At 45.1% G+C, this 144,179-nt stretch overlaps 1 protein-coding gene across 1 annotated transcript; it reads left to right on the forward strand.

Moving 5' to 3' along the window:
- The first annotated feature begins 126,504 nt into the window (after window positions 1–126,504).
- ARL4C (ARF like GTPase 4C) lies at window positions 126,505–130,554 on the forward strand. Its single transcript, XM_004454241.5, has one exon. The coding sequence runs from the start codon at window positions 127,035–127,037 to the stop codon at window positions 127,611–127,613; it is 579 nt and encodes a 192-aa protein (XP_004454298.1). The 5' UTR covers window positions 126,505–127,034; the 3' UTR covers window positions 127,614–130,554.
- Window positions 130,555–144,179: the final 13,625 nt, after the last annotated feature.

The raw sequence follows: 144,179 nt of genomic DNA on the forward strand, positions 1-144,179 counted from the left end.
CGTGGGCCCTCAGCTCTGCGTGCAGACCTCCTGGGCATGGAGAGCGGCTCAGGCGTTCCAGCCCAGCACTTCCACTCGGCCCACACCCCTCCCCTTCTGAAACACACGGGGGCACCCAGAGTCCCAAGCAGGAGCCAGGGCCAGGCCCGCTCTGCCCCGGGTGCACCCCTAAACATAGCCAACACACCTTCCCCTCACAAAGTGCGGGTAAGAGGGGGAAGCCACATCTACAAAGAACCCTCTCCACATGTCCTCCAGGGACGTGCTTCCTCACGGCCCCACGGGCAGAGCCTGGCTCTGGCATGCTGATTCTTTTTCTCAGTCGCGCCTGACTTTGGAGCCTGAGCCAACTCTAGGCCTGCAAAATCCCATTTTGAATTTCATAAGCTGAAATTACTTTATTTTTCTTTGGATTCTCTCTGTTTTCATGTTAATTCCAACCCGGCCTGCCCATCTCCTTAGCATCGGAGGCAGAAGGCTGTCCTGCACTGGGAAAGACAAAAGAAAAAAGCCTCGATAATTTTCAAAGGCTTACTCCCGTTCTGTTCGTCTTTTTGTTCCCGTAGTGGGGGGGTCTGGCGTGGAGCTAGAGGAAGGGTATCTTCTATGCAAATCACCCAGAAGTGCTGATGGGTCATCAAGTTAAAATGCAAAGGAAAGCGTGAATAGAACAGCCCTGCTTTTCTTCTCTTTCAATGGGGAAATTTTAATTTTCCTGACCCTTCGCTACTGCCCGTGACTGTGGACAGGCTCAGCATGGAGTTCTGCAGACCCGGGAGCGAGGACCTGCGCAATCTCAGGAAGGTCACTTCCAGCAGCAGCTCTGGGCCTCACTCGGCGCCCCCCCCCTCGACCCCGACCCCAGTGATTCAGGAGTTTCGGTGGCCAGGTCCCTGCCAAGTGACAGCTTCCAACCCACGTGCCACCACTTCCCTGCCTGTGAGGTTGCTTGGTGCTGTGGGAATTTGCTCAGCCCAGCTTGGGGGGGCGGGGTTATGCTGAGAACCCAACATCCTTAGGACAAGCCCTCAAGAAATGAGAGAGGAGAGGCGGTGGAGAGGTACCCAGCTTTCCTTCCCCGGGAGGGTGGAGAGGTACCCCAACTTTCCTTCCCCTGGAAGGGAGACGAGCCGGCTGGCCCCACCCACAGTTGCCCCAAGCCAACACGCTCGCTCACCTTTTCCAGATCCTGGCTTCTGTCTCATCCTCCCTTTCATCCCCCTGTGGCCCAGGGTTGCCCCTATGTAAGCTTCCTATGCTCAAGTCTTCACGGCCGGGGCCTGCCTTTGGGGGACCCAAACGGGGACCTTTGTCCCTGTCCGCACGGCCAATGGAGGAGGAGCTGAAAAAAATCTCAAGGGATTTAGGGCAGTGCTTTCTTTGGAAGGTGTGGGCAAGAACTGTCTTTGTGAAAAAGCTAATGCAGAAGCCAATAAATGTAAAACAGGAAACTGTGCCCAGCAGGGCTTGAAATGCTGGAGCAGTGGAGCTCAGGGAAACTCCGCCCACCTTTCCAGTGTCTTCCAGGCTCTTCTGGAGATGCTTGCGGTTGCTCTGCCTTGACCGGCTGATTTTCCTTCTCTATCAACCCGCCGGGTCAGCGAGGGAGGAAAGGAGACTCGGCATCCAGGACGAACGCCTGGCTGAGGACAGAGCCTACCCGCCACCGGAGCATCTTATGGGCTGGGATTCTCAGGACATAAGTGAGACTTTCCGTGGCAGGGTGGGGGGTGGATCCAACAGAAAAGAGGGACTTGTCAGTACTGTGTCTTATAGGAAAACATAGCACAGGAAAAGACATTTTTAGGAGAAGAAAATAGTAGGCCTACCTAAAATATTTTCTTTTCTGAATTCTGGAGCTTCGTGTTTTTATAAAGAGGCATTTCCGTACTTCTTTATCATTATATGAAAGATCCTCCTGGGAGATCGTCTTGGAATGAAGCCCGTTGATCTCACATCATTTGTTTATCTCCTTTCTGTTCCTTCATTTTACTTTTGAATCGGGTCCACCCTGACCTTCAGAACCTCCTTGGTCGTTCAGCACTGCTCACATATCCTTGCACACTGCATCGATTAGCTCTGGCTGCAATGTGAAAGGAAGACTGCTCTCTGGGCTATTTCAAATTGAAAGAGTTTTCGGAACTTAAAAGAGCTGCCTCCTTCCCAGCTGTGCTCAGACAGCAGGCCCTTCGTCCTAAGTCTGTGAAACTTTAAGAGGGCAGCGTCCTGCAAGAGCCAGGGAAAGGCATCCTCAGCCATGAACACGTGCGTAGAGGTGGCGTTTCCGGCTGACATCTAATAGAGACGGGGTCTCTGGCCCGGGAAGCAGGAAGAGCCTCAGGATCCGTTGGTGGAATAATCCTGTGTGCATGGCCACATGCCCGCCCCTGCCGCAGGGGTCTGTGCTGATGGCTTCTTGCTTGCTTAGAGGAAGTCGTTGAAGCCCATGTTGCCACTGGAGCATGGCCACTACTTCACGTGTAGGGAGGGACACGAGGGCTGTTCATCCAGCTGGCAGGAGAAATGTCATCCCCGTGACCAAGCCCCAGGGCTCTGACCAGGGCTGGCAGTCCAGGGGTGAAGGCAGAGGCGGGTCCTCCAAGCTGCAGTCAGGAGCTGTTGAGTGCCCGATGACAGGCATCCCAGCTCAGCAGAAAGGGGGTGACCCCAGTGTGTAAGAAGCAGGGCATGCTGTAGGCTGTCGGGGCTCAAGGGAAAAGCACCATGCACTTTTCTTTCTCAAAAATCAGTCCCCAAAGGCAGCCAGGGCTGGTGACATTCATTTTTACTTCCTACTCCGAGCATCAATTATTTTCTTTTCAGTAGGACACTGCCCCCTGATCTGTTACAATAAAAGACAAAAGAGATGAAGAGGACGAAATGATTTATAAAACACAAAATGGAGGCCTACATGGTGGCTGCTGGGGGTAAGGAGTGGGAGGAAGAGATGAGATGTGGGGGCGTTTTTAGGACTTGGAGCTGTCCTGGGTGGTGCTGCAGGGACAGTTTCCAGACATTGTATGTCCTCCCATGGCCCACTGGGTGGACTGGGGGAGAGTGAGGGCTATGATGTGGACCATTGACCATGAGGTGCAGCGGTGCTCAGAGATGTATTCACCAAGTGCAATGAATGTCTCATGATGATGGAGGAGGTTGTTGTTATGGGGGGAGGAGTGGGATGAGGGGGGTGGGGAGTATATGGGGACCTCATATTTTTTTGAATGTATATTAAAAAATAAAGACAAAAAAGATGAAAAAAATATCATATGATTCTATTTATATAAAATGTAAATATAAATAAATTTATAAAGATGGAAAAAATTGAAAAAGATAAAAATAAAGGAAGAAAGGAAAAAAAAAATAATGGAGGCCTATTCTTATTCTCAGTTTCCAAGCACTAAAGGGGTCTGAAGAAACTGAGGTTGGGTTGAGGTATAGAAGTGTCAGAGGGACCCTGAAAATAATTGGGGCCGCATGTCTGTGTGTGGGGGGTGCATGTATAGGTTGGGTGAGTGGCGTGTGGGTGTAGTGTGTGACGTGTGTGGTGAGTGTGTATGTTGTGTGCGTGTTGAGTGTGTGTCTGTGTCTGTGTGCCTATGTAGTGAGTGTGTGTGTGTGTGTGTGTGTGTGTGTACAGGAAGCCTAATCAGTCCCAGAGGTTTTTACCAGCCACCTCCATTTCCAGCAGGAACTCAGCCTGCTATAGTCAAACATGAACATACTCAGGCACCAGCACATGGTGGGAAGCTTACCCTTGTTGTTCCCATCTAGTTCCCTGTGGTCCACCAGTGTCCCCCTTATGCAAGATCCCAGGAGCCCTCTCTTCCCACTTGCCTTCCTTCTTTTCCTTCCCTGTCCCACCCAAGTCCTGGTTTCATCTCACTCCCACTCCTTGTGGTCCAGGATGGCAAGTTGTGTTTGCATTTTGTGGCCAAGCCTGACCAGTCCCCATTGCCCGGGATCCTCATCTATTGCAGTGGCAAGCCTTGCAAGACAAGCCAGCCTCTCTCTCCTTGATGCTGATGGCATCAGGCATTGCCCTTCCCTTGCTGAGAATAAAGTTTCTCTCTCTTATTTTCAAAAGAATTTCCCACTTTGGATTAAGGGTCCTAAAGGTACCTCTCTATGCTCCTAATCTTTTCTCGAAAGTGTCCTGGAAATCAAAGCATGAAAATCAACAGCAAATACGATCAAAGCTTCAGGGGCCCTCTTTTCCTTTCTCCTACCCACCAGTCTTTGTAACCTCTGGGGACTGTGAAACAGTCAAACTAATTTCATTTCAGGTGGCTGGTATTTCTGAAATCAGTTGTGAGCATTAAAGTCCATAGCCGTTGCTTCAAAATGACATAGCTCTGATTTTAGGGTTTGTAACCAGCCCAAGGTATAGGCATGCGATATCCAATGGTTGGATGTCCCTGGTCACAATTCAGTTGGGCAGAAAATATCATTTAATTTATTCTCTACCTTCAAATTAATTTCCATTTTGACCCTCAGTTCCACCGGAGTGGAGAAAACAATCTCAGTCTACACAGCATGCCCCTTTCTCTTGGATTGAGTTAAGGTCCTTGGGGAATTATATATTCCAAACATTTTGGTGGTGGCAGCAGAGCTCTCTAGGTTTTGAGACCCTTTGATGTGTCCCATCACTGGTGTCCTTAGCAATGGAGCAGCTGGCCTGGCACTCTCGGCTGGGTCTCAGAGGTCTACCTGTTAAGGGCAGTTTCACTGAGCTTCAACCTCAGAGAAGGCCGCTCTGTAACCACGTCTAACACAGGCAAACCACAGGCTTTGTCTAAGTCACGAAGATGACCGAACACCACTAGGGTGGCTGATAGGAACCACCACTGCTTCTTCACTAATTACAGCTCTAGCCCTCCCTCGTTCACTTGTAGAACTACGTCGACTTCCTGGAAGCATCCAATCCTGAATAAAGTCCCACTTCCTTGGACCCACTCCCCAAAACACCCCCAGCACAAGCTGAGACTTGATAATAAATCTTTTCTGATCGCCTCTAACCAAGATGTGCCATGGTTCCCTCATTTACAGGAACGTGTTGATAAACCCAACTCTGTTCAGTCCAGGGGGTGGGCTGTGGCTGGAGGCCATTGCCTCTGTCCCTGTGTTCTCCACGGCAGTCTACCAGGCTCGTTTAGGGCTCTCGGTGTGACTACAGGGAAAAAGGGACCCTTGATCCTTTCTCCTGCAGTTTCAGAGTCTCCCTGGGGTACAAAATACCTCCCTGGCTGCCAAAGCCCTTCTGCCCTGATCCGGTGGTGGGCACTTGCCTCTCAGCCCCCTTTCCCCTAGAGCCCCGCCCAATAACCAGGGAGCACACCCACTTCTTGAAACGTTCACTCCCTCTTCACACCTTTTCCATCTCCTTTCCCTCCTGTCCAGAAGAATCTCTCTCGCCTCTGAGGAAACCCCACTCATTTCTCAAACATTTTGTCCATGCTCTAAGTGCTTTCTGATGTTCTAAGGGCTTAGACTTATTTTTTTACTTATTCCAGGTACCAGGGGCCAGGGATTGAAGCCGGGACCTCAAATGTGGGAAGCTGGTGCTCAACCACTGACCCACATTGGCTCCCCTGAGTTGGTTTCTTTATTTGCTCGTTGTTTGCTTTTGTTTTGTTTTGCTTTTAGGAGGTACTGGGGACCAAACCCGGGACCTCCTGTGTGGGAAGAGGCACTCAGCTGCTTGAGCCACATCTGCTCCCCAAGGCTTAGACTTTTAAGGATATGTTTTATTCATTTCTACTTTATTTCTATGCTTTTTGCCCAATAATATCCCTCCTCTTTAGCTAAGCCTGTAGATGTGTTTGAATGGAGGCAGAGATGGGAGATGGGAAATGGAAGCAGAAAATATGAAAATAAAAGAAAAAATATGGATCTGTAATTGTATTTTCTTTAGGATCCTTTCAGTGCTCAGGGCTTTTAAAGTTTCAAATGAAAAGCAACAGTAGCAGATACTTAGAACGACAATCATCTTAAGAAAGATGACTTTTGACTGACCAAAAGATACTAATATATCTGTTGATAAAAAATGATATCCAGCCACTTCTGGGAAGATGACGCAGTAGAGAGACAGGGAACTCTCTTCTCTTTCAGAAAAATAGCTAAAGGTCAGGCTGAAACAGCCTGGAAAAAGATCTTCTAGAGTTTAGGACACCAGATGAAGGCTGGACGCCACCCAGAAGAGAGAGGGACAAAGGAGGCGAGTCACAAGGGCAAAACTGTGCGTTGAAACCAACAGCTGCTATTGCCATCGCCCTCCCCCACACCAGAGACACTTCAGAATTCTCAGGCCTCTGAGCCCTCTACAGACAAAAGGGCTCCAGGAATCCACCTCCCCAGGAAAGGGGAAAGAGGGGCACAGCCTAAGGATGACTCAGCTTTTGACCCATAAATTTGGTCTGCTGTGTCCCAGGAGCCCTTCTAGACTGGGTGGGGCTGCACTATTGTTTGCTTTGGGCGTCAGCAAGGTAGTAAAGATATACGACCCTCCCAATCTCCTTATCTACTAATCTGGACTGACTGCTGAGGATGCAGAGGGGAGTGGAATTATTTCCTTCTTGGGAAAAGGAGGGGGCTTTGAGAGAAGGCTGGAGAACTGTCTCTGAGAAAGTTTGAATTTCAAGGCTCTCCAGGCAGAAACCTCTATCTTATTGATCCAATCTGTGTTGCAGCAAAAACACTCCAAGCAGGCATTGAATTGAAAGGACTACCAAAGAGTGCCATCTGCTGACAGACCAAGGAAGTGCACTTGAGAAAATTAAAAATAAATGAGTTTTTTTTCTTTAAACCCTCCCTCCCCAAGGCCCTAAAAGGCAGGACCAATTACTGGGTCCAGAACCCAGTTTTGAGCAACTAACAGGGACAATCCTAATGCTCCAGGCTGAACCAAGAATCAAAGACCAGTGGTAACACACAGCCTCCTGCTACTAAATCACCATGAAAGAGAAAGAAATTGAGCATTGAGTAAACTACCATCCTAATCTGATGCCTAGGCATCAGCAAAAACGTATGAGCCATACTAAGAAAATGGAAGCCATGGCCCAAGAAAAGGAATATATCAAAGCCCAGAAGAGAAGTAGGATTTGAGAGAACTAATTAACAAGATACAAACAGATTTCCAAAATCAAATTAACAAGTTGAAAGATAATATGGCTAAAGAGATAAACGACATCAAGAAGACATTGAGTGAGCACAAAGAAGAATTTGAAATCCTGAATAGAAAAGCAACAGAGCTCATGGGAATGAAAGACACAATAGGTGAGATAGAAAACATCTTAGTGGCATACAACAGCAGATGCAAAATGACAGAAGAAAGAATAAGTGATACTGAAGACAGAACAGCTGAAACTGAAGAAAGAATGGAAAAAAATTGAACAGGGGCTCAGAGAGTTGAATGATAACATGAAATGCAACAACGTACGTGTCCTGGGAATTCCAGAAGGAGAAAAGAAGGGAAAGGGGAGAAAGAGTATTTGAGGAACTAATAGCTAAAAATTTCCTAAGTCTCACAAAAGAAATGAAACTACATATCCAAGAAGTGCACCGGACTCCAATTAGAATAAATCCAAATAGACCTACTCCAAAACATGTACTACTCAGAATGTCAAATTCCAAAAATTAAGAGAAAATTCTGAAAGCAGCAAGAGAGAAGCAAACCATCACATACAGGGGATGCCCAGGAAGACTTAGTACAAGTTTCTCATCAGAAACCAAGGAAGTGAGAAGACAGTGGTACGATACAGTTAGGATACTGAAAGAGAAAAACTGCCAGCCAAGAATTCTTCATCCAACAAAATTGTCCCTCAAATATGAAGCTGAGTATAAACTATTCACAAACAGAAACTAAGGGTTCATAAAAAAGAATCCACCTTTGCAGGAAATATTAAAGGAAGCCTTAGAACCTGAAAGAAAAAAATAGGAGAGACAGGCTTGGAAGAGAGTATAGAAGAAAGAATAGCAGAAAGGATAACTAAGAGTAAAAATACAGATGAAAATATGATAGGACATATGACAACTAAAGAATAATGCAGTACAGTAATATCATTGAATGTGAATGGATTAAATTCCACAATCATTGTAAACTATGTTTCTATTAATGTGTTGTAACTGCTTTGTGTTTATTTGTTCAATGTCAGTTTATATTTTGATACCTCTGGATGGTGATATAAATTAATAAATAAAAATTTCTAAGGTTCTATTCAAATGGCCAAAAATTAAATAAGTGCTTATATTAATACTTAAGTTTAAATGTTAATGGGATCTCTACAATGATAAAAAAATTGTAAGTCTTAAATAATGAAATTACTATGTCTCTTCATAAAAAATGGTTCTTGCCTAAGTTGAAATGAATAGTTTATTTTTATTCACAAAATAAAGGATGTAAAACTTGAATAAATATTTTGAAAAGTAAAAAAAAAAAAGATACAGGCTGGGGAAACAGATGTGGCTCAAGTGATTGAGCTCCCACCTACCACATTGGAGGTTCCAGTTTCGGCTCCTGGTGCCTCCTGGATAAGAAGAGCAAGACAGCAAGTTTGTACTATGGGCAGGCTCAGCAAGCTGATGCAAGAAAATGATGAAGCAAGGAGACACAAAGAGGAAAGACAATGAGAGACAACAAAACAGGGAGCTGAGGTGGATCAAGCAATTGAGTGCCTCTCTTCTGGGAGGTCCCAGATTCAGTTCCCAGTGCCTCCTAAGAGAAGATGAGCAGACACAAAGAGTACATAGCAAATGGACACAGAGATCAGAGAGCAGACAAAGAGGGCAAATAATGAGGGGGTCAGGGAATAAATAAATAATAAAGCTTTTTAAAAAAGAATGAAAGCTAACTTAAAAAAAAAGATATAGGCTGACAGAGTGGATAAAAAAAATAGGAGCCATTCATATGCTGCTTACAAAAGATGCACCTTAGACACAGGGACACAAACCAACTGAAAGTGAAAGGTTGGAAAAAATATTCCATGCAAACAGTAACCAAAAGAAAGCAGGGGTAGCTATACTAATATCAGACAAAATAGACTTGAAATGCAAAAAAGTTATAAAGAGATACAGAAAGCCATTATATATTAATAAAAGGGACAATCCACCAGGAATATATAATAGTCATAAATATCTATGCACCTAACCAGGGTGCCCCAAAATACAGGACACAAAATTTGGCAAAACTGAATGGAGAAATAGACATCTTTACAATAATCATTGGAGACTTCAGCATATCACTCACATCACTGGATAGAACAACTGGACAGAAGATCAACAAGGAAACAGGGAAGAAGATGTGGCTCAACTAACAGAGCGTCCACCCATCATATGGAGGGTCCAAGGTTTGATACACAGGACCTCCTGAGCTGTGTGGCAACCTGGACCATGAGTAGTGCTGCCATGCACAAGGAGCGCCATGCCACACAGGGGCGTCCCCATGTAGGTGTGCCCTGCATGCAAGGAGTGCACCCTGCAAGGAAAGCTGCCCTGCATGAAAAAAGCGCAGCCCACCCAGGAGTGGCACTGCACACATGGAGAGCTGGCTCAGCAAGATGACACAACAAAAAAGAGATGCAGTTTCCTAGCACTGCCTGACAATGCAAGCAGATGCAGAAAAACATGCAGTGAATGGACACAGAGAGCAGACAACAGGGGGGACAGGGAAAGAAGTAAATAAAATAAAAGTTAAAAAAAACACACACAAGGAAACAGAGAATTTGAACAATATGATAAATGAGCTAGACCTGACAGACATATACAGAAAGTCCCAAATCAGTGGGTTAAACATTCTTCTCAAGCGCTCAGGGATCTTTCTCTAGGATAGACTACATGTTAGGGCACAATGCAGTTCTCAGTAAATATAAAATGATTGAAATTATACGAAGTACCTTTTCAGATCATAATGAGTGAAACTGGAAATCATTAATAGACAGGACAGGAAGCAGATGTGGCTCAAGCAACTGGGCTCCTGCCTACTACATGGCAGGTCACTGGATTATATCCTAGTGCCTCCAAAAAGAAGACAGCAAGCTGGCATGATGGGCAGGCATGGCAAGGTTGCGGCGGCTTGCTCAGTCGGTAGAGGTGGGGTCTGGCTGCGGACGAGGGGTCGGTCCAGCTCTGGACGAGGGGTCGGTCCCGCTTGGGACGAGGGGTCAGTCCCACTTGGGACGAGGGGTCGGTCCGGCAGCAGACGAGGGATCAGTCTCACAAGGGGTTGCGCGGTTCGGCTGACGGGGTCGCCCGGCGAAGCCGGCGACGAAGGGGTCGCCCGGAGAAGCCGGCGACGAAGGGGTCGCCCGGAGAAGCAGGCGACGAACTGGGGACAAGGGAGGCCAGGCCCTTGTCGGGGGCTCTCAGGACTGGAGGGCGCACGGCAGAAGAACTACCGCGGAGACAAGGTAAACACGCAAGTCCACTTTCCTGAGGGAGAGGCAACAGTTTTATAGGGGCTGGGGAAGGCTGATTGGTCGAAGCCATGCCCTGTTCTGATTGGTTGCCAGCGAAAGGTCAGTGGGCGGTACTGGACGGGGGAGGGGTGGTGGTTAGGGATTGGCTGTCGCTGTTGCTGGGGGAAGGGGCAGGGTTTAGGGATTGGTGGCTGCTGTTGCTGGGGTGGAGGGCAGACTTGAGTTTCCTGCCCACGCCTGGCTGTTGCTGCTGTCGGGGGAAGGGAAAAGGGCGGGCTGGATTTTTCCGCCCACACCTGGCTGTTGCTGCTGTCGGGGGAGGGGAAAAGGGCAGACTGGAATTTTCTGCCCTGCGCCTGCGCAGGGAGAAAGAAGGCATCGTGTGGCGCCATCCGGGAGGAGGGGCGGCCGCGGAAGCATGGCTGCCGAGAAGGGGAGACCCGAGGGCACTCTGCGCCCATGCCGAGCTTCCTTCAGGGGTGGCGGTGAGTTCGACCAGCCACCCTATTATGGGGGCAGCGGCTTGGCCTACCGCGGCCGCTCCCCCGCCAGGCCAGCAAACCACGCTTCAGCCCGAGGGGTGACCACATTTCCCCCTTCTTTTCAAATAAGGACCAGGATGGCAGCAGCAACAAGTAGCTGAGGCCCAAGAGGCAGTAAGCAATGAGGGAAGCGGGGCTGAAGAGGGAGGCGAGTATGCCGGGGATAAATGTACAATTTGGGGGGCGGTATCTTGCCGTTGCAAGCAAGGGTGGCCAATGTCCAATTCTTGTTGATCTCGGTGGCTATAAGGTCCATCTGCTTGTTAAAAGTCCAGGATGACAGCGCGTTACAGGTAGTTGATCTCTTCTTGGCGGCGAAGAGCGGTAGAGGCAGACTGTGTGATGGTCTGGAGGATCGCAGCGGTGAGGACAAGTCGCGTCAGGGCACCAGCGATGGTGGTGGCGGCAGCGTCGGGAGTGGTGGAGACGTAGGCGAGGACAATAAGAAGGCCAAAGTCTTCACGGGTGCGAGAGAGGCCGATGTTAATGGGGCGGGCCGACATGGGGCGGCCCAATCTGCAACGCAGTAGGGGTTCAAGCGAAAAAAGGAGGGGGGCGGGGGACGAGAAAGGACGCTTTGGATGGCTGAGAAGAGGAGTGAGGTCGAGACAGGAGGAAGCTCCGCAGAAGTATGGGGAGGCAAGAGCAGAAGCGTTATTGGATGCTAGAAAGCAGGCCGCGGGCCGGGGAAAGCGGGTTGCGGGCCGTTTAGCAGGGCTGGAGCTGCTTGAGAGCGATGGCGGCATGGGGGGCTGTGGTTACAATCTTCTGGGGTGGTAGCGGCTAGATAGATGGTGGAAAATATTATCAAGAAAGCAAAGGTTATGAGGAAGAAATAGAGTATTAAAGGCTGTGGGGGAAGTGAGAAGATCATTTAGAGGATAGGGTTGAGAATGGTATGTTTAAGACAGAAGCTTTGTGGTTTGTAGGAGACTGCTTTATAAACGAAGGAGAATGAGGGCAGTAAATATAGTAACGATAGATAGGAAGATGACAGTGAGGAGGAGTCTTTGTTTAAGGTTCCAATCGTCCGGCGCAACAGTGGCTAGGCCGATAGCGAGGGGTGTTGCTAAATAGACAATGGCTGCAAAGACAAAATCATCTTCTGTTTCCTCAAAAATAACTTTTCTTTAGATACTTAGTAGCATGCAATATTAGAAACCGTTTCCTAAAAGCAAGTTGGTAGGGGAGCTTGGTTGCTGTTAATCTTTCCTGTTATAAAATTACCTTTTATTATTATCATCATCAATTCAGTTTTATATATATATATTTAAGAATGACCTTTTGGAATTAGCTATTTAATACCTTAATGTAAACAATGCTTTATTAAACCTTTTATTATTATTTATAACCATATAGACTATTGAAGATAAATTTTATCTTTACAGAACACATTCCCTTACGTAAAGTTATCACAATACCTTTTACACTTGCCGCATGCAAATTAAATTTCAAGAGTTTATGAAAAATTAGCCATCTTACTTTAGGACAAAATACATCTTTTTGCAAAACTTATTACATTTCCGTTAGCATTTTTACAAACTTTTAACCTTTTTAATATTCATATAAGTTTTACATTCTTCATATTATCCTGTGAAGAAAAATAAGTTATTCATTTTAATCTAGGCAAGAACAACTTTTTATGAAGACGTACAGTTAATTTTGTTAATTAAGACTTACAATTTTTTTTAATTGTAGATATCTTATTAACATTTAAACTTATGTATTAATATAATAAACTTAAGTATTAATATAAGCGCTTATTTAATTTTTGGCCATTTGAATAGAGCTCTTTTAAAGATTTCTAGTAATTTATATTTACCATCCGGAGGTATCACAATATACGTTGACATTGAATGAACAGACAGACAAACACAGAACAATTACAACACATTAACAGAAATATATAATTTATTTACAGTTGACTCATAATTCTTACTTTCTTGGTATAGCTGCTTTTAAATCCTTTTTTATATAGCATATCATAGATTATACCCTTCAAGATTTCTTCTGGACTTCATGTTGCCTGTAATAAGCCAGGAGGGAATCTTTTACCTTCCTGCTCCACAGCAAAAGTGACCCTATCTATAAGGCGAGTATAGGTGTTCAGGTCCCAAAGCTGATACGTGGTAAGCCACGGATTAAAGGGGAGAAGAAGGTCCCAATATACTTGAAGCTGTTTGAAAGAGATCTTACACCGGTGAGTGTCTAGGAGACCGGCAAGAGCCCGAACTTGCGGGGCTTGCTTAGCAGATAGGATGTTACCCATTGCTAATGGCCTTTTGGAGCCGATAAGAAAAGGGGCCCTTACCTTGAGAGCGCGGCGATGGGAGCCGAGGTGCGCGGTGAGACGAGGGGTCGGAGCCGATGGGACTCCGACGGTGGTCGCGGGCCAAGAGAAGGCCCCGACGAGGGGAGGGCGGGACGACGAGCAGTGGAGCAAGGCAAAGGGGAGCAAGCACGGAGGGGAGGAGGCAGAGGTGAAGGCAGGGGTGGAGGTGCTCAGGCACGCGCTCCTGAGAGTTTTATTGGTGCCTCTTAATCATAGCGGGTCGGTATAAGCCCCCGACATGGAAGGAGAAAGCCATCCAGTGATTCTCCCAGACCGCCGTGGATCATATGAGGTCACCAAGGTTCAGGAGCAGCAATGCAGAGCGAAAAGATAGGGGTGAGAAGAGAGGAGGGCGTAGGGCTGTGGTAGGGTTACTTCAGACGTGCAAGTGCGTGCTCCCGAGAAATCCAAGGCTCCTCTTAATCATAGCGGGTCGGTATAAGCCCCCGACATGGAAGGAGAAAGCCATCCAGCGATTCTCCCAGACCGCCGTGGATCATATGAGGTAGCCAAGGCTCAGGTAGCAGCAATGTTGCACGAGAGAAGTCCCAAGGTGAGAAGAGAGGAGGGCGTAGGGCTGTGGTAGGATTACTTCAGACGTGCAAGCGCGCGCTCCCAAGAAATCCAAGGCTCCTCTTAATCATAGCGGGTCGGTATAAACCCCCGACATGGAAGGAGAAAGCCATCCAGCGATTCTCCCAGACCGCCGTGGATCATATGAGGTAGCCAAGGCTCAGGTAGCAGCAATGTTGCACAAGAGAAGTCCCAAGGTGAGAAGAGAGGAGGGGGGGGAGCCGCCAGGTTATGGAGTGAGGCTGTGGTGGGGTTGCCTTGCCCCACGTTGGGCGCCAGCTGCGGCGGCTTGCTCAGTCGGTAGAGGTGGGGTCTGGCTGCGGACGAGGGGTCGGTCCAGCTCTGGACGAGGGGTCGGTCCCGCTTGGGACGAGGGGTCAGTCCCACTTGGGACGAGGGGTCGGTCCGGCAGCAGACGAGGGATCGGTCTCACAAGGGGTTGCGCGGTTCGGCTGACGGGGTCGCCCGGCGAAGCCGGCGACGAAGGGGTCGCCCGGCGAAGCCAGCGACGAAGGGGTCGCCCGGAGAAGCAGGCGACGAACTGGGGACAAGGGAGGCCAGGCCCTTGTCGGGGGCTCTCAGGACTGGAGGGCGCACGGCAGAAGAACTACCGCGGAGACAAGGTAAACACGCAAGTCCACTTTCCTGAGGGAGAGGCAACAGTTTTATAGGGGCTGGGGAAGGCTGATTGGTCGAAGCCATGCCCTGTTCTGATTGGTTGCCAGCGAAAGGTCAGTGGGCGGTACTGGACGGGGGAGGGGTGGTGGTTAGGGATTGGCTGTCGCTGTTGCTGGGGGAAGGGGCAGGGTTTAGGGATTGGTGGCTGCTGTTGCTGGGGTGGAGGGCAGACTTGAGTTTCCCGCCCACGCCTGGCTGTTGCTGCTGTCGGGGGAAGGGAAAAGGGCGGGCTGGATTTTTCCGCCCACACCTGGCTGTTGCTGCTGTCGGGGGAGGGGAAAAGGGCAGACTGGAATTTTCTGCCCTGCGCCTGCGCAGGGAGAAAGGAGGTATCGTGTGGCGCCATCCGGGAGGAGGGGCGGCCGCGGAAGCATGGCTGCCGAGAAGGGGAGACCCGAGGGCACTCTGCACCCATGCCGAGCTTCCTTCAGGGGTGGCGGTGAGTTCGACCAGCCACCCTATTATGGGGGCAGCGGCTTGGCCTACCGCGGCCGCTCCCCCGCCAGGCCAGCAAACCACGCTTCAGCCCGAGGGGTGACCACACAAGGTGACACAATAAGAGATACAAGAAGAAAATACATAATGAGAGACACAACAAAGCAGGGAGCAGAGGTTCCCAGTGCCTCCTAAAGAAACAAAGAAGACAAACACACATAGCAAATGCAAAGAAGGGAGTGGGGAGAAACGAAGAAATAATAAAATCTTAAAAAAAAATAATGGGCAGGAAAAGAGTAAATTCACAAATGTGTGGTGGCTAAACAACACACTCCTAAATAAACAGTGGGTCAAAGAAGAAATTGCAGGGAAATAGATGTGGCTTAACCAATTGGACTCCCTTCTATCATATGGGAGGTCCAGGGTTTGATGCCCAGGGCCTCCTGGTAAGGGCAAGCTGGCCCAGGCAGCGACCTGGCTCACACAGAGTGCTGACCCATGTGGGAATATGCCCTGTGCAGGAGAGCTGGCCTGTGTGGGAATGCCACCCAGCGTGGGAAAGCCACCCTGTGCAGGAGTCCTGGTCGACATGGAGAGCTGGCGCAGCAAGATGATGCAACAAGAGACACAGAGGAGAGAAAATAAGACATAGTAGAACAGGGGAGCTGAGGTGGCACAAGAGAGTAATCACCTCTATCACACTCCAGAAGGTCCCACGATCAGTTCCTAGAGCTGCCTATTAAGAATACAAGCAGATACAGAAGAATACACAATGAATGGACACAGAGAGCAGATAATGGGGGGGAAAGGGGAGTAGAAATAAATAAAATAAATCTTTAAAAAAAAGAAGAAATTACAAGTGAAATCAATAAATATATAAAATATATATGAAATGAAAGTGAGAACACAATTTACCAAAGCTTGTTAGATACAGTGAAGGCAGTCTTAAGAGGGAGATTTATAGCCCAAATACCTATTAAAAAAAAAAAAAGAGGAAAGAGCTAAATTCAACGATTTAACTGAACAACTAGAGAAACTAAAAAAGAACAGCAAAGGAAAGAAATAATAAAGATTAGAGCAGAAATAAATGAAATTGAGAACAAAAAAAAAATAGAGAAAATCAACAAAACTAGAAGCTAGTTCTTTGAGAAGATCAATAAAATTAACAAACCCCTAGACTGACTAACAGAAAAAAACAGAAAAGATTGCCAATAAACACAATCAGAAATGAAAGGGGGGAAGTTACAACTGACCCCACAGAAATAAAAAGAATTATAAGAGGATATTAGACCAAACTCTATGCCAACAAACTAGACAACCTAGATGAAATGGATGCTAGGATGCTACAAGAAATACAAGAACTTAACAAGCCAATCACATTTAAAGAGATTGAATTCACCATCAAAAATCTCCCAATAAAGAAATGTCCAGGACTAGATGGCTTCACAGGTGAATTCTATCAAGTATTTCAAAAAGATTTAATCCCAATCCTGTTTAAACTCTTCCAAAATTGAAGAGGAGGGAAAATTACCCAAAACATTTTACGAAGCCAATATCACCCTAATACCAAAATCAGATAAAGACATTACAAGAAGAGAAAATTACAGACCACTATCTCTAAAAAACATAGATGCAAAAATTCTCAACACTATACTGGTAAATCAAATCTAACAGCATATCAAAAGACTTATATTTCATGACTAAGTAGGATTTATTCCTGGTATGCAAGCCTGATTCAACATATGAAAATCAATTGATGTAATACACCACATTAACAAATTGTAGGTAAAAAACCACACGATCATCTCAATCAACATAGAAAAGGCACTGAACAAAATCCAGCACTCTTTTGAACAAAACACTTCAAAAGATAGGAATAGAAGGAAAAGTCCTCAATATGATAAAAGGCATATATGAAAACCCACAGCCAACATCGCTAGCAATGGGGAAAAGTTGAAAGCTTTCCCTCTAAGACTGGGAACAAAACAAGGATCCTGCTGTCACCACTGTTATTCAACATTGTACTAGAAGTTCTAGCTGAAGCAATTAGACAAGGAAAAAAAAATAAAATAAAGGCATCCAAATAGGGAAAGAGGAAATAAAACTTGCACTGTTTGTGCGACATGATCCTATATTTATAAAATTCTGAAAGGGCTATGACAAAGCTACTTGAGCTAATAAATGAGTTCAGCCAGGTGGCAGGATACCAGATCAACATGCAAAGGATCAGTCATGTTTTTGTACACTACTATTGAACCATCTGAGGAGGAAACCAGGCAAAAAATCCCATCTACAATAACAACAAAAAGACTCAATTACCTAGGAATCAATTAAACCAAAGAAGTACAAGATGTATATGTAGAAAATTATAAACAATGCTAAAAGAAATCATTGAAGACCTAAACAAATGGAAAGACATTCTGTATTCATGGATTGGAAGACTATATATTGTGAAGATGTCAATCCTAATCAAACTGATTTATACATTCAATGCAAGGCCCATCAAAATTCCAACAGCCTACTTTACAGAAATAGAAAAGGCAGTTATCAAAGTCATTTGTAAGGGAAAATGTACCTGAATAGCTAAAAGCATTCTAAAAAGAAGAGCAACATGGGAGGAATTTCACTGCCTGACCTTGAAATATATTATAAAGCTACAGTAGTCAAAACAGCATGACACTGGCATAAACATAGACACATCAATCAGTGGAAGACAATTGAGAGTTCAGAAATAAACCCTCACCTCTATGGCCAACTAGACTTGACAAACCTACCAAGTCAATGTTAACAGGACAAAACAGTCTCTTCAACATATAGTGCTGGGAGAACTGGATATCTATAACGAAAAGAATGAAAAAGGACTGCTATCTCACTTCCTGTACAAGAATAAACTTAAAATGGATCAAAGACCTAAATATAAAAGCCAAGACCATAAAACTACTAGAAGAAAATGTAGGAAAACATCTTAAAGACCTCATGTAGGTGGTGGTTTCTTGGACCTTAAACCCAAAGCATGTGCAACAAAAGAAAAATAGATAAATGGGACCTTCTCAAACTTAAACACTTTTGCACCTCACAGGACTTTGTCAAAAGGGTGAAAAGGCAGCCCAATCAATGAGAGAAAATATTTGGAAATCACAGATCCGATAATAGTTTAATATTCAGGATATAAAAAGAGATGTTACAACTCAACATTAAAAATACAAACGACCTTAAAAAATGACCAAAAGACTTGACTAGACATTTGTCCAAAGAAGAAATAAAAATGGCAAAAAAAAGCCAAAACCACACACACACAAAATGCTCAGTATCTCTAAGGATTAGCGAAATGCAAATCAAAAATAGTATGAGATATCATTTCATACCTATCAGAATTAGCCACTATTAAAAAGACAGAGATCTACAAGTGTTGGAGAGGATGTAAAGAGATAGGAACACTTATTCACTGTTGGTGGGAATGCAGAATGGTACAGCCACTGTGGAGGACTGTTTGGCAATTCATAAAGAAGTTGAATATAGATTTGCCATGTGATCCTGCAATACCTTCACTTGCTTTCTACCCAGAACAACTGCAAGAAGTGACACGAACAGACATCTGCACACCGATGTCCATAGAGGCATTAGTCACAATTGCCAAAAGTTGGAAACTACTCAGGTGTCCATCAGCCAATGAATGTATAAACAAACTATGGTGTATTCACATGATAGAGTATTATGCAGCTGTAAGAAGAAATGAAGTCTTGAAGCATATGACAACAGCAATGAGCCTGGAGGACATTATGTTGAATGAAGCAAGCCAACACAAAAGGACAAATACTGTATGATTGTGTTACTATGAACTAAATATATTGTGTAATGTATTATATGATTCCACTTACATAAAATGTAAATTAAAAAGTTATAAAGATGAAATTTGATTAAGAGTTAGGTAGGGCTAGGTTAGGCATGCTAAGAGGTGTGGAGTTTTTCTTTTTGGAGTAAAGAAATAATTCTAAAATTTCTTGTGATAATGAGTGCACAACATTGTGATTATACTAAAAACCATTATTGCGGGTGCTCCCTCCTTCACAGTGCACATATGTAATCTCACCAACCTTCCTTTCGCCAGTGGTGGTTCCCTTCAAGACATTACACACAATACTCACCGGTGTTGGTACAGCTCACTTACAGGCCTCCAAGGCCCCTATAATCATGAAATCTCAGGCTTCTATATTTGCCCTTCCACGGCCAGAGGCTGCCATGACCCAGCGCACTATTACTGCCCCTCCTGGGGGTGCGAAACCATGGCCCACGGATGGTCGGGAGCTCCCAATAGGGACCCCTACCTCTCCCTTTCTTTTAAGGATAAAAGTCACAGGAGCAGCATTAAGCCTTACTGGAGCAGCATTACGCTCACAGTCAAAAACCCTAAAAATGCAGGCTGGCTACAGGGCCGCACCTGGGGAGCCCGACTTTACATGAGCAGCTATGATTACGGTGCCTTTTTCATTATAAAGAAAAATTCAATCCGCACACAATCCGCCGCCGTGGGCCCAAATCAAGTTCTCAATCCTCCCCACACACGGCCTCCCCCTCCTCCCTCTGTTTCTCCTTCTCCTCCCGCTACCACCTCAAATCCTTCCATCACGAGGTATCCTCTCCACCGCCAAACCCTGCCACCCCCCAACCCTCTTGTAGCCCTCCTCAATGCATCATTTATCTCCTTAAACTTATCCCAGCCCAACCTTACCCAACGTTGCTGGCTCTGCTTCTCCGCCGCGGCTCCCTTCTATGAAGCCATAGCTACCAACGGCGCCTATCGCGCCTCCCCAGACTCCACTGGTACCTCTTGCAATTGGAACCAAACAAAAAGAGGACTCACCCTCCGATCAGTTTCCCAGACTGGACTCTGTATAATAAAAATCAGCGGCAAGGTTCTCCCCTCCATGCAGTCCCTCTGCAACCTAACTCACACCCCCAATGCAGCCACCCAGTTTCTAATTCCCCCTAATAACACCAAATGGCTGTGCTCTTCCTCCGGCCTCACTCCATGTCTCAATGTTCAAACCCTTAACTCCACCGGCGACACCTGTGTGCTCATACTCATTGCCCCCGTGTTCTCTTTCATACTGATAACCAATTCTTTGATTCCTGGCAGCACTTCAGCTCCCTGCAGCATGAGCAGAAACGGGAAGTCTTCACCGCCATCACAATTGCTTCACTTCTAGGTCTTGCGGGAGCCAGTACCAGAATAGCAGCCCTCGCCTCACAATCCTCATCCCTTTCCTCCCTCAGGCAAATCGTTGACGAAGACATAGCTCACCTAGAAACCTCCATAGCCCACCTAGAAAACTCTCTTAACTCCCTGTCTGAAGTCGTCCTCCAAAATCGCAGGGAATTAGACCTTCTCCTTCTTGAAAAAGGGGGACTCTGTGCAGCCCTGGGCGAAGAGTGCTGTGTCTATGTCAACCACTCTGGCATCATAAGAGACAACCTAGCCCAAGTCAGAGAAGGCCTTAGAAAACGAAAGCTAGAGCAAGAAGCCTCAGGAGCCTTTTCCTAGAGATTCAATGGGCTTCTCTCTTACCTCCTTCCCCTCTTAGGCCCGCTCTTTACCTTTCTCCTGCTGCTCTCTCTAGGGCCATAGGCCATCAAGATTATTCAGCTCGTCAAAGATCATATTAACACTGTTCTCAGTAAACCCATTCAGGTCCAGTACCAGCGAATCCGCACCACCGAAGAAGAGGTGCCGAGAGTCTCCACCTACCACCTCCCCCTCTGAACGGCCAGCCGCCCTGCAGCGCGCTCAAGCTCCAAGCCCCTTACCTAGGCCCCTTCTCACCGCCCATCCTAACCCCTTACCCTTACCCTTTCCCCTCCCCCGCCCTGTTTATCTAAAGCCGCCAACATTCCATCGAGGTGCCGGACTGGTTAGCCAATGACGGGCAACGGGATCGGCCCGCCAGTCAACCTAAGGCAGGGACACGGCCTTTTGCTGCCGCGCTTCCCCATGACGGGTAAGACTGGCCACCTGTGTGGCACGGGCATTGCCCGGCTGGGCGCAATCCCGACCTAAGACAGGCACAGTCCCCCTCCCGCCTCAAATCAAGCTTTTCGGAGGAGCTTAATAAAAACAAAGGGGGAGATGTGGGAGGAAGGGCACCCGGCTTGCCACAGTAGCAAACGGTGCGGCAAGAAGTGATACCGCCTCTGCCCACTGGGCCTAGATAAGGTGACCACGCCTGACTAGGCCTTTGCTGCTAGCAGCTGGCCGGCACCGCCCTCCCCCTTTCTATCTCCCGCCTAGCCCAACATCTGGCCAGCTCTCTCTCCCCCTTTCCCCTCCCCTATTCCAAACCTCTCAGCCAGCCCTCTGCCTAGCAACCGCTTACAATCACCTATCAGGAAGCAGTACCCGCCCGCACCTATCAAATCCCTCCACGCAGTCCCTAACCCTATAAAGCTGTGTCCCCTTCCGCAATAAACCAGACTTGCGCACAGACCTGGTCTCCGCGGCTTTCTTCCTCCCCTTGCCGTGCGTCCTCCACACCTGAGAGCCCCTCTGAGGCTGTCTGCCGCAGCCTCAGACGCCACTGCAGTCTAGCCTGACCCCTCCAGACTCCTCCGTCAGCGTCGGGGTTAAACAAACCCCAGCCGCACATTATTATACACTCTAGAGAGATTGTAGGGTATGCGACTATATCTCAATAAAACTGCTTAATAAATAAATAAGTAATTGTGCAAGAATAGCTAGAAATCGCAGTTATATAGCAGTTATATACAGCAGGGGAACAGAGAGATTGAGAGGTAAAGAATTTTCTTGTTTGTTTTTTGTTTACTATTATTATTGAAATAATGAAAATGCTCTGATAATGAATGCCCAACTATGTGATTATACCAAATACCATTGATTTTACACTTTGGATGAATTGTATGCTTTATTAATATGTATCAATAGCACTGATTTGTTTTAAAAAAAGGTATCCAGCAATCACAGTCAATGGGTTCTGTAAATATTCTAGCCATGTCTTTGGAGAGAGAAGTGAAATCCTTTTTTTTCCCCAATAACCTCTAATTTTTTAAAAAGTCCGATTTAAGGATATTGGACTTGGGCATCTAACTATTTGTAATGTAAATTTAAGGCAGAATGGGGCAGTTGCCTGGAATCACATGCTGGGAAATGAAATCAGGAGATCACAAGCCAGGAAGATTCTGTGAGGTGGCCAAACAAAAGGATGCTGTTCCAGAGTTCTGCGCTTTATAAATGATGTGTGTGGGGTACTCATTCAAATTCTAGAAGTTTAGCAAAATGGAGCAGCCTGTGGCTTTGTTCAGTGGGAGAGGGCAAGGCTGGGCAGCAGGGAGAGGGTGGTTATTAGAGGGTGGTGTGGGCATTGGTTGGAAGAGGTTTTAAATATTCATTTCACCGAGAAGGGAGAGTGAAAAGTTTATTCATACAATGTTTTGTGAATCCTCTATCCAAGTGATTAATGACTGTTCAAAAACTTCCTTCAGATCCCCTGTTGGTTAAGTGTCTCATTAGGAAAGACTCAGATATTTAAGTAAGGGGTCTTTTAATGGTCCTTCTTTAATTCTGGTTCTTTCTACATCAGGATATTCAGTTAAAATGAACAAAATAAACAAAAGTGTGTCTCCACCCTTATGAATCCCAGTCTCACTCATATATGAGGAAGCTTCTAGAAAACTGTTCATTTTTCCCTCTGTTTTCTCACAGCAAACAGCATTTATTCTAGCTTTCCTTCTGAGAATTCTCAGTGTTTAAGAAAGACTCAGTGAAAATTTATCCTACTTTTGTAAAGTCCAACTCTTTCTCTGCAAAATATTTTTAAATTCATTATGAATCACTTGGTAGTCATTGCAATTGAAATCTGGCTATGGGATCAACCTCTCCAGTGAGGAAGATAAACATTTCAGCTGCCATCAGCATGGGGCAGGAAACCATTAGTCTGTCACAGTGTTCCATTGGCATCAGCTTGAAATTAATGGTAAATTACAATGAAATATCAATAGAGCCATTTCTGTTATTTTCAATAGCTACTTAGCCACCCTGGAGCCAGTGCAGCTGTCTGCTGTTGACACGACTTTCAATTCAACTCTTTGGCATCATGTGTTGCAAAAGGCAAGCCTACGTCCCCTTCCCCCAGCTGATGGCATCAGAGAAAAGCCCAGGACGCCTTGGACACTTCACAGGGAAACATCCCTTGATTCTCTCCCCTCAGTGGCTTTCTACACGGCCATGCCTGGGTTTGTGTTTTGAAAATATACCAGAACTTTCAACTTTCCCAAAGCTCATTTTGTGAAATCACCTTACAGAGTGTGCATCTCTTGCCTGGCCATGTAGTTCATTTAGAAGCCCCACCTGCCATATATGATGAAAGGAAAAGTAAATTGTACAACAACCCTGACATACATACTAGGATTTAAATAGCTTCTTTCCATCCTTTCTGACTACTGGATAAGTTACTCAAGCTGAAATTGTCTCTTATTTCTGGTGCTGTGGCTCTGTGGGGACCCGAAATACATGGGCAAGCCAACTACATGGCCATCCAGCCCTCTTTTTTTTAAAATGTATTTTTTATTTATTTTTTAAAAATACATAGATCACACAAAATATTACATTAAAATATATAGGAGGTTCCCATATGCCCCATTCACCAAACCCCCCACTTTTCCCACACCAACAACTTCTTTTATTACTGTGATACATTCATTGCATTTGATGAATACATTTTGGAGCACTGCTACACAGCATGGGATTATAGTTTATATTGTAGTTTATACTCTCTCTCCGTCCATTCAGTGGGTTATGGCAGGGTATAAAATATTCTGCATCTGTCCCTGCAATGCCTTTCAGGACAACTCCAAGTCCTGAAAATGCCCCCATATTACACCTTTTTTCCTTCTCCCTGCCCTCAGCAACTTCCATGGCCACAGACTCCACATCAGTGATATAATTTCTTCCATTGCTAGAATCATAATTCTATAGCAGAATACCAGTAAGTCCACTCTAGTCCATATTTTATTCCCCAGTCCTAAGGACTTTGAGATGGTGATGTCCACTTCACCTCTTAATTGACAGGGGACTTTGATCCCACATGGCTGATAGGTGGAACTTTCCTGTTTGCAGTTTTAGACTCAATCGGTTCCTTGGTGTGGTGGTAGTCCATCCTCACCTCTCTGTCAGTTGACCTGGGTAAGTCCAATGAACAGAGAGTAGGTGTTGCAACTCTGCTGAGGCTCAGAGCCCAGCTGGCACATGGACACCTCATAGATTCAAGTCTTCTGGGCATACACCAACCCCAGCATCGACTACACTTTCAACAAAAGGGAGAGAAGAGGCATGTGTAGAGAAGTCACATCTGAGTCCAACTCCATCACACTCAGGAGCACAAATTCCAAAGTAGGGCTCAATGGCAAGGAACCAAACTCCGGGGTCATCTGCCATGACTGTAGGACCTGGGTATCTCTGTAGCCCTCAGGTGCACCACTATATGGGGTAGTATCTACTTTGACTGTCTATGAGATCCTGCTGAGATGTGTATAAGCATGACCCCTCTGGTGACCTCCCAACTCATTTTGAAGTCTCTTAACCATATAAACTCATTTATTTTTACCATATCCCCCTTTCACTCAAGGTCTTTTTCCAGTTGCATCACCAGCTGGTACTTGATAGTAATCCCTTGGAGCCAGGGAGGCTCGTCCCCAGGAGTCATGTCCTACACTTGGTGGGGGTAGGGGGGAGGTAATGCTTTTATATGCTGAGTTTGGCTCAGAGGGAGGCCACATTTGAGCAACAGGGAGGCTCTCAGGAGGTAGCTTATGCATTCTGCAACACCAGGCCAAGTTGAAATTTCAAGCACAAAAGGTTTATAAACATAGTCATCAGTATCAAGGGCCCATCACTGGACTGTCCTTCACTGATCATTGCCTCTGCACTTGAGGGGTTGTTGCTGTTCCATTAGGGAATGCAGCAGGGCTCCCCAGGATAGAAATCCAGCACTCCCTCAGTTGTCGTGTGAATCTCTACCCACTGTGTCAATACCCAATGAATATGTGAACATATCTATATACTGTATATGCATGCCAGGTGAACTCCCTCCCATGCATCCCCCATCAATGACATCCCACTCCAATACTCCTCCCCTGCCATAGTTGAACCCCTCTGTGATCCAAAACATCTTAAAAAATGAAGTCTAATATGTTGTCAAATTCAATTAATAGGAAAATGAGATAGTAATGATAGGTTTAAACATAAGAAATAAAATACGTAATAATTTAGAAAAACTAAAATAAAGTAAAAAAATTGAGGTATTAAAAAATGAAAAATATTATTAAAATTTTTTTGATGTTTTGCCTTTCATCACTGTAATAGGTATTGTCCTGTATGTACAGTGGCAATCTCTTTTCTTTCTTCCTCAGTGTCTTGCCTTGTTTTGTTTTTTTTCCCCATTATGTCTTCAAAGAAGTTTTAGGTCACAATAAAGTCACATACAGAATATAGGGGACTCCCATATACCCAAAATGCTACCCCTTTTCCCCCTTCCTTACTAGTGATCTTCTTACATGTTGGCGTTACATTTGCTACAACTGATGTACAAATGTTGAAACATAGCTACTAACCATGGTCAGTAGTTTACATTATGGTTTACATTTTAGACTGTTCACTTTTATAGATTTTTGGTGAAATTTAACATGGCCTATATCCATCTTTGCACAATCATGCATGGCACAATCCTGGGCTGGCCCAACATTCTCAAACAGAGGGGAGGGTGTCTGTCAAGAGCATGGGTGGCTCCTAATGGGGGAGGACTCACTAGTGTGTCAAGCCCTCAGCATTGTTGCAAGTATCTGTAAATCTTGATCTTCGAGCAGTGAAGCTTGGTTGTCACTGTGAGCCCCGAGGGGAGGGGGAGGGAGGAAGAGAAGAGATGAAAGAGGGGTAACTGGGGGGCAATGGAAGTGCTCCACATCCAGCCCTCTTAGCACCTCAGCAAACAGGACCCTCTGGGTAGGGTCCAAGCCAGACGGTTATTTCACAATGAATACCTGTCCATTTAATTCCCACAGCTCTTCCTTTTTTTGCCAAATATTTATTATTTTTCCCACTGTGAATGCAATTTTGCCTCAATATAGAACAGGTGTAGAAAAGAAAAACTAACCTCTTACAGTCCTACCAAGCAAAGATGACCCTTGTTAATCTTTCGGTGAGATTGTGTACACTGTTCTTTCAGGGCAGGTTGCTAGCGTCTTTGCTCTGCCTGCCTATTCACGCCAGGGGCACAGTCGCACCGTATTTATGGGGCCAGGTTCAGAGATCAGACAGCCTGTACGTGCCCCACTAAGCCTCCAGCTGGCAGGGGCAGCTTGACCGGGTTTCTTAACTCCCAAAGCTGTGGCTTCTTAATCCATAAAGTAAGGATCAGAATGCCACCTACCTCAAAGGATTGCTATAAGGTGAAAAGAAATAATAGCTAGGGCACAGAAAGCACTGGACAAATATTAGCCCTTTCTTCATTATGAATGCAAGGATAGAGCCTGCTTTTCTCCATGTGTCCTGATCACATATGCATGTTTCAATAATACAACATACTCTAAATAGTATTTTTAATGGGCACAGGATAGTCTCTATACTTCACTTTTATTCATGTAATAAACATTTATTGAATATCCACTACATGCCTGACCTGGTATAGGGAATTAAATGCTAAATAAAAGCACCCCTGGCACAAAGAACTCACAGACGGGGAAGACAGACACAGAGACAGGGTGATGTGGTCAGAGCAGGGCATATGGACATATGGACAAAGAATGCTCATAGGGAAGGAGTCTCCCCTGTTGGTGGGAAGCTAGAAATCTTCCCGCAGGATACGCCCAAATTTAGTTAACCAGTCTCCAAATGTTGGACATTTAGATGGTCTCCATTTATTATTAAAAAGGCTTTTGCATATTATTAAGATTATCATTTCGGGATATAAATATTTTTCGAATGTTAATTTTTCTTCTTTACGATAGATTCTCTGAAGTGGAAATTATTGCTAGTCCATTTTCAGAAGCGGTGTGCAAAATGTTCCTTTCATTGTACTTTGGAGAGCACTGAACAAAATTTGAAAAACAGCAACACTGAAAACTGTTATTTCAATATTGCCTTAATTTACATTTCTGTGATTACTAGGCATGTTGTTGTAACCTTGTTTCCATATTTGTTTGCCATTTCTAAGTCCTTATTTGTAAGTTATCTGTTACTATCATCGTGTGTTTACCTCCAGGGTTTCTACAGTTCTTATTGATATTTATGAACTCGGGGTGTATTAAAATATTAGCTCTTTGTCTCTTGTAATTATAGCAGACATTGTTCCCTCATTTGTTGTCTGCCTTTTAATTTTAATAACCCGTGCTTTTCCGGAGCACACCAGCTTGGGAATGATAATAGGGTCATAATAACAGTAATAAAATTATATTTCTTGGATCCACTCACCTTCCATTGCATGGCCTTCTGTTAGGGGGTTCAATTTTCTATTCAGGTCACTGTGTGCATGTCCTCTACTCCAGGGCCCTCCAAATTTACTTTCAAGTGGAGAAAATGATCTGTTCTCCCTGTGGTACTATGCAATGTTTGTGTAGCCTTATTCAGTAAATCTGAGGAGAACCAGATATCAAATTTCAGCAAAGCTCTGCAGGTGATTCTGATGCCACCTCCAATTGAGAACTACTGGGCTAGAGTTTGAAACTGAACTAAATGTGCAAAAATTTGACACAGATAGTGCCAGACTCCATGTTGGGTAAAACATCTGTATTAGTCAGCCAAAGGGGTGCTGAAGCAAAGTACCAGCAATCAGTTGGTTTTTACAAAGGGTATTTATTTGGGGTAGAACCTGACAGTCACAAGACCTAAAGATCCCAACTCAAGGCACCATAAGAGGTACTTTCTCACCTGGAGTCTGTTGCCATGTGTTGACACAAGATGGCGGGCGATGTTTGCAAGGGTTCAGGCTTCCTCCTTCCTCTCAAGACTCCATAGTTCCAGCTTCTTCCAATCTTAGCTGCAGGCTGGAACAAGTCTTGGCTCTCTCCTGGGGCTTGTTTCTCTCTGGGCTCAGCTGCTCTGCTCTCTCTAAGAGTAAGGCCAGCTGTAAACTGTCAGGCAAATGGCTCTTCCCTCTTCCCAGGCCTCTGCCATGTCTCTTTCCTCATGTATCTGCTTCCTTTTTTTAACCCAGGGCTGCAGGATCCTCTGTGTATCTTCTCTGTGTGTCTAATTCCATGTGAGATTCTGTTTTATTAGCCGACCCCGGGGACTGGGACTCAACACTGAGACATACTCTAAAGACATGGTTGAATCAAAGCCCTAATCTTAACATAAGTTAATCAAACATCTCAGCTGAATTGAATATAATCAAAGGGTCACCATTCCGACCAGTTTACCAACATAATCTCTCTTTCGGAATTCTTAAATCATATTGAACTGCCACAACATCTAACAATACCCATAAGGTATGGTGGCTCTCAGGCCAAATGCAGGGAAGCAGTGTCAGAGTGCAGGTGTGATGGCTTCCATGTGATGGGCTTTTAAATACTGGAATTAATTAATAGCAATGAACATAAGGTGTCAGATTTAAGCCCAATAGAAGGCAAAAAAGAAACTTCCCTGCAGTCTCAACAGTTAACAAAGAGTATGATCCCCCTTGGGAGATAATGAGCTCCTCATATTTGAAAGTGTTCAATTGGAGACTGGGGGCACTTGGAATGGAGACAACATGGGACACACCAGGATGAAAGTTAGGTGAGTCTATGGCCTCTTCTCTCCCTCCTTTAAAAGTCCAGCAACCCCACCAAGGAAGGAAATGAACAGGGTTTAGTAAACCTTTCCTGGGCTCTTTTTTCAGCTATTCATTAATTACTCACTTAATAATACATCCTAGATTATTTCTGGTTCACTAAGCTACATTTTGCAAACCCTACTTTATTTCCCTTTTGGGAGGAAATAAAAATGACAGTGACTGATTCATAGCCCTCTTTACTTTGGTCTCTGCAGTGCCTTCAAGATGCCTCCTACTCCACAATCCATCTAAAACCTTCCATCCAGGGTCCATGCAAACCTAGCTTGTCACATGTCCACGGGGGCTTTCAGGGCTTTTAGAGTTCCAAGCAAGCCACCTGATAATTTTAAACAGATTTCCATTGACAGTAACCTACATATTTGGGAGAGATGAGGTAAAACAATTGGAAGCTCAGGAGGACTCGATGCCCAAGAGTGTGTTAGGGAACGGTTCACAGAAAAATGGGCAAGAATGCAACATGCTAACAGTGCCCTGAAGATCAGCTGGAGGCAGGGTTCCTCCAAGAAGGAGCAGTTCTCCAGGCACATTCACCAGAAGCTGGGCAGGAAAAGCATCTCGGACCTTCGCAGTGGCCCACGCAGGAGTGTCGTGGCCGAGAGGTGCAGTGAGCTTCTGAATGCCTCGAGACAGTCAAGGAGGGGATCTCCGTATGGAGGGAGGAGGTGGCTCATGTAAGAAAGGCAGGTGTCCTGGCGGCTCCTGAAGGAAGGGTGCGTCCTGAAAACAGTGGATGCTGCAGGTAGAGTTTTAATTGAACAGGTTATAAGCCAATTCTCAGCAGAAACTGGGGTTAAATGAGAGACAAGGATGAAGGACTTGCCTTGGAAAGACGGGGAGGCCCCTGTGAATGTATAATGTGGAGTGGAGGGGGTGGCGGTGGGGCTGAGGTGGGGGGAGGTTGAGGAGGCATTACATGTTTAATGGTCTTTCTTCTAGAGAAGAAAATGGTCTATTGTGGCCATAGGGGCTAGATAATGATTTCTAAAAATGAAAGCTAAGATCTATTAAGTATTTTCTAAATACCAGACACCTGCTTAGCACTGTACATGGCAACTATTTGGAATGTCTATGGTGAAGAATGAAGAGTGAAGGAATTTGACAAAAAAAAAATAATTGCCAGGAAACACAGGCAAAATTTCCCGCTGAGACAATAAACCAGAAATTGGCGATAGCCACTGGTGAGGGGTCACTTCATCTCAAATCATCGCTCAGGGGGCCGCCAGCGTGGAGAAGGCAGGCGTTCGGAGGCCGCTGAGGTAGCCTGGGAAGGAGGCAGGGGGGATGGGAGTTGGCTGGTGCGGTCTTGAGTTTGGGCTGTAAAAGGCAGGAGGCGAGGACTGGGGCTCTCTGTGGGAGTAAAGTGGGGGACAGCGCAGGAACCAGAGTGAGCTTCCCAATTCAGCAGGGTGGAGACCTGTGTGGCCCCCAGGGGCGTGAGATGGGTGTGTGGGGGGGTGTTCCTCCATTTTGCTGCTCAGGGACAGTCCCCCTGGTGACATCTTGCCTGAAACCAGCAAATATCCTCCCCCTCCCAAATTCCCAGGGAAGGGAGGCTGCCAGCGAGAAAAACCTCATTGCAACAAAGCAATTTGAATTTCCAATTAACAGCCGAAAAGTATTTTTATTGTGGGAGTTTTGTCTCCGTCTAAAGACATTCTCCCTGGCACAAATCTGGAGGGGATAAAAAAAGCCCCCAAAAGACCCATAGTCCCGTGGTCCAAAAGAGGCTTGCTCTTCTGTTTGGACCTGGAAACGAGACGGAGAATTACAGTGGCGGTGAAAACAAGGGGAGCTGATTATTCCAGAGCTAAATCATTGTTTGCAGCTAAACGTTTGTATCCTTGTATTTTATATCGCTAGGTATATAATTGGTAAGCATGCAAATTAGGCAAGATAATGAGCTGTAATTTCCTCAACTCTAAGGAGGGTATCTGTAATGAAAAGGGATAGTTAAACAAGATTTTTAAAGCTACCGACTAACACGGAGGAACACATTACATTTTTGTTAGAGGAACTCATTATTTGTTCCATTGGCAACCGCAGTGCTGGGCATGGGCATTTCGGGGGCTCCTCGCCCTCGTGCTGTGTGAGAAATGGAGAAGTAGCAAACTTCTCCTGCGGCAAAGAGAAATGCACTGGGGCAAACGATGAACAGCAAATCTTGTCCTAGATTTCCTGCTATTTTCTTCAAAGCAGGGAAAGAAAACTTCTCTTTATATTAGCATCCCAGGAGTCTGCACAGAGCATGATTTTAGTAAATCAGGGAAAGGGCATGATTCACACTCAGGACTTAACTCTGGTAGACTGCAGAGCGAAGTAAAAGAGGTGACCTGGGCCCTTCATTGGCAAGGGCCAGAGTCACTGGCTTTTTTGGGAGGTTAATGTCTAGCATCTCTACCAAGGAAAGGGAAGAGGAAACAAGAAACTGGGTGGCCTAAGTGGGGGGAAGGTCAGGGCAAGGGGGAGAAAGGAAAGGACGCACATGCAGGAGAGAGAGAACAATGCTGACCGAAGCGGCTCGCCCCCGGGGCCCACTGTTCTCAGCTGGGGAGGAGGACTTTAGCCAGGAAAGTCATCAGAGGCGCCCAGGAAGGACCTTGGGTTATTGACTGTGTAGCTTGACTTCAGAGCAGTGTGTCATGGGAGTCTCTAGAACCTGTCTCTCCGGGGCTCTACTAGGCTGCATTAGGAAGGGCTCTTTGGGAAGTTCACAGGGGAATACTGCGTGGATTTATGGAATCTAGAAAAGCCTGGACAGGGGCTTGGAGGCAGAGCTGGCTGGAGGGAAGTGGGGAAACGAGGAGTCTCTCTGTGCCCGTCACCTCGCAGGGTGTCTGCAGCCAGAAGGTATGCCCCGGTGGGGCTCGCCGCGGCCTGGCGTCTGCTACGCAGTCAGCCCCTCTGGCTTCGGGTCCCCTACTCTCATTGCCATTGTCTGGTCCAAGACCAGGCGCGTAGGTGAGCCCATTACTGAGCAGCCCAGGTGGGCAACAGAGCTCCCAAAGGAGCCCAAGCTTGACCATGCTGCTCGTGTGATTGTCCAAGGAGGAGCCTTGGTTTTCTCTCGGGCTGAGTTGAGTTACATTTAATTCAAGTTATTTTAAGCTTAACGCGGCTATTTATCCCTCTCCTGTGCTCTGAACACTGCTAGGCACAGCCGCCATGGCTGCGTGGTGGTCACAGCGTTGGGGGCACACAGCCACGTAACCGGAGCTGACGGCACAGCACGCATTGCCCCACACCCCTGTGAGGGACCCACACACTCAAGCCCCTTTTCTTCTTCTTTTTCTGTTTTTTTTTTTTTTTTTAAAAACAACAGAAAAGCTGCCAGGACTTTGTCTTCACAGAGAGCTAGAATATCACATTGGAGCAAAGGTCTCTTTTGTCCTGTGAGGTATCGAGTCAGAGCCCTTCTTGATTACAAAATGTTGCCTGGCTAAAAGAGACATTTGTTTGCCCGAGCCAGGATGCCTCTTAGTATGCCAAGCTTGACGGTGGGGAGAGGAAAGAAGTACATGTGTGTGTTCAAGTGTGTGTGTTTGTCTGTGTCTATGTATGCATGTGTGTATCTGTGTGCATGTGTATGTGTGTCTACATTTATGTGTGTGTCTACATGTGTGTCTACTAATGTGTGTCTAAATGTGTGTTTGTGTGTGTGTCTATGTGTATGTGCCTGTGTGTGTGTGTGTTGGTGGGAAGCTCCTAAGTGAGAAAGGAAAAAGACTCAAATCCTTATTCCCTAGCATCTTAGTGGAGAAAATATGTTGGGGTGCAGTGGGGTGTCCCAGTCAAGATTGACTGCCGGAAAAGGAGACCAAGTTTGGCGCAGCGACCTCAGCAGAGAGGAAGGAGGTCTGGGGTGATGACCTGGTCTTACCGTAAGGGCCTAAGACAACGTTCCTCAAAGGCGGTCTGCAGAGAATCCGCCTTCGTAGCATGGAGTGATTGTTAAAAATGTGTGCTCGGCCTTTAACCCAGACATACTGCATCACCACCTGCTGGGGGAAACCCTGGACTCTGCATTTTAAACAGGCTGCCCTCAGTGCTTCTCAGAACCCAAAGGTTTGCACACCTCCTGCTCCAGTATTTGCAGAGTAGGGCTTGTTCTGGCACAGTGCACGTGGTGTGGCCCGGAAGCAAGGCTGAAGAACGTGAAGGTGAACCAGGAGATATTACCTTGTCACCCAAGCATGGGGTGCCCCCACAACGCTGCCTGGGATCCGGACCATCCCAGGTGTCTCTGTAGCCGTGAGCAAGCATCCACCAGGTGATGCAGGACCTGTGCTCAACAGCGATCCCCTGTGGCAGTGACCGAAATGACAGCCTTAATGGCCTGATGGGAAATCTCAGTTCTTTCTTGGGGGTCTAGCAATGGAAATAGGACTTTCAGGATGAGATGGCTTCTGAAAAGGGAGAAAATTTGGATAATGTACGTGGTGCTGGATTTGGTCCTATGGCTTCAGCAGTAAAAAAGTGGATTTCCAGCTAATTAGGGCACGTTCATTCCTGCCTTTATTGGAAGTAACATTTATATCTAAAACAGGTAAAGGGGTTCATACCAGTGGCATCTAAATAATCTTTGTATTTGGGAGGAGCACTTCCACCGCACAGCAATTACAAATATCTGCTGAGCTGGCTTCCAAGAAACCCTTATGGAAGCACACCCATGCCCACATCCAGAGGACTAAAATCCTACCTGTGCCTGAAATCTGGAAAAAGACCAGCCTTGATAGATTCCCTGTTCCTGGTGGTGAGATGGATCAAGGTGTTTGGGATGGATTCTCCAGGAAAAATTGCTTCTGCAGACCTGATTCCCACTCCCCACTCCCATTCACTCAGTAAAAAAATATTGATTGGTCTTAATTCCTCACTATGATTCCTGGAATCAAATAACTTAGGAATCAGGGGCTTCCTACTGCTTCTCCCTTGGATGGTCTTTATCTTGTTTTCAGTATCCAAGAAAAGGGCAGACTGAATATAATATCCTGCTCTGGCAGTATTTTTAGCATCTCTGGGCCAGTATTTCCTCCTCATTGGTTGGCAGCTCACTTTTTTCAGCTCTTCTCTTAACTACAAGGAAGATGATAATTAGGAGTTATGTAAGTCTTTTGCTAAGTGGATTTCTTACACTAGACCAATGCATTTTATACGAGGGATTTAAACTTATTATTGGGAAAAGCATGGACTATTTTTCTTCAGTATCAGATCTCTTGAACATTAGCTGAAATCACAGGAAATATCATGAGAAGCTGATTTTAAGATGGTATGATAGAGGTCAGATTAAAACATAGGGAAGCTTCTAACAATATTTCCCACAATATCTTTTTAAAAAACCAACCCCCTCTCTCTCTACTGGGGTGTAAATAAAAAGGATCAAGATGAATCATACCAACAGAGAGTACGTAACTTGGGGAGAATGAAAAAACAAAGCCATGTTCTAAATATATCAGATATGAGAAATCACAGAATACTAGGAATAACTTTGAGGCAGAATTAGTGTGTGAATTTAGGCTTATTTATCAGACTTGGTAATATCTTCCCTCAGGGAAGGTTAGTTCTTTCCATCTGAGCTCAAGACTCTGCAGGAAGAAAGGGGACACCTGCCCAATCAATCAAATTGTGGAGACAGATCAGGCTGCCAGGTCACTCCTGAATTCAGGATATGTTGTAAAGAGCCACTAGGGAAGAATTAAAATAGCTATTTTATAAAGATTTTTTGGCAATCCATTATCCTTGATGAACCTTAAGGACTACTCCTAGGTTATCTTAAATGTAATCAGCTCAAGCACCTTCAACCTGAAACAGATGTGAAATATTTTGAGCTAGAGACAATCAGTAAACTACTACTAAGACAGTGCTTCTCAGACTGTCAGGTACAAAGGACTCACTGGGGAAAGTGTTAAACTGCAGATTCAGATTCAGTATGTCTAGGTGAAACCTGAAATTATGCATTTCTTACAGGCTCCTAGATGTTACTGATGCTGCTGAATGGGCTGGAGAAATTTACTAGAGTATTGCTACTACAAGTTAGCTCTTTCTATTGTACGTGACTGATAGAACAGTGGTTCATTCAGTCCTAGTGTTTATTTGTTTCTTCTATGGGACTTTTTAGTTAGTACTTTGGAACGCCTATTGGCATAGGCTAAGGGAAGTGGAGTGTGACTTACAGTTGTTTTTACTTGTAATAAAAGCTACAGTTTACTGCTTGTTCCTCATTTATCCTTCAAAGCCTGTTCCACTCTCCACACCAAATTTCCCAAGGTCATTTCCTCCTGTAGCTTGTTTGGTACTGACTGTGTCTGGTAAAGGTGATGGAGGAAGTACCAACAGAACCAGTTGGGGGAGGTAGGCGAGGATAAAATGTATGACAAAATTGGTTGAAGATAGCCCATCAAAAATTTTTATTTTCTGTTAACTTTCTGCTCATGCTCCAACAACTAGTGGGCCTTCCATTCAGAATGGGGTGCATAAGTTCCTGAATGGAGAGATGTTTTAGGAAAGTGACTTTGAATGCCTTATATTTGTAAGGAAAATATTTATCAAAAATTTTGCTATGAAAACTTTAATGGAAAACATATTAAAGAACACATTTATGTGATTATAGCAAAGGTTTTTGAGTTTTGGTGGAAATTTTGCTTTCTCAAAACTCTTAAAGTTTGAATATCCTAACCCTAAACCTAATAACCCAATGTATGAATTACCATTACATATCTCCCAAGAGGCCATCCGGCCTGTCTTTAAACATTTCCATTGATAGTAAACTCACTACCGCACAAGACAGTCCATTCCTTTCCAGGATAGTTTTTGGTTAGGAAGTGCTTTCTTCTCTATAAGCAACGTATGATTCCCTGTGGGTTTTACCAGGTACTGGCTCATTGTAATAGCCCTTGAGACTCTATACCCAAGTCAGTTTCCTTTCCCCAAGGTGGACTTTCAAATAACTTTTCAAGTCAATCATTCCTACTTTCTGCAGCCCTTCCTCACATGGCACAAACTCACTTCCTTCACCCTTCTGAATATATTCCTGTGAAACCCTTGACATGACTAGATGTCAACAGAGAGTGATGCCCCTAAATAACTGCTCAGAGCAAACCAGAAGACATCCTCACCACAGACACTAGACTTACCGCATTGTAGAAGCCGCCTCTGGCCTCACAGTTTTACGTGGTTATTCTTCACCCTTGCATTCTCCTATCACTATCCTTATCAAAGCATTCAGTACTTGTCTACTCTTTCATTGTCCATGAGCTTGAGAGCCCTTTGAAGAAAAGAACTATATCAACTCAGACTGTTAGGATGGTGTCTTGTGGTTCCAAAATGGAATGGGGCAAAAATTTGCATTCAGTTCATCAAAGTGCATGAGAGAGGGGTGACTTAAAAATGTTAATTTTAACCATTTGGCAGTTTCCCAAGGTTTTACACCTGGGAAATTATGGGCCTCATAATGAGCAGAATGATTCTTTGCTGGGAGAATGAGCTTTCATCTAAGCAGTGCTGAGGGGCTCCCATCATTCTCCAGCTAGGTCCTGTTTCTTAAGCTTCAGATTTGCTCAGTAGAGGACGCTATCCTGGTTTCAAATAAGTATTTGACCCATCATTAGTAATTGGTAGATCTCCTTTGATTTTCCCTTTCCCTTCTTCCCTCCTGTGGGAAACCCATTTCTGGTGATTTGAGAGGGCTGAGCACCACCTGCTCCTGGTACAGAGGTGGGCACCACATCCAGGCCTGGCCAATCACAGTGCTCCAAGGCCCACGTTGCAGTGATGGATTTAGGGTCAGACATCCCACCCAAGCTTGACCAATGAGATTCTTCCCTGAGACCTTTCTGCCAGATCTTTTGTGATAAATACTTTCTTTTCACCATAGTCATTGCCACTAAACAGAGTAGATGTGAGTCTTGGGCTTTTATCAGCCATCAAGTCCTCCATATGAAGACAGCTTTTCAGAGAGATGGAAAGAGAAACAGAAACATGATGATTTATTTTTAGAATCTGACTAACCTCAATTACACAAGCCGACAAATTACCATTTTCTGACCTAAGCTAGTTCGAGTTGGTTTCTATGGCAGTAACTGAGATAGTACTGATTAATGGAACACCAAAGAGAGCCCCGGGACCACTTAAGTGGAGCAGTGTAACTGTCACAGTTCTTGGGCTGCAATAGAGACTATGATTAACTGAAGCACAAAAGGGGATTTATTGGGAGGTTACTTGGCAGCTTACAGAATCAATGTAAGGACCGAAAGACAGGCATTGGAAGAGCAAGAGACTGGGGGGCTCAAAAACCTCAGCAGCAAAAACTCATGGAGTTTCTTTCTAGAAATGGGAATTTTGGACTTTCTTGACTATGTCCCACAGTAAGAAACACATTTTAGGTGGTGACCGAGTATGTTACAATAGGCCTACAGGCCACTCTGGGATGAAGGATTCCATGTTGGGTTAGTTTAGGAAACATTGCATCCTGTGTTTAGAGTCACTTTATTAACAAGGGAGGTGATGTGATAGGACTTTCCCCTTAAAGGGGGCCATGTGGCTGTGGGGTGGTGCCTGGATTGCTGCCAGAAGTCACTAACGGAGACAGAGAAGCCACTCAGAAGGATGCTGTGTTGATCCAGGGAATAGAGGCTTGCATCCTGAATGACAGTCCCACCAATGGGAAGAGAGGAGACATTACTGCCGGCCAAGTTCAGGTTCTGTGCCTTTGCGGTGGGGGAAGGTGGCCCCATCACCGAGTCCCCACTGACCCCGAATTCCCAACCACCATTTACGAGATGGCATTGTTTCAGGTGAAAGGATGTGTGAGATTTACTTCTCTTACATATTTTTCACCTGTAAGAACAAAAATCTTGAGGCTGATTTTACTTCCTTTTTACAATTTGTGTCTGGGATCCAGATCACCTGCCTCCAGGTGAGAAAAGGTATATTGGTCCCTGGGAGAAGGATTTTTATCTAAGATCTATATAAGAGCAATACATTCCGGGCTCAGTATATTATTTGAATTAAAAACAAACAAATATTGTTATTAACCTAGCAGAACATCAAAACATTAAGAAACTTGGTAGCACAAGGAGACTCTGTGATGATGGACCAGTTCTGTATCTTGTGGTGGTGGTTCTGTGAATCTACATGTGATAAAATGCACAGAACTAAACACACACATATACACACACACATAAAATCTGAATAAGGTTTTACCAATGTCAATTCCCTGGTTTTGAAATTGTGCTATACTTATGTACAGATAGGTATGCTACCATTGGGGGAAACTAGTGATGGCAACTCTCCATACTACTTTCACAATTTCCTCTGAAAATTGTTTCAAAATAGAAAATTAAAAAGTTTAAGAAACTTAGTGTAGGAAAAGAAATTAGAGCAAGATTTAAAAACCTCTGCACAAAGGCTTCCTTTGATATATTTTTCAGTCACCTTGTAATGGAGGGAGGAATATTGCTGAATTAAATATAAGTCTGGTTTTATCCATGCTTGAACATCAAACTGTGCCACTTACCCCAGCCTCAGATATTTGGAATCCCCTGCACTTTCACCAGCCATCAAAATTAGGTGGTCACTGTTGCCTCGGATGAGGCCCCCTCCAACAACTCCTGTTCTGCTCCCAGTAACGAGGATTAAAGGGATGGGCTGAGCGTGTTTCCTGACTCCTCTGCTCCTGCCCCCATCTCGACTCCTTTCACTGTTGTTAATGTCATAGAAATGGAGAGAAAAAAAGAGAGAAAGAAATCACACTAGTGTGCTATGCCACATCCTTGTGGAGGCAAAGAGTATACATATTACTGTTTTGGGTAAAGTCATAGGGTAGTGGTGGAGTACTTTAGGACAAGGAAAACTAATTTGATCAGCAGTAAAATGATCTCACCACAGCTAAGGCATGGAGATAATGTCTAAAGCTATCTGCCCAACCCATAGGCTGTATAGAAAAAACACTTACTTCTTCCTTGACCCATAAAATTAGAAGTTCTAACATTACTTCTCCTCAAGCACGGAAGTATTGGATAGCAGCTTCCTCCCACCTTCTCTGGAGGAATCATCTCAGGATGGTGAAATTGGCTAGGAGCTTGCTCAGTGCCGCCTGTACACAAGTGCAGCTCATGGTCCTTCACTGTGCACATGGAGAAGGAAGCCTGAAGATGCCAATGGCAGGTTCAGCGAGAGGAGTAAGGAACCATGATCTTGCACTGAATCCAAACTGCATTCTCCAGCTCAGCTTCCCTCTAAAAACAGGACACTGTATTTAACCCTTAGCTTTTCTGATGTTTATTTTTCCATGGCTTCAGGACCCCCATATAGAGGAGGCTGTGCTCAATTGACCCCTTGAAATTCAAAAGTAGTTTTTGTTATTCATAGCTCTGTTGGCAAATGAGTAGGTGGGCAAGTGAGAGAGGGAATGTAGCTGCTCTTTACCAATTCTTATCTTTCTATATACCTTTTTAAAAATTATTGGACTAAGTTACAGCAGGATGGAATAGTGAAATATTCAGAATATCAGGTTGTTGGATCCAGTCTTTGTATTGAAATTTTTCCATTTTCTTGCAGGTTACCAATTTGCAGAAAAACGTCTTTGTTCTTTTGCAGCCATGTGTCTTTCATGTGTGGCTATTAAAGTGTACAACGAGACTGAGATTTAACTTGTACCAAATGTGACTCAGTACTGAGTCTTATATTTTATTGAAATATTGTTTAAACTGTGAAGGTTCCCTCATTTTTTTCTGCTAAATTATTCCTTTGTACGTCTAGCTATGAGTCTCTTTTTGAGTTTAGAACATCAGGAGAGCCCTCCTGTGGCTCGTTTAACAACTGTAATTTGCTGTCCTAATCCAGTGTTTCAGGGTGAGCAATTGTCAGCTGTGTGTGTTAGCGAGTAGATTCTGATCTTGTGAGCTGGAGACTGTAATTGAATGTTTATTAGCCTGTGGAAAATGAATGAAATTATAGACACCATCACAGCATTTCCAAAAGCAAAAGAGCCACATCCAATTCAAAGCGTTTCAAGAAGAAAAGACAACACAGACAGAAGCAGCTCTGCTCTGCCTTTGAGAGGTTTGCATGTTAGAAGAGTCACATTGAGAAATACATGCTCCATGCCATTATTTTCCTCACATCAAAATCTAAATTTAGTCAAACTCTACTGAACAAGACAAGGAATCTAGCTTTTTAAAAAATAGACATTTTAATTATGAAATATAACATGCATAAATGAAAATAATGTTGAATTCACGTAAGTAATTATCACCCAGGTCAAAATCTAGAACTTTTTACCTTTCCTTCAAATTCTCTATCATTTACTGTGGTACTACTGCTTGATATCTGCCCATTTTACCATCTTGACCAGATTACCAGAACTGTAGTACTATTAGGTCTAGAAATATTTTTATATAACCAGAACTCTTCAAATATATTTCAGTAGGGCATGCAAATCTGAGTTGCTAGTCACTGTGCCTCAGCTCCACTGTCTTCTGACATCCGTTTTTGTTAGTTAGTTAGTTTGTTTGTTTAGGTACTGGGGCTGAGGATTGAACCCAGGACCTCACATGTGGGAAACAGGCATTCATCTCCTTGAGTCATATCCACTCCCCAACATCTGTTTTGCTGATGAAAAGTCTGCTGTCCATTCAGTGGGCTTTACTTAGTATAAAATGTATTTTCTTTTTAGTAGTTTGAAGAATTTTATTTGACATCTTTGATCCATAGCTTCACAATGATGCATCTAAATGTGGAGTTTTGTTTATATATTTATCTTTCTTGTCTCTTCACGTGTTTTTTCATTCTGAAGGCTTCATATTTTTTCCCTTCTGAAAATAATTAGCCATGTTCTTATTTAGTTTTGCCTCTTCCCATTTCTCTTAGATATATAAGAGCTTATAAATATCATCTCCATACTTCTTTATTTCTCTTTCACATCTCTATTTTTTTTATCCCTCTGTGCTGCATTCTGATTGATTTTCTCAATTTTATCTTGCAAATATCTAATTCCCTCTTCAGTTTTTTCCAGCTTGTTGTTTATCCCTTACCATCAGTGTAGCAGTTTGATATTAGTTCTGAATTCCAAAAATAGATATTGATTATGTTTGTGAACTGGTCTGTTCCTCAGGGCATATTAGATTGTATTGGAGTCAGAGGTTTCACTTTTACTTGATTGAGCTGTGTTTAGGGGTTTGATTGGGCTACATCAGTGGTGGGTGGGAACTCACAGAGAAAACAATATAGCTGAGGAGAAAGTTAGAGTTTTGATTCTGGAGCCAGGGAAATAAGCACACAGAGAAGCAGATACATGAGGAAAGAGAGAAGGCTCCATTAGACACAGCAGAGGCCCCAGGGAGAGAGATGAGCCATTCATCTGATAGTTTACAGCTGGCCTTGTGGAGAGAGCAGAGCAGCTGAGCCCAGAGAGAAATGAGCTCCAGGAGAGAGGCAAGGCTTATCCCAGCCTGAGGCTGAGATTGGAAGAAGCTGGGACCATAGAGCCTTAAGAGGAGGAGGAAGACTGAAACTCACAGACATCATCCACCATCTTGCATCAACATGTGGCAACAGACTCGGGGTGACAAAGTACCTCTTATGATACCTTGAGTTGGACTCTTTAGGGCCTTGTGGCTGTAAGCGTCTACCCCAAATAAATACCCTTTATAAAAACCAACCCATTTCTGGTACTTTGCATCAGTACCCCTTGGGCTAATACAATCAGGTTTTTATTTCAGTAATTTCATTTTCCAAAATTTGTTATTGGTTCTTTATTCATATTTATCTTCTTGATTCCAACCTTTTTGTTTGTTTCGTAAGTCGCTGTTCTTGTTTACAGTTTCTATTACTTCTTTTATCTTTTTGAGGATTTTAAACATAATCCATTTAAAAATCCTTTTATGTTTTCTCTATCCTATTTTTTTTCAGGGCATGTGTTCCAATTTTTTGTTTTATGGCTTTCTCTTGAGGCACTTCATTTCTGTAAGTGTTTTGTAAATTTTATTTGTGTGCTCGCTTGGCATAGTGATTGTATTTTCTTTCTTCCAAAAATCACCTTTCTAAAAAGAGGGAACTCTTACAATATCCTGGTAGCCTCACTCAGACTTCCCACAACTCAGAGGAAGAACTTAATAATAGTAATTCATTCAAGATTCTCACCCCAAAGCTACATTTGAAGCTCTAATCTTGGATCTGGTAAGCAATATATGTCTACATCATAGTAACATGGGTGTCTGCTTCCTTCCTGCATATTGGATAAACATATACTTTCAGGCTGCAATTCCCAGTAGGCAGAGCATTTGAGCTTACCTTACCCATGGCATCAGTCTTCTCAAGTATATAATATGACCCTCAAATCTGAATTTTCAGTTCCAACTGTTCTCCTGAGCTCCAGAACCCTGCAGTTGTCTGAGGGATGCTTCCTTGGTTCCTCCCAACTTATATACCCCAGAACCAGATGCATCACATCTTACCCATAAATATCCTTCTCTGAGTTCTGCATTCCATATGTAATTAGTCACCAAGACACCATCAGCTATCTCCTAAAACTCGAATTGCTCCCTTTTCTCCCTCTCTGCTACAACTGACTTAGTTCAGACCATAAAATCCTCTCACTTAGGTGATGGCAGCAGGCTTGGGGGCTTAGATGGGGACTTAGATAGTATACTGACCGCTCTCTCCCTGGTGCCATTCCCCTTCTTTCCACACTCTGATCTCCCTAAAATATGGGCACCATTTTCAAGAATGTCCCCTTAGCCCATAAAGTAAAAGATAACATTATCATGGCCCACTTCGTGTTCGGCACTCACCTCCCAGGATGCTCCATATGGTGCTTGTTGCTCAATACTACTAAGACACTCATGTTTGTTGGAAAATGTTGTACTCACCATGGTTTCTGTGCTTTTGAATGCACACTGACCCTCTCCCAAGAATGTCCAACTTCTCTACTCATAAGCTTTGCTGGAAAACTTCTATACTTTCTTCAAGAACCTCCTAACCTATGAAGCCTTCCCTGACCCTCTGAATCCAAGTAAATTTTTCCTTCTGCCCCCTCAAATCTGCCATTATATGATTCCAATGTTTTTTAAATTTCATTTATTGTGCCTTTCATTGCCATAAGACCTGCTATTTTTCTGTGTATACTCTCAAATTCTTCTTTGTCCTCATCCAATGTCTTCTTAATGTCTTTAATCTCTTTAGTCATCTCACTGAATTTATGAAGGAGATTTGTATGAACATGTATGATTAGTTGTCTCAACTCCTTTATGTCATCTGGAGGTTTATGTTGTTCCTTTAACTGGGCCATATCTTCCTGTTTCTTGGTGTAGCTTGTAATTTTTTGTTTGTGTCTTGGCATCTGGCTTCCTAGAGTATTTATTCTGGGTACAGATTTTCTCTTTAGTTTAGGGTTTCCTGCCTTTTCTTCTTTGCTGGTTGTGCAGTAGGAGCCAAGGATGTAGTTGGTGCTATAAGTTATAGAGGTTCAAGTTGCCTTCATTGACCCAGGGATGAATGAAGTGTCTCTTAACTTTCTCCTTTGCCAGGTAGGACAGAGTCACAGCTGTGTGGAATAATCCAAGTCATGCAGGCCTAGACTGTAGTTGCCCAGAGAGACTGATGAGACTTTATGCCCCTTTCTCCTGCTTGGGGCAGGGATGGAGCTGCAGGTGTGGGCAGCATTCTATGCAGAGCGGGTCCCAGATGATTGCTGTTACTTCTGATTATTCAGTCTGTGCCAGCCAGAGGTACCTGCAGTTACCTGGATAGGCTGGTGCAGGGCCTGCCAGCTTCCTCCCCACCAGAGGTGAGGCTGAAGCCTAGGCTAGGGCTGTAGCTGATTTGGGTGAAAGAAACTGGTTCCTATCATCACTGTGATTTTTGGTCCTGGCTTCCCCTCAGTCTGGGGGCAGAGTCAAAATGGTGGCTACCAGCCTCTTTCCAACTTGGAAAGATTCACACCCTAACTGTTCCTAGGGTTATTCCTTAGCAAGCCAAGTCTAATAATCACTAGCAAAAATCAGTGGCCCACTGTTTCCTCCTCACCTGATTTTGGGAAATGGAGCTTTAAATTCCAGCCACAGAATAGCTCCTGGGGCAGCTTGCACTGCCAAAATAGGACAATCACCAGCATCCACGGCTTTGCCAGTAATTTCCTGGAGAAGCTGGCACAGGTACCCCCAGCTTCCTCCCTGCTGGAGGTGGGGCTGGGGCCTAGGTTAGAGCTAAAATCTGATCTGTATGGAAACAAGCCATCCCTACCAGCATTGTGATTTGCAGTCCACCCCACTTCCCCTTATGCCAGGCACAGAGTTACAATGGCAGCTACCAGGCTCTTTCTAACTTGGACAGTCTCAAACTTTAGCTGTTCTCAGGATTATACTTAAGCCCACTGAATTTACTCATCAGTAGCTGAAGTTGGTGCCCAACTGTCTCTTCTCCCCTTGCTGTGGGGAAGTGGAGCTTTCAATTTCAGCCACAGAACAATTCGTGAGGTGGCTTGTACCTCCAGGAGAAGACAGGCACTGGCCTCTGTGGCGTGGAGTGCCCTCTTATGAATCTTCTCTGTAGATGGACAGTCTCCTTCCATTCTTTCAAGGATGTGGCAGAATGTTCTTCTGGCCTCCTGGAACCCCCAAACAGGTGCTTCAGCCAGCTCCAGAGAGCTCTGGATGTTTGCTAACTGCCTGGTTAGCAGGAGTTGACTCTAGGAGCTCCTTACTCCACTGACTTTGCTGGTTGCCCTACTCTACCATTTTAACAGGAGAACCAGTGTACTCTGCAAACAGGACAACTGGATTCAAGAAGACATTTGAGAAGTTACTGCTGGTGCCACCTCGGCAGTCCTTGTAGAACCCACGGTCCCCCAGTGCACATCTTCAAGTGTGCTCTTTGCATCCAGGGAAGAGCATCTGTCAGAAGGAGGGTCTCTAGGCCTGGCTCACAATTTGTGTACATGGTTCTTCCAGCAACATAGACCAGAGAGTGTGATTAGAGCACATGCTCATCCAATTTGGGATGATTTCCAACAATCTGTAACAGGACCAGGGTCCCAGTTGAACTCCACACACAGGCACAGTGAGCTGAGAGAGAGGAGATGGAATTTAGTGGAGGTAAAGGTGTCCCTGGCCAAAACACCCACTGGTCCTCATCAAGGACCTGGCCTAGATGCAGCCCATGTAAAGGAGTAGAGGGGTTTCATCAATACTTCCAAAGTTCAGTGTGGCCGCCCATGTGACTTAGCCTCCAGAAGGTTCTGTACAATTTGAGGCTTTGTTCCTTCAAGAACAGGCTCGGTGTAAGAAGCTTGTGGCCTGGTCACCCCTGTGAGTCAGGTCCAGGGTATGGTGAGTTTATTTCAGCTTGATGCCCTTGGAGAACACTGCAAACTGGACCCTGCCCTTTCTTTGCAAGCCCAGGGGGAGTGCTCACAGGTGCTAAGCACTATCCTAACCATTCACACCCAGTGTCTCCGTAATCTTTAAGACACTCCTATGAGGTAGGAAATTTATTCTAATTTTAAAGGTGGAAACCAAGGCTTGGAGATGGTATGACTAGCAGAAAGCTGCAGAGCTAAGTACACACAGGGTTCAAACTCAGCAAATAAACTCACTAGCTTCCCCTGCACCAGCATAGGGCACCACTCTTAGGGATGAGCCTCCCTGGCACCAAGGGATTAATACCAAGTGCCTGACCAGCAATGCATTTGGGAAAAAACCTTGACTAAAAGGGAGAAAATTTAAATTAAAAAGAGTTTTTACAGCTAAGAGATTTCAAAGTGAGTCAGGTCATTCCAGAGGTTACTTTTATGCACATCTCAGGCAGAACTCACCAGCTCCCATAGAAAACAAAGCCTCAAACAGGGGTGCTCTGGGGGCTCTAGAGCCATCTGGACACTCTAGGCAAGGCACACAACCCCTTGAAATCAGCACCTGTCAGTGGGCCTCACCTTAGTATATATGTTAACTTATTTCCCTAATGTAACAGGGTTAGTCTCATTTACAATTCCCCTACGCATGATTCTTCTACTCCCTTTTATTTGAAACTCTAATTAGCACCATACCCATGAATATATGTCCAAGAGATTTAAATCTTTGGTCTGCTCATATGCCAGTTGAGACCAGAGTCTCAGCAGAGTTGCAGCTAACATCTACTCTCCAGTTCACTGGGCTCACCCAGGACAAATAAAAAGATGATGATGATGGACAACCCCCATCCCAAAAAGCTAAGAGTATCCATGACTGCAAGCACAGCAATTCCTTCCATCTTCCCCATAAGCTCTGGGCCCCCTCTCAATCTGAAGCAGAGTGGGCATCACCTTCCCAAAATCTTCAAGTTTGAGGAATGACCAAACTTAAGGAGGGAATGCAACCATGGACCAAAGTAGACTTATTATTATTGTAGCAATGGAAGAACTTGCAACACTGATGTAAAGATATGGTTACCAGGGGTTCTGAGGGGAGGGGGAGGAAAGAAGAGGTGAAACATAGGGCATTGGAATTGTCTGCATGATATTGCAATGATGAATACAGGCTGTTGTACGTTTTGTCAAAACCTGTAAAATTATATGGCTCATCAATTGTTACAAAGGTACCACACTAATGTAAGGTGGAAAAAAAAATTCAGCCTAGTTCAGAAGCCTCCAGAAGGCTTTGAGCAAAGGTTGAACATGACCTAGGGTGGGGACCAACCCCCAGGTTTAAAAGAATTCCAGCCTGGCTCTTGAAATTCCGATGGGAAGTCGGTGTCAAGATGGAGAAAGTGTTGGCAATGTGAGTCAGAGCCTAGAGTCCCCCCAAAGGTTGCATTGCTCCTATTCCTGGGAATTCAGCACCTGCTCTGGCCTCCGGGCTGACCGGCAGGTTGAGCTCACTGTGTCCAGCTCCTGCACTGGCCGTGGGGTTCCATTCACGATGACCGCCAGCCCAACCCAATGTGGGGACGTAATTTTTTGACTGGGATCTATGATTAGTTGGAGACATTTGCAGACATTTCCATCACTTCCCGAGCCTGATTCAGCAACAGCTGATGCAAGATTTTTGCAACTGAGTCACATTGTTGCTCTTTTTTCAGTCTGAAGAGTTTCACAGCGACTCTATTAATAGTGTGACAGCAAACACCCAGAAGGGCTCTGAACCCTTTCCCAGGCCACCTTTACCTGGGTGAGAATTCCAGCGGCAGGAGAGGGGGTGGGTTTCAGGGAAGGATGTCCAACAGGTCCACGGGGCAAGGGCACATCCTGCTTGGTGTCTGGCCACGGTGGAATCCTGCGCAGCTGAGGCCACCTCTCGCCTGCCAATGTCAAGTGTCAGAACTGCAAAGGGCAACTGGGATTTTCCTACGGGGCCACTCACTAGCTAGTCTGATACAAAGCATTATCCCTTTTCTTCTTTGTCCAAAGCTGACACAAAGTCAATGCAGGGAGATGGACTAGAATTCATTGGGCAGGATTTTAACCACCAGAGAAATTGACTTCTTTGTTTCCTATTTCTTAGAGAAAAGGGGAGGGTCACAAGGTAATAGCAAGATCCCATTTCTTTAGTTAAAATTTATTTTTTAAAAAATAGTATTTATACTCCATATTGTTTTATTTGCAAAATACAATATAATTCACCCTCTAATATAGGAGTTCTTAACAAGATGTCCGTGAGCAGAGTTGAAATTCAAAAAGCAGTATTCTTGGGGATGTGTTGGTGTGGGTGCAATATGTTTATTAAATAATGCACAGTGTAGTGTGGACTTAGTAAGGGGTTCATAGTTTTCACCTGACTGGTAAAGGGGTCAGTGGAAAAAAGAAACAATATTTTCTCAGTCAATATTGAGTCCCTGGTTAAATAAATATTTTCAGGTATTTTTAGACACACTTTTGAATTTTGTTTTATTTTTAATTAACATTTTATTATTAGCATTTTCCTGTATCAGTCAAAACATTCCAGGAGAAATATTTAAATGGCCGCATTTCACTCCTTCCCTAGCTATACTATGATTTACCTTCCTTCCTATTTCAGGGGCACATGGATGGTTGCTCTTGCTTGGGCTATTTATTCAGTTTATTAATTCCACAAAATCAAATGCCTGCTCTGCACCTGACGCCTTGCTCAACCACGGCGATTCAGAGGTAAGCAAGATGCACACACTCCGCTCTCGGAGCTGGTGTGCTAGCAGGGAGACGGGCGTGAAACAACTGCACACGCACACATGTTCCAGCCGCGAACCGTAATGCGTGCCGGGGAGGAAAAGGCTGGGCTGCTCAGAAGCATGTAACGGGGCCTCGTTTAAATCAGCCAAGTAGAGGCGCTCGGGGGAAGACCCCTCTAAAGCAGGGGATGATAATCAGGCTGGAGGAGGAAGGGGGCCTCAGAGCAGGGCAGGCTTGTGCGTGCATGCGTGTTAAATGAATAAATGGGAAAGAGAAGAGAAGGTTGGAGGGAAAAGATCAAGTGTTGAGTTGTGCACAGGGTGAGTCTGAGGTCCCCTTGAGCCAGTGAGCTGGAAACATCCAGGAGGAAGTTAGACCTGCAAGTCTGCATGTCACTGCCTTGAGAAGAGAGATGGATGCGCTTAACCGGGAAAAAACAGAGAGAATATTGCCTCACCCTGAATTTGCTTTGTCATTTTGTATTTTTGCCTTCCAGCCTTTCAATGCTTCTAATATGCTGAGTCTGCTTTTTTTTTTTCAAAGAGGTACCAGAGCTTGAACCCAGGACCTCCTACATGGGAAGCAGGCGCTCAGCCACTGAGCTACATCTGCTCCCCAATGAGAGCTGGTTTTTTCACTTGTTTGTTTTGTTTTAGGAGGTACTGGAGCTCAAACCCGAGACCTTACACATGGGAAGCAGGTGCTCAACCACTGAGCTACATCTACTCCCCAAGTCTGCTTCTTATAAGCAGGATATAGCTGTGGTTTTTGGAAAATCTGATTTACCTTCTTTTTCATATTGTGGAATTTAAACAACTCTTTCACTTCTTGCTATGTGGCTTCCTCCATTCTCTTTATGGGAGCCTGCTGTTGTTCCCTTCATTTTCTGTCTTTTAGAATTTAATTTTCCTTTCCTTTCTCTTGTATTTGGAAAACGAGATATACTGCTCAGAACTCAATATGCCTTTCCTTTTAGGTTTATGACATTCTATTTATGCTTGTCTTTAAATATCAGAGAAAAAAATCTGACAATAACTGTGGACTTTTATTTATCCATGGAAAGAAACGTGGCAGACTTTTAAATTCCTTTCTCTCTCCTACCTTCCTGCCTGCCCTCTGTTTCTGTGACGTGAGGTTACTCGGCCCCGAGTAGTATTAGAATACTAGTATCGTGCTGATTGGCCATAGAAATGGGCTTTTGCAAAAAGTTGATTTGGGCCTTTACATTCAGATTGGCAGCCTCATCTACAATAGTTACGTGCTTTTCCTCCAGCGCCACTGACACCACAGTGGACTTGGCTTCTGGCCTATGGCAGAGCAGGATCTTCCTTGTTGCAGAGCTCTTGTGGGTTTCTCTCCCCTCTCCCTCTCTCCCCCTTCCAGCCCCTTCTTCCTTCTGTCCGTAATGCCATGGCCATTCTTAATGGGAAGTTGAGGAAGGTTTATAAAGCACAGCTGCCATGTCAAAACTTTTTACCTCAAAAGTGGGAAATTGTTTCATCAATGAGGTCACAGAATTGTCATGCCGGAAGAGCACCCATCAGGGTTCTGAATCTTTCCTGGAAAAATTGATAAAGCCGCTGTCTTTGGCGTCGAGAGGACTTCCTTGCTTTATCAACTTGAACAAGGGCTTATTTTCTGGGTCTTTGTTAGCTCCTCTGTAAAACAGCGACACTGGCAAAAACCTCGCGAGCAAGGCACGCCTGTCAAGTGGGAGGCGTGGGTGACGCCAGATCACACGATCTGGATGCCATCGCAAGTCTCCCGGGAGATCATGGGAGCCTTTCCTTCACTTTTTTTTTTTCCGTACGAGGTTTTTGGAACTCTGTCTCCTCCCTCCCTCTCTGCCTTCCTCCCCTTTCTCCTTCCCTTAGGCTTCTCTTTCAGCCCTGGATAGGATTCTTGCGCACCGCGTGCTCCCCCTGGTGGTGGGAGCGAGAGCCTGCACTACAAGAAGCAACCCGCGCCGCTGGTAAAGGCGTGAGCGTGGCACCCTCCTCTCCTTGTTTCCTGTCCCGGCCCGGGCGGAGAGCCCGAAGAATGTGAACACTTTGGAGAACGCGAAGATCAAGGAATTTCTTAGAATAGGGTCTTGTGAGAAAAGACATGTGGATTATGCACTTCTGCGTATGTCTTTGACCTTAAGACTCTTCCTATTTCATTAATTGCCCTTTTCCATTCTGTTTACACTTGCCTGTGCAAGTCTATTGTATTTGCCTTTGAACTTGACTTTACATACTCTCAAATGAGTTAGCTGATCTTCATAACCCTGTTAAAAGAACCATAATGTATGTCATTTGTTCAAATGTACAAAAGTCAATGACTAAATTAGAGTTTGCCTGATTCACTGACTGCCTTTTAAACCAAGAAAAGGAACAGAATTTTTTGATAGACCATCATTTAAAATTTCAAAGCATTAACTTGAACTTGCCATTTGAAACTGCGCTTTAAATCAGAATAAGATGGGGGGTGTGGGGTATATGGGGACCTCATATTTTTTGAATGTAACATTTTAAAAAATAGACAAAAATAAAAAATAATTAAAAATAAATAAAGAATAAAACAGACTAAGAGTTCTGCCCTCCGAGGCGTGTGAGCAAGGCTGTTTCCAATTTAAGCCTTTCGCACCTGTGGCAGTACCACTTTTGGTAAAATGATCTCTAGTACTATCAACAGTACTATCAGTAATACTATCGCTAATATTGTCAATGGTATTAAAATACTCTCTTTTCATCTCAGAGATGTTTGTGAGGATGAAAAAACAAGACTATGTCTTTAAAGACATAAAGAGCCTGTGGTCCAGGCTCTACTCTGCCTTTTGTCCCCCGCGTAAACACCCCTGAGGACAGGGGCCGAGATCCCTCCTGCCAGAGCCAGGGCAGCGATCCTGGCTCGAGGTGCAGGACTTTGGATCAATGTTAGGCCAATCTTATAAAAGTAATTTGGAAGCTTTCTTTATGCTCTAAAACGTTTAAATCACATTGGTACTATCTGTTCTTCAAAAAGTTGGGAGAGAAAGATGGTGGAGGAGTAAGGAGCTCCTAGAGTCAGCTCGTGCTGCAGGGCAGTTAGCAAACACCCAGGGCTCTCTGGAGCTAGCTGAAGCACCTGTCTGGGGGCTCCAGGAGGCCAGAAGAGCACCCTGCAACATCCTTGGGGGAGTGGAAGAAGATGGACCATCTGCCGAGAAGACTCGTAAGTAGAGGCTCCACGCCGCGGAGGCCGGGGCGCGTCCTCCACTGGAGGCACAAGCCACCTCGGGAGCTGTTCCGTGGCTGGAATTGAAAGCTCCACTTCCCCCAAACAGGGGAAGAAGTGGTTGGGCACCAACTTCAGCTACTGATGAGGAAACTCAGTGGGCTACAGTATAATCCTGAAAACAGCTAAAGTTTGAGCCTGTCCAAGTCAGAAAGAGGCCAGGAGCTGCCATCCTAACTCTGTGCCTGGCATGAGGGGAAGTGGGGCAGACTGAGAATCCCATTGCTGGTGGGGACCGGCTTCTTCCCATCCAGATCAGATTGCAGGTCTAGCCTAGGCCCCAGTGCCACCTCCAGCAGGGAGGAAGCTGCAGGGCCCTGCACCAGCCTCTCCAGGAAGTTACCGGCCAAGCCATGGGGGCCGGTGATTGTCCTATTCCGGCAGCACGAGCACCCCATGAGCTGCTCTGTGACGGGAATTGGAAGCTCCATTTTCCAGAAACAGGGGAGGAGGAGATGTTGGCTGCCGATTTCAGCTACTGATTGGTAGACTTGGCTGGCTAAGAGATACCCCTGGGAACAGGGGAGAGTGATCCAGCCCAAGTCAGAAAAAGGCCAGTAGCCGCCATTCTGACTCTACCCCCAGCCTGAGGGGAAGCCAGGTTGACTGAAACTCTCAGTGTCAGCAGGAACCAGTTTCTTTCATGTAGATCAGCCTGCAGCCCACCTAGGCTTCAGCCTTTCCTCTGCTGGGGAGGAGGCTGAGGAGCCCTGCACCAGTCTGTACAGGTAACTGCAGGGAACTTTGGCTGCCATTGACTTAAACTCAGAAGTCTACCAGGGCAACTGCGATCATCTTGGACCCACACTGCACAGATGCTGCCCACACCTGCAGCTCCACCCCTGCCCCAGGCAAGGGAGAAAGGGGCGTGAAGCTTCATCAGTCTCTCTGGGCAACTACAGTCTAGGCCTGCAGGTGGATTATTCCACACAGCTGTGACTCTGTCCCTACCCCTGGCAAAGGAGAAAGTTGATAGAAGCTTCATTGATCCCTGGTGCAATGAAGACAGCTTGAACCTCTACAACTTACAGCACCAACTACATGCTTGGCTCCTACTGCACAATCAGCAAGGGAGAAACAATAGGAAGCCCTAAACTAAAGAGAAAAACTGCATCCAGAATAAGTACTCTAGGAAGCCAGATGCAAAGACACCAACAAAAAGTTAGAATCTACACCAAGAAACAGGAAGCTATGGCCCAGCTAAAGGAATAAGATAAGCCTGCAGATGACATGAAGGAGTTGAGACAACTTATCATAGATGTTCAAACAAATCTCCTTCATAAATTCAATGAGATGGCTAAAGAGATTAAAGATATTCAGAAGACATTGAATGAGGACAAAGAAGAATTTTAAAGCATACATAGAAAAATAACAGATCTTATGGGAATGAAAGGTGCAATAAATGAAATTTTAAAAGTTTTGTAATCATATAATAGCAGATTTGAGGAGGCAGAAGAAAGGACTGGTGAGCTTGAAGAAATGGCCTCTGAAAGTGAACATACAAAAGAACAGATGAAGAAAAGAATGGGAAAAATTGAACAAGGTCTCAGGGAACTAAACGACAGCAAGAGATGTGCAAACATACATGTCATGGGTGTCCCAGAAGGAGAAGAGAAGGGCAAAGGGGCAGAAGGAATATTTAAAGAAATAATGTTAGAAAATTTCCCAACCCTATTGAAGGACATAGATATCCCTGTCCAAGAAGCATGATGTACTCCCATCCAAAAAAATCCAAATAGACCAACTCCAAGATATATACTTATCATAATGTCAAAGGCCAAAGACAAAGAGAGAATTCTGAGAGCAGCAAGAGAAAAGCAATGCATAACATATAAGGGATATCCAATAAGATTAAGTGCTGATTTCTCACCAGAAACCATGGAGGCAAGAAGACAGTGGTCTGATATATTTAAGATACTGCAAGAGAAAAACTTCCAGCCAAGAATCTTATATCCAGCAAGACTGTCTTTCAAAAATGAAGGCAAAATTAGAATATTCACAGATAAACTGAAACTGAGAGAATTTCTAAGCAAGAGACCAGAATTTCAGGAAATACTAAAGGGTGTGCTATAGCCTGAAAAGAAAAAACAGGAGAGAGAGGCCTGGAAGAGAGTCTAGAAATTAAGATTATATCAATAAAAGCAACTAAAAGTGTCAAAAGAATGGGGAAAATAAAATATGACAGATAAAACTCAAGTAGTCAGGAATAAACTTAACCAATGATGTAAAGCACTTGTATTCAGAAAACTGCAACTCAATGTTAAAAGAAATCAAAAATGGTTTAAATAACTGGAAGAACATTCCATGCTCATGGATTGGAAGACTAAATATCATTAAGATGTCAATTCTACTCAAATTGATATACAGATTTAATACAACCCCAATAAAAATTCCACCAGCATCGAAAAAAAAAAAATTGAAAACATCATCATTAAATTTATTTGGAAGTGTAAGGAGTCCTGAATAGCCAGAAACATCATAAAAAGGAAAAGCATACCCTCATCTTCAGACTTTAAATCTAATACCTACCTATAGTGGTAAAAACAACATGGTACTGGCCTAAAGACAGACACAGCAGACCAATGGAACCAAATTTATGGTTCAGAAACAGACCCTCACAGGTATGGTCAAGTAATTTTTGACTAGCCTGTCAAACTCACACAGCTCAGGCAGAACAATCCATTCAACAAATGGTGTTGAAAAAATTGGACATCCATAGCTAAAAGAAGGAAAGAGGACCCCTATCTCACACCTTTTCCAAAAATTAACTCAAAATGGATCAAAAAACTAAAACTAAAAGCAAGAACCATAAAATTTCTAGAAGAAATGATTGGAAAATATCTTCAAGACCTGATGGTAGGTGGTGGATTCTTAAAGGAGATAAAAGGACTGAGTGGACTACTGATTTTTAAAGTATGTAGAAATTTTAATTAGCTTTACTGTAAAATTGTGGAAATGTATAGGGTGCATGGTAACGCACAGTGAGTAACAGCCAGTTTATAAATGGGGATGTGACTGAAAATGGTAGTCTAGTTATATAAATGCCAATTGATAGAATGCTGGAAAATAATCTAGGAACTGGATAGCACAGTAAACCAAGAGGTGGGTGAGAATTGTGGTTGATGGTACAGATGCAAGAGTGTCCTTTTTTAGCTAGAACAAATGTATATCACTACTGCAGGGTGATAGGAAAGTGGAGAAGCATGGGAAAAATATAGCTGGAGTGACCTATGGACTGTGGTTAGTAGTAATAATAAATATTCTTGCATCTATGCAAAAGATGTACTGTGTTGATACTGAGGCAATATGGAAAATGTGAGCCAAATGTACACTATGGACATGGTAACAATCACTTGATATTATTTTATCTGTAGCAAATGACACATCATATTGTGGTGTGTTGCTGGAGGGATGTTGTTTGGGAATTCTGCACATGTGCATGATCGTTTTATAAGTTTGCAACTTCTGTCATAAAAAAATATTTAAAAAATAATAATAGGGTGGGTTGAGGGAAAAACACACCAAATGTAAGATAAGGACTATGATTAGTGTAAGATTTTGACAGTGTTCTTTCACAGTTTGTAACAAACGTCTCATGACAATGCAAGGTGTTGGCGGAGGGTTGATGTAGGGGACCCCTGTATACATGTTATGCATGTTTGCTATGTAAGTTCACAACTTTTACCATACACTTAATTGTTTATGTATGTTCATATATAAATGATTTAAAGATAATAACAATCAGATTGGTTAGGGGAAAATATTTTGTTTAGTAGTGATATTTTGATAGTGCTCTTTATTCATTAGTTTAAAAACAATGCAAGTTATTGGTGGTAGGGTGAGATGTTATATATGTTTGTTTGATGTTATATATGTTTGGTTTGTAAGTTCACAACTATTATACACTTATTCTTTATATATGTTTATGTATGAGTGATATATTTCAATAAATTTAAAAAAATGTTGGGAGAGGAGGGTGACACAATCAACATGGCAACAGAAGATACCCCCTGAAATAACCATCCCAGGACACAGTGCCTAAAAGGACAGATCTTACTGTGTAGAACTCTGGAGGATGGTGGAGACTGAAAAAGTTCTCCACAAATGCTGAGTCAAAAAAAATCAGGTAGGAAGCACCCCCCTGCCTCACTAGGGCCCGTGCAGCTTGGAAGTTGCTTAGATGCAACAGTCTGGCTCTCACCCTCCTCCTACCAGGGACAAAGACTCTAGAGCTACCCACAGCAGTAAGTTGGAGCTCCATGCCCATCCAGGCACGGGAACACAAGTCCACAGAGACCCAGGGCAGAACACAGCTGCTGAAGAGTGCTGCATCTAAAAGGGCCTCCAGGGGGAAGAAAGAGAGAGACTGTGGTGGAACTGAATCTGGCAGGTGCTGTGCTCACTCAGTCCAGTGTTGGCCAGAACACCTTAATGCACCTTTTCTGCAGTGACCCACCTTTCTGGATTGACCCCATCAGCTTCCCTGGGGTAGGATATCTTAACAGGGAAGAAAACAGAAGCAGAAAAGCCGGGCAGAAAGCAAAAAAAGGGAGGAATTGCTGTAAGACAGAAGGATCCCAGAACTGAAAAGAATAAGGAAAACAGGACATTGAGTGAGGGTGCGAATTTACATAAATCATAGGAGCTAGGGAGAAAATGCTACACAAAAACAAACAGAACACAAATTCCTGGAGAAAGAACAGAGGAAGGGAAAATTTCTCCTGGAAGTGAAACAATTACACACAAAAAAAGTCATCTTAAAAACTGTGGGGTGTGGGTTGGGTGCCCATCTCCTCTGTGGGAGATCCTGGGTTTGGTTACCAGTGCCTCCTAAAGAAGAAGAATAGATGCAATGAACTGACTCAACAAGCTGATACAACAAGCAGGTGCAATAAGTGATGCAATGAGCAGACACTAATGAACAGGGAGAAGATGTGGCTTGAGAGGTTGGGCACCTGCCTCCCACATGGGAGGTTCCAGGTTTGGTTCCCAGTGCCTCCTAAAGAAGATGGGCAGACAACAAGTGGAAAAAATGAGCAGACAAATGAGAAAGCCATCTCAGGGGGGTGGGAGGAGGTAATTGTGTTACACATCCAAGGCAGGAGTCAGATGAAGAAAAGCTGAGAAAATCTGATCAAACATGGATTATTTAAAAGGTCTAGAATAAGTTGGACCAAACATCAAAGAAGAGTCTCAATCAATAATAAAACCCTAGACAAGCGGAAGAAACTGACCTTCAGAGTTAACAAATCAAGATAATCAGATGCCTAAACATCAACAAAAAATTACAAGCCATACTAACAAACAGGAAAATATGACTCAGCCAAGAGAACAAATTAAAACTTCACAGGAGACACAGAATTTGGAACAACTAATTGAAAAAGTTCAAACATATCTCCTAAATCAATTCAAGGAGATAAAGAAAAATTTGCATAAAGAGATAAAGAATATTAAGAAGACAATATGTAGCATAAAGAATTTGGAAGTATAAATAGAAACATAACAGAAATTATGAGGATGAAAAGCACAAGAGTAAAGATTAAAAATACACTAGAGGCATACAACAGCAGATTTGAACAGGCAGAAGAAAGAATCGGTGAACTAGAAGACAGGACAATCAAAATCATACAATCAGAAAAACAGATAGAGAAAAGAATAGAAAAAAAGAGAGCAGTGTCTCAGGGATTTGAGTGATAGCACAAAGTACACAAATAAGCATGTCATGAGGGTACCAAAGGAAGAAAAGGAGAAAGGGGAAGAAAGAATATTTGAGGAAATAATAGCCCAAATTTTCCCAACTCTTAGGAAAGGCATAAATATACATGTTCAAGAAGTGCAACATATTCCAAACAGAACAAATCCCAATAGACCTACTCCAAGACAGATACTATCAGAGTGTCAAATGCCAAAGATGAAGAGAGAATTCTGAAAGCAGCAAGTGAAAACAATTTATCACATACAAGGGATTCTCAATAAGGCTAAGTGCCAATTTCTCATCAGAAACCATGGAGGCAAGAAGCAGTGGTATGATATATTTAAGGTACCAAAAGAGAAAAACTGCCAACCAAAAATTCTTTATTTGACAAACTGTCCTTCAAAAGTAAAGGAGAGTGAAAAATAGTTACAAATAAACAGAAACTGAGAGAATTCATCAACAAAAGACCTGCCCTGTAAGAATTACTAAAGAAAGTTCTGCAGGTTGAAAGGAAAAGACAGGAAAGAGTGGAGTAGTGTGAAGAATGAAGATTGTCAGTAAGGGTAACTAAAGGGGTAAATGCAAAAACCAATAGTACCGTATCCTCAATATATAACCCTGCTTTTTAATTCCTGTAAGAGTCAGAATACAATTGAACAAGAAAAAAGACATATTTACTGATAATGGCCTTGCAAAATATAAAGTGGGACAAAACAACATGAAGGGAACCAGAAAGATATGAGAGAAGAGAATGTAAAAGCTATAGAAGCTAAGTTGGTATATTTTCAAATTAGAAGGTTATAGTTGTGTAATATAAACCCAGGGTAACTACAAAGAAAGTATTTTAAAAATACATAGAAACAGAAATGAGAATCAGTCATATACATCACAAAGGATGAACAATGTAGAAAAGGACATTACAATAAAGGAAAAAGAGACAAAATATATATGGCATATAAAAATCAAAGAACAAAATAGCTGAAATAAATACTGTCTATAGAGTAGCAAAACTGAATGTTAAAACTTCCAAACCAAAAGGCACAGAGTGGCACAATGGATAAAAAACATGCTACAACTATATACTATTTATAAGAGTCTCACCTTGGACCTAAAGACACAAATAGTTTGAAAGTGAAAGTTGGAAAAAGTTATTCCATGAAAATAGTAACAACAGAAAAAAAAAGAGCTGGGGTAGCTATATTAATATTGGACAAAAGAGACTTTTAGTAAAAAGCTGTTATAAAAGACAAAGAGGAACACTATATATTAACAAAAGGGGCAATCCACCAAGAAGAAATAACAATCATAAACATTTATACACCTAACTATGATGATCCAAAATGCATAAAGCAAACACTGGCAAAACTGAAGGGAGAAATAGACACCTCTACAGTAGTAGCTGGAAAGGAGACCTCAATTCACCACTCTCATCAATATATAGAACATCTAGACATAAGATCAATAAGGAAACAGAAAACATGAATAGTATGGTAAATGAACTAGATCTAACAGAAATATACAGAACACTGCACCCCAAAAGAGCAGGATATAAATTTTTCTAAAGTACATATGGATCATTCCCCAGGATAGGCCACATGCTGGGTCACAAAACAAGTCTCAATAAATTTTAAAAGATTGAAATTACACAAATCATTTTCTCTGACCATAAGGCAATGGAGCTGGAAATCAATAAGAGAGGGGACATTAGTACTGACCTCACAAAAACTAAAGGGTCATAAGAGGATATTAGGAACAACTGTATGCCAACAAGTTAGATGATTTAGATGAAATGGACATGTTCCTAGAAACACATGAATAACCCACACTGACTCTACAAGAAACAGAAGACCTCAACAGACCAATTACAAATAATCAGTCATCAAAATTCTCACAACAAAGCGCAGAACTAGATGGCCTCACAGGTGAATTCTACCAATCACTCCAAGAAGAATTAATACTATTTCTACTGAAACTCTTCCAAAAAATTGAAGAGAAGGGGCCACTACCTAATTCATTCTATGAGGCCAGCATCACTCTAATACCAAAGCCAGATAAAGATGCTACAAGAAAAGAAAATTACAGCTCAATTTCTCTTATGAATATTAGATGCAAAAATCCTCAAAAAATACTTGCAAATAGAACACAACAGCACTTTAAAAGAACTATACACCATGATCAAGTGTGGCTCATCCCAGGTATGCAAGGGTGGTTCAACATAAGAAATCCAATTAATATAATGCACCATATTGACAAAATGAGGGGGAAAAACCACATGACCATCTCCATTGATGCAGAAAAGGCATTTGAGAAAATCCAGCATCCTTTCTTGATTAAAAAAAAAAAAACTTAGAAAAATAGGAATAGAAGGAAACTTCCTCAACAAGATAAAGGGAATACATGAAAAACCCTCAGCTAACATAATTGTCAATGATGAAAGACTGAAAGCTTTCCCTCTAAGCTGGAACAAGACAAGGATGCCCACTGTCATCACTCTTAATCAATATTGAATTGGAAGCTCTAGTCTGAGCAGTTAGGCAAGAAAATTTAAAAAAAGAAATTTCCATCCATATTGGAAATGAAGAAGTACAATATTCACTATTTGTAGATAGCAAGATCCTATATATAGAAAGTCCTGAAAAATCTATAACAAAGCTACTAGAGCTCATAAATGAGTTCAGAAAAGTGGTGGGGTACAAGATCAACACATAAAAATCAATAGTGTTTCTATACATGAGTAATTAGCAATCTGAGGAGGAAATCAAGAAAAAGTCCATTTGCAATAGCAAACTCAAAGAATCAAATATCTAGGAATAAATTTAAACAGAGAAGACTTGTACACAGAAAACTACAAAACATTGCTAAAAGAAATCAAAGAAGACCAAAATAAAAGAGAGGACATTCCATATTCATGGATTGGAAGACTAAATATCATTAAGATGTCAATTCTAGGCAAAATGATTTACAGATTCAACACAATCCCAATAAAAATTCCAACAGCCTTTTTTGCAGAAATGGAAAAGCCAATTATAAAATGTATTTGAAAGGATAAGAGGTCCCAAATAGCCAAAACATCTTGAAAAAAGAATGAAGTTGGAAGATTCACACTTCCTGACATTAAAGCATATTACAAAGCTGCAGTGGCCAAAACAGCATGGTACTGGCACAAGGATACATATATTGACCAATGGAATCAAACTGAGAGTTCAGAAATAAACCTTCACATCTATTGCCAATTGATTTTTGGCAAGTCTGCCAAGTGCACTCAATAGGGAAAGAATAGTCTTTTCAATAAACGGTACTAGAAGAATTGAATATCCATATGTAAAAGAATGAAAGAAGACCCCTATCTCATACTATATTCAAAAACTTAACTCAAATGGATCGAAGACCTAACTGTAAGAACCAGGACTATAAAACTTCTAGAAGAAAATGTAGAAAAGCCTCTTCAGGATTTTGTTATTCAATGGTTTCTTAGGCTTTATGCCCAAAGGATAAGCAACAGAAGAAAAATATATAGATAAAAGGAACCTCCTCAAAATTAAAAACTTTTGTGCATCAAAAAATGCAACCTTCTCAATGGGAGAAAATATTTGGAAAACACATGTATAAAAAGGGTTTAATATCCAGAATATATGAAGAAATCTTTCAAATTAATAAGAAAAAGACAAAGCAATTTAAAAATGGGCAAAAGACTTGACAATCTCTCTGAAGAAGATATACAAATGACTAAAACGCCACATGAAAAAAATGTACATCACTAGTTATTAGGGAAATGCAGATCTAAACCACAATGAGCAATCATTTCACAACCACTAAACTAGCTACTATTAAAAAAAAAGTAGAAAACTACAAGTGTTGGAGAGGATGCGGGGGAATAAGAACACTCATTTATTGCTGGTGGGAACATAAAATGTTCTGTGGAAGACGTTTTGACAGTTCCTCAGGAAGCTAAATATAGAATTACCCACTACTAGGTATATACCCAGAAGAACCGAAGGCAGGGACTCAAACAGATATTTGCACACCAATATTCATATAGGTATTTTTCACAAGTGACAAATGATGGGTGCAACCCAGGTGTCCGTCAACAGGTGCATGGATAAATAAAATGTGGTATATGTTTACGACAGAATATTATTCAGCCCTAAGAAGAAATGAAGTTGTGATGCAGGCAAACATGGATGAACCTTGAGGACATTATGCTGAGTGAAATAAGCCAGACACAAAAGGACAAATATTGTTTGACCTCACTGATATGAACTAATTATAATAAGCAAAGTCATAGAGCTAGGTTCTAGAATACAGATTACTAGGGGATATATTAGGATTAGAAAATGGAAAGGTGATGCTTAATTTGTCCAGAATTTCTATTTAGGTTGATTGTAAAGGTTTGGAAATGGATGGTGGTGATAGCACATTGTGAGTATAATTAACAGCCCTGTATTATATAGGTGAATGTGGCTACAAGAGGAAACTTTAGGTCTTATATGTTACTAGAATAAAAATTAAAGGACAAAACATAGGACTGTACAACACAATGAACCCTATTGCTGACAGTAGTTAATAGAGCAAGTATAAAAATGTTCTCTCATGAATTATAACAAGTGTATGACACTGATACAAGGTGTTAATAATAGGGTGGTATACAGGAAAAATATACCTAATGTGTGAACCATGGGTGATAATTAATAATACAATTTTAATAATCTTTCCTTAATTGTAACAAAGTTAACTACTGTTAAAAAATAGTACAATTACAAAAAAGTGCAATCATCAATTGTAATATGTTCCACACCAATGCAAGGTGTCAGTAGTGGGATGGTATGTGAGAACCTTGTATTTTATGCATGATTATTCTCTAAACCCATAATTTCTCTAATAAAAATTTTTTAAAAGAGAGGAGCCTAATGAAACATGAATTAATGTAATGTGTTATTCTGGATCATAAATTCAGAGATAACAGCTTCAGACAAGAGTTGACCAAGCAAGTAATATTCATACAGCCACTGTATGCACTGACTGACCAAGTTGGGTCAGATTTCCTGGGGCCATTTGGATCACCAAATGGAAATTGGGATTGACTGGGGGAGATGCAAGGGTATATCAATGTTGGGAGACATTCATAAATGTCCACGACTTCTCCATCCCCTAGGAAACTTTCAGTGATCAGACTCTCACCTCCTCCATGGTTAGGTGGTTCTCACTGGCACAGGATCTGGAACCAGCTCTGCCACCTACCAGCTCATGACACTGGGCAGTCTTCTTCTTTTTTTTTTTTTTAAGGTTTTAAAAAAATTTTTTAATGAAATTTCTTATTGTCTTTTTTTTAAAGATACATAGATCACACAAAATGTTACATTAAAAAAATATAAGAGGTTCCCATTACCCTACTCCCTCCCCCGAATCCTTCCACATCAACAACCTCTTTCATTAGCATGGCATATTCATTGCACTTGATTAATACATTTTGCTGTACTGCTACACTGCATAGATTATAGTTTACATTGTAATTTACACTCTCCCCCAGTCCATTCAGTCGGTTATGGCAGGATATATAATGTCCTGCATCTGTCCCTGCAATATCATTCAGGACAACTCCAAGTCCCAAAAATGCCCCCATATCATGCCTCTTCTTCCCTCTCCCTGCCCTCAACAACTCGCGTGGCTACTGTCTCCACATCAATGATACAATTTCTTCCATTGCTAGAGTCACAATAGTTCTATAGTAGAATACCAGTAAGCCACTCTAATCCATAATTTACTCCTCCATCTTGCAGACCCTGAGATGGCAATGTCCACTCCACTGCTAAATTGAGAGGGGGCTTAGATCCCACATCGCTGATGGATGTGATACTCCTGCTTGCAGTTGTAGACTCTCTCAGTTCCCTGATGTGGTGGTTGACCATCCTCACCTCCCTATTAGCTGACCTGGGTAAGTCCAACAAACCAGAGAGTAGGTGCTGCAACTCTGCTGAGGCTCAGAGCCCAGCTGGCAAATGGACAGTCCAGAGATTCAAGTCTCATGAGAATACATCAACCCCAGTGCCAACCACAGGTTCAGTAAAAGTGACAGAAGAGGCATGTGTAGAGAAATCACATCTGAATCCAACTCCATCACACTCAGGAGCACCAAAGTAGGGCCCACTGGCAAGACACTGAGTTCCAGAGCCATCTTCCATGACTGTAGGATTTCGGTGTCTCCATAGCCCTCAAGAACACCAGTACCTGGAGTTGTATCTACTTTGGTTGCCTCTGAGATCCTACTGAGATATGCACAAGTGCAACCCCTCTGATGACCTGCCAACTCATTTTGAAGGCTGTTAGCCATATAAACTCTTTTGTCTTTACCTTTCCCCCCTTTTATTAGAGGTCTTTTTCTAGTTGCATCTCCAGCTGGTGATTGGTAGTAAACCCTCGGCACCAGGGAGGCTCATCCCCAGGAGTCATGTCCCATGCTGAGGGGAGGGTAACACATTTACATCCTGAGTTTGGCTTTAAGAGTGGACACATTTGAACAACATGGAGGCTCTCAGGAGGTAACTCTTAGGCACCCTGCAGCTCTAGGCCTAGTTGAAATTTCAAGCACACAGGCTCATAAGCATAGTTATCAGTATCAAGTGCCCATCATCGGACCATCCTCCTTCATTGGTCTTTGCCCTTGCACTTGGGGGATTATTGCTGTTTCACTGGGGAATGCAGCAGAGCTCCCTGGGCTCCCTCAGTTGTCGTGTGTAACTCTACCTACTATGACAATACCCAACGAATATCTGAACATATTTATATACCCTATATACATGCCCTGGAGAACTCCCTCCCAGCCATGCATCCCCCGTTAATGACACCTCTCACCAGTGCTCCTCTCCTGCCACAGTTGAACTCCACTGTGATCCAAAACTTCTTCAAAATTGAAGCCTAATATATGGCCAAGTTCAATTACTAGGAAAATGAACTGGTAGCGATACATTTAAAGATTAGAAATAGAACACATAATAATTTAGAAAAACTAAAATAAAGTAAAAAATAAATTGGAGTATTAAAAAATGAAAAAAACAAAACTTTGTTATTGATTTTTGCCTTTTATCACTATAATAGGTATTGTTCTGTATGTACAGTGGCAAGGCAATCTCTTCCATTCCTTTCTCAGTGTTTACATCTTCTTTTTTTTTTGTCTTCAAAAAAGTTTTAGATCACAGTAAAGTCACATATACAATATAGGGGACTCCCATGTACCCAACATCAAACCCTTTTCCACCTTCCCCAGCAATGATCTTTTCACATGTGGATGTTATATTTGCTACAGCTGATGTACAGATACTGAAACATAGCTACCAAACATGGTTCCCTTACGGTTTATATTATAGACTATACACTTTAATAAATTTTTGGTTATAGTATGGTTTACATTGTGTTTTACATTTTAGACTATACACTTTTATAAATTTTTGGTGAAATTTGACATGGCCTATGTCCATCATTGCACAATCTTGTGGAACACTTACATTGCCACTCAGTTACCCCCTCTTCCATCTATTCTATTCCCCTCTCCCTCTCCCCTCGGGGCCCACAGTGACAACCAAGCTTCACTGTTTGAAGGACAAGATTCACAGATACTTGCAACAATCCTGTGGGCTTAACACACTAGTCTGTCCTCCCCCATTGGGAGCCACCCATGCTCTCACGAGACACACTCCCCTCTGTTTGAGAACATCAGGCCTCCCCAGGATAGGGGTACACCTTCCCACTCACAATATGGGTTCCTACCCACTGATATAACACACAATGACAAAATGAGCACTCACATACTCCCTAGAAGCCTGCCCCAGGTGCACGCTGTGCCAGATGCCCCCCGTCAAACACCTTAAACCAGTAACCCTTCCTTATTATATTTTCTAAAGAGTTTTCTCAAAATTATAGTTTCAACCACGTACCTGACAATCTCCCGTGTTCACCTGCTTTCCCTAAACCCTCCCCCCAATTTCATGGACCATCTGACCCATTCTCCCAACCCTAGCCTCCCTCAAGCCTGCAAAGCCCCACCCTAGAGTATCCCTATGCACTGTTTTATCCCTTCACTGCACAATTACTCACCTTCACTTTATCATAGATTTGGGGCAGGCTTCTTAACTGCTCTAGGCTCAGTAACCTTCTATGTAAAAGGAGAAGAATAATAGTTCCTACCTCATAGTGCTGTGAGACTTTCCTGAGATAACATATGTAAGCACCTGACAAGTTGCACATACTGAGTAACCCTTTGTCTTTTTGTTAATACTTAGCCCCAAATGTTTATCCTTCTAACCTGCAGCCATTAATTCTATTTCTGGTACCTGGAAAGGCACAGAATTAGTTTGCTCTCTCACTGCCATTTCGGGCATCCAAAGGCAGGTCTCCCATCTCCAGGAGTCCTTCTCCAGGCCAAATGCAGCTCATCCATCAACTCCAGAGGCTTCAGCCCCTGCCCATGGTTGCCCTTCTCTTAACTCCCGACCCACCTCCACCCACCGCTCCCCCACACACTGCACGCCGTCCACCTCAGTGCCCCCTCAGCCCTGCACATGCTCTCGTCCTCCTCCAGACCCACCCCCACCCCACCCCACCACCCTTCTCCTGGATGTCTCCTACTTCCCTCAGATCCTGATTTAGATGTCACATCCTCCACGGAACCCTAGATTCCCTGAGATAGAGTGAGGGGCTCCCCTTAGTTGCTCTTCTCATTGTCAGAGTTCTCATGCCAAATCCAGTCAGCTCTTATTTGCTCGTCTTATCTCTTGCCATAGAGTTTAGGCTCCTTGAGGGCAGGAGCTCCATCTTCTTCACTGTTCTGCCCCTGTTGCATAAGGAGAGCTCAAGTGAGCTCATGGTGGCGAGATTGCCGTGTGTGTACATCAGGCACCTCCCATTGTAAAGAGAAGGAGGCAGGTCTTTCTGAAGTGCATAGCAGTTGGTGTTTTCAATCAGGTGTAAAAACTCGGGAGGAAAAAAGAGATTTGAATCCACAGAAGTAGCTATGGTCCTGGCAATTATTTCCTAACCTGCGAACCGTACCTATAAACACACTGGGATAAGTTTTAAGAGTTTGAGAAACTACTCAAGAAAGAACTTCAGAGAGTTTCTGTGAAGAGCTTTTAAAATACAGTATTCCATGTTAGGAAATAGATGTTGACAAGAGGAAGACTAAGAAGAACGAAGACATTGAGAATGGGGGTAAGTGTCAAGAATACAGACAATTAAAAATAGCGAAGAAATTAATTACATATATCGCACATGGGGGTGATATCACACATACATACATCCTCACACACGCTCGCCCTCTCCCACGCACACATGATTTATGAGAACTAATATGCTATCATTGGCTGATAGTTAGGATTTTTACTGGCCTATAATGACTCAGGGTAGTTCTCCTTCATTCTTTTTTTTTTGCATCTAACTAATTTACTAAGAGTAGAAGAGAGAAAGAAATCTCCCATCCCTTCTGAGGGTTGACAACTAATAAGTGAAAAAATGGTCCAGGCATCAGACAGGTGAATTTCATTCAATATGACACTGGGATGGATAGGAGTTGGCCACTGTGTTTTGGCCCTTGGGATTCCAAAATTTCTAAGGACCTGTACTGAGGAAGGCAGAAGGGAGTGAGAAAGAACTGTTGAAAGTGAAATGAAGTTGTGGTGAGCTGCCCCCTCTTCTGGCTGAAGAGAATAGAGCTGTTTTTTTAATTTGCCGCATTGGAAATTCACTAGAGTCTACATTCACGCTTCACTGAAAAGTAATGTGAGAAATGCAGTACTAGACCATAGAGAAATTAGAAAGTAAAGATAAACAAAGAGAATAACCAAAAACAATCTACTTAAACATTATGGTTTAAAAATACATTAATTGCCACCCTTCAGAATGCTTTCATTTATGTCACGCATGCAAATACTCAGACACGTTTTGTTTACTAGAGAGAATAAGAAAACCTCATTCTACATCTAGATTCCTGGTTTAAGAGCAAACTGTGACACTCTTTCCATGTCAATAAGTCCAGATTTAGGCAGACAGGTTTTGCGTAATGCAATTTCTGATTCTATTCATAATAACGACATAGCAGCTTTATCTGTGGGTATGTAAGGACGTGTGTGTGCACACAGTATAAATACTGAGAGCAAAATAGTTCTTAATCCAAAATCAATTTGGCTTTTAAACACCGTGTGCATTACAAGCGCGTTTATATGCTCATATAGATTTTTGCTTAACCATCTGTTAGAATGAGCTTGCAATCTCTGAGTGCACGCTGCTGGGACGGGAAAGCAGCCCACAGGGGTGGTACTGAACAGCTGGGAGAAAGGAGCCCGGGCGGGGTGAGCAGAGGCCGGCAGCCACTGAGCGCCGCCGAGGAGCCCTCTCTAGTCCTCACTTGCTCTTCCCCTCTTCACCACCAGGGGGCAGAGCCCCGCGCTGGAGGGAGATCCTGCGCCTCCGGTGCTGTCCAGGTTTGTTGGGGAAGAACTCACTTCCATGTATAAGCTACTGATTCACTATTCCAGACCAAGGGGTCCTATCCAGAGGCCTAAATTCTGAGTAGTGAGGAAGTGTGGAGATGGTCACTCATTCACAGGCACTGATTCCAGAAGTGTGCGTGAGGTTGATTGCCACGCACCACCCCACACAGGTGAGGAGCGCCTGGCCACGAGGAAGGCATGATCCTTGATCTCAAAGAGCCCCAGCTACAGTGGTCACACCTGCAGCTCATCCTCATCACCGCTTTGCAGAGGGGCTGTGACTCACCTGAGTCTGGAAGAGGGCATCCCCGCCTTGCAGGAAGGGGAGTGGAGCAGGCAGAGGGAGGGGGTGCCCAGCACCCTTCCCTGTCCTTGCCTACAAGACCTCCAGCCCCTCGGAGCTGCCTGCTGTTCCCAGGACCCTCTGGCTGGTCCTCATCTACCTGCCTTCCACCTGCCACCCCCCAGCCTGGGACTGGCTCCCTCTAACCTATTCAAGAGCATCCTCCTTGTTCTTCTCTATTCCTTCACTGGTGCTTGATAGAGGTTATTAATACAAGGATGTACTACCTGTGGGTCTCCTTGGTTATCATCTTTCTCCCACACAGGGGTGGGACCTCTACTCCAATGGCTTCCCAACATTTAGAATACACCTTGACATGTACCCCAAAAAACCTGTTGAATATGATTTTTTTGCTTGCCAGAAGATTTTCGAATAAGTAAAAAGAGGGATGGTAACGTGTGGAAAGGACGGCCTTTCGGGGGTGGGAGTAGGGGCGGGGCAGATGCAGGTGGGGTAGAGAACAGGGTGGTACTGAACTTGGTGAGATGCCACTAAATGGTCACACTTATTTGGTTGGAAGCTCCAGGCCAACCACAGAAGTAACATCCTGGGAGGCGGACTTGGCCCAGTGGTTAGGGCGTCCATCTACCACATGGGAGGTCCGCGGTTCAAACCCCGGGCCTCCTTGACCCATGTGGAGCTGGCCCATGCGCAGTGCTGATGCGCGCAAGGAGTGCCCTGCCACGCAGGGGTGTCGCCCGCGTAGGGGAGCCCCACGCGCAAGGAGTGCACCCATAAGGAGAGCTGCCCAGCACGAAAGAAGGTGCAGCCTGCCCAAGAATGGCGCCGCACACACGGAGAACTGACACAGCAAGATGACGCAACAAAAAGAAACACAGATTCCCGGTGCCGCTGATAAGGATAGAAGCGGTCACAGAAGAACACACAGCGAATGGACACAGAGAGCAGACAAGGGGAGGACGGGGGGCGGGGCAGCGGAGGGGAGAGAAATAAACAAACAAAAAGTAATATCCTGCCCAAACAGGGTGTGCCCCTGAGGCGCCTGACTGCACACTCCCCTTTATTAATACAACCCCGTCCACTGCCTGTCTACTGTTTTCTCCTCCACTTGACATTTTAGAGGATGTGTGATCCTAGCATTTGGCCTTGATTTCTCCTCGGACTCCATCTTATTTGTCCAGCTTGGGTGAGCTCTCGAGAGAATATTCCTCTGGGGTCGCCTTAACCGTCAGCCGCCTCCTGCCAAATGCTGGCGTGGGGGCAGCTCCCCGCTGGAACTGCTTCCTCCAGGAGGCTCCCTCTGGAACCGTTCTCCTGCAGGTTCAGATGGGAGGGCACAGCCCGTCCCCTAGGGGGCACTGTCGCCAGCTTCCTTGGTGACTTTCCAGGAATCCCAATTGAAGAGAGAAGGGGAGTTTCTCCTCAAGTGTCTTTTTATTTTAAGGAGGTACCAGGGATTGAACCCAGAACCTCCTAAGTGGGAAGCGGGCACTCAACTACATGAGCTACATCCACTCCCCAATGAGAGTTGGCTTTTTTCGTTTGTTTGTTTGTTTTTAGGCGGTATTGGGGGTTGAACCCAGGACCTCGTACATGGGAAGCAGGCGCTCAACTACTTGAGCTACATCCGGTCCCCAAATGTCTTTTTTTTTTAAGATTTATTTTTTATTTATTTCTCTCCCCTTCCCTGCCTCCCCCCCCCCCCCCGCCCAGTTGTCTGCTCTCTGTGTCCATTTGCTGTGTGTTCTTCTGTGCCTGCTTGTATTCTTGTAGGTGGCACTGGAAATCTGTGTCTTGTTCTGTTGCATCATCTTGCTGCATCAGCTCTCCGTGTGTGTGGCACCATTCCTGGGCAGTCTGCATTTTTTTCACGCTGGGCGATTCTCCTTACGGGGGACACCCGTGCATAGCATGGCACTTCTTGTGTGCATCAGCACTGCACGTGGGCCAGCTCATCACATGGGTCAGGAGGCCCTGGGTTTGAACCTTGGACCTCCCATGTGGTAGGCGGACACCCTATCCATTGGGCCAAATCCACTTCCCCCAAATGTCTTTTTATTATAGAGTAAACCTGTCTTCACAGGGCTGTTTTCAGAAGCAGACCCTGAACTAGGATTCATGTACAAGTGGTGTATTGGAAGATGAAGAGAACACAGTTAGGAAAATTGTGAAGTGGTCCAGAGAAGAGAAGGCCACCGAGAGTATGTGTTATTAAGCCAGGGTCCACAGTGAAATCCTAGAGCTGAATCCCAGAGGAGAAACTGTGAGAAACCACAGGAAACATATCAGAATTAATCCACCAAGAGGTGAGGGTTCTGGGTTACTGATGCACCAGATCTGGAGGGCCATTGGCTGAAGGTGTGTATTAATTTTCCAGTGCTTCTGGCCACACATATGACAAGAGTGGTCTTTGGCAATTTCCTGAGTAGTTATAATCTGACCAGATGAGCAGGATTCGAGAGAGAAGTAGTATATCAACAGGAGACCCGGGCCACTATACTCCTCACCCTTCTTTCCTTAACCTCTCCAGAGCAGTGACCTTCAGATTGTAGGAGACAAAATCCCATGCCTTGGAGTGGCGGAAACAGAACTCAAAGCAATTTAAGGAGAGGGAGATCCTCACTCTTTCCACTGGGGTTTCTCTCCAAATCCGTTATGTTTATGATGCTTCACACATTTTCTAAGAGGAGACTTTGGAACACTAGATTCCACCATGCCTTGTTAAGTACTTCTCCAAAAAGTGGATACTTGCTGACCACACTCAGTTCCATTGTGGGTCAATAGACTTTGCATGAGTTTCCTTGGAAACCTAATCCCTATGCATAGATTTATTTCCATGAAATAATAAGTGTTTGTATCTCAAACAACTAACCTAAGGATAAAAGGCGCTTTTGAAACACAACTTGTTAGAAGTTGGGGACGGCTTACAGAGCATGAATTCCTCATGGTCATCCGTGGGATTGGGGAAAATAATTATCTCAGTTTAACACATGATATAAGAAACCACTGTGGAATGCAGGGAGGGAAAGCTCCCTTCTCCAACTCTGTGATCCATGAGCCACAGTAGGATGCAATCCCAGAAGCTATGCAAGGTCATACAAGTCTCCTCCCACTCTACCCCCACCCTACCCACAATTTTCTTCCTTGCCTCTGGGGCTGAAATCCCCTTCTTTATCATTATTCTTCTATGCAAGACATCATCCAGGAGTTCACCGCCACAAGCTACAATGAAAAGTGCATGAGGCCAAGAAGAATGAAAAGACCTTGATGGAGGAAGCATCCTCTTATTCTTCTGGCCCTACTTTATTCAAACAGATGGAAATACTAAGGAGGAGGATGAGATTTTGCAGATATGTGTGATGAGGACTGGAGTGGTTTTATTTTATTTTAAAAGATTGACTCTCAGAGCCTCTACTCACCAAGTGATTTTTTCTTCATTAAGAGGTGACAAAGAGACATCTTCCATTCTTTCTAAGAAGTATGCAAAATGCTATGATAGGATTGATTGCTGAAATAGTCCCTGACTTCTTTTTTTTCACTGCCATGTAGTTCATGCCTGGAAATCCTTGAATGTCTTCAAATGCAATGTCTTTGCTGCATGAAAGCACCATGTAATGGTCTGTGAACCACGGATCAATTTAAAAGTAATGATGCACAGGGCTTGGTGTAAGCCAGCCAGCACCAGTGCAAGGGGGTACTAATAGGAAGCAGGACCAGACTCTGATAGATTGCCTTAGTTACTGACCCTCATATGTAACTGGTCAGTACATTAAAATAAAAGAGCTGTGCCAGCAGAACCAAGGGAGATTCGTATTTGACAGTGAGATTCGTGACATGATGAATGTCACCTGTAGGCTTTGTGACAAAACCATTTTTTAAATTTCCATTTTCATGGTTTTTTGTTTCCACTGAGGAATAAGTATATTAAATGCTAAAGGTTTCAACAGAAAGAATCTGTCTTTATAAAGAGCTGCTTTGATGTGCACTATTGTTCAGAACAGTGGCATAGCTGGGGCAAAAACCAACAGTGTTTGAGATATTCTTAGAACAGAAACAAAAATCTTTCTTCTTAGATATTCTAAAACATTTTAAAAGTAGTTTACCTCTTGGAATACTAGAATAATAATTTAAAAAACTATAAGCATAGATTCAGATTTTCAGATTTCCCCCTAAATAATGACTTGAATAGAATCATAACTATTTATATTAAGTTAGGATTTATTATGTGCAACATGAGTTATACAATAATTCTAAATGTCATAGAAACTCATGTCAGTGAATTTCACTGAGATGAGAAAAGAGAGAGAGAAATTCCAAAAGAAATGAGAGGGAGCTTTGAAGCTGGTCTTAAAAGCAAGTCTGTCTGGGTGGAGTCAGGGTTTTCCCTACTGCCCCATGTGGCCACCACCCAGGAGAATCCACAAAGAATCAAGAGAGGGGATAAGGAACACATGGCAGAATTAGTCTCATGGGACTAAGTATCATTTTGAAATGAAGTATTAGAATTTTATCAAAAATAGGCCTATATTAGTCAAAGGGGTGCTGATGCAAAATACCAGAAATTCGTTGGCCTTTATAAAGGTATATATTTTTGAGGATAAAAACTTACAGTTACAAGGCCATAAATCATAAGTTACTTCCCTCACCAAAGTCTGTTGCCATGTGTTGGAGCAAGGTGGCTGCCAACATCTGCAAGACTTCAACCTCCCTCTTCCTCTTAAGTTTCTGGGGTCCCAGTTTCTTCCAATATCAGCTGTAGGCTGGGATAAGTCTCATCTCTCTCCCACAGCTCAGCTGCTCTGTTCTCTCCACAAGGTCAGTTGTAGACTATCTGGCTCTCTCTTCCCGGGGTCTCTGCTATGTCTATGGAACTGTCTATATTCCTCTGTGTTCTTCTCCTGTGTGTTTACTTCCCAGAGCTCCAGCATCAAAACTCTCTCTCTTTTCTCTGCCATGTAGTTTTCTCTGTGAGTTCCAGCCCACCAAGGGGGTGGGGACTCAACATCCTACTGACATGGCCAATCAAAGTCCTAATCATAATTTAACCAAGTAAAAGTGAAACCTCTGAAATTAATACAGAGGAACAGACCAGTTAACAAACACAATCTAATGTCATTTTTACAATTCCTAAACAATGCCAAACTGCTACAGGCCTCACATTTGCCTTTAGTCATATTAATAGTAGTTACTAACTCAGCAAGTCCAGATGCCTGGGTTCAAATCCCAGGTCCAATACCCACAAACGGTGTGATCACATATGAATTACTTTATCACCTACTAAATGGAGATGCTCATAGATGTCCCATGAACACCTTTAATTCAGGCAAAGTATGTAATATAAATGCTGGCATGCATCCATCAATTAACTTATATTGGCTGCTATTATCTAATTCTATTCAATCATTATTGGTAGGGATGCAGGGGCCACTAAACATAAGTCTAATGGTGTCACTCCTCTGACCAAAGCCCTCTCCTATGGCTTTCTATCTCATTTAGACTAAAAGTCAAAGTCCTGAAAATCACCCATAAGGTCACTGCATGGTCTGGTTCCTCTCTGATCTTGCAACCCTCCTCTCCGCCTAGTCCCCCATTCCAGCCACGTGGCTCTCCTCACTCTCCTTGGAGATGCAAGGAAATCTCCCACCTCAGGGCCTTTGCACCAACAGTTTCTGCTGCCTGGTATGTTCTTCCCCAAATATCCATGGGCTCACTTCTTCACCACCTTCAGTTCTTTCATCTAATGCTGCCTTCTCTTGATCATCCCATTTAAAATTGTAACATCTTATCACCCTTCTTATGCTCCTTTCCCAGATTCATTTTTTCCCACAGACAGTCTCACCATCTGGCATATTATAGTGGATAGTATGGGATGCTCTTGAGAGCCAGATTTAGCATAAGGGTTGCAGTGTGTATTGGTATCTATTGCTGTGTAAGAAATTATCCCCAAACTCTGCAACTTAAAATAACATACATTATCTCACAGTTGCTATGGCTCAAGACTTTGGGGGCAGCTTATCTGGGTGGTTCTGGTTCAGGGTCTCTCATGAGGTTTCAGTCAAGGGATTGGTTAGGACTGTGGTCATCTCAAGCCTTGAAGACCTGACTCCAAGATGGCTTGGCAGACCCCAGCTCCTCATTGGCTCTTAGCAGGAAGCCTCAATTCTTTGCTTGCTGTTGGCAGGAGACATCAGTTCCTCATCATTGTGCCTCTCCATAGAGTTCCTGAGGTGTCCTCACAACCTGGCAGCCGGATCCTAGAGACAGGCCAAGGCAAAGCCACAATCTCTTTTATGACTTAGCCTTGGGCCTTACACACCATCACTTCCTCTGTATTCTTCTGGTCACCCAGAACAACCTTGACACAATGTGAGAGGGAACTATATTGTAGTGTGAATCTCAGGATTGGGGGCCGTCTTGGAGGCCAACTACCACAGTCACTGTCAACAGGGGACAACTATTTAATCTTTCTGGATCTCTGGCTCCTCATCTATTAAGTACTGGTACTAATCATAGTATTTAATGAATGTTTTGTGAGTATTAAATAAAATATTGTGTATATTATCTTAGGAGCATGTTTGAAACAGAGTTTTGGGGCAATAAATATTGGGTATACATTTTTAAGCCCAAGGAAGAGGTACAAAAGGGTTTTACACAAGGGAATGACAATACTAGATTATTCTCCAGAAAGCACATTCTGGCTGCAGGATTGAGAATGGTTGGGAGGTAGGGGCAAGGAAAAGGAGTATAGTAAATAGCCCACGGAGAGGTTTTGGTGACATGAACCAAGATGGGGACATTGTAGTAAAGGGAAGTGGACAGATTTGAGAGCATTTTAGAAGTCGCTTTAAATTTAAAATATACATAGCATACATCATCCATTCCTGATACGTCTGGAATTGGTCATGGATCCATTCATTTGGATAAGATGAAGTTGGATATCTCATTTGCCTTTCCTTAGATGAAGACGATTCTCCTGTTCTACTTTGAGGCAGCTGTTTTCCTATGAAGGGGGTAGACGGTATATGGTTCCCAAATATTTACTCCACCTTCTTGTGAGAGAAGCGTGTGGCCTCACCCAGCTGACGTTGGGATTGGCCGTGTGACTTGCTTTGAACAATGGCAAATGGCATGACATTAAGTGAGGTATTCACCATGGTTGTGTTCTATAGAGTCCTGAGGAACACTGAATTAGTGAACACTAATGCAGCGTCCTAGGCTAAATACGGGATTAGGTTCCTGCAAGGCTTTGGTCACATTTCCTCAACCAATGAACGGATGATCTTGTTTTAAGGGTTTCTGTTTAAAGACATCAAATGTATTTACTTCCTCCTTAAATTTGCATGCACTGACTCTCTAGGAATTTCTTTGTTCCACCAGACTTTTAGAGACTGTTCCCATTTAACCTTATCTACATACTGTGTTATCACCTTCAGAACATTTTAGAGCAACATTTGAACAAAAGTATGTTTAATCATAAATCGCCCTGGGGACCAGGTAATTGGAGCTCATAAAATAGAGTGTTGATTGATTAACATTGGACGCACAGCCAATAGCACTATAGCTCATGCCTGAGTAAAACTTACCTAACTCTTGTATTCTCTTTCAATAAATACACATCATAGTACTTAGGAACACTAGACAGCACTTAAGCAGTATGCTTGGGGTCCATTTTAAACAGCAAAATCTCCAACAAAAAGCACAAAAATGTAAAAAATATGGCTCTAAAAAAGGATGCTTGTTTACAGTATGAGAGTTAAAACAAGAAGGTAGAGCATCGGCTTGTTTGACTTCAGCTAGGAATGTGTGTGTTGGGTGACTTGACTTTTTTGTTGCTTTGCACATGTCCATGAATGACTATGAAAGCACCATGAATATGGAATCTGTGAATTATGAGGACAGACTGTACATGCTTTTTGCCTGATGCCTTTTTCCCCTTCCAAGAAATCAGTGTGGGGCTGCTTGCTTAGGCATCTCAGTTTGGGGAAGACATGTGGAGTAGAGCTGCAAAAAAACCCACATGTAACCAAATGAGAAATAAACCTTCATGGTTGTAAGTCCTAAATGGGGAGTTGTTTCTTATGAAGCACGACCTAATGGTAACTAACTAACACAGTGGGTGGGGAGAGGGAACCTTCATTCTCCTAACTTCCTATTTCTAGGATATAACTTACCTCTTTTAGTTCAGAGGGAGCAGTATTGAAGTAATACCCAAATCTCCATTTCTCTTTCTTTTTCATGCACACATGTGCACACATGCACACCCACTCTCTCTTCCCCCAAGGAAGGCTCAATTATTGTTCTGAGAGATGAGACTAAGGGAAGCCTGACATCTCTTGGGAATGTTAACCATGGGACAAGCCCATTCCATAGAGCCAAGGGCACATGAGCTTTAGTTTCTATGTAGCAAAAACACCAAACAGGGCCTGCTCCTGGCAGTCTCAACCAAGTCTCTGCTGTCTTGATTTCTGCTTTTCTGCCTGTGCTAGAGGAATTGGTCAGCTCCATGAAGTCTCAAGTTCTAGATTAAGAAATGTTTATTGGAGTTCTCTATTGTAGCTTTTCCAACAACACCAATATAATATTCTGGTTCTTTGTGTCTACTTTCAATCAATTTAGAGACTGAAACTGCCTACAAGCCCCTTGTCTTGCCTCCTAGACCGTGCCCCTTTACTATCCTGGCCACGCCCTAGTGGTGCCCCTAGCAGTCACCCCAGTCCTTATTATGCCTTGTCCCACCCAGTTCCTATTTTTCTGCTTACACCTTATCGCCTTGTTCAAACTGAACAAAATTAGAAAATTCTGGCTACTCCTATCCTATGTGCACATGTGCAAAGCAACAAAATTCTGACCCAAATTTGCCTCCACCTAATTTTGATGCTAAAATCACCACCCTTCATTATGCTAAGGCTGCCATTTTTGATCATGCAATGTATGAATAGGCACAATCTTCCACTGCACATGCTCAACTTAACCCTGTCTCTAAACCCACATCATCTCATCCCCAGACTGCATCACCTCCCTAAAACAACCCCTTCCAAATCAATTAAAAAGCCTATACCCTTTCAGCTTAAATAAACATATTCGAGTTTTAACTCCTGTCTCCTTCGGTGGCTGCCTCGCAATAAACTCTTCCCTGGAAATCCTGACGTTATAGTATTAACTTCTATGTGCATCAGGCAACAAACCCACTTGCTCAGTAACAAAACCAGAAAGAGGGGTGCTAATTAATTAGCATCCTCCAACAGTTTCTTGAAGAGAAAATTCCAGTCTTAATTTTGTCAAAAATTCTTTTTATGGTCTTCCTAACTTAACAGTCAAATGCAAATGAACTTCCACTGGGTGGTCCAAACCTCCTCATCTATACTGAGTCAGACTGCAAATTAACTTCCTAGCATGTCTTGACTTCACTAAGTTCCACTGACCTCTGAGTTTCACACTGAAGGACAAGATTTACCAACTGAAAATAGCCTAACAGAGTAGCATGGACCTTGGAGATGGAAGATTGAATCTCAGCCTTCACAGGAGTCAGCTGTGTGACCTGGAGTCCCTCACTGATTATCTCTGAGCTTTAATTCAGCCTTCTGAAAATGTGGACACAGGCAGTACCTACATCTTTAGAACATTGCACATTTCAAACAAGTTGGTGTATGTGAAGGCATTTGAGGGCAGTCCAGCACAGAGTAGTGAATTGAGGATGAGTGAGGTGGATTGAAGCTGAGTCTGTACCCACTGGCTGTTCCTCTTGAGACATGCTACTTTGAATGTGGGTCACTCATCAGTAAAGCAGGAATAGTCATATTGGGAGAACTCAATGAAATACTATATGTAAAACTGAGGGCAGTACTTGGCACACAGTAGGTACTTAATGTTATGACCTCACGACCAGTGAGGAAATAAAATGAAGGATGTTTGCCAAGGTTATGAATGAAAGAGTCACAGAAAAAGGACTCAAAAATCATCCTAAAGAAAGGATAATCAAATTGACCAGGGGGGCAGCAAACTAGAGCCTTTGGGCCAAATCTAGCCCACCACCTGTTTTTGTTTTGTTGTTGTTTTTATATACTTTTTTTATTTTTTAAAAAAGATACTTAGATTACATAAATGTTACATTAAAAATACAGGGTATTCCTATATGCCCTGCTCCCTACCCCTCTCACATGTTCCCACATTAACAGCATCCTTCATTAGTGTGAGACATTCATTGCAATTAATGAATACATTTTAGAGCATTGCCACTAAGTGTGGATTATAGTTTACATTGTAGTTTATACTCTTCCCCACACAATTCTGTAGGTTAAGGCAAGATATATAATGGCCTGCATCTGTCGTTGTATTGTCATTTGAGACAATTTCCAAGTCCCAAGAGTGCCCCCATATTACACCTATTTTTCCCTCTCCCTCCCTTCAGAACCTCCAGTGGCCACTGCCTCCACATCAATAATATACATTCTTCCATTGCTAGAATCACAATAAGTCTGTAGTAGAATACCAGTAAGTCTACTTTAGTCCATAGTTCATTCCCCAATCCTGAGGATTTTCATTCCTCAATGATGGTGATGCCCTCTCCCCTCTAATTAAGAGGAGGCTTCGAGCCCATCTGGCAGATGGATGGGACTATCTTGCTTGCACTTGTAGACTCTCTCTGTTTCTTGTGATGGTCGTTGGCCATCATCATCTCCTTGTTAGTTGTCCTGGGCCACCACTTGCTTTTGTAAATAGACTTTTATTGAAATGCAGCCATGCTCATTTATTTGCATAATGTCTATGGCTACTTTCGCACTACCAGGGCAGAGTTGACTAGTTGTGACAGAGACTGTGTGGCCCACAAAACCTAAAATACTTACTGGCTTGCCCTTTTTGGAAAAAGTTTGCTGACTCCTGATTTAGCTTAGTGGAGAAAAAAGTACTCTAGGGAAGGTGGACGTGGTGTTTAGGGGCAGTGAGAAGTACAATCTGTTAGGCATTGGGGAGTCATTGTGGATTGTGGAGCAGGGGAGAGAGATGACGTTTTACTGTCGACTTAGTGCAATTATTAAAGGGGTTTAACACAGATCGTCCACTTCTCAGGCTGGTGGGGGTTTTCATTTAGACATAAACAGAACAGATGGGAAGCTTGCAAAGCAGTTGCTTATTTGGAATGGGGTGTCAGCTTAAAGAGGAGCAGCTGTGATTTGTTTCCCTCCTTATTGGTGTGGGAGTTGTCTCCCCGTGAAAGTGTAAGCAATTAAATCCGTGGTGGCAAAACTCACAGTTGGCTAGAGAAGCCCTTCGCAACATGTATGTCCCAAGACGTGAATAGAGTTCCCCCAAAAAGGAAGCTTCTCTTATCTATTGCCTCCTGGAAATGCTGCATTAAATCGATTTCTGTCCTACAAGGCTTCTCAGAGCCTGGAGTGTATCTATATACATTTTGGTTCTTCTAGAGGAGATATAAAACAACGTTTTTCTCAAATTTATTTCACTCTGTGTGTGTGTTTGTGGAGGACTTATTAATAATCATCTTATAGGAACATTCTTGTTCTGAAAAACGCATTTCGGAAGACCAAGTCAAGAGGCTTTCTAAAGAGCCCTGTCAGTCACACCTCAGCAATAACATGCTGGGATGATTCGGGAGTTTATCTGTATCAAAAGACATTGCTGTTTCTCTACTCTATTTACAAAGTCTAGTATACACCATTTCTTCTACAGAGCTTTGCAGTTTTCCAAATAATTTATGTATGAGTTGATTTCTACATTTGCAAGTGGATTCAGCTTGATTAGCAATTTAAATGGAAATTTTCTAAACACTGTGAACTGGCACCTAATTTGCATTTCTTGTCAATTATCTCTGGACTTAACTCATAGTCCTGAAAATATTCTGGCAGCAGTCTCCTGCTGGGAAGCCTAGCTCTGTTTCGGGGATAAAAGCAATGGATGGACGTCTTACTCCAATTTGAAGGTCACAGAGACTTCTTGGGTGTAAAAAAAAATTAACAAGACATTTTGTTGCAGTTATGGGGCAGCTCTTCTGGGCAGCACCCTCAAATCAAAGCTCCTTGTGGATTAAGCGATGTCCCCGTTATTGTGTTGAGTGAGTTGCAGGCTCCTTTGTCCTCTCTTCTTATCTATTCTGTAGAACCACTCAGTTCTAGTCTAAAATTCTCCATGTCTTAGAATTTTGAACCTTTCCTTTCCTTGTTCTGTTAAGTAGCATCCATGTAACTTGAATATTTATTGTAACTACCCTTGCTAGACATAGGAAGACTCCAGCGGTGCCACTGGGAACGCGACATCTGGTCAACCCGCACATTGCAGTGCTTCTGTTTTCATTCTCTTAAGACTCTGGAAGGCTGCAAAGCACATAATTGCACACTAGGGTCAAAAGTTATGACACAGACTGACTCCAATCCTGCAGTAACCCTGGCTGTCTTGGTGAAGGGAGATGCTGAAACCAGAAAATGTTGTGGAATATTTCTGAGGGAGAGAGATCTTCTATGGGTCTCTTCAGAATGTCCACATTTAAAGCTCCATCCCAGGTACCTGCGCCATGGCTCCTAACCTGCAGCCAGCTCTCCACAGTCAGTAAATCCCCTTAGGATCTCCAGGCCGGTGCGAGCTCTCCCTTCGTGGAATCATCTGATGCCCACCAATAGCCACAACTACATTTAGATATCTACAAACTTTTTAATGTACATGTTTACAGAGCCAGGGGGCAACAATGAGAGTTTGTTTCTGTTTAAAGAAACTAATGCCTGAGACACAAGAAGTAAGAGTATAGTGTTTTGAGCATTGCCCAAATGTAGAAAGAGGTGGGATGAGTGGGAAAGGCAGAAGGGAGAGGGCAAAAGGGAGCTTTCCGGGCCCCTTTCAGGTGCAGGCACTGCTGGGTGTATGATGCAGGGTCAGCACCCCGCCCCAGCACCCAGGCCTGAGAGAGGCAGGTCACAGGTCTGCAGGCTCAGAGCCTGGGACTTAACTTAATAGCAGAGTCTCTGGCACTGGACACAAGGCAGTTGCCCCGAGCCCCAACTCGTTCTTCCACTGCCTAGGACTGAGTTCCTGCCTAGACTTGTGCCAAGGGCTAGGTTCCCTGACCCCAGCACTCAGGCTCAGACTCACTAGATTTTGTCTCACCCCCAGCCTCCCCTAGACCTGTCAGCCAGCCCAGCCCACCACCTGCCATCACTCACAGCCCGTAAAAAGCCAGAGAAGCCCTGGGCACATGTGTCCATCGCTTCAGAGCACCATAGGGGCTGCTTTGCTCTGACCCCATTTCCACCCAGCTCCTCTCCCTGCCTTCCTGCCCTTGGTCCCCCCAGCAGTCATTTGGACTTGGTTTCTTTGAGGTTCAGATCTCAACTTGCCTCTCTACCTCTAGCTGGTCTCCCATCGAACCTCCATCCCTAATCTGGCCTCCCAGAACTCAAACCCAACCTTTCTGACTCAACCATAAGGGAAACAAATGAGCTCGGCCTCCTGTGCCCCTTAAAGGGGCGTGGAGACCCCACAGGCTGCTGCTTCTTTTATAGACTGTTTTCTGCCTCCTGGTTTTTAGCTACACTCCAGAAAGATGAGGTGAGCAGATGGTGAGTCCCAAAAAGAAGAGGTGCTAACTGTGGCTTCCTGCTCATCTGTCCCAAGTATGTGAGAAGGCAACATCACAGGATTAGGACGCTGGAACTTGAAGGCAGATGAGCTGGATTTGAGGGCTGGTTTTCCTTATTTGCAGCAAGACGTCAGGTAAGTTATTATTTTTTCTTTGAATGTCTATTCACGCTTCCTCAAATCTCAAATAAAAACCTGTTTACATACTTCACAGAGTTGTTATTGGGGTAAAATTAAGCTCTGTATCTGATATAAATGTTAATTGGTTATTTAGATAGCTATTAATGATAATCATTATGCAAGACTGATTCTATTCCGCCACCCCAGTGGCATAGCGAAGTTATGACAAGTCGCAGGTTTTCTGCTTCCTGTAAGTAAAGAAGCTATAGAAGTCTTTGGGAGAGCATAGCAGAGGGTGATAGAGGCATCAGGCATGAAACTTGTCCCATGGGGAGGGGTCCAGGTGAGCCCTTCAATAAATATCAGGTCTCAGTAAGCCCTCCCACCCAACTTCGCTGGTGGTCATTTCCCTCTCCACAGAAGGATGAAAACATATGTATGGCCTAAGAGGGGGCCTCTCCAGCTACAACTGGCCAAAGTTAGCCTGTTTCTGATTGAACCAGCAGACAATGACAAGAGGCCAGGGACCCACTCTGCTCTTGGGTGTCCAATCCCTGAGTAGGGAAGCAGGCAGGGGCTTCTGGGTAAATGCTGGGCAAATAAGTTACAGGTGCTGCCTTTGCCCTGACTGCCAGGTAGCCACACCCTGGAACAAAGAAGGTTCTTATGGATCTGCTTACTGTCACACTGAGACACCAGCTGAGCCCTATCCAAGAAGGACTTAGGCCAGACTCAGGTTCCAGGGGGTGACTTTTGGGGCAGCTTGAAAATTAGGTCATGGCTCATTGAGGGCAGGATCCAGGAGAGGGCAGGCAGTTCAGAGGTTATTACCCCAGGCCCGAGAAGAAGTGACGATGACATGAACTAATGGTGATGATGGGAGTAGAGACAAGTGGACAAATTAGGGAAATATTTAGGAGTCAAATTCAGCAGAGCTTAGGCATCATTTGGACTTGGAAGATGGGGCAAAGCAAGGAATGATGATGTCTTTTTGTTTTCTGTCATATTCAACAAACTGGATTAATGCAATGAATTACATTAACAAAGACTGTAGAAAGATATGGTCTTTACGTGAAGACGGTGAGTCTCATTTTGTACTGGCTGAATCAGAGGTACTTGTGGACAACTAGGGGAAAATGTTGACTAGGCTATTAGATATATAAGGGAGAAATTTAAGCTGGAGACATAGACAGTGATCATCAGAGTACTCATAGGATAAAAAAACAAAAGCATGGATCAGATGTCTTAAGGAGAACCCAGAGGAAAAAGAGCACCAAATAATGAATAATTTTTCACTGGAGGGCATGGAACCATATTCTACAATTTCAAAGTATATTCTGTATTTATAAATGTCACTTGTGTTTTCAAGGGTCCAGATTATAAACGAAGAGGTATTTTGTTCTTGCCCCACTTAGTATTTTTCGTTTGTTTGTTTTTTAGGAGGTACCAGGGATTGAACCTAGGCCCTCGTAGATGGGAAGCAGGTGCTCAACCACTTAAGCTACAAGTGCTCCCCTGTTTTTTTAATTTTTACTGGTGCTCTCACCCTGTCAACTCGTGTGGCTACCTTTCCAGTTCCCCTCAAGTGCCCTTCTCCACTCTGGGATGCCCCTCCTCAGTGTCCATCAGGTAGGAGGGGTGTACACTGTTGGGAACCACAGCCTGTCCATCTCAGGAAGCTCCCGGCATGGGACCTGCACTGCAGTAATTTTGACATTGCTCCAAGTGGAAAAGCCATTCCTTCTGTGACCTGCCTGTAAACCAAGGTCGCAGGTGGGCCTGTGTGCAATACTCTACCAAGGAAATGCAAGCCCGCAACCTGACACAATTACTGCAACTGGTGTGTTCTGAAAATTTGCAATTGGCAAAACACAGAAATACTTCGCTGAGCCCTGGTTCCATTTCTGGCACTCTCAGCAGTGCCCAAGCTGCCGCAATTGCCCACCTGCCTCCCTCCCCCTCTCACTCTTGACTCACACCAAGCTCTTCTTGAAAGCAAACACACCCGACTCAGCTCCTTTGTCTCTCCTCCCACGTCCCTGTATCTATTACCTTCCTCCTTCTAGTAAAATTTTCCCTCTTGCTTCTTACATCTCAAACCACTTATTTGGCCTGATTACCCAACTGTAGAATGAGGCCCAGGAAAATAACTGGGAAACTCCAAACCTTTAAGAGTTCATGGGAGGTGGTGGTGGTGGTGAGAAGTCTAGAAATCAAAGAATATTTGTGGAAGTGCTGGTGAGGTAGGAAGAGGGAATGACTAGAAATATTTCTACTTTAATATTTTTCTGTTCCTAGCACACCTCCAAGCACAAATGCTCGGGTCAGGAGCCTCCCCTTGTTTGGACCCCACTACCAGGCTGTGACTACATATTCTACCACTGACTGCCTCAGAGAGGAGCAGGCAGAGGGGAGAAGGGGAAAAGGAAGAGCAAAATCCCAAGTAGAGCTGTTCGAAAGGGGAGAGATACCAACAGCCTTGATTCCACTCTGTAATCACTGTTGGGGAGTCAAAGAAGAATCAGCACAGCTCAGCTGACGTATCCACAGGTTTGCCCACCACCTTCTGCTTGTGCCCAGGACTCCCCCCGAATCACTGGTCCCAAATCCTAACCCCCCTCTAGACCCCACGTTACAGGCATTCTGCCACTGAATGGTCAGGACGCGCCTGCTTTGGATAAGCATGTTGTTGGCCCTGGAGCATGCATTCTAGAGGGGGGGAAGCTGTCGTTCAACAGATGGTTTCCAATAATTAAGTAATCAATGATGATTGTGTCATAGGCATCTCGGGGGAGTGTTGAGTTTTGCGAGGAGGGAAGATACTATCCTGGAAGGTCAGAGAAGGCTTTTAGTGGAGTTTACATCTGAGCTGACAGCTGAGGAATGTGAGGGGTAAGGAAAGAGAAAGCTGTGTGCTGGGGTGCATTCCACAAGAATCAGCATGTGCTCAAGCTCCAGGTTCAGGAAAACATGTGGTTTTGTGAAGCTAAAAGCAGTTCAGTGCAGGTGGAGTTTAGGGAGTGCAGTGGGGAGAATTGTGTTGCCCAAAATATATGTTCAAGGCCTCACCACAGGTTCCTGTGATTATGGCTTCCCTAGGAAGTAGGGTCTTTGCAGATGTCATAGTTAAGATGAGGTCGTACTGGATTGGGGTGGGCCCTGAAACCATTGACTGATGAAGAGGGAGATTAGGAGACACACACACACACACACACATACACACACAGAAGACCGCCAAGCCAAGGGACACCAGAGTTGCCTGTACCTACTGGAAGGGACAAGAAAGGTTTCTCCCTCGAAGCCTTCAGAAGGAGCAGGCCCCTGCCAGCACCTTGAGTTCAGGCACCTCCAGAGCTATGAGAGAGCCAATTCTGATGCTTTGAGCCACCCAGTTTGTGATGATTTATTACGGCAGTACGAGGACGCTAATACAGGGAGCAAAGGGGAGAAGTGTCAGCCTCTGCTCTGGCACTGAGGACAGCGCTGTTCTTGCAGGTTGACCTGGAGATGAGAATGGGCAGAACTTTTCCCTCCTGGAAGCAAGGGATGGTCTGTGACAGGTTCACATGCATAGGAATTAATTAGGCAGAGCCATTTGCACTGTATGCCTCAAGCAAGTGGCTTAAAATGACTAATTATCCATTTCTTCAACTGTAAAATGGACATGATGTTGTTGTCAGGATCATTGACTTGATGCATCTACAGCTCTTGTCATGGGGTCTGGCATATAATAAGTCCCCAATAAACAGAAGGTAGCTGGAACTGTATTATGCTAAATTGTCCCCAAATTTGAAAAACCAGAATTCAACCTATAATATCCAATATGATAGAAGAGGAATTTATGTGGTCAAGGACAATTTCCTAGATTCTGTATATATTTAAGGGACAATGTCTAGAGTAAGATTAGGTTTTATTTAATCTATAGATAGATTTAGACATGTAGACTTTGTTTTGTTCATGCTTACACATCTACTATTTATATGGGTTTTGAAGTTGTTAGGTAAAGGATAATAAGATATTTGTTAGCTTAAAGTTATTTAATTTATAGAGTTAGTAGAAGTTAATCAGATTTTTCCCCTTGTGTTAAGAAAATATAATAGCTCTTCTTTACCTAAAACAAATTTCAATTCTACTGAGAAATTTAGATTGTAAATTTACTCTTAGGTTTTGAGGAAAAAAATCTCCATGGTATTCATAGATAATAACATGGTTATCCTGACTGACAATAGCAATACACCAGAAATGGGCTGGCTTTTATTGTATGGGATTTATTAGCTTACAAGCTTATAGTTCTGAGGCCATGAAAATGTCCAAATCAAAGCACCATCAGACAATGCTTTCTCCCCAAAGACCTGCTGCTGACACTCCTGAACTCCTCTGCACATGGCAAGGCACATGGTGGAATATGCTGGACTCTCCCTTCTCCTCCAGGTTTCCTTATCTTTAGCTTCCTACTTCTGTGTGTGTCTCTCTCTTCCTCTGAATTTCATTCTCTTATAAAGGACTCCTGTAAGAGGATTAAGACCTACCCTGGGCCACGCCTTACTGAAGTCATTTAATCAAAAACCCTACTTACAATAGGTTTACACCCACAAGAATGGATAACTTTAATAACATAATTTCCTGGGGTCCATTCCACTTCAAACCATTACACATGGATTTGCATGGATATGATATGAATTTTTAATTTTCATAACTCATAATAGCAAATAGAGGCAACAACATGTTAATTTAGCAAAAAGTTGAGGGAATCAAGTTAAATTAGCCCTTGTAGGTAGTAGAGGGTTTGGTCAAAGGACAATGTTTTTGAGTAGTAATAGGTTATGGAGATATTTGAACCAACTGGAAGAGGAAATAAATGAAGACCACTGGTGATTCTGAGACTATATGCTGAAAAAACAGGTAAGTGATGGACTGTGCTGAGTGATGGGAAAGTTGGAAAAAGGATAATAATACACCTTACTTTGGCTGGAACCCAAGCTACCTGCTGGTTCCAGCTTGGAGCACCACTGCGGAGTGGCTGCTTCTCAGCTGCAGAAAGCAGACTGGGCTACATGGAGCACTGTCCCTCTTCCAACTTCCCTAATGCCCTCTAGCACAGCCACATGGATAGATCTAAAAAGGAGCAGCTGGCAAAGCAGAGCTCCAACCTCAGCCTCACAAAGTCAAGTGCAGATGGTGGTCTTGGAAATAGGAAAGAATAGTGCAAACACCAGTCCACATATGATTTTATATGCCTGTATGTGCAGAGGAGAGGGTCTGGAGGGGGATGGGCAGCAAAGGGCATCAAGGGGAACTTTCATGCTTGTATTCTGTATATTCATATTGGTGGGATTTGCTCCCACAACCAGCATGCATTAATCAGTGCATTGCTCTGTAGTCACAAAAATTTAAAAAAATAAAACAGACCACTTTTTCCCTCATTTTATGTGAAAGGAAAACATGGCTTCACAACATATTGAGAGAGCAGATGCATCAGGAAGCATGTCTCCTTAGCCACAAGGTATAGGAAGAAATGTTTGCTCTGTAGACTTCCTTTGAAATACCGAGTGCATGGATTCAAACCCAATCTATTCTCTAGCCTCCCTCTGAGAAGCAGAGGGACCTCCCACACGTCCTGGCTCATGGCGTCTAGCTCCCCCCAAGCTGGTGCCTGGCCCCGCTATCAGTCTTGCCCAAGTGTCCTGTGGAATCAGAGGCCGTCTCTTTCCTCCGTCACCCTCCAAACTTGCCTGCCTGGTTGCCATGGTAACCCCTGGGCTGGGAATCAGGGTGAAGCGTCTCCATGATAACGCCCTGGAGGTCAGGTGGATGAGCGAGGGAGACGAATGCACCGTCGTTTCTTCAAAGTCCAAACAAATGGCACCCAACCCCACACAAATTTCATAATCTTGTAGGTAGTGTTTTATTGCTTTATCCACAAGTTTCTGCTACTTGTAGACTGGTTTTACACCTGCCTTTTCTTCTGCTTTAGTGTTCCTCTTCTTTCTTTCCTTCGTCCTTTCCTCCCTCCTTTCCCCCTTCCTTTTCTTCCTTCTTTACATACTCCCTCTCTTTCTTCTTCCCACTCCCCCTTCCTCTCCTTGTCTCTTTCTCTATCTTTCTTTATTTCAGAAGAAAAAGACTGACTTACCAGCCCCCTCAAAAGACAGCAGCATTAACACTTCAAAATTCTTACAGGTGCTCTGCCAACACACGGTCTCCACAATGACACAGATGTCTCTGGGAATGATTATTTTCTTTAATAGCCCTAAGACTGCAAGTACTAAACATATTAGAGCTAGCCACTGTAGACAAACCCTGGGCTGTTTATTGCTCAATAAACTCTTTTAACCCCTGTGGTATATCCCATATCCCAACCAACAAGGCCCTAGAGGTTTGGGTCAAGGTTAGTAAGACAGAAAGTCATGTCCTGTTCAACAGGTACCAGGAGGAGAGATGTAAAGGGTGGTATCAGGGTGCCAGACTCTCCTTCCAAGAAAGCACAGGAGCCAACACGGGGAAGGAACATGGAGAAAAGAGTGTGTGGCATCTGGGTGAGGAGAAGGCTGGTTATGTTCTGACTAACAAGCTTCCAAAATGGCTCCTTCTCCCATCCCAGCCCTCTTACTTTGTGAACCTCTGGGGAAGATTCCAATCAAATGGAGAAATGTCCTTTGTACCTCTCTTCAAAAGACCCTTCAAATATATCTGAAGCCTAAATAGGTCTTCCATCTAGGGAGAGCAGCAGACTTCTGAAAACGCCAATGTTGTACCCAGGATTCCCAGGAAGCTGGGAGGTCCATGGCATTCGTGAATGCCAGGGTCCGCTGACCTGGCAAACTGTGGGGGAAATGACCAACTTACCACCACCCTCCTCCACCCCTGTGGGGTCCCCAGAGGCTGAGAAGGCCACCAACAGGTTTTGAAGGTCCCAGAATATTGAAAAGTGATGAAAAAAATGTCCGTTAAGTATGGACTTAAACATATGAATTTAAGTATCCTATGTGGTAATGACAGAATTTAACACAAAGCATGCTGCTGGGTAAGCAGTGTGGTCAAGCCACAGACTTGAGTTTCAAGCTCCTCATTGTGTGATGCCATCACTTCATCTTCCACTCTGCAAGTTTGTCACCATGATTGGATGTCTCCTCTTGGTCAGTAAGATCAAAGGGGCTAAATGTGAGGTCCTTTATGCCTGTGCGGTTGGAACAGTGGCTCTGCTGCCTCCACTCATGCTCACAGCCAGTGGATCAGGCTCACGAAGAGGTCGTCCCGGGTGAGCCAGGCACTTGGTGATGCCCCTTTTACTTTACATTCTGGCTGTCATTTGCTTAATCTCTGAGGACAGTGACTTACATCTTCTATTTAGAAGTGCATAGAAGGAGCAGATTCATGAACTCAACTTCAGTGCCCTGGGAGACATATTAAGTGAAAGCATCTTCTCCCCAGGCCCTCGCTTCCCGTGGCCATCAGTCCACAGCAGCCCTCTGGCACTACAGCTGTCAATCCTGAGTCCCAGGTCCCTTCCAGGAGGGGAGAGAGACCAGGCTGGCTCAGTTCTCGAAAACAGACGCTGAGGAATCACTCTAATAAATGTGTAGGAGAAGTCTCTGACAAATCAACCAGAAGGTTCCCTTGCCTGCAGCTGCTGTCGAGCCCTTGACACATTAGGCGAGGACAGCACTGCTACATAACCTCTCTGTCTCGTTCAAAGCCACTATCCCTTGTGGTTATTCAAGGGTCTAGTGTATGTTTCATTAGGTTGAAATGGCAATCTGCTTTCTAATCCAGCTCTGTCGTCCCCATATGGCATCTCCCTGTGCACTCTGTCTTCCTGCTGCAGAGGGCATTTGTCCTTTTTTGATGCCCAATGGTTGAACTCTTTTCCTTTGTTTGGAGAATTCCTGAGCATGAGGATTGGTGGGATGGAGCACCCATCTCTCACTGCAGAGCCTTAAAGTTCTGGCCACTTGCTTTCCTCACTCCCTGGCAGTTTGGGTGTGGGCACTTGACCTGGACTTGGCCAACCAGATGTCCCATCCCCAGATTTCCCCCATCCACACACTGTGGATGTGCCTCTTCCTCTATGCAGGGCCAGTCTTGTGCCAGGGCGTAGCTTGGCAAATGGAGTACAGACACCAATACTTGACTCTGAAGCAAGCAGCTCTGTAAAGCAGGAGGCAGTGAAGGGATCTGGACCAGTGTGTGGCCTCCAGGTCCAGTGGTGGCATCTCAAGTGGTAGTATCTCTAGTGGGTTGAATTGAGGACCCTTGTCACCTCCTTTCCCAAGGATCACATCCTGATCCCTGCAATCTGTGAAGGTGACCTTATTTGGAAAAAGGGACTTGGCAGATGCAATTAAGTATCTTGAAAAGAGTTCATTCTGGATTATTCAGTGGGCATTAAATCCTGTGACTAGTGTCCTTCTATGAGACAGAAGAGGAGAAGTCATGAGCATAGAGGAGGAGAGACCACATGAAGCCAAGGAATGCCTGCCCACACCTGGATTTTGGAGTTCTGACCTCCGGAACTGTGAGAGAAGACACTTCTGTTGTTTTAAGTCACTCAGTTTGTGGTGATTTCAATAGGAAACTAAGACAGCCTCCATCATCTAACAAAGACAGTGGCTTCTCCTTCCCCAGGTTATTCCCGTGATGTGAACTTGGTCATGGTCTGAGACTTTCAACCCCTTGGACTTCCCTAAACTTTGCCAGATGTGCAAAATCCAGCCATCCTTTGATTTTCTGAGAACTTCCAGCCCATACCAATCACTTTCCAGCAAACTCCTTCTCTGCTGGAGTCAGCCAGAGTTGATTTCTGTTATTTGCATCTAAGAACTCTGGTACCCACGTCTCGGAACAGGGAACTCCCAGTTCCATCACACCCCAGGGCTCTTGACCTCACTAGCCCCTCTTCCAGCCACATTCTTCCATCTACTCCGAAGCTTAGCTGACGCCTCCTCATCCTTCAGCTCAGCCTCAGGTCACTTCTGCTGGGGGCCTTGCCTGGCCCTGCCTCTGGGTGGGCTACATCTCACGAGGCCCCCATCACAGCACACCCCACACTGGAGCATCATTGTCCAGGTACCTGACTGGTTCTGGTCAGACCGGAAGCTCTGAGCAGAGCCGGAAGGCAGGTGTGTTGCTCTTAGATCCTCCATGCCCAGCCCACTCCCCAAATAGGCACGCGTGGCGCCTCCTTGAAGGCGCAGCCGCACCACGTTAGTCTTCTGCAGGTCCCAGCGAGAGTCGTCCTCCTTCAGGCATGTTCTACCTCACCCTGAGTTTCAGATCATAGGGAGGTTTCCCTGGTTGAGTGATAACTTACCTTGGATGGAATCATCCAGAATCAGGCTGGCTCCACAGGGGAGGCCTTGAGGCAGGGCAGGGAAGGCAGCAAGGTACTGCAGTTTTCTTCCCAAATGGGAAAAAGCAAAAGTACAGTTTGCTGACAGCTCTTAGAACAATTCCAATTTTCCCTCTTGTCATGAGAATTTGTCTTGATTTCTGCCAGGGGATACACAATTTGAATCTAACTCAAGGACTCGCTTTATCCCAGGCTCAGGAAGCAAAGAGTGAAAAAATAATAAAGAAAGAAAGAGGAAAAAAAGAAGTCGAGAAAAGAAGAAAATAGTTATGTACTGGCGCTAGTAATTAATGATAAGTGTTTAAATTTATTTTGTAAATTGTTAAACTTAGAATTAAAAAGACCTGCTGAATTAAAATACTGTAGGATATTAAAGCAAGCAAAATATCATTTATATTGCAAAGGAAATTTTTTAAAAAACTAACAAAATACTAAATTTCTTTAAAAGAGCAAAAAACAAATATGTATAGATCAGTATTATTCATTATTACAGTGTGTACAGATTAAATTTCCCTCAAAAGGGCAAACTCAGATATTTTTTTCATTCTTAAGATAGTCTGCTAACAAAGTACACCTAAAAATAAGATGACTTAGGAAGGTTAAAAATGATAATAAGGCAAGATCTATTTGGCAAACGTGAATGAAAAGGAAGCGGAATACGTGTTCAAAAATAGACGAACGAGAATTGCAGGGAAAAGCATTAAATAGGTCAAAAGATATAATTTTATATTAGTAAGAGATTCCATAAAATTAGACCTCATGGTGATGGATCTTTATATATAAATAAATCAAAATGTATAAAGCAAATATTTTAAAAGCACAAGGATAATTTGATGGAAAGCAAAATGTCTGTAGAGGAAGCTTTTCATACACAGTTGTCAGTTTGTGGTAGAAGGAGTAGAAAAAAACTCACATAAGTGTATGGCCAATTTAAGATTTTAAGTAACGAAGTAAATTATCTATTTGTAAAACAACACCTCAAAGTTTTTACCTACAAAGAATATGCAGTGGAGCATCTATAAAACTTGACTGTACACAGAAAGAATGTCATTAAACGTCATTAAGTTCCAGAAACTGAAATTTCATAGGTCACATTTCCTGACCACTGTGACTAACAGCAGTTAAACAAATTCATCCATAAAAAAATACATAAACCTATGTACCACACTATTGAGAAAATACACAGAGAACCCTGCATAACAAAATTATTTTTATCTGTTTTTTTTCTTTCCAGATGAAGCTTAGAGTTATTTTACCAAGTTCCAAAATATAATTCCAATGGATGATGAAGACTGCACTAAACTTAAAAATTAATTTGGGAAGAATGAACATTTCTGAATTTTTTCTTCCCAGCCTGTGTAGAACTTCTCAGTCTATAAAGCCTTCTTTTATATGTCTTACTAAAGGTATGTCGTTTTCTTTGTGGAGGTCAGTAAATTTTACAAAGTTAGCATAACTCCAGTACCAAGTGCTTACTAAGACAATACAAAATAGGAAACTAAAGACTCATCACATTCACAAATATAGAAGCAAAAATCCTAAATAAACTCATAGCAAATAGAATTAAGCAACGTATCAAAACAGTAGCATATCAAAACCAAATATAATAGTTGATCATGGAAATTTTCTCATAGGGGATTTATATGAATAAAGTTAATAGCATCCTTTGTTGTTGCAGCATGTGATTAATAGCTGCCAGATACTTTTCACTAAGTTTGGAGGATGTGTTGGGGCGCCCTAAGCATATGGCAAATGTGTGATTTACTTTAGGGTTTCCTGGGAGCACCTCAAGGGGATAGTTCTTCTCTTGAGAATAACTGAAACTGAGCTAAAAATAAGAAGTCCAGATGACTGTTGGTCAGAAGAAATCTGCCGTATTATTAAGACAGCAAAGTAGATAAAATTAATACTGATTCAAATATACCCCAAATCAGAAGGTCCAAAGAAGGAGACTCGGATTTGCAGGTAATAGTTACTATCAAACTGCTTCTCCCTGGGTAACCGAGCTGTCTTCTGCCAAGAACACCTTAATGGCTACCTCCAGGCAGCTCTAGACCTCAGCCAGATTCTGCTGGTGGAATATCTCCCACTTTTCTTTGCCAGACCATCCCTGCACGGCAGCTGGGATCTGACTCACCAACACTTTCAGACCAGAGGATACCCTGGGGCCGGCTGCTCTGCTGCCCCCTGCTGGTCGCTCCTCACAAGCGGCCACAAAAAGGCTTGGGCGATCAAAGGAGGTTAGTGTAGAAATCATGCAACTCAAAGAAAGCCACGTCTCTCACCTGACCATAGTCCCACCTCTGCGTCCACCTGAACTGCTCTAGACCTTCACAGAGAGCCTGGACCCCTCTGTCCTGAAGGTCTCTTCATGCTCCTTCTTGCCTATTTTTGGGAAATTGTCACCAAAGATCAAGGAAGATAAACCTTGCTTTCCCAAGCCCCTAATCAACAATAGATCCCCTTTTAAGGAGTAAGAGAAAGATCCAGAACCCCAAAAGAACTAGCCATGGGGTTTGTTGGCAAAGGCCCCTCAAAATAACTAGCTGTTTCCCACACCAATGTCTGCGACCACTGCAGGGCGGTTTCCATCTTTTAACTTGTTTCATCAAACTAAGCAGAAGTAGGGATTTACCTTCCCACCTGCCCTCGTGTTAGGAGCTGCAGAGAAAAAGGCTGGCTCAGGGTCAAGTTCTGTGGCCACAACCTGGTCACACCCCTCATCTGTTTCCTTTTTATGGATCTGAGCTGGCTATTGCCCATTTTTCTTACAGCCGCACCCCCTCGCAATCACATCTGTCCTGCGCCTGGTCTGTCTTGCTCTGTGCAGAAGGTGGCTGCTCTAGGCTGTCACACTGGCTCCCTCATTCTCTGGCTTCTGGTTGGAGTTAGCCAATGGAAGGCACTGGCGGGACAGAGAGATTGGAGTATTTTTCCCCCGCTGCTCCCTCCCTGGCCGGCCCTGCCTCTGCGGGAGTTGCCCACCTCTGCACCTGCAGCTCCTATCAAAACGCTCCCTCTGTAGCTCCACGTCCTACTGGGCCCACCATCCCCTCTGGTTACCTTAAACTTGCCCATGTCTTGTAGCAGTCCTTTCACCCACCTCTCCTCCACTGGCTGAGGCCACTTTTGTGAGACTCACCTGGCGTCCTTGTCTTATTCTTACAGCCCTGGTGTGCCTAAAACTGTGGCCACAGCCCATCACAGAAGCCTGGCTCTAGAGCAGGAGTTCCGAATGTTTGTGCCTCCAGTTTCACAGCCTCACCGCTGTGTCCCCTAGACACCCACTCTGCCCAGCACAAGCAGAGACCCCACCAGTCCTGGGAAGTCGGGTAGCCACATCAGGGAGAAGGTGAAGTCCACTTCCCAGACCTCCATCTCAAGGAGGCAGAGGTCCCAGGGTCCTTTCTGAGGGGGGATGTGGAGGTAGGAGTGAGCATGGTGGCCCCTCCCTGTGAGTGAGGAGCCAGGAGAATGGGAGTCCATGCTTCCTGCACTGCAGCTCTGCTCTAGAACGGAGAGAGTGGGGCAAGGTCCAGGCCAAAAATGAAGGCTGTGACCTGACCTGGAGGATGGGAGCTGTGGTCCAAGCAGGGAGCCTGGACTGAGTCTTTCAAGCAAAGTTCATACCAAAGTTCATGGGGCAGGGTGGGGCTGGGGAGTGGCTTTTCCTTCCTCAAGGAGCCATCTTTCACCACAATCCTGTCCTTTAAAAGGTGGCAGGTCCTTTCTGCACATGGCAACCTCACAACGACATTTCTAGAAAGCTCATCACACTGTGTGCTCATGAAAATAAAACAATTCCTTCAAGCAAGAGAACCATGTTTTAGGAATATAAATCTCATTCCATCCACCCCCATTTTCCTCTTTCTTTATTCATTTTTGCTCTGCTTTAATTTTGTCTTCTTCAATTCTTTTTCTGTTCTTGCTTTTTGTTTTGTTTTATTTAAACTTTTGTATTTTGAAATACTTTGAAATACTTTCAAACTTACAGGACAATTACAGAAATAATACTAGCATCCTACAGAGAACTCCTACGCCTTCCAGATACCCATAGCCACCAATTTTAACATTTGCCATCTCTACCACATTATTCTATCTATACATCAATCTATCAATCTCTCTATTCATCTCTTTATCAATCCATTTTCTGAATGAGAGTACATTGCATACGTCATGCTCCTTGAACACTTAATACTGCCATGCATGTTTCATAAGAGCAAGGATACTCACTAATGCATCCACTTTGAGTGTAGTAATCAAGTTCAAAAAGTTTAACATTGATATAAAGCTTACAATCAATATTCCAACTTTTTCTTATGTCCCAATAATGTCCTTTTGAGTCTTCTCTCCATCCTTTCTAGATCCCATCCAGGATCATGTATTGTCTCTAAGAGTTTATCTCTTTAGTTACCTTCTCTTATTTTAAAATTGTGGGAACATAAATATAACACAAACTTACCCATCTCAACATCTTCCAAGCATACCATACAGTGGGATTAATCACATTCACCAGGTTGTGATAGCCTCCCAGTCTTCGATTACTAAAACTTTTCCATTTCCCTTAACAAAAACCCTACACCCATTTTGCATTAACTACCCAATCCCCCTCCTCTCCCTACCCCCCCACCACCATCCACCACCCCACCCACCCCCATCCCTGGCAACCTGTACTCTGTCTTTATGAGCTTGTATATTTTCTGATATTTTCTTTGTAGTTACCACAGGGCTTGAATTTTACATCCTAAATCTGTAATAATCTCATCTGCTTAACTTCAATAGTTCATATATACTATGGTTCTACACCCCATTATCCCCTCACCTTTATGTAGTTCTCATCACAAATTACATGTTTATACATTATGAGACCAAGAGCACCACCATAACATTGCAGGCATTTGCCATTTAGATCCTATTAGGAAGTAAAAAGTAGAGTTACAAACCAAAAATAAAATAGTGCTGGCATTTACATTTACCCCTGTCATTACCCTTACCAGGGATCTTTATTCTTTCATGCAGCTTCAATCTATTTTCTATTGACCTTTCCTTTCAACCTGCAGAATTCTCTTTAGCATCTCTTGTAGGGCCAGTCTAATGGTGAAAAATTGCCTCAGTTTTTGGTTATCTGGGGATGTCTGAATTGTTCCCTCATTTTTGAGAGGGAGTTTTGCCAGACATAGAATTCTTGCTTGGCAAGTTTTGCTTTCAGCACTTTAATATGTCATCCTCCTGCCTTCTTGCTCCCATGGCTTCTGATGAGAAATCAGCACTGAATCTTATTGAGGCTCCCTTGTATGTGACACATTGCTTCTCTCCTGCAGATTTCAGAATTCTCTATCTTTGACATGCAACAGTTTGATTATAATATGCCATAGTGTAAGTCTGTTTGAGTTTATATTGTTTGGAGTTCGTTGAACAACTTGAATTTGTATATATGTATGTTTTTTTGCTAAATGTGGGAAGTTTTCAGCCATTACTTCTTTGAATATTCTCTCTACTGCTTTCTTTTTTCCTTCTTCTTCTGGGACTTCTGCATTGATTGGTATGCTTGATGGTGTCCCACTAATTCCTCAGGCTCTATTCACTTTTCTTCATTCTTTCTTCTTTCTGCTCCTTAGACTGGGTGATTTCAATTGTCTTATTTTCAACTTCACTGATACATTCTTGTACCAGCTCTAATCTGCTGTGGAACCCCTCTAGGGAATTTGTAATATCTGTACCTGTGGTCTTCAGTTCTGTTTGGTTCTTTTTCATAATTTTCATCTTTTTATTGGTATTCTCTTTGTGTTCATCTATCATTTTCCTGATTTCCTTTAGTTCTTTGTCCATGTTATCCTTTACCTCTTTGAGCATATTCTAGAACATTTTTCTTTCTTTCTTTCTTTCTTTTAGTACCAGGGCTTGAACCAGGGGCCTCTTGCATGGGAAGCAGGCATTCAACCACTGAGCTACATCTGTTCCCCTCTGGCATTTTTTTAAAACTCTGTTTCTGGTACATCCCAGGTCTCATCCTCATCACTGATGGTTTCTAATGCTTTAATTTTCTCCTTTGTCTGGACCATCACATCCTATTTCTTTGTATGTTTTATAATCTTTTGTTGAAACATGGACATTTTGATATTTTAATGTACTATTGCTGGAATTTAGACTCTGAGGTATCTGCTCCTTAAGATTTTAGCCAGCTAGTGTTATGATAGAGCTTTCCTTAAATGGTAGGAATGAAAGAAAGAAAGGAGGGAAGGAAGGAAGGAAGGAAGGAAGGAAGGAAGGAAGGAAGGAAGGAAGGAAGGAAGGAAGGAAGGAAGGAAGGAAGGAAGGAAGGAAGGAAGGGAGGGAGGGAGGGAGGGAGTGGAAAAGAAAACACATTTCCCAGTCTTTGCTGTTTGATCTTTCCTCCAAGGCTTATACATATGAGTTTAGAAAATAGCCCAAGGCCAAAGTATAAGGGCCTCTCAGATTCTTTGTGCACACATACGCACATGTGCCCCAGGAATTTTCCCATTTACTTGGATAGAAATGTGCCCTCTTCCTTACATCACAGCTTTCTCACAGTCTGGGCACTGTACCATATGTCCTACAGTCAGCAATCCCTTGCCCAGGCAACTACTTTCCTGCTTTACCTCAGCATTCCACAGGACAGCTTGGTGAGCTGCCTTCTACATGCAGGGCAAGGTCTGAGAAGGCAAGTCTCTCGGGCCATCACCAGACAGATTGGGCCTGACACGCATGCTCCCAGTATATGCAAGAGGCTTATTCTGATCCCTACAGAAGACCCCAGGACTCTGCACTGTTGAGTGTGGGTGGGCTCCATGCAGAGCAGGTAAAGGATAAGAGAGGGGCTGACCAGGGCACCACCAGATTCCACCACTTTTAGGTTGCCTTTTTCTTGTCGGCACCTGCCCTGTTATTGTAGTCCTTTAATAGTTTTCTGGAACTTTGAGAAGGATGTTTCTGCCAGTTCTTTCTGGTTGTTCAGAGCCTTTGTGGGGGGACAGAGCCCCTTAGTGTCACTCTGCCGTTGTGATCATACAGCCTGTGCTATGTCTTCTAAAATGTACTCCAGTGGTGATATCACCAGAGCTCTATACAGGGTCCTTGGATCTTGTGCTATTGTTAACAAGATGACAGACAACCTGGCTCCTGAAAGTGTTCTTCATTTTATGGCGTTCTAAACAAAATAGGTATTAATGCTGCTTTAAATTGGTGAAAATGCACCCTGTCAAGAGGCTGTCCTGAAGCAGTGTCCATTGGAACACTAGGACCACCTCCTTCAAGATCATCATGTGGCAAAGTCAATGAGCTCCTCCTGTCCCAGGGACCCAGTGCCCATCATGGCAAGACTGTCAAACATGTCCTTGAGTTGGGCCGCATGCTGTCCTGCTCCCCTCACCCATCCTGTAGCCCTCAGCACTCACCTTCCTCTGGCCTCTCCGGAGGACCCTCACAGCCAGCCGCCTGCCTCCAGTGCTCGCGTCCTGGGCCTCAGGCGCCCGGCGCCACTGTGGGAACCATGACCGCAGGGACACTTTGGTGCACAGCGGCAGCAGTGGGACAGGCGTGCCCAGTGCACCCGGCTCCCAGCTGGACCTTGACCACCTTTCTTCAAATTCTTTAACCTTTCTTTTAAAACTTCTTCAAAGAGTGTCTATGGTTGAAGAAATACCTGAAACTAAGACACAGACCTCATTCCCAGCAGGAGAGTCACTCCTGTGTTTCTGGACCTTTTGATTGGTCTTCGGGGAGGTTAGAAATGACCTGCAAGTCTGCAGCTGTCACACACTGCTTCCCCTGCTGTCACAAGAGTGGTGGAGCAAAGGTCCTGAAAACGGACATTGCCAGTGCTCTGGATATCTGAAATACATCTTCCTCTCTCTCCATTTTTCTTTTTGACCAGTATTTTCATTTATTTTATGGTCCCAACTTTCTATTCATGAGCTAAAATGGGCATGCCAATGTATGTAATCCTTCCTCTTGTTTTCTTTTCTTTTCTTACCAATTACAGGGTCCAGCGACAGAGTTTCATTTCTAAGTTCCAGAAATGATAGTGAGTCAGGACTACTTTGAGAATCTGAAGAAAGATATGAGTCCTCTCTCCAGGAAAGAGAACACGCAAAACAGAATTTCCATTCCATCTCAGGGGTACAAGCAACGACACTGAAGCCTATTCATGGGCCACTTAAGTCTAGTTTCCTTCCAAAGGTAGTTGGAGGGTGACCTGCATCAGAATTTCCTGAAGTGCTTGTTAAAACCTGCAGGACTCCAAGTCCCCCTGGAGGACGTGCTGAATTAGGATGCTTGAGGACTGATGCCAGGCATCTGGATGTTTCATAAGCATTCCAGGCAATCTCTACACACAATGCATCTTGAGAAGCACTGGTAAAGACCCATCCCCCCAACCCTTAACCAATCTCATTACTTCCAGAACAGATTAAATTACTTTACTCTCAACTGATTTCTACAGACAAATACCATCACGTCTTCTTTGCTTGCCCTTAGCTATGGATGGAGAACTTGGATTATCCAATATCTTGTCTTCATTGAATATTCCCAAACCAACTACTTTAGTGTATTTTATGCCAGCTCTTATATGAGGTTTTTGCTCTTGAAATGTAATATGCCATTTTGACAGCTTTCTTTGGAGCTGCATTTGTATTCATGCTACAACAATGAAAAATGACACTTAACGTTCCATCTGAGAGTGTACGTGCTACCAAGACATTCCTTACATTTTACTTTCATAAGCACCAAATACTATTAACTTTATTTTTTTGTCTTTATTTTTTTAATATTACATTAAAAAAATATGAGGTCCCCATATGCCCCCCACCCCCTCACACCACTCTTCCCCCCATAACAACAATCTCCTCCATCATCATGAGACATTCATTGCATTTGGTGAATACATCTCTGAGCACTGCTGCACCTCATGGTCAATGGTCCACATCATAGCCCTCACTCTCCCACAGTCCACCCAGTGGGCCATGGGAGGACACACAATGTCCAGTAACTGATCCTGCAGCACCACCCAGGACAACTCCAAGTCCCCAAAACGCCAATCACACCCATTCTCCTGCCAGGAGTAGTGTTTTTAAAAGACTTTAAATAAAAATTGTATGGAGTGTTTAGGAATAGGAAAAGTGCACTGACGTAGGATTCCTCAGATTTGTTTCCACTGAACTTCCCATTGGCAGGTGGGGCAGATGCACAGATCCTTGCGTCCATCATCTGAAGGTGCTGCCAGTAAATGGTAAGTTTATTTAAAGATTCACATTTCATCATAAGTGCAAATTTTGTATTTCTCAGTGTAACTTTACTCAATAATCAATGTATTCTACAAATCATAGGTTTTTTCCTCAAACCTTTAGGTAAAAAAGAACGCTCCATGAAGGTGCTCCCCATGTAGTCAGACTTTATGTGCCCCTACGCACACCTCTCCTGGGCCGGGTTATGAAATCTGACCTCAAATTCTTACAATTATGTCCATTTTGAAATACCATTTCTGTATACCCTCCTCCTTATGTAGTCATCGTTACGTTTATGTGCAGCCACATTCTGGCCTGGATGATAATCCATTCACCAAGAGCTTGCCTGAATAAGCCCCTGGTGGGCAAGGGTTCTTGCTACCTTTGTGTTTCAAGACAGCCACAGCTCTGAGGACAAATACACAACTGGTGCTCAGGAAATATTTTTTGATAAATGAAAAAATGAAAATGAATCACCAATTCACTTTCAGACCGTCTGGAAGCTGGCTCACCCACTTATCCTCAAACTCGAAATGATTCAGCAACTTTGTTTTAAAAGGGCACAGAAGGAGGTGTTCACCATGGCATTTTCCAGGGAAGCTTTTATCTTTCCTGGCTTGGCAGAATTTATTTCATTCATAGCATGGACAGCCACCTTCTGTTCTCTCACATTGTAAGTGCTCGAGCAACTCGATTGTGGAATCTGTTAACATTTCTGTCGCAGATAAGCCCTATTCTTCATGTATGTCATGAATTTCCACCAACATCAGCCTCTTTTATATGCCAGGGCATTGTTGATGCAAAATGTCTCTTTTTCTTTTTTAAAGCTTTATTTTCTTTATTTATTGCCTACCACCACCCCCAACCCAGGTTTTTTTCCATTTATTGTCTGTTCTTTGAGTGTTCTTCTGTGTCTGCTTGTCTTCCCATTAGGCGGCACCAGGAACCAATCCTGGGACCTTCCAGAGTGGGAGAGAGGTGCTCCATCTCTTGCACCACTGCAACGCCTTGGTCTGCTGTGTCTCTTATTGTCTCTCCTCTGTGTCTCTTTTTGTTGCATCATCTTGCTGCACCAGCTTTCCTGCACGGGCCAGCTCTCCTGCGCAGGTTAGTATTCCTGTGCGGACCAGCACTCCACATGGGACGGCTCTCCACTCAGGCCTCCTCTTCATGTGGGCCAGCTTGCCTTTCACCAGGAGGCCCCAAGGATCGAACCCTGGACCTCCTATATGGTAGACGGAAGCCCAATCACTTGAGCCATATCTGTTTCCCAAAAAATGACTCTTGATGATCCATTCACCAGTGATGTCTCTTCTGAAAATGGAGATTAAGTCCTCTGAGTCCTTCAGTTTTGGCCCCTGCCTGTTAATACAAAGGAAAATAGCTGATGTCGTTCACCTGTAAATTCTTTCGATACTGGGTAAATAATTTTCAATCACTTGTTTAACATTCATCTTTTTTGTTAAGGAACCCCCCCCCTGGGGGGAGGGCATTCTAGATGAAAAAGATATGATCCTTGTCTTCCAGAATTTACAGTCTCATTGGTGAGCACTCCTGAATCATAAAAGTGAGATAGTTTAAGAATATCAGCAATAAAAATAAGATAATTTAAGAATAGAAGAATTATCTCTCCTTCCGTCTCCCAGAATGATGCTTCTTACTATTGCCCATTTGGTATCTAGGCCTATTTGCTCTCCTTGGCTTCTGCTGTCAAAGGCATTCCCATGCCTTCCCTTCCTGCCACCTGCCTGCTATATTCTCTTGTCCTTCCAAAGCACCACTTTTTTTCTCTGTCAGTTGGAACGTTCTCTCCTCCCCCTTCCTCCCTAGACTACTATGCTCTCTTAATTCATTTTTATCTTTCAAATATATTTGCAATCTGCTTGGTATGCAGGAAACAGATTGGAGGCAAGGAACCGTGTAAAGCAAGATGTTAGAAAATCGTGGCTCTGAGATATTTTTGGATAATAGTAATAATAGTAGCTAACATTTATTGAGTACCAAGAGTAGGCCAGGTGTTTGAAGGCACTTTACATGGATTAATTCATGTGATCCTCCAAAGAGCCACACGAGGCAGACGCTCTTGTTATGCTAATGTTACATTGAGGAAACCGAGGCACAGAGAGGTTAAGCAGCTCAGCAGGGGGGAGGAGCCTCACCCCTACAGTGGATATGAAGCACCTGTCCATCTCTGCTTCCTGCCTGTCATCATGTGGAACGACTATCTTGTCCCCACATGTCACTGGGCAGCTCAACCCATGCCACCTCTTTGGGCTACAGTGCCTCCTTGCTATTTTAGCCCTTGAGTAATACCCACAATACCCAGGCTGCATTTTTAAATAGATGAAAATAATGAAGCAGAGAGCAATTGGGACAGTCCTTCATGATCACAGAGCCAAGGGCTGGGAAATCCAGGGTTCCAACTCAGGCATGGCTGGGCTCTCTCGAGGCGTCTGTACTGGGGCTGACATATGTGTGCATGCATGTGTGTGTGTGTACATGAGTACACATGTAACATGCACATTTATAGCCCCAGAACCGTGCTCCAAGCTAATGTGGTTTCCAGACATTAATAATTTGCAGCCTACACAAAATGCATCTGGGGATACATCAGAGCACACTTCACTCGATTGCTGACCAGAATGTTCCTGGACCCTGGGATTCCACCATCCACCTGGATGGCAGACTTGCAAAGGTGTAATCCATTCAGAGAAAAAAGTCCAGCCCACCACTCTTCTCAAATATGCAGGCTGACTTTGCACTGAGACTGTGGGTCTTAGGCAGGGAAGAAAGTAGAGGATGGTAGGGTTTTACACTGCTGCAAGAAAATGTAGTTCTAACATAGAGGCTTACATTTTTTTCCTGCTAAAATTATTGACTGAACTTCTCAAATTTCCGTGCTTAATTATGAAAGTAGTAAATTCCTATCAGAACTTTAATTTTATTTGAAAATGTAAAAATACATGATAAAACATTTTAATGTACTAAAATGTTAGAAACATTCGCTCCCTGGGGTGTTTAATGGCTCAGGCAGATTTGGCGCTCATCTGTCATCATCCCAAATCTCTTTCCTGGGTTCTTCATGTTCCTACTTGGAAAATAAGTCTCTCCGTTTTTATGAAGCGATTCAGTTTTCGTAAGACAGCTATGATTGAAGCTGGTTGTAAGGAAAATTTAGAACGGAGGTGGGCTCTTTTCATGCCATCCTCATCTCCTTGGTGTTCCAGACAGCCCAGCCCAGAGCTTTACTGGAGAGTTTTCAAGGGCCTCCACGTCCCCCCACAGTCACCAAAGCCTTCAATTTATCTCTACGCATCCCCAGGGAAGATGCTTGTGCTGGGGTCCCCAAGAGCACCCCCAGGTGGGATGATTCACTACAGGGACTCACAGGACTGAGCATAAATTCATACTCAGGGCCATGATTTATTACAGCAAAAAGATGCAAAGCAAAATCATCATGAAAAAACGGCACAAGGGGCCAAGTTTGGAGACCAGGTACAAGCTCCCAGTGGAGTCAATGGGACACGCTTAGTTCCTCCAGCCATGAATCGTGACAACACGTGTGCAATGTTGTCTGCCAGGGAAGCTCATTAGAGACTCGGCACCCAAGGCTTTCATTGGGGATGATCACACAGGCACCCTCTGCTTGGCATATACCAAACCCCAGACTCCCAGAAAGAAGGCAGGTGTCCAGGATAAGCCACACTGGTGAAACCAACAATTTGGGCACAGGGAGCCACTCCTATCATTTCTGGAATGTTAAGAACCCTCCTGAAGCCCAGGCTCCCAGGTCCCAGCCGAGGGCCTGGCACGCAAGCGGGACTTCCTGGGAGGGCAGCTCAGGGCTGCATTGCTGTCATCACTGATGACCCCCCAGGTCCCCGGGCAAGGGTGTGGGCCTGTGAGGGCTCCAGGGGAGGTCAGTGCAGCCTGCAGTTGGCCCTCCCAGGGAGCAGAGTGGTTTCTGAGGGAGAAGAAACCAAGGCCCCCCCAGAAAGGAGCCTCCAGGAAGCATACACTGATTTTGTGGCGTGGCCGATGCCCCATTGGACAACCATGCATCCTTCACGTACCACACTAAAAGTACAATGCAACACATACACCTCACACCACATCACACATACCACAGACTCCTCATGCACACAAACATACACACACCACATGTACACACACACACTATACATACACACACCACATGTTATACACATGCCACCCGTCACACCTTGGCATAAAAATTAAAAGAAAAAAACATCATTTTAACCTTGTGGAATACTGACTTTAAATTGTTAAGCAAGGTAACTGCCATAATAATAATTCTAAAAATTATTTACTCATACTTAGGACTTCAGGCATAATTAATTTTAAAAAAATATTTACTTATTTTATTTATTTCTTCCCCCACCCTCCCAACCCAGTTGTCTGCTCTCTGTGTCCATTCGCTGTGTGTTCTTCTGTGTCTGCTTGTATTCTCATTAGGCAACTTTGGTAACTGATCCCGGGACCTTCTGGAGTGGGAGAAAGGCGATCATTCTCTTGCGCTGCCCCGGATCCCTGATCTGCTGCATCTCTTATTATCTCTTCTCTGCGTCTCTTTTTGATGCATCATCTTGCTGTGCCAGCTTCCCACGTGGGCCAGCACTCCTGCACAGGGCAGTATTCTGCACAGGCCAGCACTCCGCATGGGCCAGCTCACCACACAGGCCAGCTTGCCCTCAGCGGGAGGCCCGGGGCATTGAACTCTGGACCTCTCATATAGTAGATGGGAGCCCAACTGCTTGAGCCACATTTGCCTCCCCATAATTAATTTTTTTGCAAACTTCACTGGGCAAAGTCAGGGTCTGATAAAGAAGCAGTTTGAATACATAGATCCAATGGCACAGTTATTTTGCAAAAATCCGGAACATCCACTAGATAGAGTAGATGCATGATGCTTACTCTCCAGTTGAAATAGATTATCATCTTTTCCTCTTATAAACTGAGGAAACACATTCTTACATTAAATGAAATATAGCCATTTTTTGAAATAAATGTAGGCCAGAAAACTGACCTACCCCATATATGTAAAACGATGTTTTAGTGGCTTTCAGGCAAATGACAAAATGAACACGTATAGAAATCAGAAATGAATAAGATAATGCAATGCGATAGAAGATAATAGAACGAACGCTAAGATTCCTAAGTCTACTCTTCACCAGGCTGGGTCTGAGTCCCTCAAACTCACGGCCTTCTCTAACCCTCCCTATACCTGCAGGGCCAGGCGATGACCATGCCCATTTTAGAGATGTGGGCGCTGCACCCCAGAGAGGCTGGCCCTCACCCACGTCTGATCATGGAGCTGGAAGTGGAGCCCAGATCTCGCTGAGCCTGGAGGCAATGCTCTTAAACACTGCATCCAGCACTTTCCAGAAAAGCGTGAGTCACCAATAAAACCTCCATGAAATAGTGCCCCACTCCTACGTCTTCCCAGCAAACGCGTAGTAGACTTTGTTGTGGCAAATATTTGGAGTTTTTCAGGAACAGGTTTTGTGGAGGAAATGTCACTCACACATATGACAAATATCCATTCAAGAATCCCTCCTTACAAACCCAGTAGAGCTATTTTTGAGCAGGAAAAGGCTTTGGGGCAGGTTTGCTAAACAAGAACTCCACGCCCTTATTATGGGTAGACCTAGCCAGGACCCCTGCCCGGCGGACCCCTGTGGCTCTCTCGCCTTCATGCAGTTTCAGGCCATGGATTCGAGTTCCCAACTTTCTGGGAAAGTCCTTGGGCCAATATCTACTCCCCCCACCCTTATCCCCTTACTCCTTTCCAGGGGTGGGAGGTGCCCTGTTCTCTTAGGCCACCCACTCGAGGCTCTGAGTACCCCAAAACTGAGCCTGTGTCTAACCAAGTGGGAAAACGGTGACCTATCCTGACAATTGTTCAAAGCTTTGTTTTTCCCTAAAGGGAAATTGAAAGCCAAGAGAAGAGGAAAAGGGAAGCGAGTCAGCGTGACACTAACAAATGCATGAGGAGGGCGCCCACCAATCCCAAGTGCCTCTGTACTCGCCTTTACTTCCCGAGGGGAATTATTAGGGGGCACAGACACCTGTGCTGGGATGCTATGGAGCTCTTATGTCGCCCAAATGATTCAAAAATACCCAACATGCCGAAATCAAAGGGGGTGTCAGGGGTTATTAGGGAGATGGCCTGAGCGAAGATGTGCGAAACTCTGGAGGCCTCAGCTGGAAGGAGTCCAGGGCCAGCCTCCGGCAGTCAGGCAGAGCAGCCCCCCAAGACCCACACCTCGAAGAGTCTCCCCAAAACCCACTCTCTAAGAGAACTCAAGGACACCCCCCCACACCCCGAGGGAAAACCGAGGAAACCAGGAGCACTTCCCGTGTGACCCGCACAAGCACTGCTCTGTCCACCCGCCCCAGGCCTTCCCCAGAAAGGCCGTTTGACAGTGAGAGGAGACCCCCAAACATTAGGCCTGCTAGGATCCGAGGGACAGAAGCCACAGCAAACACTGACAGGTTTGGAAGTAAACGCCCCTCCCCTCTCACTCCAGAGTCTCCCTTTGCTTCCACAATGACCTGGCCAATGTCCCTTCCTGTGAAACGGCTTAATGGTGATACAGCTCATACAGCAGGTAATCCATCCATTTAACATGTACAATCGGATAGTTTCAGTATAGTCACAGACAGGTGCAATCATCACCCCTGTGAATTTTAGGAACTTTTCATCATCCCATAGCTTTAGCCGTAACCTCCTGCCCAGTTCTCCTAGGCAATCTGCCGCAGCCAGAGGCAAACACAACTCCACGTTCTGTCTCCATAGATTTGTCCATTCTGGAGTTTTATGTAAATGGGATCACAGAAGACGTGGTCTTTTGTGACTGGCTTCTTTCACTCAGCACAATGTCTCCAAGGTTCATCCACGATGTAGCGTGTATTACTCAGCCATTCCCTTTAATGGCGGGATAATAGTCCATTGAATGGACAGACCATTCATCCATTGATGGACATGTGGGCTGTTTTCACCTTCTGTCTCTTGTGAACAATGCTGGTGTGGACATCCGTGTGCAAACTTGCACGGATGTCTTGTTCCACCGACAGCCACCCGGCAGGGAAAGGGGAGGGGGAGATGCAGAAGGCAGCGGGCACCCCCCTTAGTGGTCAGGGAGCTCCCGCACCTTGAGATTTGGCCTGTGGGCACAAGACATGTCGTGGAATGACACCCCAAGGCGCCGGATCAGCAGGGCTGGTGGCCAGGTCCAGGGTGAACTTGCTTCCCACCTGCTGACCAACATGGGCCCAAGGAACCCCCCCCCCAGGGCTGAAGATGAGCTTAGACCTGGTGTTCTGGCTCAGGTGGCCTCACCCCCTGCCTCTTGACCTCCCCGTTGGTGCTTCCGGTAAGGAGAGGGCAATGGGCAGTTACTAAATAGTTCCTGCCACCCATGGGCCTAGTGGCCCCACAATCCCATTCCGGGGCCAAACTACAGAGCAGTTGGTCTATTCCCTCTTGAAACTAGGGGTATCTTCCGCCTCATCAAAAACCCGCGACACGACATGGGCCAGCCTCCGCTGGCTCTGGACTGTGGCTTGTGAGCTGGAGTTGAGGGCCGCGAAAGAGGCGAGAAGGGGAACTCAGGAGGGGAAGCAGGCCTCAGGAGGGCCACCCCAGGGTGCTGATGGCCGGTGCAGTTGGGGCCATCATGGGGCACCCCCAAGGAAACCTGGAGCAGGGGATCGTGGTCTGGAGCACAGGAGAGTCTTTGGCCCTGGGAGAGCCGAGCATCCACCAGCGCTGCCTTCAGGGACGCCCAAAGAGGACGGCGCAGTGAGTGGCCCCGGGAAGGGACACTCAGAGCCCGGAGGCCTGGAGCAGGCTGGGAGCTCTGGGGCAAAGAGCAGCAGAAGTCGCAGGGCAGTGAGGGAAGGGCTGGAAAGGGCCAGTTGGGGCAGCAAGTAGGCAGTGAAGAGGAGGGAGGCAGGTTTCAGGGCGGGAGGGGGGTCTGGTGGGGGGGCTCCCCTGAGAGCTGAAGGAGTGGAATTACAGAGTAACAGCAGAGGGCCAGAGAGAGAGGGGGAGAGATAGGAAGAGGGAGGGAGAGAGGGAGACAGAGAAAGACAGAGAGAACAAGGGAAAAGGAGAGAGAAGGGGGGAGAGAGGGAAGCAGAGGGGGACAGGGAGGGAAGGAGGAGGGGAGGGGAGAGGGAGGAGGAGAAAGGGAGAGGGAGGGAGAGAGAGATGGGGAGGGAGGGAGGGAAGGACAGAGGGAATGAGTGGGAGAGACATACACATGGGGGGCCAGTGGGGAAGGAATATGGTGCTGGCCCCTGATGTTGGGGTGTTCCCAAGTGCCTGCCGGTGCACAGAGATGCCGTCAGAGGCCGCTCTGTCCCGCTCTGCCTCCCTCTGCCCACCTCTGCCCTGCTCTGCCCCCCTCTGCCCTGCCTGCTCTGCCCCCTCTGCCCCTTTCTGTCCCCCTCTGCCCTGCTCTATCCCCCTCCACCCCGCTCTGCCCCCTTCTGTCCCCCTCTGTCCCCCTCTGCCCTGCTTTGCATCTCTCTGCCCCGCTCTGCCCCCCTCTGCCCTGCTCTATCCCCCTCTGCCCTGCTCTGCCCCCCTCTGCCCTGCTCTGTTCCCCTCTGTCCCCCTCTGCCCTGCTCTGCATTCTCTGCCCCACTCTGCCCCGCTCTGTCCCCTCTGCCCTGCTCTGCCCTCCTCTGCCCTGCTCTGTCCCCCTCTGCCCCGCTCTGTCCCCTCTGCCCTGCTCTGTCCCCTCTGCCCTGCTCTGCCCCCCTCTGTCCCTCTCTGTCCCCTCTGCCCTGCTCTGCCCCTTTCTGTCCCCCTCTGCCCCGCTCTGTCCCCTCTGCCCTGCTCTGCCCCCCTCTGCCCTGCTCTACATCTCTCTGCCCCGCTCTGCCCCACTCTGTCCCCTCTGCCCTACTCTGTCCCCCTCTGCCAGGCTCTGCCCCCCTTTGCCCTTTTCTGTCCCCCCCTGCCCCTTTCTGTCCCCCTCTGCCCCTTTCTGTCCCCCTCTGCCTTGCTCTGTCCCCTCTGCCCTGCTCTGCCCCCCACTGCCCCCCTCTGCCCCGCTCTGTCCCCTCTGTCCTGCTCTGCCCCCCTCTGCCCCCCTCTGCCCCGCTCTGCTCCCCTCTGCCCCGCTCTGCCCCCCTCTGCCCCCCTCTGCCCCCCTCTGCCCCCCTCTGCCCCGCTCTGTCCCCTCTGTCCTGCTCTGTCCCCTCTGCCCTCCTCTGCCCTGCTCTGCCCCCCACTGCCCCCCTCTGCCCCGCTCTGTCCCCTCTGTCCTGCTCTGCCCCCCCTCTGCCCCCCTCTGCCCCGCTCTGCCCCCCTCTGCCCCGCTCTGCCCCCCTCTGCCCCGCTCTGCCCCCCTCTGCCCCCCTCTGCCCCCCTCTGCCCCGCTCTGTCCCCTCTGCCCTGCTCTGCCCCCCTCTGCCCTGCTCTGCCCCCCTCTGCCCTGCTCTGCCCTCCTCTGCCCTGCTCTGCCCCGCTCTGCCCTGCTCTGCCCCCCTCTGCCCCGCTCTGCCCCCCTCTGCCCCGCTCTGCCCCGCTCTGCCCCCACTGCCCCCCTCTGCCCCGCTCTGTCCCCTCTGTCCTGCTCTGCCCCCCTCTGCCCTGCTCTGCCCCCCTCTGCCCCCCTCTGCCCCGCTCTGTCCCCTCTGCCCCCCTCTGCCCCCCTCTGCCCCGCTCTGCCCCGCTCTGTCCTCGGCAACGCCGTGATCACTTAGGCTGGAGCAAAGCCCCTCACCTGGGCATGCCCCGGCTTGCTTTACAATCCACCTCTACCTTTTAACATCAAAGAACAAAATGAGTCTCAGAAACGCTGGAGCGGGCAGGGCTCCCACAGCGCTCACCCCGTAGAAGGAGACGATTTTGACACGCTCTCCCCTGAAGCAGCACATCTTCACAGGGGGGTCTCAGGGGGCAGAACCATCTCAGGTGTGGACTTTTCGTCCCTCCGGACTCTGGGGCACAGAGGCCCTTGGGGCTCCAGGAGAAACCTGCCGATGGGGTGGCCACCGCACCTGTTGCACCTGTCGGGGCCCTGTCCCCAAGGGCGCGGCCGGGTCACACCTGTGCTGGGCCCGGGGCCTGGCTGGCGTTGCTGTCCCCCCCTCCTCAAGAGGAGCCTCTATGTCTCCTCTAATGGGTTCCCCACCCACCAGCTGGGGTCCACAAGGCATCAGGGGGATGTGGCCACAGACTCGGTCACCGAGGGGCTGACGATGGTTAGATACCCGGGTCGGGAGTGATGTCCCCGGTGCGGGTGTGCTGTATTTATTAAACAGTGCGCAGTATAGCGTGGACTTAGGAAGGGCTACGTGGTTTCCACCTGACCGGCAAAGCGGTCCGTGGAAGGCAAAAGGTGAAGAACCCCTGCCCCGGAGTGCGCCGCCAGTCGCAGGTGTATTTCTATCGTGCACTTTCCAGCCCTCTCGCAGCAGCGCCCACCTGCTGGGCCTCTGGGAGCTCCCTGAGCGTTCTCGGTTACCGTCTGCCAAAGCCTCGCTTTTGTGTCTTTGTTGGAAATGGAGGTGGGATGAACCGTTCAGCCAGATCGATCCATGTCTCAGGCCCACGAAACAGGCCATGCGAGACCGCAAGGGGGGGCATGCCCCGAAAAGCCTTCCACACACGTGGGAGCAGACACGTGTGTCAGAAAGGGTGAGAACAGGTCAAGGATTCTCAAGAGCAGGGCAGCCACTCTCTGGCCCTAAATCCTTCCAGAGGCACGAGAGGAATTCTCTGCTTAACTTGAGATAGAAGCAGAGAAGGGGAAAAGGAAAAGTTAAAGGACTGGAAATTGGAAGCCTGGAGGAAAGAAAAGGGGCAGTTAATGAGAAGGAAAGAAAACAGGAGGAGAGATGAAAGAGACGCGTTTTCTGAAGAGGTCAAATTGCTTAACTCCCCAGCTAGATAGTAAATTTTGGAGTAGAGAGGTCATATCTTGTATGAATTGTAAACATCTTTCCCCCAATATCACCCAGCGAGTAGGTATTTGTGAATAAATACACGATGTTCATCTGCTATAGATTAACTTATGTGACCACTTTCATGCACAACCAGTAGAAAGAGAGCTTTTTAATGTTCAGCAATTCATGTAACAAAAAAGGGGCTTTCCTAGCTGGAAGTGACTTGCAGAATAGAAAAGCAAAGATCTCGCGTATTTAAAGAGACAGGATTAACAGTGGAAATAATATTCTTTGGCTACTTATAGTGCTAATATTAATAGACACTTATTTCAATGTTGATTTCTCAGCAATTATGAATACACACCAAATCCATTTATAGCACTTTGTCCACAGGATTTAAAAAAAAAAAAGATCTTTATCAGGAGAATGACTTTATCTGGGCAAAAGAGAAACAAAGAACTCTAAAAACAGAAGAAATGATGATGCTACCAATTTAATTATCAAATCACATGAGGCACAAGTGACTTGGAGAATATCTGAATTTTTTTTAACATCATTTCCAACTCTGTATCTTGGTGTCTATGATAAAAGTTTCTAGAATGGGAAAGGAGACAACTCTGTGCTTAGGCCCCGGGTAAATCGAACTTGCTGACTAAGCTCTTTGGCTTGTGTCTTTACAATGCCCTGAAAAGAAATAAAAAGTAATGAGTTTCACTGAAATTATGGCAGAGGGGGCAAAGGTCCCTTTGACGTGAGCAGACAGGATCAATAGCAGCCATCACGACCCAGTTGACTGCTCTGGCCTTACTCAACTGTTTCTTGAATTACAGTGCTTCATTCTACTCATTTTGGTTCCTTATATGATTTCATTAAGAAGTCAAAAATTAAAAATGGTCTGGAAGAATGATTTCTTCATTTAACTGTTATTACCACAGCAGTACCCGTGCTTACAGGGGAGCTTGCAGAGCTATTGCAAACATTTAGCAAATTAGGAGCAACTGTGTCTTTGGCTGATAAGAAGGACTGATACAATGTGACTCACATCCTTTGAAAGGTGTCCTCTTTTCACACAGGAAACTCTGCCTAGATAGTCATGATCCCCACACAAAATGCAAATGGCCCAACTCTTGCATCTTACTTGCTCTTCATCTAACATTGCTGTGCTTATTTTACCGAGACTAATACAGAAAGTGTGAGAAAACCTCGTGTGAAGTGAATTCTCCCTCTACCTATGGAAATTCTGCCAGGAAGCTACTCCTCCAACACTTTCGTATGATAAGGCGTTAATGATATGTAGATTAAATGTCATTATGAAAGATAATTTGCAGGCAAACAGAGCAGAAGGAAGAATTTCTTTAAGCAATTGCACAAAATGCCTCCAGTATCCTGGGCGTGTTCCAGTCCATTGTTTTTTATCTCAGGGTCAGCCCTGGAGAGAAGCATGTGAAAACCTGCAAAGTGTTGGCCCTATCACAACTTTCCGAAAGGTTAAATATTTCAGAAGAACTGCAAAACTTCTGTACTTCCACCTCTACAGGGAAGCACTTGGAAATTCAATGTCCCACTTACCCTTGCCAGCCTGACCTTGAGTAACAAAACAGCAAATCTAGAGCAAATGGTGCTCTCCATACATTTGCTTGTGCGCATCCCGAATCCCGGTCCTCTGTCATGGGAGGAGGTTACTTTTATGCATCTCACGCAGTTGAACTTGAAGCACTTCTTTATAGATATTTGACATTTGCTGGGGTGGTAATTCATCTCTGGACACTTGTTATGCTTATTTTAATTCTTTCTAGATTGCAGTACAGAATTTAAGGCTTCATAAATCTGCATATGCATGTAGGCATTTTTATTTTTGTGCATATGTTCATTAGCTAAATGGGTTTGGGGGGCTTTCTTATGATGAAAATAACATTTTCCTGCACATGGAAAACAAATTCAAACAACACAAAGTGTTTAATCAAGCATGACTTTCCTTTCCATCCTTGATACTGACGAGTATTCTCCAGAAATAATCATCACCAATAGTTTCTTGTTTTTCTTCCTGGAAAATTCCTCTGCACCTATAGTATATGTGTGTGTGTGTGTGTGTGTGTGTGTGTGTGTGTATACACACACACATACACACACAAGCACACATACATACATCTCTATCTAATGTATATGAATTGTAGATATCTATTATGCATACAGAATTTTTCATAATAAGGAAACAATTGGGTATCTCGCTCTTTTTCACTGCTTAGTGTCTGCATGGTCTTACATGTCTGCACACACAGGTTTACCTCATTCTTTGTATTAGCTCTGAAGTTTTCCATTGTATGAAGTATCTTAAATTATTTAATAATTTAGCTACAGCTGGGCATTCCAGTTTCTGAACACTACAAACAAATTTTCAGGGACTACTCCTGTTTATAGCCAATTCTTTGCTCATACTGGCTGAAAATGGTTTCAATCTGGGTCCTTGAAGTCCTCATTCCACCTTCGGAGCCTGGGCCCAGGCTTCATCTTTGAGTGTATGACTTCTTTGGCAAAGAAAAACCTAGGATTGTTTTAATGTAATTATTTTGCCCACTTAGCACTAGGTAAAAGGATAAACAAAGACATGGTCTGTGAACAGCAGGCTAGAAATTAAGTTAAGAAATACTAGATAAATAAGTTATACATCAATATAAACATGTTTCTTCCATCACAGCAATTAAATTTATCCTTGTTTTGTTGCTTGTGTTTTACTTCATTTGGTCTTTTTCATCCTAAGCCATAATGGGCTAGAAATCTGCCGGCTCAATTTCTGTGGTTGCCTTTTCCACTTATCACTCCTCCTGCCTGGGTCAGTTTGTCACAAAGCAGACAGATTGGTGCTGCCTCTGGGTCAAACAAGGTACAGACGCAGGAGGCAGGGCTGGACAGTCGGAGCACCAGCCGAGCAGGAGCTGGGGCTTCTAGATGGTGTGTGCCTAGGAAGAGTGGTGGGCAAGGATGCAGCTGTGGCACAGAGACCCCAGGGTGGGCATGGGGCTGAGAGCCCCAAGCTGGTTCCAGCTGCTCGTGGGAACAGAGGTTGTCCTTGGCTCAGGGTCTGGGCAGGGATGGGTTGAAGGTTGAAGGTCTTGAGTAACTGCCACAGGAAAGAACTGGTAGCTGCTTTCCTTCTCTCTGGAATATTCTGCCTTGGTGTTTCACGGCCATATTTTAGCCCCACTGGACTTACACAAGGTCAAATTAATTGAGAATACCACTCTCACTTTTGCTTCCTTTGCTTGATGTCCTTGAGAAGCATAAACGTGTTCTAAGGTGTGGGTCTTTGAAAAAGAGTAATTAAGTCTCTAGAAGGATATACAAGCGATTGATAACTGTGTTCACCTCTAAGAGAGAGGCTGGGTGGTGTACCTTCTTAATTTTATACCATGTGACTATTTAACAATAAATATATACTAACAGGGAAGCAGACTTGGCCCAGTGGTTAGGGCGTCCATCTACCACATGAGAGGTCCACAGTTCAAACCCCGGGCCTCCTTGACCTGTGTGGAGCTGGCCCATGTGCAGTGCTGATGCTCGCAAGGAGTGCCCTGCCACGCAGGGGTGTCCGCCGCGTAGGGGAGCCCCACGCGCAAGGAATGTGCCCCGTAAGGAGAGCTGCCCAGTGTGAAAGAAAGTGCAGCCTGCCCAGGAATGGTGCCGCACACATGGAGAACTGACACGACAAGATGACGCAACAAAAAGAAACACAGATTCCCGTGCCGCTGACAACAACGGAAGTGGACAAAGAAGAACATGCAGCAAATAGACACAGAGAACAGACAACTGGGAGGGCGGGGGAAGGGGAGAGAAATTAAAAAAATATATATATATTTATATATACCAACAAAAATGCTAAAGTCACTCATTTCTGTCTTAGTTCTCTTGGACATCCAGTTTCTTTGAGAAAAAAGCTTGCTGTATGATCAGCAAAGAAAGGACTAGATCCTCAACAACAAAGAAAATTGGTGTCTTTGACCAGAACGTCAAGGTTAAAAATAAGAAATGGGAGGAAGATAAGGAGGAGGAAGAAATAAATTCTCTTCCCTGTGCCAGTATTGTTGTTAGTCCCAGTTGCCCTTTCATCTCATCTTGGCACCGTTCCATCTGGGTCTCTTCTCTCTGTAGAGTTTTTCCTATAGTTACCTAGAAGTCATGTCTCCTCACATTCTATTTTGCAGGCCGAAGAGTTGTCTGAAAGTCATTCTGGGTCATTTTAGGGGTTGAGAGTAGAGTTGTGGGGCCTCAGTGCCCTCACTTAGCACCTACCTGTATGGACCAGGGAGATTCGCTTTATCAAACTGAGCAAACACTGATGACCAGCTTCCTCCTTCCTCCTCCTTTTCTAGAACTTTCTGGTAAAAGTTGTACTGGAGAAAGCAGCCTCAGCCAAGGATCTAAACAAGACTTCCCCTTCAATATTCCTTAAACATGAGAAGGCCAGTCCCACAGAACTTACCCACCCAGGGACAGGCGGGGAAGGGGACGCTGAGCCTGCTCTTGGATGTGCATCCCCCCTTTTATCACCCACTCATGAAACGTGATCCAAGAAGCATGAGGCTGGGGTCAGTCAGACTGGCCACCTCCTCCCTGGCTGTGTAACAAAGCAAAGAGGAGAGAGAACATGGCTGAGTGGAAGTCTGTTCCTTTACGTGGAAAAACGGACATAGTAGATACTGCCTCCTTCAAAGACATAAATGAAGGCAACTTTCCTGAACTGAGGAAAAAACAATACATGCAACTTGAAAGGGTTCACTGCTTTAATCCCAAGAGCCATTTCTGGAGTCAAATTATCTGGACTCTGTGACTGACTGGACGTAGGAAGTGAGCAGAAGGAAGGGGAAAACAATGAGTTTGCCGCATGCAGGAGGATTCACTCGCTGGACCCTCCTGAGGCGATATGGAAAGTTCTGAGTTGTGCTCTGGGCTGTACCCCTCTGGCTCTGGCCAGTGACAATGGTGGAGAAATCCCAAGAGGCAGATGGATTGCCTCCTGAGAGAGGGAGAAAGAGAAGGCCAAGGCAGAACGCTGTGGCCGAGGCTCAGGAGAAGACGCCATGGGCAGAGAGAGACCGAAGGGATGCCGTTTGCAGATGTGAGCCTGGAGGAGCCGCTGGGTGCTCTCACCTGCTGGGCCTGAGAGCATCTGCCTCCCAGCCGGTCAAGGACACAGGGTCAGCCAGTGGAGCGGCAGGCCAGGGGTGGACGCTGCCAGCTAGCCATGCCAGTTGGTTTTCTCAGGGGAGCTTTATAAGAAAGACGGAGGGGGAAGCACACTTGGCCCAATGGATAGAGCGTCCCCCTACCACATGGGAGGTCCAGGGTTCAAACCCCGGGCCCACTGACCTGTATGGTGAAGCTGGCCCACATGCAGTGCTGCTGCACGCAAGGAGTGCCCTGCCACTCAGGGGTGTCCCCCGCGTAAGGGAACCCCACACACGAGGAGTGTGCCCCGTAAGGGGAGCCACCCAGTGACAAAAAAATGCAGCCAGGAGTAGGGCCACACACACGGAGAGCTGATACAGCAAGATGACGCAAAAAAAGACACAGATTTCCCCGGTGCTGCTGACAAGAATCCAAGCGGACACAGAAGAACACACAGCGAATGGACACAGAGAACAATGTGGGGGAGAAATGGGGAGAGAAATAAATAAATAAATAAATAAATCTTAAAAAAAAATAAAGAAAGCTGGAGGGAACAATGGGGTCAGTTGAAAGGCCAGATAAGAAGGAACCCAAAGACCTGTGGATTTTTTTGCATCACTCACTGTAAAAAAGCACTTTTAGGAGACTGGTGGGGACAGTATGGAGAGAGCCAAAGAGCCTTTCTGCAGGTGACAGAGGAAAGTATTAGATGACGTCAGCACAGGGTAACTCAGAAGCAGGAAACAGAAATCTTAGGTGGTGGTTCCTCTGACAACAGCAGCCACGGGCCCCAAGAACGCTAGACAGGTGCTCGTGCCAGGTCCCCCAAGAAGGCAGTTCCACAGAAAGCTGACTGTCGCGTCCAAAGGGAAGAGCCATCCTGAGCGAGGGCCCAATAGACAAGCGGAGCTGACGACAGCACGCCCTGTCCACCTGGGCTGCCGTGCAGAGCGCTGTCGGCCTCGAGAGCAGCACAAGGGCACGATTGTTTCCGCCTCTCTTGGGTCCGGCCAACTAGGTTTTAATTAAATGGAAATAATAGGCATCCCAGTTCACCTGCGGAGAAGATAGAAGGGGGAAAAGAAAGGAATCCAAGATGCCATCAAGTACTTTCCAGTTCACGGCACAGCTGTCTAATCACCCAGTATTTATTGTTACTTGTTTCTTGTTTTTTTTTTTCACTATAGCTATTAGAGCAGATATTTACTTAACGATGATTAAATTATTAAAGAAAGCAGAAATAACTTTTGCACTCCTAGTTTTTTCTTCTCCTTAAACCAGGGTTCTTAACCTTCTTTGTTCCATAGACCACTTTGCCAGGTGGAAACCCCAGACCCCTTTTCAGAATATAGCAGCAGATTGTTTTATGACACTCAACATTGGCATGTCTTTAAATTAAATCTTAGGATTATTCAAAATTATGTTTTACAGCTTTCCCGTAATTTCAATACCTGATAACCTAACACAGTTCAATAGTTGTTCAAACAGTCATTTTCGGCAAACATTTAGAAATTTGAATTTTTCTACAGTATCATAAAACCATCTCTGCCATCCTTACCAACCTTTTTGCAGGCAGTTATCCACTGCACTCAGAACACGCTGCATCAAAATAAAAGTCATACTAAGTCTGCACTATACTGTGTATTATTTAATAAATGTATCACACCCACATCAATACATCCCCACAAGAATAACGTTTTTTTTTAATTTTTCAATTCAAGTTCACAGACCCCTTGAAATCTGTCCATGGACCCCAGCTTAAGAACCCCTGCCTTAAACTGAAAGAATACAGTCTCTGATAGGAGGAATTTTCTGTGATTTTAGAACTTAAGAGGATCCTGGGTTCCGAAGTTTATGGTCTTTACATCCTTAATAAATGGGCACTCATAAATAAAATGTATTTATTTATTTATTTTTAAAGATTTGTTTTATTTCTTTCTTTCTCTCCCCCTCCCCACCTCCCCTCCCCCCATTGTCTGCTCTCTGTGTCCATTTGCTGTGTGTTCTTCTGCATCCACTTGCGTTATCTGGCTGCACTAGGACACTGCGTCTCTTTTCTGTCGCATCATCTTGCTGCATCAGCTCTCTGTGTGTGCGGCGCCAGTCCTGGGCGGGCTGCACTTTTTTCATGCGGGGTGGCTCTCCTTGTGGGGCACGTTCCTTGTGCATGGGGCTCCCCTACGCGGGGCACGGCACTCCTTGCGGACGGCAGCACTCCTTGTTGGCCAGCTCCACGTGGGTCAGGAGGCCCTGGGGATTGAATCCTTGGCCCTCTACATGGTAGACGGATGCTCTATCAGTTGAGCCATGTCCACTTTCCAATAAATGAAATTTAAATATCAGGAAGCAGTTTAAGACAATTTTACCTAAGAAGAATATATCTGAAAATACTATTGATGTGAGAAGTAATGGCTTCTAAATGTCCGGATCTATCTCATATGTGTAACAGAAGCTGACAAAAAGATAATGAAGAATTAAATAGGGAAAATGAAAGACATTTTAGTGTCATTTGCCAAAATCAGCAAAAACAACAAAATGCTAGTGGTTGTGATGCTTGTTGGGAATAATGAGAACCTGAATTGTTTCAACCCTACTGCTTGGCAAGAATTGAAAATGAGGCACTCTGAATTGTTTTTTTCTTCATTGAAACCATGATGATGAATGGACAATAGAGCAGTGGGGACTATTTAAAAAAAATTTCCCCAAGATGAACAGTTCCAAATCTTCCACATTTTCTTATATAAAATCATTTCTAAGATCCTCAACCATCATGGACACCTCCTCTGGGTATGCTTTTATGTTTACTGATTTGGAGCCCAGAATTAACAAATCACTCAATATACATTTAGACTATGCACTCCCAAGGCAACCAAGATGAGGCAGAGATGTTAGGTTCTCGGAAATACCCCATTTTATTTATTTTTTATTTTTTTTGTGTGTGTTGTGAATGGTACCCCCTGTTTCCTCAAAACAGAAACATATCTTCTTTGCCTCCTTCCTTATTAGTTGGTAATAAAGACCTGCCAATTATTTTTTTTTTTTTTGTTTCCAACTTTCCCAAAGTTTGGTTTCTTTTTCGAAAAATTTTTATAAAGAAACACTCCCCCTTCCTCTCTTCCGCCATCCCTCTCCTTCCCTGGGAACCTCCAAACTGCTTTCTATCTTTGTGAATTTGCTCATTCTTGGTTTCTTATAAGAGATATCACACAATTCTTGCCCCTATGTGCCTTGCTTATTTCACTGGCCATAATATTTTCATGGTCCTCCCATGTTGCAGCATGTCTCAGAACTGCCTCTTCTTCTTATGGCAAAATACTATTCTATTGTAGGTATGTACCACATTTTGCTTAGCCATTTATTTGTTGATGGACATTTGTGCTGTTTCTGGCTTTAAGCCATTTTAGTGAAGCAAAAGACCTCAAGCATTACAGATTTGTATTTGTCTCCACCAAAATCAACTGCCCCACCCACAGAACTTCCCATTGGAACCTGTGTCGTTAGTCCCCTCCTCTTGTAGCCTGACGGTGGCATTTCACCTGGAATGGGAGTGAGTCCATGGATCGAGCCTGAGAGTGGGAAAGGAAGGGAGAAGCTCTCTAATCACTCAGTACTTACTGTTGTTTATTTTTTCTGCTTTCAAGAAACTTGTAGTCCTGGAAGGAAGACACACTTGCAAGCAGACATTTCTAATTCTGTGAGATGGTTGTCATCATGGGGTTCTGCAGAAAGAGCAACAGAGAAGTTCCCTGATGGGCCTGAGGCACCTGGAATGTTGGAGAAGGAGGCAGTGCCAGAGCCAGGGCTTGAAGGCAGAGGCTTGAGAAACTTGGAGGACAGCAAGCCCTCGCTTTTGGAAGGACGGGTATAAGCATAAGAACTTTGAGGACAAAAATGACAATTTGGTTGACTAACCAGTTCAAAACCTTAAATGCATGTACACCTTCCCCCAGGCAGCTGAGGATAAGGAGGGCATTAGGTGGGCTCTCTGAACTTGGAGTCATGGAAAGCATTAGAATCAAAGACCTCTCCCAGTCCCCTTCAGATTGGCTCTAGTAACATGTATGGGCATTATGCAGTTGGCGAATTTTCTTGATTAAATAACGGCAGCAGTGGTAACAGCATCTGACCGAACCCCGACCTACCCCATCCCCACACGAGGGTCCAGAGGTGTGGACCCTGCACAGCTTTGAGAAGAGTACCAAGAGAAAGGTCCTCTGGACTTTGGTAGTGGAAGGCATTCAAGGAAGAGGGACTAGCATAGACAGAGGCAGACGTCGGTGGTGGTGCCCGAGCCTGAATCAACCTGGTGGTTAACTGGGCCACTCCCTGTCCCCTCCTACCCTCCCCACCCCCACATCCCAGCTCGCGTCTTTCATTCTCCTCCAGAAGGGCTTGTGTGCTCTGCCTTTGCCCTGGTGCGCTACCAGGAAAATGGCCTGGGTTCTCAAACCAGAGAAATACTGGCAAGATACAGTAGCGAGCCATGGGGACAGGGACTCCAGGACTGCCGTTTGTTTTCCTCTTTTTTTTTTCCTCTCTGTTTATTATTTTTTTAATGTTACATTCAAAAAATATAAGAGGTCCCCATATACCCCACCCCGCTCACCCCACCCCTCCCACATCAACAACCTCTTTTATCATCATGGGACATTCATTGCATTTGGTGAATACATTTTGGAGCACTGCTGCACTGCATGAATAATGGTTTACGGTTTTAACTCGCAGCTCCTGCCTGTACCCACGTGGAGGACAATGACAGCTGTGATGGGAGAAGACAGCCCCCGACACCCAAGTCCAGTGGAATCTGACCTTGCCACATCCTCCTTGCTTGACCATCAACTGCAGAAGCCTTCGCGCCCCACGCCTAAGTGAGGCATTTCAAACAAAGAAATTGCTGGGATCTGGGTTTTCCTAAGCCTCAGTTACAATCTCTCAGGGATGAATCTGAGGTCCAGCTCGACTGCTCCCTGGGGGACCAAGGACAGGCCATTGGTGGCAATGGCAAGGAGAGGCAGGAACTAGACAGTCTGGGAGATTGGCCGCTGCCCCAAAGCTGAAGGCTACCCAGCTGTGACAAGAGTCTAACGCCGAGGTCTGTGTGTGCATCCTCTGGCTAGGTGATTGGGATGATGACTGCTCGGCTTTCGGCAAACTCAGAAAAGGAAAGTGAACCCCTATGCGCATGAGGGGAGGGAATAGGCGTGATATTTAAATTTGGCCTAATCCCTTAGCAGCTGGGGAGAAATTAGGAGAGGATACATAAAATAGTGGCTAGAGATTCCAACGGGGGTGAGAACTCCCACAGCATTGGGGATTACCACTGGATCCAGAATCTAGCTCAGCATTGCTGCAGCCTTAGCTAGGCGGGGTAGGGCCAGGAGAGGGGACGGGACAAGGAGGCGAGGCTGGGTTATAAAGGGTTTTACAGCAAAGAGGAGGTTAGAAGACAGAGCTTCAACAAGTTCTCCACCGACAGGCTCACGCTGGCGTGAAGGTATGCCCAAGGAGAAAAATGCCAAAGGCCCATGGTAAGTGTCACATTGTGTTTTCCCTTTCAACTGCATGGGAAATTTGCCTTCCGTGCCTTCATATATTTGCTTGCTTTAGACGATATTTTAAATTACTTATCAGCAAGGAAAGCAGGACACTGGCTGTCTATCAGAGAGGTGACCGCTTGCTTCCAGCTCGACAGCTCAGCTGTGGGCAAGGGCACAGTCACAGAAAACTCTAGGCCAGGGAGCGGCCCATCCAATTTCCATGACAGGAGAATCACAAAGGGCAGTGAACTGAGAAGGATTGGGGTGGATAAAAAGTGTTTGCAGGAGAAAAATCATTTTGTACCCATGATGTCATACAAAAAGCACAAAACACAAAGTGTCAAAATGAGAACCATAAAAATGAAGAAAAGATTAAAAAAAGAGCTTCCTGAGCTTAAATGTGATCAATTAAGCAGAAAGCAAATGGTCAATATATTTAAGCACGTAAAAATTAACACTTCTGCCAGCCCAAACAACACTAAACAAAATTAAAAGTCAGCAAAAGTGGTAATTTCTCACCCATCTATATGACAGATCAATGGTAATATCTTTAATTTAGAAAATGCCCGTACAAAAGAAGAAAAGCACAAAACATCAAAGAGAAATGAACAACAGTCATGAAGAGAGAATTTTCAAAATGAAAGATACAAATAGTGAACAAAAATACCGAACAAAGTTCTAACCTCACTGCTGGTTAATAAATAGACCTTAAAATCTAGATACCATTTTCGATATACTGATTTAGTAGAGTTTTGTTGGTATTTTTTATTCATGACAATCAATGTCTTCTAGAATGCAATGAGCCAGACACTTAGCCTCAGTAAGAGGAAGAGTGAAGATTTCAGGATAGCTGCTTGGCTTTAGTTATGAAAAGCCTTGAAACATATTTATAACTGACTCAGCAAGGAATTCCCAATTCAAGGAATCTTTCCTAAGGAAATATTGGTATTGACCAATATTTACTTATAAGAATGTTTTTTTGCAGCATTCTTTGAGACAGTAAAATATTAGAAACAATGTGAATATTAAACAATAGAACATAGGTCAAATACATCTGAGCACACGCACTTGATGATGGAAATATTTTAAATATGTAATTTAGAAGAATATTTATTAATGACCTGGAAAAATTTCATGATGTACTGTTACGTGATAAAGGGCAGGAAGAAAGCTGTTTTTTTCAGGGTGCTTGCATTTCTGTTCTGTGAACACTTATGGGGAAAAAAGAAAGCCTGACCGCAAATGTACAAAAAGAAGTTAACAGCTAACAGGAAGTGGTTTTATGGTAATAGGACTATGAATGAATTTGATTTCTTTTACTTTACTGTAAATTCCACATGGTTTATATTAAGCATATTATGTTTTTATCAGCAGGGAAGAAAAAAAAAGTTACCTTAAAAAACAAAACAAAAGCCAGCAAAGTTGCCTCTGGAGAGATGGTCATCTATTACCTGGGACGCTCAGCAGAGGGCACTCCTGTATTAGAACAGCTAAGTACAGAGACCATGGACCTGAACCAGCAGTGGCTTGCAGGTTTCCAATCAGAACACGCAAGCACGCACAGCTGCCTGTGAGCATACATGACCACATTCTGATATCCATCCTTGTGCAGACTCAGGTGTGGATGGTAGGCTCTCCTTTGCCTTTGGTCCCATTACCCTTACCAAAGCTACCATAACAGCGTGGCAATTTATTGCTCCGTTGTCTAGATAACAACCAAACACTGTTTTAATTTGTGGCCCACTTTATTTCTAAGCACTTAACAGAAATAAAGAAAGAACGTTTCAGGAGGCAATTTCAAAACTACTGCCACATTGCTGCGTTTTGTTTACTTGGACTAATTGAGTTTTCTGGGTGTAAAGCCAGCTTGATGCGGAAGAGTGGGGAGAGAAGTGAAAATATCGCAACTGCTAGGAGCAAAAAACATCTCAGACAGGACATAAGGGCACGCTGTTCTTTGAGAATTGTCTCATTCTGATTAAAGTGAAGAAAGTGGCATATTGGACCCAATAGTTTCCACTTGATGGAAAATGTGCCAATTGGGCATCCATCATTATTTAAACGGCTCTATACATTAGGAAACCGGTTTCCTTGCCGTTATGAGAGCTACGGCTTATTGAACACTTGCTATGTGCCATACTCTTTGCAGGGACCAGATGTGTTAAAGACATTTTAGAGATGGGAGGCTTGAGAAATGGCTAGAATAGGGTGGAGAACAGGTGGTGGCCACCCAGGCTGTCATCCATGAAGCGATGTCCATGAAGAAAGAGGCGCAAAGTGGGCCTTCTCTTCTGCCACCATGGGAAACCTCTTCATAATTCCAGTGTATTTCCATTGAAATCCATATTCAAAGGACAGTTACTAGTTGACTTAGCTGAGTGACATTTTTATGTGGTGGAAGTAAAATTATCAACTGCAAAATCAACTTATCACCCAGTGAGCAAAATTAGAATGTAGAGTGATTGCTATTCAATTATGGTGGGTTGCTGTCTAATGTCTAATGCTTCCTTCTGGAAGGCTCTATTAAATCTGCTTATTTTTCCTGGACAACAGACAGCCCTTTATTGTTAAAACTCACCACAGGGGCACAAAATGTAGGGGCTCCAGTCAAAACCACTGAGGGTACTGCAGTAATTAATACAGTGCCGTGAAAACACATCGGATATGTTACTAAAATATTTCCTTCTTACTACTCTTCAGGGAAAAGCAAGACCTGAGCAGGGCAGAGGGAAGTGACGCGAAGGTGAGTTTGCTGTTAAGCTCATCTGTGGGAGCCAGAGCACATGCGCTTGGAGAAAAAGATGGTTCCAGCCCGGTCTACTCCCTTCCAAAGGCCCAATTTCTAGGCTATTCATCAAAACCCAGTCTTGGGCTGGGGCCCAACCTAGGCCCTGGCTGCAGCAGAGAGGACGGAGAAAAAGGAAACAGTCTCGTGAGAAGGTGACTGTCTAAGTGCAGGCTTTGAAGAGAACCAACAAAATCACTCCCCAAATACTAAACCCTGTTTTCCCAGAATTCACAGTAACAGAAATGACGTCATTGTAAATGACGCTGCCATGTGTTATTTTTGCTTTTTCAGTATGATTTGCCATTTTGGGAACAGAGCCCTGATTCTTCTTTGGGGAACCACGGCCCTGCCTCAGTTTTCGCTCCTGGGCCACCTGGATCAGTGCAGTGTACCCTCCTTGACACGGCTGCTTGATTCTGGGATGGACCAGGCAAGCCAAGGAGAGTGTGCCCCAGTCTCTTATTGGGAAAGGGACACACTTTCATTTCTTCTAGAATCTAAACCAAGGAGGTGAGTCCAGGGCTGCCAGGATGAAGAATCAACAGAAAGGAGAACAGAGGAGAGAGGTTGGTCCTAAAGTCTTCTTTCGAGCACCTGGATCCAGTAATACCTGAAGAAACCCCAAATCCTGAACTTTTCAATTGTGCCAGTGAATACATTTGCTTTCTGCCCACATCAATTGGAGGGGAATTCCTGTCCTTTGCAACTGGATTCAGGTTGCTTACAGCTGTGTTCCCCATTAAGATAAAATAGCCTGCGGATGGGAGGTGGAGTCAGGCAGAGGGCAGAGGCCTTTTCAGGTCTTGGCACAAATGCCACTGGTCTGGGGGGCAGGCCGTCTGGACACAGGTTCCACCTCGGCCAAAGTCACAAGGGCCTTGGCCTTGGTGCCTCCAGCTGCAGGGTCAGAGCTGCAGGGTCCTTTCCCGCCCTGCCTCCACTCTGAAAGGCGGGTGACTCTGCATGGCTGCTGTCACTGCAGGAATTCCAAAGATGGCCCGTGGACCCGGGCCTGGTCCTTCCTGCTATAGGTGCCCTCTTCTGTGATGCTTTGGTACCAAAAAACTACACATTGCATCATAGCTTGTGAAAATGAGCATTTCCCTAAAATTACACTTTTTATTGCTAAATGACTATCCTCTTCATTTCCCTTCCCTTTGTCTTTTCTGCCTCCTAAGTCTGGAGCTAGACAAATGTGACTGTCGGGTCCTTGGCAGGCCCTCTGCCCTCCAGAGCAGCTTGCTACCACATCTCTCAGGACATCCATTTGTCAGAATAAAGCCCCTGAATTAGGGTGGCGGGAAGTGGAGCTGAAGGAACCCCATCAGTGCTGGAAACCCACGGTGCCACCCACTGCCAGCTGTGAACACCTCAGAGCCAGAGGTGCACGTGGAGCCCCTGACCCCCGCGGAGTGTGTCACGTGCTGGTCCCTCATTCTCAATTCTCCAAGTGGGTTGGGAGCAGGTGCTCTCCCCAGAAGCTCAGTCTCCTACTGGGATGTCAGCAGGGTGGTGGGAACCAGATATGGGCCATCAGGCGGGCTGTCTGGGGCAGGTGAGTTGCCTGAGTTACCTGGGGCAGGTGGGTTGTCTCATGCTCCCACCGTGGCCAAGGATATCACTGCCCGATCCCTGCCATTGCCAGGCAGGAAAAGCCGGGCCTCCAGGGCTCCTTAGGTCCCGCAAAGGTCGTGAGGCAGGTACGCACCCGGGCCGGGGGCGCTGAGGCCGTGGGGACCCGACCCTAGCGCCCTGACTCCCCTGCAGGCACTCTGCCAACCCTTCGGGAGGACCCTGCCCTTTCCCCGCCCGCGCTAGCGCGGGGGCCCCTGAGTCCCTTTCCCGGACAGGCTGCGCGCCCGGGCTCGGACCCCGGGCTGGGCGGGCAGCTATTTTTACGAGATGCGTCAGCGGCCTGGAAGCCAGCGGCGGCTCCCGCGCTCATTGTCTCCGCGCGGCGCGGGAGGAGATTTCGAACTGGAGGAAGGCGCGAAAAGGGCCGCCCGAGCGCTGGGTGGCCGCGCCGCACCGGGGCGGGGCCGCTGGGGGCGGGGCCCGGGGCGGCGCGGGGGCGGGCCCGGCGGCGGGGGCGGGGCCCGGCGCCCTCCGGCCGCTGCAGGCTGGCGGCGGCGGCGGCGGCGCGGGGACTGCGGGGACAGCGAGGCGGCCGCGCAGCAGCGACCCCCGGGGAAGCCCGAGGCCCGCCTGCGCCTCCCTGGCGCGCCCCGAGAACGGGCCGCGGCGTGTGCAGGGAATCCGAATCCCGGGGCGGCGGCGGAGAGCCCGGGCAGCGGCCGGAGCGCGGGGCGCGGCCGGGAGCCAGCCGCAGAGCGAGCCGGGACCCGGGGGAGGGCGCCGGGCACCAGCCTCCTGCCCGCGCCCGGCGCTCCCGCCTCGGCCGCGGCATCGGAGGTGCCTTCCCCGGAGACAAAGCCCACCCGGAGAGACGCGATGCCCGCCGATCGCGAGCCCGGCCGCGGGGGCCGAGGCGACTGAGCGCGCGCCGAAGCCGTGCGCCCCGGGGAGCTGAGCCCGCGCCGCGGCCAAGGGCCGGAGCCCGCGCGGAGGGCGGCGGGCGGGCCCAGGTGCGCCCCGCGCGTCTGCCCCGTGCGCGCTCGGGGGGCGGCGCCCTCCCGCCGCAGCCGCAGTGGCCCGCGCCGCAGCCAGGAGCCATGGGCAACATCTCCTCCAACATCTCGGCCTTCCAGTCCCTGCACATCGTCATGCTGGGCTTGGACTCGGCCGGCAAGACCACGGTGCTCTACCGGCTCAAGTTCAACGAGTTCGTGAACACGGTGCCCACCATCGGCTTCAACACCGAGAAGATCAAGCTGAGCAACGGCACGGCCAAGGGCATCAGCTGCCACTTCTGGGACGTGGGCGGCCAGGAGAAGCTGCGGCCCCTCTGGAAGTCCTACAGCCGCTGCACGGACGGCATCATCTACGTGGTGGACTCGGTGGACGTGGACCGGCTGGAGGAGGCCAAGACGGAGCTGCACAAGGTGACCAAGTTTGCCGAGAACCAGGGCACGCCGCTGCTGGTCATCGCCAACAAGCAGGACCTGCCCAAGTCGCTGCCGGTGGCCGAGATCGAGAAGCAGCTGGCGCTGCACGAGCTCATCCCGGCCACCACCTACCACGTCCAGCCGGCGTGCGCCATCATCGGCGAGGGCCTCACCGAGGGCATGGACAAGCTCTATGAGATGATCCTGAAACGCAGGAAGTCGCTCAAGCAGAAGAAGAAGCGGTAATGCGCCCCGCCGCGTTCGGGAGCGAGGGGGGGAGCGAGTGCGTCAGGAATGAATGAATGAACGGCTGGGTGGAGGAGCGCGAACCCGCGCCCGCGAACAAAGGCGGCCAACCCAAGCGAGGCTTTGCGTTCGTGGAACGGAACCCCTGCACCCAAATGCAGGCGAGTGACTGAACCCGGGCGCGGAGGCTGACCCGCCAGCCTGCCCTCCTCCAGCTCCCCCACCCCCAGCTCAGGGGACCTTTTGTCTGGACGCGAGAGCTTCTGATGGGGTGGGGGAGCCCAGGAGGAAACGCGGGGATCGCGGGGGCGGGGGGCCGGTGGACGGCTAGTCCTGCTGCCCTTCTGCCCTCCGGGCCCCAGGTGGAGGCTCAGATCTCTGAAAGACAAAAGGGATTTCTTCCAACTCCTGCAGGGCCGGAAGTTCGGGCTGCCCCGCCCCCACCGGGGGCATTGCACCTGTGCGTTACCTGAAGCGTGCAGTTCCCAGAACCCTGGGGGAACTCATCTGGGGGGCACCCGGCCCTGGGCGGTGCTGGGGGGAATAGCCTCCTCCTGTATTCATGGGCTGCGGGGTCTGGAGCATTTTCTGTCACAGGGCAGGCCCCTGTTGAGACGTCGCTGGCCCTGCCCTGGGCCCAAAGGAGGTGGCGGTTTGGGCGATCAGGGACTGCCGGGGACGATGCGGCAGCCGGAGGACACGGGGACGCGCGCTGGCCTTCACCGGCCAATGGACACGGATATGCCCTTTTCCTGGTGCTTTGTGGTGGCTCCAGAAGACCGGTTTTGTTGAGAACTGCTTCTCAGCCTGGAATCAGACATCTTCCAGATGGGCTGGAGCTTGTCCATGTGTAGGTCATTATCACACAGAGACCAATAAAAATTCAAAAAACAAAACAACTGTTGGAGGTGGTGGCAAATGATGCGTTTACTGTATGCAGGCTAGTGAAAGGGGTTTAAAGGGTAAGTCTCTTGGTGTAAATGCTGGATGGGGCGTGGGTGGCGGTAGAGGGAACCCCCTCCGCGTTGTGTAATCGGCATAAATACCTACACCCATACTTGTGGGATTTAACATTTTCTCAGCCTACCGGTTGGTTTGTATGAGCACACCCGCTGTAGATGTGTGCTGAATTGCAAGGTGGTTTTCGCAAGGGGTGCCTCTTATAATACTAACTGCGTGAGGATGGGTTTTCAGACGCAATTTAAAGAAAAGAAAAAAAACTTTTACAAATGAATATTCACCTTAGGAAAAAAAAAGACTTTGTTCTGCCCTTTTATATCCCTTTACGCTGCAAGTGGCGACAGACATGTTCAGATTTCTAATTTGGTTCATTGTGGCCCATCTGATTTAAATATTTCATTTAAAATGTCTCCTTAGAGTATCTGATGTCATGCACCAAAAAAAAAAAATGCAACCCCTCCTTGCTACAAAAGCTGACCTCTTGGCATGGATTTTTGAAAAGCTAAGGAAAAGCCCAAAGATGAGGGCCTTTCTGATTCCTTCTTGTGGGAACTGGCCTGCGGAGCCAAGCCGGCAGCACTTTAGCCAAATGCAAACAGCGATTGTCTGAGATAAAAGGAAGCCTGTGACGTCATGGTCACCCGGACCCAGGCACGTCACAGTTTACTTGAAAGAGGCTTAAGTAAAAGAAGAGTAAATATACATATTTTTAATAACGTAATTTTTAAAAAATCCTTGAAAATCAGGACTGAGTCTTGGTTTGCAGAAGCTGTCCTTTACCCTGAAACACAGTATCGAAAGGGAAATTTAACCTTATTGTTTGATTTTGATTTCCTCTTTGAAACCATGGTTACTGGTGAAAAGGTGGGGGCTCCCCCCTCCCCCACCGTTATAAATTTCTTACAAAGGAGGCCTATAGAACTTGAACATGATCATGCCTGTGATGTGAATTAGTCAAATCACAAGTCCATACCTATTGTCCATTTCACTCAGCAAGTTAATTTAGGAACCAGAGGTAGAAGTTCTGGCTTCCAGCTTGAAACCCCATTCTTATATGAAATCTTTTTTAAAAAAAAGAAACCCAGTAGCCCATGTTCCTTCTATCCTTTGTCAGTTCAGTGTGTTTGGTACCCCTCCAGTGCTGGTCTTTTTTGTAGGAACTCAGTAGAGAACTCTAGCTAAGCAGTGTTGAAAAGCAGTTTACATAGCAGCAGCATATTCACTGATTTCTAAATGGGCTGGCCCCATCATCTGAGGATTCTGTATAGACTTATTTAAAAAAAATCCACCTTCCTTTATTTTCTTCACATGCAACAACTTCTTAAGCACTTTGACATTTTGGTAGTTCCACACTATTGAGAGAATAATATATTTATTTTGTGACATTGCAGATGCCAAATACTGTAACCTCCTCGTGCTGACAATTCTTAGGTTCAAGATCACCGTTCAGATCCTGTCTTGCTTTAAAAACAATGCGAAATGATTGCGTTTTTTGCATTATCAATACTTAAGGGTACAGTCAACTGTTAGTAATTGTGCAGTAAAGCCTTGTGGTATATCAACTAATAGTCCAGAGTTTCAGTTGATTTCTGTAACGTTTGCCCTAATAACAACCCATTTCGCCTCTGACCAAACAGGAAGTGCATAAAATCACCGTGGACTGGTCACGTTGGGGGGTCCCCCCTACCTGTCATTGATTTATGATGCCTTCTGCCCTTTGGAGAATGAATGGGTTTCACATAGAGGAAATTGGCCTCGCCAGGTGAGCTTTGGAAATGTTTTCCGATAGACACAGGGAGGCCGATTTCATTCCAGAAAAATCCTCTCCACTAACTCCCTGTCGCGTTGTTGGGACCATGTCTCCTGGTTTCCTTTTCTGTTTCTCTGGTTGTACTTCTCTGTCCTGATCATCCTCTTTTGTCTCCGTTCCCTTTTATAATGCATACATGATGCTGTGAACAGAAATAAATTATTTATACAAGCAAGCGTTTGGGGACTTTTTTTTTTTTTTTTTTTTGTGGCTGGGTTTTCCAATGTTAGGGTTGATCCTCTAGGTCTCCTTTGCTAAGGGAGGGTTAGAATCCAAGATGGTCTCTGAGGTTCTGAGTAGCTCTGGGATTGTGTCAAGTATCTACCTTTTTTGGCTGAAGCATCTCATTTACCCTGAATGGTGAATGGTGGTCCCCCTGCTTTTGAGACTCAGCAACTCAGGCCTGTACCCCTTTCCTGGCGGGCACCCATCATCCCAAATCCCATAAGAAAAAGGGGCTCAATTCCTAGCCTGCCCTCAGCATCTTTGTTAAAATGGCCTCCGAATTTTAATTCAAAAATGTTACCTGATTATCTGACATTGGAAATACATATGCAGTAATAAAGCAACATTAGTCATTGCAAAGCTGCCCAGTGTCTTGGCCATGACTCTGCTCAATATCTGGGCCACATCTAACACTTTTGAATCTATCAGAAAATCCATGACTTGCTTCCTCTTACATAGCAAGTATGGTAAAACCATTGTGCTCCATAGATGCTGTTGGAAGAAAGGTCTGCTTTCTGAAGAAAAAGTGATTGGGTCAGAATAAACCGAACCTTCGCCACTTCTAAGCGTAGTCCATGGGCACATTTGGAAAATAGAAGCAGCAAGCTTAGTAGTTACTAAGTAATGGTTAGGCCCTCAGGGGTGGAGCACCGGCCCAGGGGTCAAAAAGAGGCAATTTCAAATTCTGGCTCAAATGTTTGGGCTACGTGACTTTGCTTTGGTGCCTTAGCCTCTGAGCCTCAGTTTCCCCATATGTAAAACAGGGATCATGGCGGTACCCTCTTAAAGGGTTGTTGGGGTAATGAAACCTGATCAGCCATGCCAAGTGCATAGTCCAGTAAGTATGTACTACCTGGTACCTAGCAAGAACTCAATAAACTCAATAATGTAGCTCTTGTTATTATCAGCCGTTAATATTTGAAATGCGTAATTTAACCTCACTACAGGGCTTCAAGTTGCCTTGTTACAATCTTCCTTGTATCCACACCTCTTGGTATTGTCATCAAGCTGGAATCAAGGCTGCTGACTCCAGACCCAGCTGGAATGGGATTAAAGAGGCTGCTGTAGAAACTGATCATTCCAGGTGATCCCTCTGAAGCTGTGAGAGACTGAATTAAGTACCCAACTTGGGTGTACAGACCTTTGAATCACCCCCTCCTCCTAGACCTCATCTCACTAGGCTGTCAGCCCTTCGAGAGCAGGGGGAAATGGTCTCAGTAGCTAGTGCCTAGCATAAGGCCAACTATATAGTAGGAGGTCCACCAATACAGGTTGAAAGAATTGAGTCATGTTCATTTGTGTTTGAGTTGTAAGATTTAAAATGGGCATTAAGAAAACAAATAAGTATCTTCCATTAACTTTTTTTTCTTTTTTTCCCCTATTGTTTCCATTAACTATTGTCATTAAAATGGAAATGGATAAAATGTTATCATTCAAGATCACAATTGTGAGATGAGTCCTTGCTGTGACTGTGGGAGGATGTTGAAACATTTACACGTCAGTACAAATGTCGGTAGGCTCAGAGATTTTTCTTAAAGAATGAGCAAGACCGGACTCGATCGTTCGTGTGGTTGCAGAAGCTAATTTTCAGGATCTAGACTACATTAAAATGGCCCAGATGCCATTTTTCGGCACTAACCCCAAAAAGTTGTTGAAAAAAGCCATGTAGGGACGACTGCTGTTGCATATGAGTCAAAACATTAAAAATCAAAAGAGGCAAAAGTCGAGATCCTTGCTTTATGGTGCAACTTAAATCCTGAGGGAGCCAGGTGATGCTTGATACTTGGACAATATATTCATTTACACTTTTCCAAAAAAGTAACTTGACAAATGACCACAACTCTGACCTCAAGCAACTGGTAAGGCTAATTTTAGTCCTGGACAACTGCCGTATTTTCCCCATTCTGAACTTTTCCCCAAAGGTTTTAGTTCTTCTTTGTAAATTTTTGTTCTATGATAGACCATAGGGTGTTTTGCGTTACTGTTTTTTGCCTTTGCGTTTTGTGTCCAGAGCTAGGAGGGTTTCAATATCATAAACTGTTTTGATGTCACATTCGTGTGGTAGCAAGAAGGGCCGAATTACGGACAAAGAGCAGAAGATGAAAGGTCCGATATGATGAAAGAGGATAAACCTACAACTTGACGATGTTTGATTTAACAGCCTCCTGCCTGTCCCGCTAACCTCTCTCCTCTCCTCCTTTGCAGCCACACAATTTGGCGACTGCCTGCCAGGAAACAAACATGCCATCTCCATCGATCAGGAAGGCACGTTTTTCCTCTCTTCATTCTGCTGCCTCACACACTATAGCTTATCCTTGAAACAGTTTGCTCCTTCTGGTTGACCCTGGCTCAGTTAAAACCTGGGAGGAGGCTACCAAATCTTCCCTTCACCCCACTTTCTCTTTACCTATTTTGAAAATAGAAATTTGCACTTTATACATTTGTTCTGCACAAGTTCTGAACTTCAAGGCGAGGGTTTCTAAGAGGAAATTGCAATTTGAGCTTTTCTGAGAAAGTGGCATCTTTTATCTCTCGCAAGATTATAAGTGAGAATAAAAGGGCCCTGTAATTTAACCCCAGTTTGAATGCTATCTTACATGCAGCTTGGGCTGTTAACTGCTCCTAAGGAGAAAGAAACTGAGTGCATTCTCATTCTGCAGAGAATATGATAGAGTGGCATGAAAGAAAACAATCAACTCAAATTTCAGTTGAATTTATAGCATGAGTTGGAGAGACAAGCATCTCCTTCGCACTTATTAATTAAAATCACCCAGCTTGGTAATATTGAACACAGCTCAGTGTATACTCCTCTTGCTAGTCCTACAGAATCATGAGAATAGCTACTGCTAAGCTTTATTGTGTATTTAATATGTTAGGCACCGTAATTAGTACTTCACATGCTTGGTCTTACTTTTTCATTCCAAGAGCCCCAGTTCCATTATTTTTACCCACATTTCCAGATTAGGAAACCGAGGAGAAGAGAGGATTAAGTCCAGTTGTAACCAGGGGAACCCAGACCGACACCGCCAGGCTCCTGGACTGAGGTCGTGGAGGCTGCATGAGCACCTGCTCTTGAGTGTTGGTGGGCTGCTATTAGGGGTGCAGTCCTTTCTTGAGTCATCCAACCTCGTTCAACCTCTTGTTCCTCAACTATGTGATGAGGCCCAGAATACCTGCCCTGCCTAACATTGAGCATTGTTTTCAAGATAAAAAGAGGTAAGAGGTGGGAAACCACCACCTACCCTGCAAGCAAGACTAGATGTGTCTAATGGACTCATATCATTGCTCCCCCCAGGGCCCCCAGCTCCCCTGGAGAGCTCTGGGCTCTCGCCTGCAGAAGTGTTCTGCACGGCGTGTTGTTCATGGACAAGCATGACAGTCCTGGTGGTGCTCTTTGTTTCCCCACGTTAGAAAACTTACCCCCCCATGAAGAGCAAACTAAAGATTTCCCAAAGGAAAATACCTCTTCCTGTGACAGGCTGAATGGGAAACCTTTAGTGGAAGTTTCCATTAAGTGACGTTGGGGAAAATAAACCTCCTTATAGCCTTCATTTGCAGAATTCTCATCCTTCTAATGGCTACTCCTGATTATTTTCATTTCCTTAAACATTCACCCCCTATGCAATTCATTTCAACTGTGCTTGTTTCATAAAAACTGAGAAGTAATTTCAATGTATAATTTTAAAGTCATCATGGTAAGTAATGGCAAAGATAGCAGCTTCTTTCATAAATGCATGTTTGAATCCATCATTACATAGATGAAATTTTGCATCACTGTAATTTGAAGTTGGCTAGGATGCCGTATTTGTCATATAAAAAAAAGCTATTAAAGTCAATATCAGAAAGAAGCAACATAAATGCCCATTAATGGGTGAATAGATAAATTGTGGTATTGCCATACAATGGAATATTATTCAAAAATAAAAGGCAATCAATAGTTGGAAAAAATCAGTATCAACAAACCATATGACATTATTATATTAAGGACACTCTACTACAAGTCAGTAGATCCTTGAAGACTGATAACGTGGTCTTGCCCTCAGAGGGCTTATATATTTTAGCTGGTAAATCAAGCTGGTGTTAAGGAAAGTGCTTGACTCCAGCATGAAACAGCCTCAATTTTGGTAAACAGCCTCAGTTTACGAAAGATAAAATCACCAGTTCAACCAAATCCACATGTTCCATGCCATGGCAGCCTTGGTATAAAACTAGGATTATGAATGTTTGCCCAAACAATATCACTCGGTGTCCTGTTATACTTGGAAGGGTCTCAACTAGAGGTGATTTTGTCTCCTAAGGGACAATGGCAATATCCCTTGCCATTGGAGATGCCAATGGAGATGTTTTAGGTTGTCACGACTTGGGGGTAGAGGGAGAGTGCTACAGGCATCTAGCGGGTGGAGCCAGGGACACTACCAAGCATCCTACAAGGCTCAGGAGAGCCCCCAGCACAGGAAACGATCTGGCCTGGACTGTAGATAGTGCTGAGTGTGGAGACCCTGCTCTGAGGCCTTTGCACTGGCAGTTCCTTCTCCTGGAACACTTTCCCAACCCAATATGATTGGTGTCCTTTTTAAGAAGAGGGAAATCTGGACACAGAGTAACACAGTGGGGACAGCCATGTGACAACAGATAAGGAAGATGTTTCCACAAGTCGAGGAATGCCAAATTTGCTGGCAAACCCCAGAAGCTGAAGAAGCAAGAAAGCACAGCCCTGCCAATGCCTCGATTTGGGGCCTCTTACTCCTGGAACTAAGATTAGCAATGTCTGTTGTTTTAAGCCACCCAGTTGGGGGAGCTTTGTTACTGCAGCCCTAGCAAACTGAGACATACTCTCCCAATATGTACACAGTGCCTTTCAGAAGTGTGAAAGCCATGAACGCCCTTTCTGATGGCAAAGCACCCCTGGAGGGACTTTGTATATGGTCATGGGCAGCCCCTAGCACCTCCAGGAGATGGTCTTTCTTCACCAAGCATGGAAGGTCTGCCAGGGAGAACTACCTGGAAGTTCCTTGTAAACAGTCCTCTACTATTCTAAACTGAACATGCCAAAACTAAGAAATAGAAACCTCTTATCCTGTTAGTGATGTTTACTGATGTGACATCACTCCATGAGCAAATCAAATGAATTCTTATGATGAAGCTCTCCCTCTTCACTTCGATGAGATAGTCATAGTCTCAAGGGAAATGTTTATAGATATGGTTATAGAAACCCAGCCTTTACAATAGTCATTATTTTGTCTCTTGCATACTTTGCCAAGTGAAAATGACTCTGCTAAAAGCAATGACATAAATAAAGCCATTTACCTTTGGCTCATTTTACCAATTGAATTTAAAAATTGTAATACCTTGTAACAATAAAAAGGCAATTTAAAAATGGCCAAAGGATTTAAATGGACATTTCTCCAAAGAAGATATATAAATGGCCAATAAACACATGAAGACATGTTCAAGATCAGTCATTAGGGAAATACAAATCAAACCCATAATGATAAACATGTATATCACACCCACTAGGATGGCAATAATAATAATTTTTAGAAAACAGAAAATAACAGAAGTTGGGGAGGATGCAGAGAAATTGGAATCCTCATTCATTGATAGGGGGGTGTCAAATGGTATGAAGTTGCTGTGAAAAACAGTTCTGTGGTTCCTTAATATGGTAAACATAGAATTACCATATGACCCAGTAATTCCACTCCTGTGTGTATACTGGAAAGAAATGAAGAGATATTCAAACAAAAACTTGCACATGAATATTTATAGCAGCACTATTCACAATAGCCAAAAAGTGAAACAATCCAAATGTCCACCAACAAATGAACTAATAAATAAAATGTGATCTATCCAGTCAATGGAATAAAACAAATGAAGTTCTGATACATGCAACAATATGGATGAACATGAAAACATTATGCTAGGTGAAAAGTCTGCCACAAAATGTCACACATTGTATGATTCCATTCATATGAAATGTCTAGAATAGGTAAATCTCATAAAAACAGAAAGCAAATTAGTGGTTTCCAGGGTTGTGGGGGGGTGAGAATGGGGAGTGACTGCTAAGGGGTGGGCACAGGGTTTCTTGTTGGGGTGATGAAAACATTCTGGAATTAGATATTTCAAAATTCTGCAATGGTTGCACAACATGGGGAGTATACTGAAATGATTGAATTAAACATTTTGAAATGGTGAGTTTCATGTTATATGAATTTTTTTATTAAATTGTCTTTTTTTTTAAAGATACATAGATCACAAAAATGTGACATTAAAAAATAGAAGAGGTTCCCACATACCCCACACCCCACCCCACCCCACTCCTCCTATGTCAACAACCTCTTTTGTCATTTTGGCACATTCCTTGCATTTGGTGAATACCTTTGGAGCACTGCTGCACAGCATGGATTATAGGTTACATTGTAGTTTACACTTTCCCCCAGTCCATTCAGTGGGTTATGGCAGGATATATAGTGTCTAGCATCTGTCCCTGAAGTATCACTTAGGACAACTCCAAGTCCTGAAAATGCCCCCACATCTCATGTCTTCCTCCGTCTCCCTGCCCTCAGCAACTACCGTGGCCACTTGCTCAAAACTACAGTTTCTTCCATTACTAGTCACAGTAGTCCTATAGTAGAACACCAGTAAGTTCACTCTAATCCATATTTTATTCCTCCATCCTGTGGACCCTGTGTTGGTGATGTCCACTCCACCTCTATATCAAGAGGGGTCTTAGATCCCACATCATGTTATATGAATTTTATCTCAATAAAAAAGTTGCAAATAAAACCAAAAATAATACCTTAACTAATGGGTAGTTATCCTCAAAGATCCCAATTAATACATTTATTCTATTTGGATAGATAAAATTACAAACATTATCCATGTTTCCTTTTTTGTATCTACTGGAGAGTACTGTCCTTATGCTACTAAATTTGAGCAGTCAAGGAAAATGATACCCTATTTAATTATGCTATTAGTAGGGCTATGTCAGAACTTCATTATCCACTTGAATTGATACAGTCAGGCTCTTGAGTATGAAATCACACTGAACCCCCAGTGTGGGACATGACTCCTGGGGATGAGCCTCCCTGGTGCTGAGGGATTACTCAGCACCAAAAGGGATTACCAAGCACAGACTAGTGATGCAACTAGAAAAAGACCTTGAATAAAAGGGGGAAATGGTAAAGAAAAATGAGTTTATATAGCTAAGAGACTTCAAATGAGTTGGGAGATCATCAGAGGGGTCACGCTTATGCACATCTCACAGGATCTCAGAGATAGCCAAAGTAGATGCCACCCCAAGTAGTGGTGCTCCTGAGGGCTATGGAGACACCCAGGTCCTATGGTCATGGCAGATGGCTCTAGAGTTCAGTGCTTTGCCAGTGGGCCTAATTTGGAATTTATGCTCCTGAGTGTAATGGAGTTGGACTCAGATGTGACTTCTCTACACATGCCTTTTCTGTCCCTTTTATTGAAACTGTGGTTGGCACTGGGGTTGGTATATGCCCAGGAGACTTGAATCTCTGGGCTGTCCATGTGCCAGCCGGGCCCTGAGCCTCAGTGGCATTGCAAAACCTACTATCTGGTTCATTGAACTTACCCAGGTCAGCTGACAGGGAGGTGAGGATGGACAACCACCACACCAAGGAACCAAGAGAGTCTACAGCTGTGGACATGAGAGTTCCATCTACCAGCTGTGTGGGACCAAAGTCTCTCAACTGAGAGGTGGAGTAGGCATTGCCACCCCAGGGTCCTCAGGATGGAGGAATAAAATATGGATTAGAGTGGATTTACTGGTATTCTACATTAGAATTATTGTGACACTAGCAATGGAAGAAATTATATCATTGATGTAGAGACAGTGGCCATGAGAGTTGCTGAAGGCAGGGAGAGGGAAAAGAGGTGTGATATGCAGACATCTTCAGGACATTTTCGGGACTTGGGGTTGTTCTCAATGATATTGCAGGGACAGATGCAGGACACTATATATCCTGCCATAACCCACTGAATGGACTGGAAGAGAGTATAAACTACAGTGTAAACTATAATCCATGCTGTGCAGTAGTGCTCCAAAATGTGTTCATCAATTGCAAGAAATGTACCACACTAATGAAAGAAGTTGTTGATGTGGGAAAAGTGGGGGTGTGGGAAGTGGGACATATGGGAACCTCCTATAAATTTTATTTTTATTTTTTTAAAGATTTATTTATTTATTTATTTATTTCTCTCCCCTTCCCCCCATCCCCCAGTTGTCTGCTCTCTGTGTCCTTTCGCTGTGTGTTCTTCTGTGACTGCTTCTATCCTTATCAGGGGCACCGGGAATCTGTGTTTCCTTTTGTTGGGTCATCTTGTTGTGTCAGCTTTCCATGTGTGCAGCACCATTCTTGGGCAGCTCTCCTTATGGAGCACACTCCTTGCGCATGGGGGTCCCCTATGTGGGGGATACCCCTGCATAGCAGGGCACTCCTTGCGCGTATCAGCACTGCACATGGGCCAGCTCCACACCGGTCAAGGAGGCCCGGGGTTTGAACCGCGGACCTCCCATATGGTAGACGGACGCCCTAACCACTGGGCCAAGTCCACTTCTCTCCTATATGTTTTAATGGAACATTTTATGTGATCTATGTATCTTTTAAAAATAAATAAAAAATATATTTAAAAAATCACACTGAAGATTTCTTTTGCTCAAATTCAAGGGTTGAACAGGTCTGTGAGAAAAGAACCAGCCAGATTTTATTAACCAGGTGATTTCTAGTATTTCTGCTTTCATTTTTCAGATCCTTGGTTTCCATGCTTCTGGGAAGATGTACTGATTCCAGAACAGCCTCTGGATATCTATTACCTTGCAGCCAGTTATACAGTAAGCCCACGGTCCTGATGCTAATGTCAGGCTCTTTGCCAAATGAGTGTTCGAATGTCCATATATGTCTGTGCATTTTGCCCTCTTGCTCACCTGTAAGGCAATGATTATAATCTTGTGACATGATTGTAATTCAGCCAAAGACTCAGTCGACGGCACAGAGACCCCGACCCCTGAGTTTCTGTATTGCTCTTCCTCCCAGTGTGCACAGGCGTCCATGTCTGCATCTTCTGAACGTCAGATGAACTTTGTCTAGTGCCCTTCAAGATGATCAACGGCTCTGCTCATGGTGGACATTAATACACTGTTTTTACCGGTTTGCTCTGGAATAAACAAATTCTATTGATGAATGTTCTCCAACTGTAATATGCATGAGACTCACCTGGGGAACTTGCTAAAATGCAAAATCTCATTTTGTGCGTTTGGGGTAGGGTCCAACATTTCTAAGAAGCTTCTTGGCAGCACTGATCCTGCTGGTCTGTGGACCACACTCCAAGTAGCAAGGAAAGAAACCAGAGTTTCTGCATCATAGGGGACAGGCTATAAAGGCATCATGCCCACTCATACACTTATGGTGGCTGGGCCAGGTGTAGGTGGCAAACGATGTGAAAGGGAGTGCAAGGCTGTGCTGGGAGACCACCTGGAAAGGGCAAAGATCTGCCTCTGTGGCATGAGTAAGGCAATGGGCTCTGTCAGCACATCATTCCAGAACGGCATAGTGATGAAATCTGGCCTGTTAGTGAGGACCCAGCTCTTTACAAGTCTTACTGTGTGTCACATTTCCAGGACATTCTTCAGCAGCCATGAACTTCCGGGTCTGAGTAACAGAATTTTGACATACTTGACCAGCCTTGGGACAGCTGCCAACAGCCTGGCAGCAAGGGATGGAATGTGTGGTGGGGGCTTCCAGCTTGTCCCTTTCTCCCTTCTATACATGGTCCTCCTGGTTCCAGTCCTTCCCCACTGAGACAAAGCCTCCTTGTGCCCCCCAAATCTTCTGTACTTCTCCCCTTTCCCCAGGCACCAAGGGTTGAGATGGGACTTGCCACTGATCCTTGCCGATGCAATTTGAGCAAAAGCCAGGACCATCATGAAAGGACATCCCTTCTCCATGCCTTTGTTCCCATTTGCAGGGTGGAAAGGAATGGATTCCAAGAAAATTGAGATTCAAGATGGATGCAACCTGGAAATCCAAGATTATCACTTCCAGGATAGTCACACTGGTCAACCAACACCTAATTGTGACATGCACCAGACAGAAAGAAACCTTTGCTGTCTTAAGACACTGAGCTTTCAGAGTTTATTTGTTGACTTAGCAAAGCTTGGCATTATTTACCTAGTGCACACACCCTTCACCATAAGAACCTAGAATGCTTGGCAAGCAACTAGTTATCAGGAGAGTTGGGGACAATGCGCCTGCATGTGCACAATTTCCTCCAATTTTGCAGTGTTCTCCTCAGAGGCCTTGTTCAGTCACCTTCTACCTCCCTTTTGATAGGAGAGTGTATCTGCCCTTTGGTACTCCCAGGTACTTTCAGGGATCTGTCACCTTTTGGCATCAAGGGCAATGCCTCTCAAAGATTAGCATCTGATGAACACCAAACTTACTTACCTTTTTTTTTTTAAGATTTATTTTTTATTTATTTCTCTCCCCCCACCCCACCTTGTTGTCTGCTCTCTGTGTCCATTCGCTGTGTGCTCTCTGTCCGCTTGCATTCTCAGCAGCACTGGGAATCTGTGTCTCTTTTTGTTGCATCATCTTGCTGCATCAGCTCTCTGTGTGTGCGGTGTCACTCCTGGGCAGGCTGCAGTTTTTTTGCAAGGGGCAGCTCAATGCACTCCTTGCCTGTGGGACTCTCCTATGCAGGGACACCCCTGCACAGCACAACACTCCTTGCGTGCAACAGGGCCACACATGGGCCAGCTCACCACACAGGCTAGGAGGCCCTGGGTTTGAACCCTGGACTTCCCATATGGTAGGCAGACACTCTATCAGTTGAGCCATGTCCACTTCCCAAGCTTACTTAACTCTTAGTTTCCCTGACAGGTACATATAATATATCCCAGTCACAAAATGAGACTGATTCAAAGTGGGGGCTGCATGGAAGTGGGCAGGTAAATTTGGGAGGTGATGAGAAGAGGCTCCTCCACCTCCCCTCCCCCACCCCCAGGGAATTCTTGAAATATTGGCTGACTTCAGAGCCCTGTAGGCTGGGCGAGCATCCCATCACTCAGGCCCATTCTATGGCTCTATCTCCCATTCTGAAATCACTGACACAGTGCGGACAATGTGAGCCCCCACCTGGAAGTCTCTGGCAGGGCCTAACTGGTTGTAGGGGGTCAAATGGTGGCCCCCCAAAAAGATAAGTCCAAGTCCTAACCCCCCAGAAGCTGAGACCTTATTTGGGAAAGGGGTCTTTGCAGATGTAATTAACTTCAATATCTCAAGGTAAGACCATTCTAGATGATCCCTATTGAGAGAGGGAGCTTAGACACAAGAGGAGACCATGTGGCCATGGAGGCAGAGCCTGGAGAGAAGCAGTCACAAGCCAAGGAACACCTGGAGCCCCTAGAGCTGGGAGTGCTGAGAAGGGTTCTTCCCTAGAGCAGCCGCCTTGATTTCAGACTTCTACCTGCAGAACTTGGAGAGAATGCATTTCTGTTTCAAGCCTCCCATTTGTTTCGGCAGCCACAAAAAACTAATGCATGGCCTTGATGTATACGCTTTACCTGAGGAACAGTACAGGACTGTGATGGTAGTCTTTCTTTGCTTCTTGTCTGTCTGTCTGTCTGTGTCTATAGGGAACCAATTGAGAGCACCAACATTTGATGGAAAGGCGTAGAACATATCCCCCCAGTAGAGAGAACAAAGCTGGCTGTCCTGACCCCCTGGCATATTGTTCATGTCGCCCACCTGAGATGTTTGACAAGAAACCATGACTCAGAGTAGCTGATCTCTGGGGTCCAGGAGGCAGGTGGGGCCAGACACTCCGTAAGTTCTAGCTGGACCTGTCTTTCATCGAAATTGGGACTGAATGAACTTAATTATATAATTTTGGATTTTTAAATTAAATTACATCATGAAACCAAGGCATTATGAAAGATTACTGACAAAAGGAAGAAGAATGCCACGAGCTCTTGATTGAATTGGATTCCCTTTCAGTGTTTGAATGATGAGCTTTGACCCTCCCAGCTCACCTTCCTGATCAATGAATTCAACAGTGTCCTGTGCAGCTGTGGATTTCTGATCATAGCCCCCGTTAGATGAGTCTGGTAGGATGCTAGTAACGATGTCTCCCATTCAGTTCTAAAAATGCTGGATACCGCTCATGGGAAAGCTTCCAGAAGTTACTTAGGTCACCTTCATTGGGCCTGGACATACTGACCACTAACTCAGTGGCTGGGCTGGGGACAATCCTAGGGGGGCAAGTGTGTGTGACTGAGGACATGAAGATGGAGGTTGTTGAGGGCAGGGGAGAATGTTGTGTGGGCAAAGAGGTTCTGGGGATGGCTTGGGTTTCGAGAGACAGGTGGGCCCAGAGAAGCACTTGGATGGCAGCAAGCTCTGAAGCACGGCCTGGAGGATGCAAAGAGAAGAGGAAGAGGCACCAAGAGGTCTTTGAGGTCTGCTGACGTCAGATTTCCTTGGGCTCAAGGGTTCATGGGGATTTCCAGTATGTCTAGTGTAATGATTGTAACAGATTGTTTATTGAGGTCTTACTCTGCCCACAACCTGGCCAAACACTTTATATTTTTATCCACTCCAGCCTTTGCTTCCATTGTCACATCTCCTTCTCTGCCTCTTCTTCCATCTTTTAAAGACCCTCGTAATTACATCGGGCCCACCTGGGGAGTCCAGGATGAATGTCCCCAACTCAGGTCCCTTACCTTAATCACATCTGCAGAATCTCTTTGGCATGTCAGGTAACATATTCACAGGTTCTCGGTATTAGGACGGGGACAGCTGTGGGCACCATGGTACTGCTGGCCATAGGCATCGACCAGTCAGAGGTTGGCAATATCCCAGGGGGTTCTGGAGGTCGTTTGCAATACCAGGTGTTACCCATGTAGTTTGCTGGATCCTGTGGAGGTCCAGGGGTCCATGGAGACAGAATGGGGGGACTTCAGGCAGTGGCTGTTTGCCAACCAGCATGGAGGTAATTCAACAAGTAGCAAGCAGCGTGGTGGTCCATGCAGCCCAGCAGGGAATCGGCCTGGGGTGGTGACAGAGCACGGTGTCTGGGGGTGCAGCAGTTGTGTCAGGTGGCTTGCAAGCCAGGATCTGGCAGGAGGATGCATCAAGAGCCCTGAGCTTGGGGTGGGAGAGGAGCAATCGACCCCGGCTTCATGGAAGATGCCAGTGGCCAGATCCAGCTTGGGGAGGCAGAGGGGCCAGAGAGCAAAAGTGACTTCAGACTGGAGAACAGCCGCCCAAGAGGTCCTTGGGGTCCTCTCAGGACTGGGAGACTTGGGTTTTTAATGCCCTCGAAGCTGAGCATCTGCCTAGGGGTCCTTGGAGGTGACCAAGGCTCTCGGGTTTCTGCTGGTTTAATGAGCTTGAATGCAGGCTCGGGTCACCCTGGCAATGTCGGCCTCTCTTTCCTGCCCTGCACTCCGGACCAAAAGCCCAGGGCTCGCGGGAGAAGGCCAGGGTCAGCTCTGCCCGGTGCTGTGGATCTGGGGACATGAGGGGTCCTCCTAGGAAGCCCTCAGG

Source organism: Dasypus novemcinctus, chromosome 7 (genome assembly GCF_030445035.2).
Source record: "Dasypus novemcinctus isolate mDasNov1 chromosome 7, mDasNov1.1.hap2, whole genome shotgun sequence".
Lineage (NCBI taxonomy): Eukaryota > Metazoa > Chordata > Mammalia > Cingulata > Dasypodidae > Dasypus > Dasypus novemcinctus.

Excerpts from the sequence above, each read along its gene's own strand:
- ARL4C (XM_004454241.5), top strand. The coding sequence starts at position 127,035 with ATGGGCAACATCTCCTCCAACATCTCGGCCTTCCAGTCCCTGCACATC.